Source organism: Salvia hispanica, chromosome 3 (genome assembly GCF_029641045.1).
Source record: "Salvia hispanica isolate PSC_SH4W2 chromosome 3, Shi_PSC_v1, whole genome shotgun sequence".
In the NCBI taxonomy this organism is placed as follows: Eukaryota; Viridiplantae; Streptophyta; class Magnoliopsida; order Lamiales; family Lamiaceae; genus Salvia; species Salvia hispanica.
Window position 1 is genome coordinate 48,329,382 of NC_142694.1, and position 144,179 is coordinate 48,473,560.

A 144,179-nucleotide genomic window follows, 5' to 3' on the forward strand; every position below is an offset into this window, starting at 1 on the left:
ACAAGGGTTGAGCGATCAGCCACCCAATGGGCTCTCAAAGGCCCCCATTGTGGAGAGGGGGCCTATCTCCACTCACCAAAGGCTCCACCCCAAGGCCGAGTGATTGCCTCAGCCAATCCACCATCGGCTCCCATGGGCCCTGAGATAGGCCCTCATTGCGGGAGCCGGGGCTGATTTTCAATATTTTTTTTATAAAAAAATTTAATTTATTAAATTTCTTTCCCTATAAATACTTTATCTTTAATTATGTGTGAGAGAAAAATGTGAGTAGAGAATTAATTTATTATGCATTTTAATTTAAATTATTTACACATTGACATTAAAAATAAAAGAAAATAGTGTTGATGTGGAAATGAGATAGGCTTTGGAATGGACTCTCATTTTAGGGAGATAAGCTTTGATATGAGTTTGCTAACATGGCAGGAGAAAATGAAGATAGACCCTAAGATGAACTCCGTAGATAGGCCACCATTGCTAGTGCCCTTACGAGCAAGCAATTTTATATGCACACGCTTGAAAGCTGAAACTCTCGTATCAATTCACACAAAAGAACATTTTAATTAGATGGATTAAGATGCAGAGGTGCTGATGTGCCTTGTATAAACTATATTAACGCTAAGTATCATTAAAAAAAACATTGATGTTAAACTATATTTAAACTTGTAACCATTAGCGGATCTACAACATTTTTTTTATGTGTACGACACAAGAGTGTTGTAGCTCTTGGTGTCCTCTCCTAAGTGATTGTTATCCTAATCTTCCAAAAGATTTATAAAATTTAGACTAATTTTAACATTATTTCCGAATCAAAAACTAAATTCAAAGAAAATGAGCAAAAAGATAAAACGTGGATTCAAAAAGAAAAATGGAATTAATCGCCTAGAGAAAATAAATTCTCGGTGGGCCGTTGAGTTAACACTTTGCGTCGGTAGACCAATGAGTAGAGCCAATCCATTCAGGGGAGCTAGAAATTCAATTCAGCAGGGGCAAAAATATTTATATGAAGAAATTTTAGAAGTTTGAGGTGGGGCATTTATAAAGAAAATTACTTTTTTCTTAAAAATTGATTAACAACTTAGTATAAATGGAAAATATTGAGGAGGGGCAAATGCCCCCTACCCTCCCTTTGTAGATTCGCCCCTGAATCCATTGCAGGAGAAGTCAATAGATTGTTTGGTTCACCTGTATCGAACTCAATGGTCAGTGGACCGCTGAGTCCGACGTACCACCAAGTCATGAGTGTACTGCTGAGTATAAGTGCAACCCCGTCCAGAACATATCCGGCGGACGGTTGGGTTTGCAGCTTGCGAACTCTGAAGACAACCCTTGACTAGAAGTCCCAGCGGATCGCTAGCTAGGTCGTACCCTGCAAAGTCAGCTGGCCACTGAGGACGTGTTTTTCCTAAATGCCACCTACTCCATCCGTCCCATTAAATATGCAACATTTGAGAATTGACACGGGTTTTTATATAATACTCCCTCCATCCCAACTAAGTTGAGATAAATCTTTTGGGCACAGAGATTAAGAAATTGTGTTGAAAAGTAGGAGAGATGAATAAAGTACGAAAGATAAAGAGAGAAGTAGACGGTGGAGTAAAGTAAAAGTGATTGAATGTTTTGTTTTTTATTAAAAAAAATGACTCAATTTAGTTGGGACATCCCAAAGAGGAATACGACTTAACCTAGTTGGGACGGAGGGGGTATTGTTTTGTGAGTTAATGAAGAGAGAGTAAAATAAGAGAGATAAAAAGTAGAGATATGGATGTTTCCATTTTAGGAAACGTTTCATTTTTAATGTGACAATCAAAAAAAGAAAATGTTTCATTTTTAACTGGACAGATGAAGTATTTTTTTTTACCTAAAGCCCATGGAGTAGTAGCCCCAAGTAGGGCTGACAATTTTTGGCATGACACAATAACACGACACGAACCCGCACGAAAGTAATAGGTATATGTGTCAAAGCTTATTGGGTTCATGTCCTTATCGTGTTGACACGATAATGACACGAAAACTGCGTGTCGTGTTCGTGTTCGTGTTCGTGTTACATGTTAAGAAATAATATTAACATATTATAACATTATTATTGTTTTTTATTTATTTTAAAATTTTAAAATTAAAATTTAAAATTTAATATTAGAAATAATATTAATATATTATAATATTATTAGTATAGTGTCATTATTGTGTCGTGCCATATATGTGTTGTTATCGTGTCGTGTTGACCCAAAGTGGTTTGTAATGGGTTCGTGTCGTGTTCATGTCTGAGGGTAACGAGCCGTGTTCGTGTTCGTGTTTGGAGTTTTCTTAATGGGTCGTGTTCGTGTTTGTTATTATCGTGTCGTGTCGTTATCGTGTCGACACGATAAAGACACAACACGCATGATTTGCCACCATTAGCCCCAAGTATAAATAAGTGTTCAAAATGTTAGATATAGGGCTGGGCAAAAATACCGAAATACCAAAATACCACACTTATCGTACCAAATAATTACCGAAAATACCGGTCTTTCGGTATACAACAATTTTCGGTAAGGTATGATACCGTACCGAAATCTTTCGGTACGATAACGGTATCTTATACTGCGGTATACCGTGATATACCGAATCGGTATACCGCAGTATACCGAATCCGCGGTGCATACCGAAAAATCGATAAATACTGAAATATTATAGATATTACATTATATTTAATATATTTATATAATATAAAATAGAACTAAAAAGAAAAAATCTCCGAAAATCCTACTTTTAAATACTTTGTTTGTAAAAGAGATTTTTTTTTCATAACGGTGCTACGGTATACTGTACCGTACATACCGCAATAATGGGTAACGGTATAAAAAAATAACGATATTGAATTTTCGGTATACCGAAAATTCGGTATGGTATCAGTATGATATTTTGTTATATCGCAGTTTTCGGTAAGGTAGGTATGGCGTTCTACCGTACCGACCCACCCTAGTTAGATATGACTTTTTGCCACCCTGAATAATAGAAAACGTAAAAGAAAGAGATGATCGAGAGTTGTAGAAAGCATTGAAGCTCCCATCTACCAGAGACTTGTCCACTATGGTATTTCGATAAATTAATGTTGTATATGTAACTACCATGAGTGGCTTGATATTCGGAATACCCTTAGTTTGTAGTAGGATTTTTTAAAACATGTTTTCCATTTATTGAATAAATTGAGTTATTATGTGTTAAATCTGTAGATTAGTTTTTTTCTATAGTGCTTAAATACTTCGGAGGTAATTTGGGTCGAACAAATTCATTCAGTATTGGCCTTTAGTTTAATGTGTGAGATTATAGTTTAAAGGGTGGACGTTGAACTGATTTAGAAGCTAATTCTGCGCTACCTAGCGCGGGTAATACATTAATAAGTAGAGCATATGAGATGTAAGCAGCTTATTCTGGGTGTACTACTCTCTAATAAATTATCATGTGCGAATGAATGTAAAACAACATAGAACACAAAAACTCATCTAGAAAATAGAACATTATAAAAGCGATCCAAAACAAATTAGGTATTATTATTCCTTTGTATTGTTAATCTCAAAATTTTCTTCTCAACTCAGTTGTAATATATGCTGAGATCTATTTTTAGTTTTCGAACTTTCCGTTTGTAGAACAAATAATATCTCTATAAGGAGAACTAAATATTGATTAATGAAATGAGTGTAATCCGGTCTAGATCGTATAAACCTTGAATTGAATTATTATTATAGTAAGCACTAAGAGCAACCACTAAGAGTAACCACAATAGGGGAGCCGCGGCTGCCGGCTCGCGGGTGGTTCGGCCGTGGCTCCCTATTGCTAGCACCACCAAGGGCTGCGGGAGGGGGGGTGCCCATGGGAGAGCCACGACGGCGGCTCGGCCGTGCCTCTTGAGCGTGAGCCGCAGCTCCCTATTGTAGCACCCCTTTTTCGATTTTTATTTTTTATTTTTAAATAATTTCAAAAATTATTTATAAACACCTCATTTAACACATTTTTACCTCACACACATTTTACACCATTCTCTACAATTTTTATTAAATTTTTATAATCCGATAATTTTTATTCTACTTAAACTAAAATAGTTCAAAAAATGAAAAAAATTATTAATTGGTGGCTTGAGCATGTCCACTATTAGGGTGGACAAGTTTTTTGGTGGCCGGCCAAGTTTCTTGGCCTAGGCCAAGTTTTTGTGGCTTGGGCAGAGCCACCGGCTCTCCTATTGTGGACACCCTAAGGGATGTTTATACTTTGTATATATGTCAAAAGCACCATATATAAAGTAGAAATACTCCATACATTTAGTGTAGTCATTTTATTTTTTGCACTCGTTTTAAAAAATGATAATAAATAGTTAAAATGAATAAAGAGTAAAGTACAAGAGAATAATCTAGAGAATATTTTTATTCAAATTATTATTTTTTTAAAAAAATGAGTGAAGAAAATGGATTGATTATGAATGAAGGGAGTATAATCTATTAGAACATTATTACCAATTGTATAATATTATAAAATGACAACGTGACAACGCTTATACAACAATATTATAAACGCTACACAGCAATATCCAACACGTTAGACAACAATTTATATAAATTGCTGTCTAACGTGTTGGATATTGCTGTTCAAGAAAAATTGCTGTTTAAAGGCCAGCAGATTGCTGCCCGTCTTTTTTGGGGTTTTTTTTTTTACCACGTGGCAGCTTATTATTCGTCCACGTGTACAAATGATTGGCTAGGAATGGTGGTATGGTGTTATTTTAAGGGGTGGTGGCACCCTAACATGCCCATATATATATATATATATATATATATATATATATATATATATATATATATATATATATATAGGGATGTGATCAGGTCCATAAGTGAAATTCTGTCAAAAATCAAAGCAAATCTCAGCCATTGGATCCTGTAATGTAACCGTTAGATTAATGTCACGTGTCACCTAATAATGTAGATTGTGTAGTCTAATAATGTAGCTTGGCTAATAATGTAACAGCTGTAGTCTAATAATGTAGATTGTGCAGTCTAATAATGTAGCCTAGTTAATAATGTAATGCTTTTAGTGTAATAATGTATCTCGGGTATTATGATCACAACCATCTAATCTGAGGATCCAAGGGCTGAGATTTGCTTTGATTTTTGACAGAATTTGCCTTATGGACCATAGTGCGCCCCTATATATATATATAGGGGTGTATTCAGATGAAAACCATAATGTATATTAAAACATCAAACCATGTAAAATAATGTACATTATACACACTAATAATGTACATTTTATTCATGTATAATGTACTGTCAGCATAATGTACAGAATTCATATAATGTAAATGTACATTATTAGTGTGTACAATATTTAGAACAGTACATTATACATGAATAAAATGTACATTATTAGTGTGTATAATGTACATTATTTACATGGTTTGATGTTTTAATATACATTATGGTTTTCATCTGAATACACCCCTATATATATATATATATATATATATATATATATAGGGATGTACTAATATGCTAACTAATTTTAAAGTGCTAACGTACATCCAATCACGTGCTGCCATGTGGCACGAAAAATGCAATATTATATACAGAAAAATGCAATATGAATTTCGACAGATTGCATTTTTGTTATATGAAGATTGCATTTTTTATTGTTGAGTTTTGCATTTTCGATATTAACTGTTTAATTTGCATTTTATATCTATACGGATTGCATTTATATATGTGAAAATGCAAAACTTAACAATATAAAATGCAATTTTGTGAAAATGCAAAACTTAACAATTAAAAATGCAATTTTCCTATAACTAAAATGCAATCTGCGGAAATGCATGAACAACTTCACAAATGTGTATTGCATTTTTATATATACAATATTGCATTTTTCGTGCCACATGGCAGCACGTGGTTGGATGTATGTTAGCACTCTAATTAAGGATGCGCCCTAGTGCTCCCCTATATATATATATATATTATATCCGGAATATAAATTGAATGGAAAAATCTTGTGTGGGATATTTATTAGTGAGGGAGCAGTAGTAATATACGCCAAATAGGAAAATGAATAATTAGGCATGGGAAATGGGAAGGAGGGTGTAATGGTCCCCAAAAAAAGGTCCATTCTCCCTAAACTACACGTTAATGCACAAGTTGCACTGCTGGGATCAATTTTTCAAGGGTCCTAAAATCCCAATTCATTCACCCTTTGATGATCATGCGTTGAAATTTAAACCTCCTATTCCTATAGCTACACCCTCACTACTTAAATTGATATATCTATGATCTATCTATGGCTGCCTAGTTGCAACAAATGGGTGAAAGTGTGAAACATTTATCAATATGAGAATATAGAGATGTGATTAAATGAGAACAATATCTAAAATGAGAATTGAGAATTATATCAGTTTGTTAATTCGTTAATGTCCTTGGCAACGGCGCCAAAAATTTGACTCAACTTATTTTCAACACAAGTATACCCGCAAGTGTACGGGGCTAATGTAGCAAATAGTAAGCAAAGAGTATCGTATCCACAGAGACAATCAGTGTCAACCTAATTACCACGAACCAAGCTCAACTACTATCTAGATGAATCGGAAAGTTTGGGGTTTTCTAAATCTACTTAAAAGCAAGGTAAAAACAAATAAAAACAACTAGAGAACTAAAAGCAAATAAGAAAACGGATGTAGATCAAGGATGAGAAGAGTAGAATCCTACGGGATCGATAACAACTATCCTATGCTCAACTAACTTCCTAACTATGCCAACAAAGGGTCTCAAGGGTTATTAAGCTATCACTAAGGTAAAACTATATCTTTTCTCAAAGCATATAATTTGTAGTTTGCTACCTAGAACCAAAATGTCCTTGCTAGAACTAAGGTAACAACTCCTAAAAGCTCGTAAGATACTTAACTTCATTCAAAGGCTCAAATCTTTCGATTATATTGGCAAAGACGTCAACTTCTCTTCTTTCAAATTAAACTACTCATCTCCCGAGTATTGTAGTAAAATCCACATGCATTTATAAGGTGATCAGTCAAATAAATGTATAAGCACAAAAGAAGTCAAAATAACCACATGAGCCAAGGCATAGAAAAAGGAAATCAATTAAACATAAGAATCATTGTATCTCCCCCGTAGAACTCTACGAAGGATTTAGCTACTCATGTTCAACACAAAAGTCATAGAAATATTCAAAGAAATATTCAAAAACATTGTTTGAATAAGAATAAAACTAAAAGTAGAAACTCCTAGAATTGGATTGGGCGGATTGGAGGCCTTGTCTTCAATCTTGCGATGAATACTCGTCCTCTGCTCGTTCTTCTCTTCTTCCTAGGTGAAAAAGTGGTATTTTTGGGGTAGAAGACGTGTAGAATGGTGTAGGAGGCGTCTCATGCATATTAGGTTAAATAGGGCTCGAAATTTCCTTGTTTTGAACTGTCGGCCAAACCTGGCGGGTCGCCAGGTTCGTTGTATGGTGAAGCTAGCGGATCGCCAGCTGCTCTCGGCGATTTTTGGCTGTTGTCCTGGCGAGTCGCCAGGTTGGGCATCTTCGAAGCTGGTGGTTCGCCAGCTGCGTATTGCAGTTTCGTCCTTTTTCATCTCGGCTGTCTCCTTTCGCCATTTAAGCTCATTTTCAACCCTTTTTCTATACATTCTTCACAAAATGATCAAAATACCAATATCATAGAGAAGTAGCTATTACTATATTTCAAAATACACAATATACGATCAAATCCAAGTAAATTTATCCTCTAAAATCATGTAAAATCCAAGTGAATCAATCTATGATCTATCTATGGCTGCCTAGTTGCAACAAATGGGTGAAAGTGTGAAACATTTATCAATATGAGAATATAGAGATGTGATTAAATGAGACCAATATCTAAAATGAGAATTGAGAATTATATCAGTTTGTTGATTCGTTAATATCAATAAACATAGCAATTTGCATCTAAAAACACATTGGTTCTCTTCAATAACAATTTTATCGTACTTTTACATTAACAATGACATATCAATTTACAATGCAAACTATATAAATTTTCATCTCAGAACATATTAATTCTCTTTAATACTATAATATTATTAGATTATACTATCAGTTTGTATATTGCAAAATTCATTTTTATCCCAGCTGATATTCATGAATCAATAATCTAATATTAAAGCCATGAAAATCAACTATCTATTTTACGATCTAAAGGACCAAAGTGGTTCTTAATTCTCATATAAATAATTGTCTTAGAAAATTATGATCCTGACATTGTATATGTATGGCATAATTAGTCTTAACTTTTTTTTGGAACACTGACAATGAAAACACTTTTAAAGATTATTTACAAATACAAATTAACATCATTAACTGCATTAAAAATGTCGTTAGCCATTTTTTTAGTGGAGGCTGGATCGTGATGTTTAATTAAAATGCATAAATCTATAGCATATACTACCTCCATCCTTATAAATAGACAATGTTTGAAATAACATAAATTTTAATACACAATTGGTAAAGTAAGAGATAGGTAGAAAGAAACAGTAGTTGGAGTATTGTTACTGAAAGATAGAACTCATCTCATTAAAGAGAAAAAATTTCCTTAAATAGAATTGATCTATTTTTGAGGGACATTCTAAAATAACACATGTTGTCTATTTTTAAAAATCAGAGTGAGTATATTAAGATTTTACTTTTAATATATTTCAATCCAATGTTCTATATTCCAACTATTTACTGTATGTTATTTAAAACAATACTACTAATAGAACGTTAACAAATTGAAGAAATAGAAGGTTTTGTACGCGTCTAGCTTGTAGTATAATTTTTTTTTAAGTTATTAGTTATAATTAAGAGGAGTTAGCAATAGAGTACGGGCAAAGTAGGTACAGTACCATCCTTGCCTAAGAGATAATTTTATTTTATTTCACGAATTGAGACAATTTTGGAAACTAAAAGACATGTAGACATTTTATTTTATGAGCAATATTGGAAATACAGCAGTATGGGATCTATGAATCCATTCACGCGCAATCGAACACTGTATTTTCTTTTTGGACTTATAATAGGTAGTCTTGTAGCCTTTTCACGTTAGGCATACTATATTATTTAATACTATTATAATATTAATATTCACTTTAGTTTACCTAACCATAAGTCCATTGCCCAGCAGCTAAGTATATAATTCTCCGTACAGTTATATTGATGTTATGCTCCAAAATATCTATATTTGCATTAAATAGCAAGGAAAAAATATATCCTTGGAAAGAGGGCAGATTAATTAAGCTATGACAAGACTCGAATAATGCAGTTTAATGGCACCATGACTAAAATTACACAGTTAATTAGTCAGTTAACACTTTAATACCTCAATTGAATGTGTTCACTGTATAGAAAATAGATTATACTCTCATTCGTCCCATAATAATAGTCACTCTTATTATGAGCATGAGTTTTTAGAAATGTAAAGAATACTAAGCTGAAAAGGTTAGTGAAATATGAGACCCACTTATATTGATTTTATAATAAAATATAAATGAAGTGAGTTAGTGGAATATAAGACCTATTTATCATTTATGACAAAAATGAAGTATAACTCTTATTGTGGGACAGACCAAAATAGTAAAAGTATGACTCTTATTATGGAAAGGAGGGAATACTTTTATTGTTATTCAAATCTATTCTTTCTACAACAAACCCTTTCTACAAGATATACATTAATTACTGTTCTTTGTCTTCTTTTTATATATGTATAGATGCGATTTGCTCAATAAAATAATGTTTTAATTATTACCCTAAAATTTACCTTGGGATATCGCGATGCAATATTTTCTCATACCAAAAATGGAAGAAAATTGTGATAAAACAATTCATTGACTACTTTGTGAATCAATTATATTAATTCTATGATGAATTATGGTGCACATTATTGAATAACGGTGCACATCATATAAACACATGAATCAACGATAAATTCGTAACCCATGGCACAAGAATAATTGTAATAAAACATGGCTTGAACATATAATATAAAATCAAAACAAATATTATTGCAAACTAATCTCTAGTCTCAGGATTCTAGAAGACTAGAACTTTAGTTATCTATACACAAATAAATTAAACAAAAGTACAGTACTCCCTCCGTCCCACAAAAGATGTCACACATGTAGGACGGCAAAAGATTTTATGAGGCTTTGTTTTGTGTTAAATGGAGAGAAAATATAATGTTTTTATTATTGTGAGAGAGTACTTTTTCCAGAAATGAAAATATGACATTTTTTAGAGACAAACTAAAAAGGAAAGTGTGACATCTATTATGGGACGGAGAGAGTAGGAAGCATAATCCAATCTAATCCCAACACATAAAACTTGGAAGGTAGAATTGTCGTATTACTGAATCTCTTCTTGTATTCCTTGCTTGAAGACCCACCATGATTTCTTCATATGAAAAATAGAGTGAACTACACAAATGGACCCTAACTATCCGTTTCGAACGCAAACGGCTCCTAAACTTTAAAAATATCATGAGTAGTCCATGAACTAAGGTGTAATTACATTCATGGTACTTTTTCATAATTCATCATAATTTTGCACAAAAAATGCCCACAATGCATGGAGGACATTTTTGGAATTTCACATCTAGGTACAGGATATGATATTTTTTCTATCTCTCTTTAGTATATTGGATATGATATATTCTTATAGTTTGAGTGCATGAAATGATATTTTTCACTTCACTTTTCAATCACTTTATGTCAGAATCTCTTTCTCTAAAATTTTTAGAAAGTAAAAAATAAAAATAAAAATAATATGAAAAACTATGAAATTCATAAATAATTTATTTCTCAAAATAATTTATAGCTAAATTTATTTTTTGATTGAGATTAAATTATTTTTTTAATATTAGAAATAAAAAATTTATGGTTAATTAAAAAATAAAAATTTAGGGTTAGTTAAAAAAAATTAAATTTTAAGATTAAAAAATAATCAAATTAAAAGAAAAAATAAATTTAGCTACAAATTATTTTGATAATTAAATTTATAATTTTAATTTTTATAATAATAAGAATTTCATAGTATTTTTTGTTTTAATTTTTTACTACTTTATAATAGTTTAAGAGAAAGAGATTGAAAGAGAATCTGACATGATTGAAAAATTAAGTGAAAAACATCATTTCACGCACTCAAACTATAAGAAAATATAATTTCCAATCAATACTAAAGAGAGAATAGAGAAAATATCATATCTAGGTCCAAAAAAATGCCCTTTATGCCTTGGGGGGAATTTTTGGTACCAAATTGTGATGAATAATGAAAAAGTAACAAAAATGTGATTACACCTTAGACCAAAGACTACCCATGATAATTTTAAAATTTAGGGACCATTTGCTGCGAGACGCATAGTTTAGCGACCATTAAACTAGGATAAAAGATGGTCCAAATTCTAGCCTAAATGTATGGAGTATTTACTATTGGGGACGAATCCTTCATGTGGACTACGTACTAGGTAGTACTCCATGCGTTTCTTTTAAGTAACTTTTTTTTGGCACGAAGTTTAATAAGTGAATATTTAGTGTGTTAAGCGGGTAGGTAAAAAAGTAGATAAAGTAAGAGAAAGAAAAATGCAAAGAAATAAATAGAAAAGTGAATAAAGTGACTTAATTATTACTACCCATATATGGAAAAAGGAATTTTCTAAGATGGAAAAGTGAATTAACTATGAAGGAACGGAGGGAGTACCAAGTACATAGGGCTCCGGCCTATGTCACAAAAAAAATGCTAATTAGTGTGGGAATTAGTGACGGTGGTGGATTTCTTTAGTAACTAGTAACGGCATAGTGATGGAATAGCGTCAGTCACTTAATAGTTACAGATATTCCGTCACTACAACGATCTTAACAAGACAGCTTTCTTTAAAATGGTTCTTTTCACTCAGCTTTTTTTACTGTATTAATTTAGACCATGCGTTCAAGACAGCTTTCACTTCCTGTGTACTCAATTACTCCATGCGTTCATGAAATGTTATCCACTTTTGTTTTTGGTCCATCCGTGAAATATTGTCCACTTTCCTTTTTTTTTTATTTTTGGTAAATGGACTCCACTTCCCACTAACTCATTACTCTGACATTCTATTATGTGAGATCTACATTCCACTTACTTTTTCCACTCACCTTTCTTTATATTTCTTAAAATTCACACAGAGCCCCATTTCGCGCACGGAGGGTATACATGTTTCATTTTGACTTAACATAAGTAGAAAAAAATGAATGAAAAATATTAACACATGGTATAGAACCTATCTTTATATATTCATTTTATAATAAAAATTGAAGTCAATTGAATTAAAGCAGAGTGAAATTTATTACTTAAAAATAAAATAAGAAAATTAACAAAGAATACTCGGCTGAAAAACAAGATATTGTCAGTTAACACATTAAGATTCCATGTTAATTTGGTAATATAAATGAAAAATACTCCTCCGTCCTTTATTATGTGTCTCAATTTTCTATTTTGTCCCATTTCTTAAAAATTGTCCCATTTTATATTTGTTATTTTTAGTAATGAATCTCACATTTTATTAACTCATTTTACTCCTATTTTATTATAATATTAATATATAAAACTAATACTTTTCCACTAATTTTGTTAATACACTTTTTTTCTATATTCCTTAAAATTTATGCTAAGTCACGATGGGACACACATGAAGAACGAAAGGAATATATCAAAGATAACACCTCCAAACGAAATATCCATACCAAACAATTTCTGTCCACACATCGGATGAAATATAGTTCTCGAATGTTTCGGAATATGATCACAAGAAACCGACCACCTAAAGCCTTGTTCCAAAACCAAATACCAATTCTTCAAGGTCAAGAGTATGTAATACTAACGTGTTGATGACACAAGCAAATAAAGTTAGTTTCACAAAACTATGACATCCTTTTCGAATATCCCCTTTAAACTTTTTATTTCAACAACTTTTCAGTCCAACTTTCCAAATATTCCTTCTCATCAAATCCTAATCACAATCACTAATGAGAACTCATTTCAAAACGAGGGTTGTGAGCGCCGCAATGAAAGCGTGTGATCGAGCCACACCCCCTTTGACATTAACCCAAAGTCAAACCCAATCCAAATATATAAAAATCCAAAATTGAAAAATAAGAAGTTGCTAGGAGGGGGCTTCATCACCATTAATTACTAGCATTTTATTTATTATATATAAAGGCAAAGCCACCCCATTTTGCAGCTTCATTCACCAATTCAAATTTCTTTTCTCTAATCAAAACTTTATATATATTTGACAAAGTCAAATGAAATTAAGCCATTGAGTTCAATATAACATGGAAGATTGGAGTTTGCAGGCCATAGTCCGAGGATCGAGCGGCGAGTTCGGGATGATCGGCGACATGGAAGTGGACGGTCCAGATTCATTCTTGACCTCCGATCACCAATTATTCGATCATAATTTTCGCGCCAGTTTTCCCGATATCTTCGAGAGCTTCCCGGGCTCGTCCGGCGACGAGCTTGAGGAGCTTTACAAGCCGTTTTATCCGGCAACTTCTCTTCCCGATCACACGGCCGCCGAGTCTCAGCCACAAAATGCTGACCAATCCGATCAGTCGTCGGTCTCCAGCCCCGTTGCTGGCGCCAACCCCGTTTACACGCCCAAGTACAAGAAAAGGTCGGTAAATCTTGTATAGATGTATTTTAATTAATAAATAATGATTTTTGTTTGAATTTTCAGGAAGAATCAGCATAAGAGAGTTGTGATTCAAGTTTCAGCTGAGAATCTGTCTTCGGACATGTGGGCTTGGCGCAAATACGGCCAAAAACCCATCAAGGGATCGCCTTATCCAAGGTGAGCGTGTGCGTGTGTTGGCCTAATAGAATACTGGTTAATCTTGACACAGACTTTAAATTTATGTTCATTTATTGTGGGAACAGAAGCTATTACAGATGTAGCAGTTCAAAGGGGTGTTTGGCAAGAAAACAAGTGGAGCAAAGCTGTACGGACCCAGGGATGTTCATAATCACCTACACGGCGGAGCACAGCCACAGCCAACCCACGCGCCGGAATTCCTTAGCAGGCACCGTCAGGCAGAAGTTCCCATCTCCCAAGCAAGCGGAGAAATCTCAGCTGCAGCAGCAAACTGAAATGAACATGAAGCCGAGGGTCAAAGTGGAGGAGAAGGCTCACAGCTCCGACGATTTTGTTTTCAACGAGGATTTCTTTTCCGGGCTAGAAGAGTTTGATGAGTTCGCGCAGCCATTTCGTTCGAGGCCTTGTAGCTGGGCGTAGGACTTGCTCATTAAACATAATTGGTTGAAATATTTGCATATTAACATGTATGCAGCTGTGTATGTTACGGTTTCAGTATAAGAGAAAGGGGATGTAATTATAAACTTTAATCTTTACATGCATCATTCAAACATTATTACTGCTATTTTTGCTTATTTTGGAATTACTAATATTAGCTATGCATTTTTATGATTAGTGTAATTGTATGAATCATGAGATGCATTGTTGAAAAGGGAGAAAAATGGGGAAAAATGGCGGCACAGACGCCTTAATTTTTACCAAAACATGTTGAATAAGTGATGCATTTATGCTATAGTAGTAATTTAACAACTCCCACGACTTTGCAGATGTAATTAAACAACTAGTTAGTGATAAGGATTTAATAATTGATGGCCAGTATAATAGTATGCCTAACAAGGATCCATTTCTGTATTTTTCCTCATTTCTTTCCATAATTTTTGGCCAAACACGACCCATTATATTGAATTATATGTATGAACGGTTGTTTTAGGCAACAAAAGCAGCTGCACCTTTTATATACTGTGTGAGTGATCCGATTGAGTCATTCAATTCATCGTTTAAATTAGTCCCAGGATGGAGCCAAGAATTCTTAGCAAAGAGGGGAAAAAATATACATGGAGAAATTTTAAAATTAAAGAAAGGGCAATTAGTGAAAGATTAATACAAAAATTTCTATAATAGGTTATATAAAGAGTGAAATATGAGCAGGGGCATCTGCACCTTCTAGATTAGCGCTAGATCCGTCCCTGAATCGGTCCCTCCAACAATTGTACCAGTATGAGTGTTGGGATTAGGTCTTTGGTGTAAAAAAAAAAAAAAGCACGCCGTTGTGGCCGACCTTGGCCAGCCGGGTTCGATAGAGGGGATTGACACGCTTCTTGCAGACGCGTGAAGCGATGCATGTAAGACAATTTCAAGGGATTGTTGCCAAAGATGTAGTCTACACATCGTGTTTTAATCTTCAATATGAGTAGGGAGTAATTGACAATTAATGCATGATTTTTTCACCAATTTCTAATTCTAATACGAATTTTGCAACATTGTAATAGTGAGAGTGCAACTATCTTTCAATTTATCGCAAAATCGACGTGTTGAGCGCAATAGTAACCGAACAGGAAGTACTCACATGACTTATATATTTATCACTACAAAAATTCGAGGTGTTAATTTTTGGAACAAATTAAGCATGATGGCATAATTACACTGTGTAAAAAACATGTTAAAATTGCAAATGAATAAAAATTTGCATTAATTGATAATTAATTTATATTTTCTTATCTAATGCACGAGGTCACTATATAATCGTACGTTACTGCCGCCACTAGTAAAGTACAATGCCTAAAATTGAAATTTGGGTAACTAATTAAGTCTCACACGTCCCCATCACAAAAAATTTATTAAATACTTCACATGAATTTAATGGTTGCCGAATCTTCCTCAAAATGTGAAAACTACATATATTTGGAGTATGCTAGGAGATGGGACCAACCTGAAGCAAAAACGCACACCAAAATAAAAATAGGCAGGCCCATTTTGCCGCATGCTTTTTTCCAGTTATTAAAAATCGTACAAATAAAGGAACCAAAATTTACTACTTAAATAAATTAAATTTTCACTAGGACCTCTAAGCTAGATAGACCACATCCCATTTTAGCTATAAAGTATTATGTTATCCAAAATTAATAACAACATTAATTTTGTGTAAATAATACCGTCGTCCATGAAAAATAGTCTTATTTTCCATTTCAAGCCGTCCTTCAAAATTAATTCCTATTTATTTGTAATAAGTCTTCTATCTAATGCAGTGGGGTCTTATTTTCCACTGGTAATAGTTTAACCACTCTATCTCTATCTTTATCTTATTTTATAAATTTTTACATTTAAACTGATCATTATATTAATTTACTGCTAATACTATTTTTTTTGGAAGGATGTAGTGTTTGTTGCAAAAGCTTTAATCTTTGGAAGAAGATCCAACTGTTTTCTACAAATCAAATTATTTCTCAAATTATTTTTTAATTATTTTTTTTCTTTATTAGACTAAGGATATCCATCGGTTGATCCAGTGATTATTTCTCACGCTGATTTGTAGGCACCTTAGAAGGTGGGACTGTTGGCCCAAAGATTTTAAGTTGCTCCATACCCAAAGGTAGAGATCGATCCCCTTACATTTGACTAAGTATGGATGAGTCACATGTCACTCGACCGCACCCCTTGAATTTAATTTTAATTTTATATCGTGACAAAAAAAGACAGAGATAAATTATTACTGCAATTGCGTAAACATTCTTCGGAGTATTAATATTCCGTGCATCATGCGAGAGGAAAAGGGCTGCATCAGCCAAATTTTGACATATTGTATATACAAACTTTGACATATTGTATACAACATAGAAATACAAGTGTGGAGATATCACCCCCTTAAATCCCGCAGCACCCAAATTTAATATTTCGTTAGAAAAGTTTAGATAAGAAAACCCCAGGAATGGAGATCTATAGACTAAAAAAAACGTATTATTCCCTTAGTTCCTTTTAAAATGAAACGTTTTCTTTTTTAGTTTGTTCCAAATAAGATGATATATTTCCTTTATTAGAAACCTTCTCTGTCCAATTAATACACTCAACCACTTTTTCTCACTCCTATTTAAATATTCATCTTTCTTTCTCTCTCTATTCTAATACTTACACCCACCTTTTCATGCTCCAATTAAACACATTAATCAATAACTCCTAAAATCTCGTGTCGGCCAAGAAATGTGTCATTTTAGCCAGGACGGAAGGAGTATTTATTAAGGATACAAAAATTTAGACAGCAATTACTTGCTTTAACATTAAAAAAAAAATATTAACAATTTAGGACGCAAAAGAAAATATCCTTAAATTAAGAACAAATTAATTTAATCTTTTGCTTGTTTAGAACGCTTCCATTTGCGTCATCTAATTTTAGTTGGGAAACTAACGATAAGGATGCTTTTTGAAACGTTGTTGGTATATTTAGAAACACAAATTAGCATCCTTAATTGCATAAAAATATCCTTAACGATTTTTTTTTATTGATACGTTACGTAATGGAATCCGAAATATGCAATCTTGTTTATTCATTCTTTAATCTAATGAATTAAATTAGTGTTGTGTTATACTTATAATAATAATATATGGGGTATAATTAACCAGAAAGGAAAAGGCTAATAATTAATGTTCGTATGGAGTATTAGGAGCAGATATTATGAGTTTTAATACAAAATTGATATATAGATTTAAAGAAGATGTTGAAATTTTGTTAGTATAAAATGAGACACATTGTATTAGATAGAAAGTTTTACAATAAATAGATAGAAACTAATTTTAATGGACGATCAAAAATGAAAAATAAGTCTATTTTTTATGGAGGTGATAGTATTATTTGTTGGCAATTGAAACTGAAAAAATATACTACAACTATCCCACATCGGTGTACAAAGAGAATGTACTGAAATCACTATATAAATCTCATGGGTCCCTCCTCCTATCACCAATTGTTTTTAGGATGGAACTTATGGATTTCTATCATGGTATTAAAGCAGATCGCCGACTGTGGGTCAAATTTAACTGACCCAGCAGTATATCTGGGCCGAAACTGGAAAAGATGACTGACCCGACAGTATATCTGGACTTCAAATTTGGGCCAAATGGTCCAACCGATCGAAAAAAAAAATGGGTCAGTTATCCAATCGGTTAGAAAAAAGTCCAACCCCTCCAAGGTTCACCTTGAAGGGTTTGAGGGAGGGTGTTGACAATTAAAATTGAAAAAATATATTACAACTATCCCACATCGGTGTACAAAGAGAACTAAAATCACTATATAAATCTCATGGACTCCTCCTCCTCCTGTCACCAATTAATTTTAGGATGGAACCCATAAATATCTATCATTATTTACCCAAAATTAATGCAATTAATCGACCATATGCATATGTCAGAAATTAATCTTTGACTAAATCCTTGCAACGACTCATCAAACCATGAAGTGCTAAGTTTTAGTTAAACAACCTCAGCAGAATTTATGGCTCATAGGGGATCATAAACCAAGTAAAAACACTTTCTAAAACATGAGAAATGGTAAAAAAAATTGCTGATTATTCTAAAAAAAACAGTTTATATACATGAGTTGAAATCACGTACTTCCAAAAACACCAAGTCATACACAATCTAAGGATTCCTTATATTGAATGGCATGTTGCATGGGTGACGTGATGTGTGTCAGGGGTAAACGGTAGGATATGTGCATTAGAATTTTTGTTAATTACTATATTTTTTATACTGTACCTAATTTATAAAAATAAATAAATTTAGAAATTAAAACTCATACTATCATTAATTTTGATCCGTGTAAAAAATTAATTCCCAGCTTCTATTTTTTGGTAAAATAAGTTAGTGGAGTACTGTTATTTTTTTCTCTCAGTTCCTATATTATAATCACTTTTATTTTTTTTTATTATTTCACTAATTTTACATTAAAACTTGTATCGTTCATTACATAGATCGACGAAGATAGTGGTATATGCTAGAATGAAAACTTCAATTAAAATAGTCAAAAGGAACTCCCGAAAAGAAGTAAAAACCAATCCAAAATGCACCCTAAACGCACCCGATACGCGTGTCCAAGTTTTTTCCGTCAAGTGGCGTATGTACATCTTATGCAAATCGCACCCGCACCTGCACCTTACATTTATCCAATATTACAATATGATATGTTAGGAAAAATACTAATCTAAACCAAAAACTAAAAAAATTATAAATTTCGTGTACATACACTATTAAATAGTAGTACATGACATATGCAGATGGTCTATTAAACATCTTAAATTACGTATATGTTGGAGTAGTATAATACTACACTACAAACTTGTTGCATGTACATAAGCATAATTTATAGACGCGTGTATGTGTGTTTGTGAAAATTAACGTGTGTTTGTGTATATTTGATAGATGTGTGTGTGTGTGTGTTTCTATTTATATATACATATATATGGTTGACAAAGTCTTGAATATGGTTATGCCGCTAAGAAGTTTTAGATCCATCAATTTCCGAACAACCCTAACAACAAAATATATCTGCATTTTGATCTTAACTCTAGGGTAGTTGCCTAACAACACTCTAATTAATCCATTTGTACTTTTCTAACACCCCTTTTTGACCCTAATTATTCCTACATTACTTGTGACACTTTTAACATTATATCCACTTCGACACGTCTACTTTGAGGAGGTTGAACAGATCATCTTTTAGTTAGGTGAATTATGGTTGGCTTTCTCAAATATTACAAGCCAAATTAACAAGGCCTTTAATTTCCCCCACACTTAGAATCATGATTCATTTCTCCCCTCCTTTTCTTTTTATGGATATAATCTCTTTATCCAAATAATTTTCCCACCTAACCCTCTATAAATATAATGTGGGATCCATTAATCTAGATTCAATATTTTCAAGAAAATTTTTCCTTTAGCCCCATATTAAGTTTGCATGGAAGGCGGAAACTTCCCCTACTACTTTACCTCGTCGCCAGCGTTCCCGTTGAGTGGTTCGTCTACGAATGTTCTAGAACAATCTATGCAAAACCCTAATTTTGCATCTTCTTCTGATCAGATGGATTTGGCTAGCCTTTTGTCATCCGGGTCGATCGAACAGAACCCCAGCTCAATGGCTTCGAGGGAAGTAGATCAAAGCGGTATCAGAAGTAAATCGAAATTTGGGAAGAAAAAGAAGAGCATACCGCAGAGAGTGGCGTTTCATACAAGAAGTGAAGAAGACATTCTTGATGATGGCTTCAAATGGAGAAAATATGGACAGAAATCTGTCAAAAATAGTGTTCATCCAAGGTATATTTTGTTATTTATTTATTTATTTATTTCAATGTACTTACAATAAATTGGTTAGTCAAAAAACTGGTTATCAACTTTAAGGAAGGTGAACGACAATAAATTAAAAACTTTTCTAATTGTAAAAATTATATGTATGGAAAGTAGATGAAACAATACTAACGAAACTAAGATATATACAAATAGACATATAGTTATTAAATTCAACTTAAACATGACTATAAATATCAACTCAAAATAGATTAAATTATGCATGCTTACCTAGCTATTCAGTTCAATATGATTATTTGATGGTTGATAATTTGTATCTGTATATGATGGGGAAGGAGCTACTACCGGTGCACGCATCATACGTGCAATGTGAAGAAACAGATACAGAGGCTTTCGAAAGACAACAGTGTGGTGGTGACAACGTATGAAGGAATTCACAACCATCCCTGCGAGAAGCTAATGGAAACGTTGAGCCCTCTGCTCAAACAGCTTCAGTTCCTCTCAACATTCTGAATAACACACAACTGTATAGAAATCAATGACATACTGCACCTGACTTTATGTATCTATCTTACTTCCTTTCAACTTCAGAATATATTCACTTCTGTTTACTTACAAGAAAAATGAATTGTTTTTTTTTTTATAATCTTGTTATGGTTTACAAATCTCAAGCATCGATTGAACCAATCTTGTTCTGTAACAACCAAAAATTGGTTATAAATTTGATAGTGTCTTTGTTGTTCCTATCTATAAGTAAACAATTTCAGAACATACAAAAAATAAAATAAAGTTGGGGCTGCAAATTAATATTCGGATGTGATTCGCCGGAAAAAGGAAAGATGGGATAATTTCGAAAATCTCAAACTTCGTGATTTATTTTTCAGTTTCGAAATGAGTGAAATAAACTACTAGTAGAATTTTACATCTTTTATTATTTATTTGACAATTTGCCTCTAAAAATAATGCAGGATATATAATTTATATATATAATTTATTTATTAAAAAAATCAGCGAAAATCAATGTCAAATTTTGTTTGATTTTTTGACAGACTAAACAAATAAATAAGAATAACATTACAAATTCATATCGATTTCACATATAATTAATTCTATTAAATAAATGATTAGAATTCTTTTAAAATTTAATTTTATAAAATTCCAATTCTATGATACCAAATGGACCGTTAATAATTGTTTGTTAGTCGACATCAACTTTGCGATAATTTCAATATTCGTAGATTAATTCAATAGTTGATTCACATAGTTCGAATATGATTTGATCAAAAGTCAATTGCTCTTAATAGATGTAGAAAAATAGTGATATTGTAGGCAGCGTATTATTTAGCTTAATTATTATATCTAGCCATGCTAATAATTCGTTTATATAACCTATACACCAAGTGGGTAGATTTATTTTTCGATTTGCGATTGAGACTAAAGATTATTTTAATTTTCAACCTCGAATATGTTTCATCCAACCTGGTGAATATATATGTAATAGTACTATATGACATGCACAAGTAGTGTGGCAAAAATATTTGAAGTCGAACAAATTATCGGACACAAGTTGAATCTGTGGGTTGATATATATTAAACTTGTAGATGACAATTAAGGATTTGAAGCCATCAAATGAAACAACAATACTGGAATCCAGCAGTGATTTGAAGACTGCAGATACAAAAATACATTGCAGCATTTTGCTGCATTTCCTAAACTGAACTAAAAACATGGCTCAAAGAACCCAATGAATAAGAAAACAAGGCTAGTAATTAATGAAAGAAGCCTCATTAGGCCATTTGAAGCGCGCCTGCATCGTAAAAAACAATCCTTCTGGAGCAGAGTAGAGATAATCGAGGCTCTAATAACTGTGCTGTTTCTCGTTAGCTGCAAGGTTCAGCGGGCCATTGGCGACTCCAATTCCCAGAAGCAGCTTTGCGCTCTCCCCGCTTCCTCTTATTCTTCGGGAAGTGTATCTGCGAGGTTATACTCGGCTTCAAGGTGTTTGCCTCCACATCACCCAAAATGGAGGCCTTGTTATTGCTCTCTTCCTCTCCACTGTGTTCCACGTCTTGAGCCTTGTCAGCGAATTGGTTGGCGCCCTCAACTTCAGCGGCCTCGTTTTGTATGAGGATGTTGTCCACAATCTGAAATGAGACAAACAGAGTATCTCCTCATCTTACAAACTATGCTCGATAAATGAACGAGGTCAAGGGGAAGATTGCATTATGTCTTACCTTTTCTGATGAGTCTCCGATTTGGTTTTGATGCTGCGTGACATCTGCCGAGTACAGAAGGCCAACACTGCTTTCAATGATATCAGGAATCGAAAAAGGCTCTCCAAAACTAGAAACTTCTTCGCAGTCGAGTAAATCAAAATCCTCGATATCATAGTCCCCTATATACGGAGATGATGCATAGAGGCCTGCATCTCCGTTGCAAGCAGAGAATGTAGGGCTATGTATGTCACCTCCCACGAGCTGGCTCAAATCCTCCGAGGAAGAAAACCTGCTAGCATTGTTTATCAAAACTACATCAAGTTGATTCCTCAACTTCTGAACCCGGGAATGCACAAGCTCGATTTTCCTGAGCATATGATGTAGAAGATTATCATCTTCTTCATGAATTGAATAATCACCGTTAAGGCCAAACTCATCACGGTTGCCTGCATATAGAAACCAAGAAGCAACTAAGAAAACATACAAGTATAGAATGTAAATGCAATTTGACATAACCTCAATAGCCAGATGTAGATATATATATTAAGAAAACAGATATTGTTAGCTCGTTTGGGACTCGATCAACGCTGAATTACCACTATTCTCCCATGTAGGAACTCCATCCAGATCATGTCTCTTATTTTCTGCAGTAAGACCAACGGTTGAATGGTTTAGTTGTAGTGAAAAATTATAATAACATAGCAGAAGAAAGAAGATCGAACCTCGATCAGAGAAAATGATATGATTTGACATGTATGATGCAATATCACTTGTATTCTCCACTCTTCTTCTTTTCCTCCTCTTCATGAGCCTATTTCTATGACTTTGAATTGAAATTGGCAGAGAGTTCGATCCAAACTGCTCCACAGTTGTTTTATCTTGCGCCATATGTTTCCCGCTGTCCTGTCTGGCATATTTCGATGCTTGTGACTCTAATTGCTTTATCCTCAGCTCTGTCCATTTGCATCGCCACATTAGAGGATGTATGAAGTTTCTCCAGTGAGCAGTCAATTTTTTCTTCCTGAGAAAATAAGTTTGTTGAAGAGATAAGGTCACTATAACTGCTCACAAACTTGTTCTTGCAATGCACGCAAATCAAAATCTAAACGCGATCACCAGTCACCGCAGCAGGAAACTAACCATACTAAGATAATAACATGATTCACATTATAAAGTGCATAACAAGCTAGGTACAACAGCTTTTCGACTAATGCAGTAAAAATCTTTTTCTACATAATTGAGACTGTCATACGCTTAGTTAGACATAGGCATTACCAGAACACAAATAAAACGAGCTAAATCTGCTCAACTGCCACGGTTATTTTTGATTCTCTTATAGAAGAAGAAGATAAATGCGTGTGATAGCAATAAAAGTTCATACTGAATGATATCCAAAGGAAAACCAAACCAAACCTTATTGGGAAGACGCTGCCAAATCCGTCAAATGTAGGGTCCAAACCAATGTCAGGAATGAAGTGTGATTCGACTTCAGTATCGCTAAAACTAGAAGCATTTTCATCTCCAGAAAATGTGTCAGCAAATGAGCTAGAATTCTCAGTGGCATCAGGGTCCTCTTTGGCCTCCACCTTGAGATCCCTGCTTCGTGAAACTTCAAGTATGTCAACTGAAACATTGTCTGCAGCTTTCAAAGATTCGTAACCCTCAACCAACATTTTCTGCACTCGATAGATGCTCCTATACTTGTGCAGTTCAGGCAATTCTCACCAAGCTCTTCAACTGGTGTCTGAACGTTTTGAACATTATCACAAAATCAGCTCCGTCAAAGTTCATCTCCATGGATTGTTTAAAATGGAACTACGCGATTTACTATCCAGCTTGTTCGGTTGTCTCTTCCTCTATAATTACACCAAAAATCATGAAGACAATAATTCAGTCGCTACATGAATTTGTTTTGTACGTGCAGAAGTTTTAGAGCATCAGAGCTGTTCTCAATGGAGAATCAGGCTCAAAGACATCCAGATTATTTGAAAAACACAAGTAGGAATAGAGAAATCACCATCATGATTCATGACATGTTGATGACTACTCATTTTCAACCTAGAAGTCTAAGAACAAATAAAGGAAATACAATGTGATGACCTACAATTCTACTTACCTTCAAGATTTATTACCTAAACTAATAAAACAATACCTATATCCATGAGTACAGCACATATCAAACCAAAAAATCAAAAGATTTTAGCAAATTGAAAGGTTAATCACCAATTCAAACAATCCACAATCCCATCTAATTATAAACGTCTGAATTACTAAAACCAAACCATATACTCAGCTAATTATCAAGTTTCAGCTCAGCAAAACTACACAAATTATACGGAAAAACAAGCAAACTCAAAAGACACCCAAATTATCATCCAAAAACCTTCCTAGTTCCCACTACAAGAAACACAATCACAGTATTAATTAAACCAATTAAACAAGTTCTTGCTAATCATAAGAAAACAGTAAACAAAACTTTAAAAAAGCTTACTGAAGTGACAAAAGAGACCAATACTTAAATACAAGCCGAAGAAGTAACACAATAACACAACCAACAACTACAGAAGATAGATCCAAATTCCCATCAGCTTCAAGAATCATAATTAAACAAGAAAAAAAAACACTTTTGCTCAGTCACAAGGAAACAATAAAAACTAAAACAGAAGTTTCAGTGCATAGATATAATCATGCATCATGAAAAGGGGGAAGAGATGCAAATGTACCACAGCAAAGAATAGAGGTTGGCGGCGAATGTTTTTGAGTGTGCAGACTAACAACTTTACGTTTTTTGTGATTTCATAGTCTGAGTTTATATAGTTTTTCATTTATTATTATTATTTTTATGTTATGATATGATTGTGAGGCTGTGACCTAAGTATAGTAGCAACTTAATGCATTTCCGCGCTTTTTCCATTCCGGCATAGAGTCACTGTTGCGCTTTTACCCCAGTTAAATTTTTTGAATTTTTTCCTTACAAGAACCAATTACACAACGGAATTTAGTGAGTGGTGATGGCGTAGAATGACAAATTTAAAACTAAAAAATTGGATTTTTTCTAGCTTTATCAAAATTTAAGACCTAGATAGATATGGGCCGAGGTGAAACCATGAATTAAAATATTAGAGGCCCAAACTACAATTCATAATTTGAGATATTTTTCGATGTAAGCAGGCAAAGACAATTGCAGCATTAACAATAGGATTTTTATGAGAGAGATTATAGATAAGTAATGATAGAAAATGAATTAGAGAATTGTTGATTAAAAAATAGAATAGATACAATGACTGTTGGGAGAAATGAAATGCCAGCGTCAAAAGAATCGATGGTGTCGAGAAACGGAAATGGAAAATAAGAATCGATGTAGTAAAACAATCATAGAAAATGAAATAAAAATAAAAATGTCTCAAACTCATAACATAGTACACCAGGCTTCCTCAAATACCAATTTTCTCACATTTATTGTTTATAGTTGCAACAAAATACTCCCTCCGCCTCTTAAAAATAAAAACTTTTGAAATAACACAAATTCTAATCTTAAAAATAAAAACTTTTAAAATAACACAAATTCTAATGCAAAATTTAGTAAGAAAGAAAAATGTGTTAATGAAAAATGAATCTCAACTCATATCTTCGGACATAACACACGTACGCCTACAATAATTAATGGGATCATGCATATATATTATCGAATTCTATGTTAGAGTTAATAAACGACAAAACCTGCAGTAATATAGTCAAGCGAAGTCGGCTACATGTATAGGATCAACGACAAATCTACAATAATTGTTCAATGTATACATAATACACTTCTGCAGCAAATGAAGTTAGTGTCAAATCTTGTGCAGGTATTAGGCTTGCTTACAATGTTAAACTGCAATTAAGGATGTATTATGTATCTTATTAACTATAATTGCACCAACATTCTATAAGTACTCTATGCAGACGTTTGGTTACTCAGAGATTAACTTTGTAATAGAAGGTGCAGTTCGAATTATTATTTCTCATTATTAACGTCTATGTACTTTATTTTTTATTCATGAGATTGAATTTCACAACTCAATCCTCGAAACTAAACTATACCGAATCGAATCCACCCAATCCAACAATATATATTTATCATTGATTTTGCACATGAGCACTATTTAGGAGTACATCTGGTCAAGTAATAAAACAATAGCCATGGCAAATTTGCAATGGAAACCTGCCGTAATGATTAAATGAAACACCTCTAAACCAAATGATGCACCTTTTGGCATGGCTTCTTTCTTCTTAATCTCTGCAACAACCCTCCTCGATTCATCCAAAATCTTACACGATCTATGCGTAAAGGATCCTTCGACCACATACATGCATCTATTTTCCAAAATCCCACAATATACATAGGCTACCACATCATCCATTTTTGTTTGCCTCAGCCTCATATTTTTCCTCACACAAAACATAGGCTTCTGCGATGATTTCATGTCAAATTCTCCTTCGTAGACAAGCCAGTAATCCAACAGCCTTAGCTTCTGCAGATTATCAAAATCAAACTATTTACAACTTAATTAAATATAAAACTATTCCCTTTATCCATTAATTGTTCACTTTTGTCATTTTTTACTGTGCCCTATTAATTGTCCATTTTCCTCTTGTACCATAAATAGTACTCCCTCCGTCCCCGATTAAGAATCACACTTTGACCGAGCACGAGTTTTAAGAAATGTAAAAGAAAAGTTGATTGAAAAAGTTAGTGAATGTGTGACCCTTTTTATATTAGTTTTATAGTAAAATGTGAGTGAATTGAGTTAATGGAATGTGAGACCTACTTACTATTTATGATAAAAATGAAGTGTGACTCTTAATTGGGGACGAACCGAAATGGAAAAGTATGACTCTTAATCGGGGACGGAGGGAGTAATTAAGTAGTATTCATAGTCCGCTAAACCATTCCACTCATATTTTAAAACTCCATAAAACTAGTAATATAAAAGTGAAAATTATATTCCACTAATTTTTTCAACTCACTTTTCTTTAGATTCGTGCCAAAATCAAAATGGACAATTATTGGAAAACCGAGGGTGTACAATTTTACATATGCAGCAAGATTAATACCTTGCGACGGCAGATGGTGAAAATGGGATTGCCGGAGCCGTCCATGAGGATGGTTTGATCAGGTCGATTGGTGTAGTTGTCGACCCGATAGGCCAAACCGCCGTCGGAGCGGATGACGGTGAAGCCGCTGCAGCTGTAAACGAGCGATTTTGTCCAAACTGTTAAAGAAGTGGATGCTTCACGTTCACCGTCGTCTCCACTCTCATCGTGATAGTGGTGAACTGTTCTTGATTTGGATTTCGATAAGAACATCATCTTTTTTTGTTATCTGTCTCTGTGTGATTGTGTGGAAGTGAGACAACGAGTTTGATTTCTATGTGTATATATATAAAAGGCTAGAAAGTGAAAAGATACATTTATGCTTTCTACTGTTTTGGGGCCAACACCTTTGACGTGTGCACCCTTGGAATTCTTTCATTGAATCAAATTCTTTTAAAGCTTTCATTGAATCTAAATAGGTAATAGTAAAATTTAATTAGACAAAAGGTATAAAAAATTCCCTTCTCCTTCCCTCTAGAAGTTTGGTAGTAGTACGTACTCCATCCGTCCAATAATAGCTCACATTTGATGATTGACATAAAACTTTGGGAGAAATTGTTTTGTATATCAATTGGAAAGAGAAAATAATATATTTATATTAATAAGAAAGAAAATTTTTTTATAAAAAGAAATGTGACATCTATTGTGAGACGTAGAAAGTATTATTACACATGCAATATTTGAACTTTTAAGTAAGGTTAACGGCTAAAAAATTCCAGCATACTCCTTCCGTCCATCACGAAATAATATCCATATTTGCTATTTTGGTCCGTCAGTAAAATAATTTCCACATTTACTTTTTTCATTTTTGGTAAAGGGACTCCACTTTCCACTAACTCATTCACATTTTATTATAAAATCAATGTATAAAGTAAGATTTAATTACACTAAATCGTGGATGAGGGAAGTAAAAAGGTAATCTAGTTATCTGCTCTTATATTTCAGTCAAATTGCATTATAAATTCGTACTCCCTCCGTCTCAACTAATTTGAGCCAAAATTTTTGGACACATAGATTGAGAAATTATATTGAAAAATATGAGAGGGTAATAAAGTAGTAAAGATAAACAAAGAATAAAGCATGTGATGGAATAAAGTAAAAGTAAATGGATGTCTTGTTATTTGATAAAAAAAAGGAAATGACTCAATTTAGTCGGAACATCCCAAAAACGAATATGAATCAACTTAGTCGGGATAGATGAAGTATATAATAACACTACGATAAAGAAAATAGATAAGGACATTTTTTTAATGCAATTAAGGACGCTAATTTATTTTTCTAAATATACCATAAATACATAAAAAAACATCCTTATTGTTGGTGTCTCGATAAAAATTATGAGACATAAATAGAACAATCCTAGAAAAGCAACAAATTAAGTTAATTGGTCCTGAATTTAGTGACGATTTCTTTTGTGCCCTAAATTATTGTTATTTTTAAAATTTTCAATTGCATTTCTATTCTATGTCCTTAAAAGATAAGCTGTACGGTAAATTTTATAGTTGGGTTGCCTTAGGTGGACATTTGTATAAACATGTGAAATTTGGGTTGCCTTATACAGAAATCAACTACAAATGTTTAACTAAATAATTACTCCAATGAATCAACCGTATCAATGATATCGACGGTGCTAAAATACTACTCCATACTGTCTTTGTCTCATAAAGATATCACACCTGTGGGATGTCAAGAGATTTTAAAAAATTTTATTTTACGTGTTAGATGAAAAGAGAAAATATAATATTTATATTATTATGAGAGAGAACTTTTTCTGAAAATGGAAATGTGACATCCTTAGTGAGACATGATTAAAAAGAAAATGAGATGTCTTCCATGAGACGGAGGATGAGACGGAGGTAGTACATTCACAAGTGGCAGTTGAAATTATACGAATTATGTAAAGTCGTAGGTGATCTTTCAAACTTTAGATGACACCTCAATTTTGAATGTTCTCTTCTGTGGATCTTGTTATGTACATGAGTCAGATGTGGTCTCTAAGCACCAAATGAGGACATTTAGAGTGCTTACATTATAATGCTTTTACGTAATAGTAAGAGCATTTATCTCCGTGCTCTTGTCACGGATGAGCACGGATGTGGGTCTGGATCCACATTTATTCATTTTTAAATTTCTGCTCTTCCGCAAGAGCACAACATCCATATCCATACTCTTGCCAAGAACATTCTTTTACACTATTTCAAGAGTCTCACCATTTTATTATCCAATTTAAATACTTCAATTACTAAAAACATTTTCATAATATTAAAATGCATTCAAAATACCCGAAATACTATTACAAATTACTAAAAAAATTAAAATTACGAAATTAAAATCATAAAAATTAAAAATTATATAATTAAATTCATAATATTAAAAAGAGAAAGATGAAGAAGGTGAGTTGTATGAAAAAAATATGAGAGAAGTATGAATGAGAGATAATTTGATGTAAAAAATGGATGATGAATGTGGGTATTTATAAATGATTTTGGGATAAAAATAAAAATAAAAATAAAAATAAAAATAAAATTTACAAAAGGTCAAAAGATGGCTACATTTATGGGAATTCAAAAATATTTTTTCTTCCGGGTTATTTTCGTTTTTTTATGAATTTTATAAAAAAAATAAAAATTTAACGGAATAAAAACGATCCAAATCGCTCATGGGGCAATTGGGCATCACCGCCTAATTAGGAGGCGCCACGTCGGCCTGCTCTTCGGCACGGCGGTGCTCTTCGGCAAGAGCATAGCGGCAAGCACAGGCGTGCACTTGCCAACGGCACCGTTGGACATGCTCTAATATTTCTTTTATGAGTCCATGATTGATTTCTCATACGAAAATAACAATGGTGATTAAACTTCAATTACTAGGAACGTCTCAGACAATTGAATTGACTAACTTCACTTAGTTAATCTTTCCTTTTTCGTGGGAAGATATAGACACTTTGATCACTTCTAAAAGTGCAAAAAAAACATGGAAAAAGTGCAACTAAAAAATCTCAAAAGCAAGATCCTTTCCCTATTCAGAGACAAAAGTTTGCCCTCATCAATGAATAGTGGGGCAAACGTTGAAGTGACAAGAAGGTCTATCACATTAAATTAGTTAGTTTATCTTATTATTCCCACCATATTATTCCCTGCATTTCCATTTATAAACGAACAGCGCATCAACCATGTCCATTCTTAGGGACTGTGCTGATGTGCTCCTTTGGCCTACCAATGTATTTGGTCTTATTATTTTCCTAACTTTTTTCTTTATCGTCACTTTTCAAAATTCATTTGGGTGTCGTGTGTGATTCGAGAACAACTATCATACATCAATTTGAAACGTAGACTGACCGACCACGTTGAATTTAATGGACTATCATTGTTCATTATTGATGGCATAGTCCCTCTCAATAAAAAAGAAGAAATAAGAAATTATTGTAACAGTAATCTTGATGTAGATCAATATTCCCGACATTGAAACTATTAAGATTTAACTTTTTGATTGAGCATAATATTATCCCCCAAATAATGGTTAGATATTTTGATTATTATAAGAATTTAGTGGCTTGGTAATAATGTTAGCATAAAGCAAAACAACGAGGGCATACTTAAAAGCGAATAATTGTTTGGTAAATCGTGGAATTTATCTCTACTTTTATGGCGTTTTGTAAAATTATATGCTTTTTAATTTAGTTACAAATAAAATATGAGTAAATATTTAAAATTCAGAACTTTATACTCAATTTTATTTTTGTAAGAAGTTTATATATACGACTACGATTGATACATCTATATATTATTTTTAATCCTTGAATTTTGAAGATATACATATACGGGATTCATCACTTAGTTTAATGTATTAATTAGGTTTGAAATTGAATCACGAAGGTGACAATTTTATTTTTTGAATGCGTACAATGTACAATTTCTCAAAAATTTCATACATGCTATGCGAGATTAATTCGTAGAGCAAAGTGATGAATCATCAATAGCTATTCCCAATCTAAAGGCTGTAAATTGTTCTGAGTTTATATTTTGTAAACTAATTTTGTTATATGTGTGTGGTAGTGGTAGGGGAAGGGAATGTTCAATAAAGAACACTTCAACACCAAAATTCGATTCTAGAGACTAGAAGGTTGTAGACATCATGAATTTTAGAATTCATTCATTGCAATCATATATACCAAGATACTCAAATAGCAAGCAATAAAATGGATAAAATGATCCTAGAACAAGCTCACTATAATATGGATTTTATATCTGGACTTGATGATTGTTTGCGCCTTATCCACTAGTCAATTCATTTCAATCAACGTGAGCAAGAATATCTTAGAAAAAAATAGAGGAGTAAAAGATAGTGGGGATCGAAAACTGTTGGAGAAAAAGGGCAAGAATATACTAAGAAATTTTATTATCAAATCAAGACAATCATTTTGGGTTGGTATCATGATCAGTGTTTTTTTAGGAGAAAGTATAAAATATTTAGGTGCTTTTGAGGTGCATTTCTTCTTATCTTTCTTCTATTTTTCTTGTGTATATATTTTATTTTCTGTTTTTGAGGTGCTTTTTTTTTCTATCAAAAGCTTATTTTTAAGCCTCATTTTTAATGGAGAAATGAAGACACGGGGTTACAAATTGAATGGTGAATTGTGAGCATCCACGATAGTGTGGACATCCCAATAGTCTAGCACTAGGATTAACCAAAAACACTTTCTATCACGTCACTAAGACTAACCACTGTACTGCCACATAAATACGGAATTAAAAATTAAAAATAGCAGATGAGCCGTATATATAGAGTTGAAATAAAAAAAAAATTATAAAATTAAAAATAGCGCCTGTCCGTCGCATCAGCGCAATAGCGGACGAACAGACGGACGAGCAATCGGCTAACGCTTCCTCACCACGGATGAACGCTCGTTTGTCGCGTTCTTCCGTCACCCGTTAGCCACGCCTAATAGTGGACGAATGCGACGGACGAACCGCTAGTCGGTCGCTGGTCCGTCCGTCCATCCACTACTGTAGATGCTCTTAATGATGGTGGCCGTGGTTACCGAAAACCACTTTGGTCACCAGCATTTACAAGATTTAAAAGTTTGAACTTAGGCTTATCCGTCGATTAAACTACGGATTAAACTATAATTTAATTTTAGTTCAAGTAATAGTATTAACTTATGTCACTGTGAAAGTTAATATTGATATCACGATCCAAAATTTTGAGAAATCTGGGCTCCCTTTTTATTAATTACTACTCCCTCCGTCCACAAACAATAGATCTATTTTTGTTCGGCACGAGTTTTAATGTAGAATTGGTAAAGTAAGAGAGGTGAAGAGAAAAAGTTGGTAAAGTAAGAGAGATAGGGGGAAAAAGTGAGTAAAGCATGAGAGAGTGAAGAAAAAGTGGGAAAAGTATGAGAGTTAAACTTTTTATTTTTAGAAAGTGATCTATTTTTTGTGGACGTCCTAAAATGGCAAAATTGATTTATTTTTTTTGAACGGATGGAGTGCTTGTGTTTAAAATATCCAATACTATTAATTAATTAGTTATGCATGTTGTTGATTTAATTTAACTAACTAATTTACCAAGAGTTTTCTAGTTGAAGATAATTATATGTTGTACTATATTAGATTTCAATAGACCAGAGTTTATGTATAATAAAAGCCTAATCTTATTCAATCTGGCCATAATCGCAGTCGTCGCCATCCTAATTCAAACATTTAACCTGAGGTAGAAATTTTTGATGCTGACCCAATTAAAATATGAGTTGGTTTAAACCTATATTTGTATAAGTTGTAAAAATCAAAATGATTTCAATAGTTAGTTGATAAGGTTAATCAAAATAAATTTGAATGCGACAAGTATTGAAAAGAGATGGCTAGAACTAATTATTCAGTTGGGCCTTTGTTGGTCTGGGCTTGGGTTAATTATTGGCTGGGCTGAGCTGAGCTGAACTTCTAACAAGCCTGGGCCCAGATGAGTCCCGATTTTACATAAAACCACAATTTAAGCTCACCTGATGAATGCAGATTACGTAGTCCCCTTACATTTTTTTACTTCCTTCCCAGTGCATTATACTCCCCCCGTCCACCATTTAAAGAGCCATTTTAACTTGACACGAGGTTTAAGTTGACTTTGTGAAAAATATAAAGGGAGAAAGTGAGTGGAATATAAGACTCATTTAAAGTACTCCCTGTCATTGAAGATGACCCACTTTCCTTTTTGCTTTGTCCTATCAAAATGACTCATTACTTAAAATAGAAACACTTTTATCTCTACTTTATTCCCTCTCTCTTAGGCCATCCGCATCCCTGTCTCTTATCCGTCTCTTAACCGTCTCATCTCTTAACTATTCATGGGCCTCACTGTACTTTTCAGCTCATCTCTTAACTAAGAGACAACACCTGCATCCCTCCATCTCTTAACCATCTCTTAACTATTCATTCAATTTCATTTTTTATTTTTAATTCGAACAAATTCATTTAATAAAAACACACTTCATTAAATAAAATAAAAATTACAATTTAAAAACCTAAAAAAAAAAAAAAAATACATAGTTTAAGATCCTAAAAAAAAAAAAAATATACATAATTAAAATACTCTAAATTAAACTATAAAAACTACTCTGCCGGCGAATCATCATCCCCGAAGTCGGCGGTGCACCCAAGTTAGATTGATTCCCTATACCAAGTTGAGCTTTCATAAACTCAATTCCGTCCATATGGGCTGAAACTTGGGCAGGAGTCATTTTTGAAAGGTCAGCCATCATGGCGACCAGGTACATGGACATTAGGGTGTTCGAGCCCGTGCCCGTGCCGGAGCCCGAGCCCTCGCCCGCCTGGCTTGATTCGCCGCGGCCCCTCCCTCACCCTCTCGCTCTCGCCGCCTTGGTCCCTTGCGGCCGACGCCGTGAACCGGAAGAAGACCCCCCTGCATCATCGGTTGGCGTGCCCTCACGTGAGGTGTTGCCTTCCCCGCCATCACTAGACGAGTAGTGGTCACACGTCGTGTGCTTCGTGCGTTTCGAGCCCGACTCGACACCGCCAGCCCACCTTTCAAGGTGGTGGACTTGCGACCAAACATCGATAAACTTGAAATCTTTACCGACGTCGTCTTTGAAGACCCGCAACGCCGTTCTCAGAATGTCGGCTCCACTGGCTCCGCTCTGATAATTCGCCTCTTCTGCCCTGTATATCGCGTAAAATTTTTTGACATCTTTGTCGCATCGGTCCCAATGACTGCGGAGCATCTTCACGTTGCGGGCAAAGGTGTTCTTCGGCCTTCGTGCGTTGTAAACTTTAGTGACTTTTTTCCAAAAACACTTGTTGGTTTGTTGATTCCCGACGACAGGATCGTACGAGACGCTGATCCAAGCGTCGTACAGAGCCAACGTCTCGTCTTGGCTGTATGGATGACGGGTGCCGTCTCCTACAACCTCTTCCTCCTCGGCATTGACGCCGAGCCTAAGGCCGATCCTGCCGGAGCCGGAGTCGGAGCCTCCACCTATTGGCCAGTCGGGCAAAGTGCGTTCAGGCGTCAAAAAATTCTCTGGAATTGGGGATAATCCCGGCGATTGCCCGTACCTTTGGGGAGGGGGAGGGACGATAGTATGCATCCACATCAAAATGTGGTGTTTGGTATGCCGGCGGAGTGGTCGAGGCTTGGGTGCCCGGCGACGAACCGGGATTACCCAAAAAGTTGTACATGCTCGCCCAATCGTCGAACGAGTTCAAGTCGAACCCGCCGGAGCGCCGCCTGCCGAAGTCGCCGCCGCTGGAGTTTCCACCGCCGGACATTTTTTCAACAATTTGAGAGAAAGGAATAGATGAGTGTAGTGAATGGAAGAGAAATGAGAGTAGTGTTTGTGTGTAAAATGGTGAATGAAGTATGGAGTATATTTATAGGATAATAAAAGAAAAGAAAAGAAAATTTTTAAAAAAACGACCGTTTGGGGCCAACGGTCATTTGACCGTTTTAAATTTTTTTTTATTAAATTCAAATTTTTCGAATTTATAAAAAAAAAAATATTGCGTCATAATTCCGACGCCCACTCGCGGGCCGGCGAGTGGGCGTCACGCCATCCTCCAGCGCGCGCCACGTGGGGCACGCGCGTCGTCTCGCCAGCTCGAGGCCGGCCTCGCCGGCACGCGTCGCGCGACGAGATGTCGCGTCTCGTCGAGACGAGACCGAGGCAGCATCGAGTCAGCGATGCGAATGCCCTTACTTTACTCTCTCCTCTTACCGCACAAAATATAACTGCATAAAATCCCGTGTTGCCCAAGGAAGGGGTCATCTTCCTTGGGACAGAGGGAGTATTAGTTTTACATTGGATTGTGAGTGTAAAAAGTTGGTGTGATGTTGGATCCACATACTAAAAAGTGAAATAAAGTAAATGATTCTATAAATTGTGGACAAACCAAAATGGCAAAAGGGTTCTTTAAATCGTGGACGGAGGGAGTATATATACTTCCTCCGTCTTAGCTCAAGTGATTAATTTCTTTTTGGCCGTTGTTTTGCAAAGATGATAATAAATAGTTAAAGTTGAAAGAAAGTAAAGTAAGAGATAGAATAATATAGAAGAAAGTCGTATATACATTATTTTATTAATTATTTTACTTTCTCGCTACTTTAACTATTTATTATCATTTTTCCTCAAACACATGTCGAAAATCAGTCAATCACTTTAGATGAGACAGAAAATATCTTATTTTCCTCAAAATAATTGTTTCAAGTGAATTTTCCTAATTAGTAAAATTAGGAAAATTCTTAGAAGATTAATTTATCTCTGAAACGAAAATAAGTTTATTCAGAAACATTTGTAATAATCTCATGGAAACGTTCATACTTGCCAACTTAAAATGAAACTTTTCCAAAATATTTAAACCTTAGGGGTCGCTTTTATCACTATCTCACTCAAATGAATGGAAACTGAATTCTAGCTATAACTATATTAAACGATTCTAATAAGTTATAGTGATGGTAACGAGCGCGACAGGATGGACCACCTTGAACTTATCTCCATTTCCCATTCAACGAATTAAACAAACTTCTACTTAATATTTATTCCCTCCGTGGAATACTGTCCATTTTTTCTATTTCGGCCTGTCTCGCTAAATATTGTCCACTTTTACCATTTCGGACTATTCACGAAATGTTGTCCACTTTTCCATTTCGGTCGCACCATTTTTAATAAAACTAACTCATTACGCCCACGTTCTATTATAAAACTAATATATAGATGTAGAACTCAGATTTCACTAACTTTTTCCAGTCATTTTTCTTCACATTCCTTAAACCTGCACCGAATCAAATGTGGACTACATTTCTCGGACGGACTTAAGGGAGTATAAATATAATTAGCTGCCGCCTTTAATGCATTCCTACTATTTTACACCAAATATGAACAAAATGGAGGAGGAAAACCACCTCAATCCACCACAAAAAACTCATCACAAAATCCACGAATTCGAAACCAATAAACCAGCACCCAAACAAGAAGGCGCGAGCAAAACCCTAGTTTACATCCTCATCGCCGTCGTTCTACTAAGCATCGCCTTCTTAATATTCGGCCTCGTCGTGCTCCGAATCAAGCCTCCGTCTCTCCGCCTATCAAACGTCGTCGTACAGGGCCTCCGCTACAATGCCTCCTCGCTAAACATGACCGTGATCGCCGATCTCACCCTCCACAACACGAATTTCGGCCGCTTCGACTTTCGCGGCGGAAGCGTCGCTTTGTTGTACGGCAACGCCACGTTTGGGGCGGCGAGCATCCACGGCGGAAGAGTTGGCGGCCGGGAGAGGGGACGGATCGGCGCGGCCGTGGAGGTGAGCGGCGGGCCGTCGGAGAATTATATGAATATTAGCAGAGATATTGAATTGAATTTGGTGAGATTAACGACGGTGGCGGAATTGCGAGGTGAGATTAGAGTGATGAAGATTGTTAATAGGCATAGAACTGCTTCGATGAATTGTAGCATGGATGTTAATTTGAGGGGCCAACAAGTTCAGAATTTATCATGTCAATGAACATATTATTAACCATCTTGATCTAGATACATATCTCATATTTATTTTCTTTTTCTTTTTTTTTTAATGTAATTTATCTAGCATTATGTTTATTTAAATCCAGATTTTTCTTTGTCGGTATATTAGTAACAAACTTTGAAATAATACGAGTTTTAATGTACTTTAAAATGAGATAAAAAAAAAACTGATTATTTTTTAGTTGAGAATGGTCCATCTTGAGAAAACATGTTATCAAAAATCAAAGTATCCATTTTTTTTAGATAAACAAAAATGACAAAAGTGGTTTATTTTATTTGACAATGGAGTATGATTGATGTTGGAACCTTCCGCCATTCTAGTTGCGATGAATTAGTCTATGGTATGAAAATTAATTTAATTCGATGCATTACCTGGACCTGTTATTTAATGAGTTATGATCAGGTTTTGGATTTAGATTATAACTATATTTCAGATTATTTGAGTATGAACTTTGAGAAAATGATTTATTTTAAAGAGAAGAAGCTTATTTAGGATCCATGGTCTCTAGTTTGGTGTTTCACTAAATTTGTGTCCCATTATCAACTTTTTTAACACTCCAATGCATGGATTCGTTATTTTTCGTTAATTTCGTTCGATTTCCATACTTCAATACTTAGATTTGTTAGTCCAATTAATTAAGGATTTTAATTATTTTTATTTAATTTGTTTTTTTAATTATAAACATTAGTTTTGATTGATTATTCACTGCAAAAAAAAACGTTGAAGACATTTTTAATGCAATTAAAGACGCTAATTTGTATTTCTAAATATGCCATCAACTCTTCAAAAAAGTTCTTATTGTTAGTGTCCCACCTAAAATTAGAGGACGTAAATGGAAGCGTTCCAAAAAATCAAAGATTAAATTAATTTGTCATTAACTTAGGAATGCTTTCTTTTGCGTCCTAAATTGTTGCTACTTTTAAAAAAAATTTAACGCAGGTAATCGCATCTCAATTTTTGTTTTCTTAAAAGATAATTTTTTTTTGTAGTAATTGTAGAGTTACAATAGAAAATTTTCTAATTATTTCTTTAAATATATATTAATTAGAACTAACTTGTTCTCACATCAAGAAAACAAAGTCGGACCAGAATCGACGGAGCTGAAACGTTAAGCCAGAGACAAAATTGTTAGCATTATCTACGTAAATCGTTAAGAAATTTCGTATCTATGTAAATCGTAGGCAATTTAAAAAATGTGGAAATATATAATTTCCCATATATGAAATGCATATTTTATATATACTCATATAGAGGTGTGATCAATTGCTAACTTTCTTAAGTTGCTAACTTGCTAACTCATCAACGCAGTGTATTAAAAATGTCAACACGATGACATTAAAAGTTTAATGTCATCGTGTTGACATTTTTAATATACAACAACCCTTAATGCACAACATTGATGAGTTAGCACAGTTAACAATTTAAATAGTTAGCAATATAACGCACCCTATATACGTGCCGTAAACAGAAAATAAATAAGAAAGACCGAGTCATTACTCATATATAGCTGTTGCCTCGTTTCTTAGTGTTTGTCAATATTTCAATTTTCTTATTAATTTGCTTGACCACATTTGACTTTGGTGGCTGCCTTAGATTCCTTTCCAAATAACTAAAATTCTTTTAAACAATATATTATTCTTGCGCGATCTGCATTTTAGTTTCATACTGTATAGCTTAGTTGATCTCCCCAATCCTAGTCAATATTAAAAAAAAAGGCTTTTCCATCCGTTCTAAAACAATGTTTCATTACATTGTTCTAGTCATAGGAATACATTCATATATTTTGAACAGTAATACATAATTCATTTTATATTATGTCCCAAATTTTGAAAAACCAATTAATTATATCCCGTCTCCAAATTTTCGACCATAGCTTACGACAAGCTAGCTTACGAGTAAATAAAATAAACATGACTTGGTCAAATAATACAATTTTTAATTTTTAAATTGACAAAAAAATTCCGGTAAAATAAAGGCAGAAGAAAACTAAGTGCTACTACTAAATTTTCTTCAGCCATGGAAGAGAGAAGAGAGCAAGAGAAGCCGCTCAGCCCTTTTCCACCGGAGGAGCTCATATCACACCGCCGCCAGCGTTGCCTCAAGTGCTGCGGCTGCTCCGCCGCGCTTCTCCTAATCCTAGCCGTCACAATTCTCATCCTCATGCTCACCATCTTCAACGTGAAGCATCCAACGCTCGAGATCACCTCGGTCAAAATCGACGGCCTCGATTCGTTATCCAACGACACCAATAACAACAACAACAACACCAACCCGACGCTGGCGGCCGGCGTCTCGATCAAGAACCCCAATGCGGCGTCGTTCAAGTTCCACGAGGCGGCCACGGAGGTGTACTTCGACGGCACGCTGGTGGGAGAGGGCAGGGCGCCCGCAGGGGAGGCGGGGCCGAGGAGGACGCGGAGGGTGGATGTTTTGGTTGATTTGGTGGTTGGTAGATTGGTGGGAGTGTCGAGATTTGAGAGTGATTTTGAGAGAGGGGGTTTGGAGATCAGTGTGTATACAAGAGTGAAAGGGGTGGTTAAGGTTACAAATGTTATAAAGAGGAGTTTTGTGGTGAATATCACATGTGGTATGAATGTTGATCTCAGAAGCAAGGTTGTCCAAGATAGGAGTTGCACTTTGTGATTCATTTTTTTCTCTTTTACATTTTTTTTTTGGTTTATTTTGGTGTGTTTCCATTTCTTTTTCTTTTTTTCATTTTCTTGGTGGTGGTGGTTGTAGAAAAAAGGTTGTGAATAGAGTATGTATTTTTATTACTTGGAAAATAGAAGAAAATTTTGGTTGTGGCATGAGTGTTATATGTGACCGCAAGTGCCTTAATTTTTCTTTTGTTCTGAATTTTTGCTTTATTATGAATTCGTGAACTGAATTAATACACATAAAATTGGGGTATCCAAGTGGCAGAATTGGTTGTTTTATGCACTTGCCGGCGGCCCCAAATTAAAATGTTTTTTTCTTTTTATGATTTTAATGTTTCTTTGATTTTTTTTGTTTAATGTTGCTTTGATTTTTTAGTTTTTAGTTTTTACTTTTTCTCATTATTGTCGCTTTATAACTTTTATTCTCTCTGATATATAAATATATATTTATATAAATTTTTTAAAAATAATTAAAAATAAAAGATGTGTACATAATTAAACATGCTATGATGATCCCCAACTTTCCTAGAAGATCTTAAAGAATTTCAAAATTTTATACTATCCATTCCTTAAAAAGAGAAATTCTTTCCTTTTCGGTCCGTCTCCTAAAAATAAAATCATTCGTTTTTAAGAAATTTCTTTCTCACTAATAAGGTGGGACTCATTTTCCACTAACACAGTACTTTTCTTTCTATCTATTTCTTATTTTCACAAATTTTGCATTAAAATTTGTGTCATTTCAAATGTTTCTACTTTTAGAAGACAAAGGGAGAGTACGGAGTATATTTTTATTCTCAAATTAATTTAAATTATAACGCAAATTAATCTGAAAGGAGAATATTAGTCTTACTGATTTTTTCTTATAGACGAGTGCTTTCAATTCCATTCACTCCACCAATAACTATGAGCCTCAGATCTATAGTCAATTACTTTTTTTTTTGAGTTGAATAATGCGTGAATTTTTTTTTTATCAAATTCTCAAATCCAAGAAATTAGAAAATATCATAGATAGATAGAACAAATATTTTGAAATCTTATAGAGGAATTTTATAGTGTGTGATATCGTGATCTAATTCTCCTTCCTCTACTTATGATGGCTTGAACTCGGGATCTTAGTAGATTTGGACTATGTCTCCCTTAATGGATTCAAAATTAAATTAAATTAAGTGCAATATAATTAAAATTCATTAGAATTTCAATTAGTGTCTATCACAAGTACTACTCCATTAATATCGACTTAAACACCAAAATTCCAATTACAAATAAGTCATGCTTCTTTTTAGTTGAATCTATTCATCATGTTTAAGATATTTCTATCTATTCATTAATTAATTAAGATTTTTAAGAGTACTAGTAGTATTTTTAAATGTTATTTATCATATTACAATAAATTCCAATTAGCTAGATTTCGTATTGTAAATTATTTTCAAAATATCTATTGGGGATCTTATATGCATTGACGCGTCAAGATGACTCGGTAAAGTAATAATACTAATCCTTCTCGAATACTATATATCCACCATACCAGCAATATAGGATTACGAAAAATCCGCACTTTTTCAAAGCAACTCATAGTTAATATCACACGATCAATTCGTATTCAAACCAATGATATTATGGATATAATCCTAAACCTAGATTTCATCCACGTAATGCATATAATTAGAATTCCAGATATATTGTTAGCTAAATTAATGGTAATAATAGCATATAATATTACCTCATTCGGAAATCTGTAATCTGTAAATTCATTCAACTCTTACAGTAATCTTGTTAACCGAGTTTCCACAATAACAAGCAGATCCGATTGTCTGCATTCAGTTCAAACAAACCTCGTTAATTCTGTATAATTAAGAACAACCTCAACACAGTCAAATCACGTTAATTCAAACATTAAAAAAAAATGGTGACAAAAATTGCCATTTTAGTGGCAATTTTATTTCTGCAAGCCGTTGCCTTGTCCAATTCAGCCACGCTGTCGACGAACTCACGATGGATAGTCGACGACGCGACTGGACAGCGCGTGAAGTTCGCGTGCGTGAGCTGGGCCGCGCACTTGCAACCGATGATCGCGGAAGGCCTAGAAAAGCAACCACTTGATGATATAATTAAGAAGATAAGTGAATATGGGTTTAACTGCGTGAGGTTTACTTGGGCTACGTATATGTTTACGAGGCCCGATTATGGAAGCCTTAGGGTTTCGGAATCGTTGGATAAGTACGAGCTGGCGGCGGCGAGAGACGGCATTGCTAAGAATAATCCTCAGGTTTTGAACATGACGGTGCTTGAGCTTCATAGCCCATAGGGCTGTGGTTGATGAGCTTGGGAAGAATGGGGTGATGGTGGTGCTGGATAACCATGTTAGCCGACCGGATTGGTGCTGCGGGGACAATGACGGGAACGGATTTTTCGGGGATGCGGATTTCTACCCGATGGAGTGGTTGCAAGGACTAGCTCAAGTGGCGACGACATACAAGGATCATCCTGCGGTGAGTAAATCACTATTGTTACTCTTAGACTATGTTTGTTTGTCAGGATTCTGATTCCTTATATGTTTTGAGTCTAGTGTTTGTTTGGATTTTAATCAAATTAGGAAATGACACTTTCTTTTTCACTTAGGGATTTTTAATCAAACTGAGAGTATATACTCTTTAAAATGCAAAAGGTTCACTAGGGGTCCAGTGTTTCAAAATTTGTAGTATCATAACTTTGAGTGTGTTTCTTGAATTATATATAATGTCTGTATGCTTTAGTATAATTTTGTAATAATCAGTTAGGGATTTATTCGATCCGATTAGGGTATATAATTATATTCGATCATTTAATTACAGTTTTATTAACTAACAATTTATTAAGGATAATATATTCAGTGTTAAGGATTTTGATTAGCTTTAATTTTTTAAAATAAAATTAATTATGATTCATAGTGTTAAAATAAATTTTAACAGGCCCTAAAGTCGATATATAATGCTAAGAAACAAATAATTTACAATATAGGACATGCTATATAGTTTTTGAAGGTGTATTTGTCCAAAAAATATGAGAGAGATATTAATTACTAATACGTACTGTAATAAAGTAATAGGAAGAGAAATCATATGAGCTCAATAGCATGTACGTGGTGTAAATAATGAGTTATGTTGGTGTATTTGTTATGCAATAAATTTTTAATTTAAATAGTGGCTTATTAAAATAAATAGTCGATATTATCAATTTAAATGGGACAATTAAAGTACTTTAACTAATTGTAAAATATACATAAAACAGGTTGTAGGTATGAGCATGAGGAATGAGTTAAGAGGCAGCAAACAAAATGAAGCAGACTGGTACAAATACATGCAACAAGGAGCCAACACAATTAACACACAAAGCCCAAACTTTCTAGTCATTGTCTCAGGATTGAACTACGTCCTCAACCTCGGATTTATCAAGTCCAAACCTTTGGAAGTTAATTTCACCAACAAATTAGTCTTCGAAGCACACTGGTACACATTTGGCATCCCTGCCCAGAGATGGATTAACCAAACCAACAATCTATGTGCTGCTGTCACCAAAAGTGCACAAAACAATTACCTCTACTTGACTCAAGGGAACAACTCCTTCCCCCTTTTTCTAAGTGAATTCGGTGCAAGCGAAAGTGGTGATAACGTCGCAGGAAATAGGTACATCACTTGTCTGAGACCGATGTCAACTAGGCTATTTGGGCTTTACAAGGCAGCTACATACTCAGACAAGGCAAACTTAACCTTGATGAGTCTTATGGAGTGGTTGATATCAACTGGGATCATCCAAGAAACCTTACTTTCCTTAATAGGTTGCAAATCCTTCAGCAGATCAATCAAGGTATGTAATTCTTGTTACGTTAATCTTGAACTTCACTTTCTGATGCATAAAACGTATACATAATGACTAAACTGGTGAGTAATTAGAGAACCTCTAGTTTCTTGAAATGTAAATAATCTTATAAAAACTGCGTTCAAAACAAAAACACTCGCTATTTCTCAAGCCTCATATCACATTTTATGTAATACTAGTATTGTTGTGTGTTATTTAGATTTCGAGTCGAAGCAAGCAACATATTACAAAATGTTCCATCCCTTGAGTGGGCAATGCGTGCAAATTGTGGGGAATGATATAGTTCTAGGTAGCTGCAAAAATGCGAGCCGATGGGATGAACACCAAGATGGTGGCCCTATCAAGTTGGCGGGGAGTTCAGGGTGCCTCGGGGTGGCCGGAGAAGGGGCGGTGGCTAGTGTTTCGGAGGACTGTTCGAGCAGGTGGAAGATTGTAGCAAGTTCTGGTCTTCATTTAGCTGCCCAAGATGGGAAAGGGGAATATTTGTGCTTGGAAGTGAATGCTTCAGATTCTAAGCTTGTGACTAAGAAATATATGTGTGTTGGAAATGATCTTGCTGATTAACCTACTTGCGCTGATCAAGATCCATGCGCTGATCAAGGTTTAAACTTGTTCCTGCAAATGTTTGATGAAATGTTTTTCTAAACCATTTTTTCCTCCTCAAAAGTGAGGTTGAATGCATCATCAATATATCCTTTGTTGGTCTATATCTATATATTGCAAGTTGGTTTACATCTATATATTCCAATTCAATTTTCATTAAACTTTAACAAGTGAATCCCATCTCCCCAAGGAGCTTGCAACACATTGCACGAGTATTCTGTCTCGAGGGGACGTGACTGCAGCTCTGTAGATGATAGATAATCATTGCTGCTAGATAGAGTTGAACTAAAACAACTCTTCTAAAACCCAAAAATGGAAAGATCAATCAGCAGAGTTGCCTTGTACAATTAATGGATTCTCTCCAATCAAAGATTTTTCTACCAACACAAAATTTGGAACCTCATAACCTACTTGGATTTCCTTTGGTCAGAAACCCTGGCGCCCATTATCTTGACAACAGCTTCATCCTTCGATCTTAGCAACTTGAGAGCAGGATGAATGTTAAGGTTACCAGAAATGATCTTCTGGCCTACATCGAGCTCACTTAAATCAACGTCTATGAAAGGAGGTATTATATCTGCAGGACAGAGAAACTTAACAGTTCTCTTGATAATGTTTAGAGACGATCCTGCAGAAGAAGAACAATTGGCAAGGCGTAAGTAGAAATGCAGAAATGTCGTGGCAGAAATTTATCAGTCTAACAAGCTTCAACGTGAGGGAGTGAAACAAAACTGAGACTTGAATCAGAAAAGCTATGACATTCTTGCGCATAAACACATATCAGTAAATTACTTTTTCGTATGTTTCCTTGTTATTCTGAAATCTAATCATGTCTCCAACTTCTTCCTCCATCAACATGTTTTAAGGTTTGAGTTTGAGGTCTTTCCAAGTTCAAATTCACTTTAGTTCTTCTAGTTCCTAATACTCTTTTATTCAATCATTTTGAAGGGAAAAAAGAATTATTCCTGAATCAAGAAAGTCAGGGCAAGATCAGCATGGGAAAAATCTAATGGTTAAGGGTCTTTCGCTAGGACAGATACGGCTGCAGCTAGCTTATGACTGTAAGCAAGAAACAACCAAAAAATGCCAACCCAAACATGCGTGTCAAGGCTACATGCTGCTTTTTATATACTGTGACTAGCACCTGGAGTCCAATTGATTCTAGCTTTTATCTATTTAACCCAAAAATTATTGAAACGTGAAAAACGAAGAGAAATGTGAACTTTGAATAAAATGGAAATAAATCACGGGATAAGATTTTAAACGTACCTTTTTTCAACCCAGGGGAAACATCATCTCCTCTAAATACTAGAGGAACATCAACCTTCAACCATGCACTTGATGGTGCTCTTATGAACGTAACATTAAGCACAGCATCCGTGCTCGGATGAAGATGGATCTGATATTTATCAAGAAACACTATATCAGTGCATAACCCAAGAATTTCCAACCAGTGCAGTATGAAAACTCAATAGCATTATAGAGATGATAAACATGTTCTAAATTTGTGTAATCCAACTCATAATCCTTTCTATCCATCCAAACCATCGATAATTTCACCAGAATCATATCTACCTAAATTCAGAACTCAAGCTCATTGCTAAAAGGTTCATTAGCTGCACAGAAATCTCAACATTTCACAAAATCAAAACAAATCAATCCAATGTTTCAACAGTATAAGAATTCAAGTAGAAGACATTTTCAAGTTTGTGCATCGCAAGGCGGCAAAATACAGACCTTACGAGGCAGAACCCGTACTTTCTCGACGACCTCAGAAGAACCGAACTCCGGGCGGACCTCGAGATCAAAGAGCCTGGAGAGGAAAAAGGATTGCCCTAAATGATTCACGAGCTTCTTAACCTGATTACTCTGAACTGAAATGATGCGCTTGTTGCCGCCGTGCTGGCCATCCTCCGCCTCGAATACGATGCTCGGAACGCGGCCGGCCTTCCTCTCCTTGGCCGCGATGCTCTTGCCGGAGGCGTCGCGCGGGATCGCGTGGATCGTCTCGTCGTATTTCGGGTCGGGGCGGGGGAATCCTTCCAGGTAGGTGAAGATAGGAGGAGCGTCAATTTCCTGGAGGAGCGCGGCGGTGGAGAAGCGCCGGAGATGGTGGATTGTGGCGGCGCTCAGCGCTGCTGCTCTGCGAATCAGCATCGGATTGGATCAGGGGTTTTTGGAGAGAGAAGATGATTCCATTTCCAAATAGTTTGGGCTCTTAATTGTGGCCCTAATTAATAATTAATCAAGTTAATCAGAATTTCAATTCTACAGAAAACTTTGTGAGCTGAGTCAGCATTACCTAATCAATCCTTTCTCTCTCACACAGACACACACGGAAACACTCGAGAGTTCACTGGAACAAAATCGAAGGCGAAGGCCAATTGGATTGGAGCAGCATCCCGATTTCCAAGCTGGCGTTCAGCCCGAAGAGAGCGACGGCGGAGCTCCGCCACTCGAGCTCCATCGGCAATCGCGCCGCCTCGTCCCCCTCCGCCTCCGCTGTGGCCTCATCCCCATTTTCGTCCGACCACAGCTCCGCCACTGCCTCCGGCGACGATCATGACGGACGCGATCGGCATCCCAGGGATCGCTCATTCTGCTCCTATTTCCAGCCTTTCCTCCCGCACTTCTTTTCTCCCAACGACGATCTCCATAGGGCGCATTCCCATAGATCTAAGATCTCGACTATTGTACTCGTCGCTATCGTTTTCGCCGGTGTAATTACAGTTTTGTCCCTCGTTCAACGATTGGTATATGCCGAAATGCCCTCTTCGTGAGTTGCCTATTTGTTTGTGCGAATTTTGTCTTGGGGTTTCGGACTCCATATTCTCTCTGGCATTGTGGCTTGAAGTTCATTGCTATTTTTCGTTGTTTCTAGTAGTTTTATGAACTCAACTGGGGATGCTAGCTTCTTATCTCATTTGCTTTTATTCTGTTTCTAGAAGTTTTCGCACTTTATGATTCCATGCTTTCCTTCAAGCTCTAATCACTCTGCTTTCTGCATTGGTTGCAGAATGCCCCTTATTTGTGCAAAAAAGATGGCATTACTCTTCAGTGCCCTCGTGTAAGCTAAAATGGTTATCCACTTCTTTGTCATTTCATCTTCTTTACATTTTTTGTTTTCTTAGTATCATTACTTTCATTATAAGCAGGTTAAGGAGCCACCCTCACTCTGGGAAAATCCTTATTCAGCCACTACATCATGGAAACCTTGTGCAGAAAGACGCGAGGGTGTTATTTTAGGTACTCAAATATGTGGATGGATGTATGAACAAAAATCATAAAATTGGTGCGATTACCCTTAGACAGCAGCAACGAATAAAACCCTTTTTCAAATTTTATGGCTAAATTGTTTAATGATATTTTACTAAACTCATTTTTTAAAACCTCAACTCATTGGCGCATATGACTACTGATGTGATGATTTAACAAATTGAATATCAGTATGTTTGATGTGAACTTTAAATATCACATTAGAAGACTTAGCCTTGGGATAAATGAATTATGGAAGTGTGGGTGGGTGGCTGTGTACTGATAACTATGTAGACTTATGTCACAGAATGTAGTGATGCCACTTCAATGCTTTGTTTCTACATAATTCATGAATTCTACCATGTGCATCTTTCCAATGATTTTATGCCATTTGTTATGGTTCGGGGATTAGTTTACAGCTCTTTCTTGATGGTTAGTAAAAGCAGAAAACTATGGTATCTTCTCCAACTGTAAAATAATATTCTAGCTGCTTAAGTGAAACTTTAACAGTAAACTGTGTACTTATCTCATTTTGTAGAATATATATAGTATGGCATTTGCTAAGATAAACTTTTCGGAATGTGCATTTGTCAATATTAGCACATACAATAACCTTTTTCTTTCCCTTGCAGATCTTCCATCTGAGAATTCAACAAGTGGTTATATATTTATTCATGCGGAGGGCGGTCTTAACCAGCAAAGAATTGCTGTAAGCGATACTTGTAGAAAATTTTAAATCATCTTTTGCATCAAGTTTTTGTTATGAAAGACATTATTTGGATCTATAAGTTCAGATGCCACATTTAATTGTTTGACTTAAAAAAATTGTTGACCATGCAGCTGATTTCCCCCATTTGATAGCAGTCAATTTTATGCTGTTAAGATTGTTTTAGAAATTTCGTCATTTATCTTGATATTGCATGGATCGTGGAGTACTCTTTGATTTCAAATACTTGCCTTAGATTCATAATTATTTTAACAGATATGCAATGCTGTTGCTGTGGCAAAGATCATGAATGCTACTCTTATTTTGCCTGTGCTGAAGCAAGACCAGATATGGAAAGATCAAACGTGGGTGAGCTATCCTTAAGATACACAATGTGTTTCTATCTGTATTGCCTTAGCATTGATTGTCCACTTATCTGTATACTGCAATAATGACTGCCAGATTACTGAAATACTAAAGATAACTTTGTGTTATGCTGCCAGCCAGCTACCAATAAATTTATCCTAGCTCTTTCTTTGGCTTTCTTTCTGGGACTGGGCAGAAAATAACAAGAACACAAAATTAGCCCTTTCCAAAAATGCTTCCTCTATTGTACTGGCTATGCTGTATTCTGGTTTCTGAATCTTTCCATGGAATTCTATAGTAGGATTCTATGTTTATAATGCACAGCTGTTTGTGGAAAACTTCAGGACATATTCGATATACATTATTCTATTACTACATAGGGTCACTTATTGTTAACCTTTTGACTGCAGGAAATTCGAAGATATATTTGATGTAGATCATTTTATTGACTACTTGAAAGATGATGTTACAATTGTCAGAGATATCCCGGAATGGTTTTCAGATAAAGCAGAGCTGTTTTCTAGTATAAGGTTTGGTTTTTAATTGCTTACGAATTCTGTAAATATGTTACTGACCTTTGAAAGATTAAAAAATGGCCCCACCTGGCTCTCTTCTTCAAACATCTGATAAGTAAATGTAATCTTAGTTTTTCCATATGTATAACTATGGAGTTATTCTTATCCAGTAGTTGCTCGAAATCATACACTTAGTGCTTTGTTAAAAATTTGTACTGTGTATTTTTGTCCATTGTTAGCATCGGCTGTGTTGTCTAGGATGCAAAAAGGAGTTAAATTGAGATGCTTAGCAATGGTGTTTTATATATGCACCAAGGTTTTTCAGTAATTCATTGTAACTAGAAGCAAAAACTTTAGCATTTGATGTACTTCACTGATCCTTTTGAATGTAATATCATTCAAAGTGACAGTTTTGTTGCTTGTGGGTCTTACTTTATTGGCATATACTCATAACAGACGTACTGTAAAGAACATTCCAAAGTATGCTCCCGCTCAGTTCTACATTGACAATGTTTTGCCGCGGGTCAAAGAAAAGAAGATAATGGCCTTGAAACCTTTTGTTGATCGACTGGGGTGAGTTCTTTGTTTCAATTGACGTGTTTTTACATCTTTCCTACTTCATGTACATCAAAGACAGTATTTGTGTTAGTGTTGACATGACCTACCTTTCTTGCTCACAAGGTATGATAATGTTCCTCAAGAAATCAACAGGCTAAGGTGCAGAGTGAATTACCATGCTTTGAAGTTTCTTCCCAAAATTGAAAATATGGCTGATTCACTTGTATCAAGAATGAGAAATCGGACAGGCAATTCTAATCCTTTCATGTAAGTGATGTGCACTATCCAATTGCTAGTTCCCAAAACCAGTATATTTAAGTAATAGTAATTGTTATAGATTTGACCTTTCAGTTGCAAGGTCTTCAGAATCTTTTCATTTATTTGTACCTATTTCCGCTTGTATATCAGGGCTCTTCATTTAAGGTTTGAGAAAGGTATGGTGGGTCTCTCTTTCTGTGATTTTGTGGGGACTAGGGTAGAGAAAGCTCTGATGGCTCTTTACAGACTCAAAGAATGGCCCCGACGCTTCAAGGTATTGTTTTCCTCAAGTTGAGTTTTTTTCTAATTTAGATTTAAATTCAGGCAAGTAGTGTGATATATCTTTCTTGGGCTTGGCATTACAGGATGGTTCCCATCTTTGGGCACTGGCTCTGCAGAAGCGAAAGGAAGGACGTTGCCCTCTTGAACCCGGTGAGGTAGCAGTGATGCTTCGTGCTATGGGCTATCCTAAAGAAACACAAATATATGTGGCTTCTGGGCAGGTGTATGGTGGACAAAACCGCTTGGCACCATTGAGGAACATGTTCCCCAATCTTGTAAGTTCCATTCTAAAGAAACAAGATACTATGAGATCTTAGTTTTAGTTTCATTAAGGATCCCTTACAGGTCACAAAGGAGGAATTAACGACCAAGTTGGAGTTGGATGGATTTAGAAAGCACGTGACCAGTTTGGCGGCTCTAGACTTTTTGGTCTGTTTAAAGTCTGATGTCTTTGTCATGACACATGGTGGAAACTTTGCTAAACTAATTATAGGGAACCGGAGGTATCTAGGTCACCACCTAAAATCCATAAAACCAGACAAGGGTCTGATGTCCAAATCTTTAGGAGACCCTTACATGGGCTGGGCCACATTTGTCGAAGATGTGATCACAACCCACCAGACTCGAACTGCACTACCGGAAGAAACTTTCCCCAACTATGACATCTGGGAGAACCCCTTGACACCTTGTATGTGTAGAACCTGATTAATATACTTCTTACAGCGTAGTGCATACCATAGGGAATATGATGGAAAATTTTGGTCCATAAAAAGATGAGGTAAAAGCTATAGAGCTGCAGGTGATGAAATTTTATGTCTGAACCTGTGTGGCTGTGATGAGAGGTCTCTTGCTGCCAAACAAGGGCTTCAGATTTTTCGCTCTACTTGGATCAGAAATGTTATCTTTCGTGCTGGGGTGCAAAGAGACGACATGTTTGTATTGAAATATTGATGTTTTAGATCATAATTTTTCATGTGTAAATTGGAGTGTAGTTCACTAGTTTGCATTGAGAAACTTCCGATTCTAACCGGACCGATTGACCGGTTAACCATTTCAATTTTAACCTGAACTGGTTGACCGGTTAAACAGTTTCAATTTTTCATAAATCCTAGTCCTTTTTCATTTGCTCATAACTTTTCATTTGTTAACCGAGAACCGAAGAACCGTTTAGGCACTCATAGTATCATTAAAAATGAAATGTTATCCTTTTTTGGTTGTCTCAATGAAAAGAAAAAGGTTCCTAAAATGAAAATTCCCCTACCTTTATTTTTTTTTCTTCTCTTTTACTTTATTCTTTTTTATTAATTCATAAAACAACACTACATCAAATCTCGTACTGAAAATCAAACGTTTTATATTTAATGGGATGAAGGGATTATATTATTAAAATATTATTGCCTCCGTCCGCGATTAGGAGTCCCGGTCACTTTTGCGCACTCATTTTATAAAAATAATACTCCCTCCGTCCCGGCTAAGATGACACATTGCTTAGCCGGCACGAGATTTTAGGAGTTATTGGTTAAAGTGTTTAATTGGAGAGAGAGAAGGTGGGTGTAAGTATTAAAGTAGAGAGATAAAGAAAGAATGATATTTTAATAGGAGTGAGAAAAAGTGGTTGAGTGTATTAATTGGAGAGATAAAGTTACCAAAAAAAGAAATGTGTCATCTTAGTTGGGACAAACTAAAAAGGAAAACGTGTCATCTTAAGCGGGACGGGGGGAGTAACAAATAGTTAAAGTAGAGAAATGGTAAAGTAAGAGAGAGAATAATGTTGACAAGACTCTTGTCAACATTATTTTCTCTCTTATTTTACCATTTCTCCACTTTAACTATTTTTTATTATTTTTATAAAATGAGTGCGCAAAAGTGATCGAAACTCCTAATCGCGGACGGAGGGAGTACTACTTACGTCTCACAATAAGAGTCACATTTTGTCATTTTGGTTCATCCCATAATAAGAGTCACATTTCACTTTTACCATAAATGATAAGTAGGCCTCATATTTCACTAACTAACTTCACTCACGTTCTATTATAAAACTAATATTAAAAAGTGGACCATATATCTCACTAACTTTTTCAACCTACTATTCTTTACATTTTTTAAAACTCGTGCTCACACAAAAGGTGACTCTTAATGTGTGACGTAGGTAGTACTTTAATTTTGCTAAAAATAAAACATGTAAATTAAACATTGATAATTCAATTAAAACATGCAAAATTTATTTTAATAAAATATGACCAAACAACGAAAAGAATGGAAGGGAATGAAAATAAAATACTCCCTCCGTTCCATAGTAATAGGAGCGTTTTTCCATTTCCGTCTGTTCAATAGTAATAGAGTCATTTCCCTTTTTAGTAAAAGTCAACACATTTTTCCACAACTACTTTACTCTCTCTTACTTTTTTTATCTTCATCTCGCTGTCTTTTTCATTTTCCACTTTATTCTCTCTTTACTTAACTCACCTAACACAATTTTTCTTAATTTCCATGCCGAAAAGTTTTGCCTCTATTACTATGCAACGGAGGAAAAGAAAAATTGGAAAGGAGTGAAAGGCAACGAAAATATTTGAAGAATTTGAGATGATAGATATCATATTGATGGCATACTACCTCGGTGTGGATGTAAAATAACTTGAAGAGGGAGTATTCAACAGATGAAATAACAGTATACAAAAGAGATTTTGGAGGCAAAATGGACGATTGCAGGATCAATCTAACCAAGAACGATGGAGCGAAAAAGGTGGATTTAACATTATACAAGATTATACAAGAGCTTGGTTGGATGATTACTATACTTATACAAGACCAAATATTTGTGTATGTTATTTGGAGAATCCAACTACTACCTATACAATCTTCGACATTCTAAATGTAACATTGATTACACCATATTTTATTTAAATACTAGTACTCCCTCCGTCTCATTTTAGGAGTCCCGGTTTACCACTTTTTACTGTCTCACTTTAGAAGTCCTGGTTGGAATATTCCATAAATGGTATTAGGTCCCACATTCTACTAACCTTTTTTCTCTCACATTTTATTATAAAACTAATATAAAAAATTAGGATCCACATTCCACTATCTTTTTTCACCAATTTTCCTTTACATTTCTTAAAACTCGTGCCGAACTCAACCGGAACTCCTAAAGTGGGACGGAGGAAGTAATAATTATAGGCATGCGGTTATAATGATGGTGATTGGGTTGGAGACAACGATGATCCAAATAGTATGAATGGATATGTGTTCTACATGAGAGACACTGCTTTTACTTAGATTAGTTTTGCATGCCCGCGATGCATGCCCCATGTATATAACATTAATTTTAATATGAAAGTAATTTCAATCCTGATGAGGTGTTTGGTGCGTAAGCTCTCGCCTTCAATCAAATGTATATTGAATTGTTAGTAACTGACGTGGTCGTGTGTAATGATGCAGTCAAGTATAAAGCACGGCTAGAAGGTGGGGCTGTCGTTGCCAAATCCGATGGAGTTGAGTTCACTGTTCAAGAAGGTGTGTTGGAGAATATTGATTGACAAAATGTTAGTGTTATTCGCATACTCCTATACTGACGGTCTTGGCATGTTTAGGTCAGACGATGAAGAAGGGCGAGAAGGTCCTCCTTACAGTGAAAGCTCAATGTAAGATGATCTATGGCTGTTACCCAAGATTCTAAGTTGATAATTTTATCTCTCTAACTTCTATACAGTTCTGATTGTTCATGTTTATGTTATGATCTTTGATGCAGATGGGATCAGTGAGAAGGGCAAGCGCGCTTGCGGTGATGAAGGAGCTGTTCCACCGAATGCCACACTGGCTATTGACCTCGAACTGGTATTGTGGAAGACAGTTTCCAGTGTCACCGATGACAAGAAAGTTGTCAAGAAATTACTGAAAGAATGGGAGGGAGCGCCCGAATTTGAATTTTGTTTATGGACGGTAGCTTTACCGTATGACCTACTCCTTCCAACTTCTTTCCCTCTCTATAAATTTTCATGAATTTCTCCACTAAGTTCGTCGCAGTTCTCCTTGCCATTGTTGCTGGAGTCCTTCGTCGTGATTCCGGCAAGAAAATCAGAGACATGATAGATGGGTAATGGGTTGGTACGGTTTACGTACATGTACCTTCAAGATCAATTCTTTTCCGAATATTGAAACGTTGGGTAGAAGGGAAGAAAAAAAACTCTAAAATTGAAAAAAAACGTCAAAGAGTGAGAAAAATACCAAAAATCAATTTAAATTTATGCAAATTTATTCGTATTTTATAGTGATATGAGTGGATCAATTTTATAATAAAAATGTTGTATGTTGCTGTGTCTAAAGTTACAAGTCGTGCAAGATTGAAAATTTTAGTTTGGAATGATGAACTTAATCGTTCTGTCTTCTACTGTAAATGTTGTTTACAAAGAAATTATTGTTTTGTAATTTAATAATTTAGTTATATTTTACCAATTATGTTTTACTGTTGAACTATATATGACTTTTTTTCCCATGCTGTCAATATATAATTACAATTTCTTTTTTACCCACAATTTATGCATAAGCTTTAGTAAATAATTAGAAATGTTATCCATGTTAGATAAATTTTACCACCATATTATTTTGTTAAATAGTTCAATGTTTCGTGCATAGCACGGGTGAGATACTAGTTACATTTAAAACTAGGGATATTGACATCTAATATCACGGAAGTTTTAAAAAGTTGGGTTTTTCCCACAAACTTTTAAATTGACAAATAATATCACAAACTTTACCTGAGTTTGTTATTTCCCACCCATTAATAAATTTTGGCTATATTAATGGATTTATGAACAATTTTGGAGGGTGTGTTTCAAGAAAAACTATACTCAAAGATTGAAAAACTTGAAGTTCTCGAATGTGTAGTAGAGAAGTTATGAAAAAAATCTGCATCATGATATTATTTGCCAAAATTTTTCTCCGTTGAGAAATAATAAACTCAGGTAAAGTTCGTGATATTATTTGCTAATTTGAAAATTCGTGGGAAAAACTCAACTTTTTGAAAGTTTCATAATATTAGAGGCCAATATCTCTTAAAACTAATATATACAAGTGGATTCCTACATTGCAAATTTTTTTAACCTCACTTTTCTTAATATTTCTTAAACTCATTATGGAAAGAAATTACAATTAGCGGACAAAGAGACGAAATTGAAAGAAATAGAGTTAAATTAAAATGTAAAACAACATTTTTGGGCTCATGGCAAAAAAAGTAAACTACGAAAAATCCCGTGTGGTTTAATGAGTGGATCATCTTCGGGAGAAGTATATGAATATTGTTCTAGAATTAATGTTGTGGCCCCACAATTTCAGCACATACGATGCACGCCCTTTCTTCCAAACTCCTCTCATTTTCAACATTTTTCTTTTCAGCTATAGCCTATAGCTAAGTTTACCAGGAACAACCAATTGGAATCTACTTGAATCTTCAGGCTCTGATTCTGCTTCAGCTGCGATGGGGGATCATGAACATCACAAGGAAGAGGAGGAGGAGGAGTCTCTCATGGAAAAAATCGCCGACAAAATTCATAATCGCGATTCGTCTTCGGCGTCCTCTGATTCCGGCGACGCCAAGAAGAAGACGAAGTCGTTGAAAGATAAGGTCTACCGCCTCTTCGGCCGGGAGAAGCCTGTTCACAAAGTCCTTGGCGGCGGCCAACGTATCTATTCCAACTCCACAATTTTAGCTTCTTTTTTCTCTGTTTTGTTGTTGATATAAATGAGTATCTAGTAATTTCATTATTTACGTTTCTAGGTTTCTGCTGAAATTTCACCTTTCTAAAATTTACATTTCTTCTTCTTAATTGGGGATGAAGAAGGCCTACTGTTAGTGTTACTCCTCGAGATTTTAGGTTTTTAGTTTTTTATTCTGTTAAAATTTGGGGGTTTTCGCCCTATTCTGAGATGTGAAGTTCAAGCTTGCCTTTTTATGGTTACTACTACAATTTTGGTAGTGTATTGAGAATTTTATTGCTGGGGATGACAGATTTGGTTGCACAGCTTTATCCTTGCTAATAACTTTATATCATCATGAGTTTGCACACATTATGTGATTTCTTCTAAGATAATCATCATGCATTATGACTTGAGCCTCAATGGGTGGGCAGCTGCTGATGTTTTCCTATGGAGGGACAAGAAGGTTTCAGCTGGAGTGCTTGGTGGAGCTACTGCTTCTTATGTCTTGTTTGATGTCCTCGAGTACCATTTTCTCACGTTGCTCTGTCACGGATTGATGCTTGGTCTCGTGGGTCTCTTCTTGTGGTCGAGCGCGAACACCTTCATAAAGAAGTGAGCTGCTGCAAGCAATCCTTTTTAACATGGTAGGGCTGAATTGGTGTTATCTGCATTCTGTTTCTTACTTTGCGTTGTTTCTGTAGATCTGCACCGCATATTCCTCAGGTGATTATCCCAGCGGAGCCTGTAATGAAGTGTGCCTCTGCACTGCGGATTGAAATCAATCGAGGCTTTGCAGTTCTGAGGGACATTGCATCTGGAAAGGATTTGAAGAAGTTCCTATCGGTGTGTACCGTTCAAATGCATGAAACTAGAGGCTTAGTTTCCTTCCTAGTTTAATTTCTATCGCGATACTTTTATACTCTTCATTCAAGATAGGAAGTCTATTTCTTACCATATCCGAGTAACAAATTGCCAGCTGTTTTAGATATACTAAATTTAGGTTGAGAATGATCTGCTATAAGCTATAGGCTACATACATTCGGTCAAATATTTAAGTATCTTTGTTGAAGCTTCTTAACGCGTTTTATATACAATGTTTAGGTAGAGAATGATCTGCGATAAGGTGTATATATACATGCTTGTTGGATATTTTTGTTAGTTCATTGGAGCTACTTAATGTGTTCCATAGACAATTAAGCCGCAAAAGGTAACTTGTGTAAAGCTCATTTGTTCTCAGAGGATTTTGTATTGATCGACTGCTATTCTTTATGGTTTTTGTCAAGCAGGTAATTGCTGGCTTGTGGGTTCTGTCCTTGGTGGGTGATTGCTGCGACTTCTTGACACTTCTTTACACAAGTAATAACTGAAGCTCTCATGAAAGTTTCTCTTGCATATTGAGTTGGTTTTTCATGCAATTTTTGCTCGTTCACAGTTACTGTAACAGCATTCAGCGTGCCTATCTTGTACGAGAAGTACGAGGACAAGGTGGACTTTTATGGTGAGAAGGCGTTGGCTGAGCTCAAGAAACAGTATGCATTATTTGATGCTAAAGTCTTGAGCAAGATTCCGAGGGCGCTGAAAGATAAGAAGAAAGACTGAAGAAGATTTCTGAAGTAGGTTTGTCTATAAGAAGTTTTTCCTCAAATCATCAGTTAATGGATAATTGGGTATGGATTATCATATATCTAATCCTATGTTGATATGATTACGCTGAATACATGGTTATAGCTTGACTTCATCTTTGTAAATTGTGATGTTTGTTTTTTTCTTGATGTCTGGAAGAAGCGGTAGTTATTTCTGTTTTTCATGGTTTTGTTTTTATTGAAATTAAGCTACTTAGAATTGTGTTTGGCTGAGTTTACAAGGTCTGGAGAAGTGATTTAACAAAAATAAGTTCATTGAATTTGAAAGCAATAAAATTCCATGCTGCAGAAAAGTGACTGGGACTCTAAAGTGGGACATGGAGTAGTAAATTTGAACTATATCTATAACTAGTAATTAAGATAAATGAAAAAGTCTATGCAGAAATTTATTGATCATCTTAGGAGATGAAAAAATGAATTTTATTGTTGACTCTAGCTAAAACATAATTTGTCATACATATTGAATTTACAGTTAAATAGGAAAATTATATCCATAATTTTCCCCAATATTTTTTTCGCAAGATGACACACTTCGTAATAAAAACAAAGAAGCCAAAGCGATATGATACTCATCTATTTGCAGAAGATAACAAGAATGGACAGTGGTATCACAAAATGATTGGCTTTCATTTTTTTTTTTGTGGTTAAAAGTTGATATGAATTTTGAACCACATTATGCCTCTTTACATCCATGTCCGACTAGTCGGCAGGAAGTGAAAGAAGGAGCTCCGATGGCTGGCAACAGACCTCATGTGTTGGCCGTTCCACTCCCGGCCCAAGGCCATGTGAAGCCGCTCATGAGCCTCTGTCGCCAAATAGCCAAACACGGCATTAAAGTTACCTTTGTCAATGCAGAGTCTATCCATCACAAAATACTTTCCGCGTCTCCTCAACAAGATGAAGATGATTCCATTGTGATGGAAACTGTCCCCGACGGTTTCACTCCCGAAGATGATCCAAACAACCCCTTTACGCTGCTCGAGACTCTCCCAAAGACAATGCCGCAATCCTTAACAGATTTGATTCAAAGGATCAACTCCTCCAATCCTAACGAGAAGGTTACCTGTCTAATTGCTGACCTCTCATTTTATTGGATTTTCGACACTGCAGATAAGATGGGAGTTGAGCCTGTCGGCTTCTCGCCGCCTTCCGTTGCTTGCTTGGCTTTCTTGCTTCACGCTCCCAAACTCTTGGAGCAAGGAAATCTCAATATAAATGGTAAAATCATCCCTTTTATTGTTATAACATTAATATTATTATTATCTTGAATGCAATAAAGTGTTGTCCAATCCCAATTAGTTTTTGCGCTTAGCTCAGAGCTAGACTATATATCAAACTAATATCAAATTAATGATAGTCGACGATCTTAACAAATTAAGTGCAGGATCTCTCCATAATGGAGATGCAATTAGTCTTTCAAACGATATACCTTCTTGGAGGAAAGATGACCTTCCATGGAGTTTCTCTGGCGACCCGAAAACGGAAAAGGTCTTCTTCGAAATTGTGAAAGGATACAAAGAAGCTAGCAAAGCAAAGTGGTGGCTTTGCAACTCCTGTCATGAGCTCGAACCCGCAGCTACTGAGTTGCTCCCGAACGTCTTGACAATCGGGCCCTTAAATTTACTTGACAACAATGTCAAATCAACCAATTTCTTCTCTGAAGATTTATCCAGTTTATGCTGGTTGAATGCCCAAGCAGATGGATCTGTGGTATATGTTTCTTTCGGAAGTTTAGCAGTTTTCTCTCAGCAGCAGTTGGATGAGTTGGCTCTCGGGCTTGAGCTATCGGGCCGGGCTTTTCTATGGGTCGTCAGACCCGATCTCGCCAATGGGTCGCGGGTCGTTTATCCTCCCGGGTTCGGGATTGGGCTCGGGAAGATAGTGGAATGGGCACCTCAAAATAGAGTCCTTTCGCATCCATCCATTGGATGTTTCGTGTCACACTGCGGATGGAACTCGACTATTGAAGGGGTGAGCAATGGGGTCCCTTTCATTTGTTGGTCCTATTTTGCTGACCAGTTGCATAATGAGAGGTACATTTGTGAAAAGTGGGGGATTGGATTGAAAATTGATTTTGATGAAAAGGGGATTAGATCCAGATATGAAATTAAGAACAAAATTGACATGCTTTTTTCTGATAAGAAGTTCAAGGAAAACGCATTGAAATTGAAGGAATTGTGTAGCAAGAGTGTTGCTGATGGTGGAACGTCTTGCAACAACCTAAAAAAATTTATCGATCATCTTCATAGGAAATGAAGGATGGTTTTTATTTATTCCTGAAATTATTTTAATACTCATATTTTATCAACCCTATTTAAATGTAATCTGTCTTCACCATTTTGAGTATATGTTCGGTATTTGGTTCTATAATAAGATTACTTCAATGTCCCACAACATAATATACATTTCATTATTAGGTTGTATCCATGTAATAGGTCACGCTTCTTAGTTTTTAACATCTTTTTTGTATAGTACTCTTGTTTTGTACACATATTTACGAAAAAATCAAACTAAAAAAGCAATATTTATATACTCCCCATCTACAAAAAATAGTCTAATTTATGGACGACATGAGTTTTAATAAGAAATTGATAAAGTAAGAGAGATGAAGAGAAAAAGTGGATAAAACGTGAGATACTAGAAAAAGTGGAAAAAATATTACTCCCTCCGTCCCCAAAATTCGTCACCATTTGACCCGGCACGAGTTTTAAGAAATGTAATAGAAAGTGAGTTGAAAAAGTTAGTGCCATGTGAATCCTACTTTTATATATTTATTGTAAAATAAAATGTGAGTGAGAATGAGTTAGTGGAATGTGAATCCATTACCAAATATGGTAAAAGTGAAAAGTGATAAATTTTAAAAATGAAATAGGTGACGAATTTTCAGGAACAGAGGGAGTAGAAAGAAATTTTCTATTTTTAGAAATGAGGCTATTTTTGGTGGACATTTCAAAATGGAAAAAAATGAGATTATTTTTCGTGGAGAGAGGGAGTAGTGACTACAGAATAAACCCCACAATGTTTTTCTGTTAACAGTACTATCAGTAAACTTCAGTTAAATGAAGTTAGTTATATTTATAACGAGATTTTGTAATAAGATGGCAGGTGAGCGGACCCGGATCCTCTGCTGTGGCTTAAGCCACAGCACAGTATGCTGTGCTAAAAACGGCGACGTATTGATATGTACTCATCTCCATTTTTTAATTCCTTTTATTTTCTTTCCTCGACAGTGGAGCAAATTTCCATATACAAAATAAATTTATTAAAAAACTCTTTCTTGCAACTCTTACGGTACATAACATAATTAATTCAAACTTTGAGGAAGCATTCATTAACTACTACTCACTCCGTTATCAATTATTAGGAGTCTTATTTTTTATCAGTACAAAATTTAAAAAATATTAGAAAAATGGATGGAAAAAAGGTTGAGAGTTATAAGTCTCACTTATAATTATAAATACTCCCTTCGTCCACTATTATAAATTCCATTCTTTGGCAGCACGAGTTTTAAGAATATTAAGAAAAGTGGGTGAAAAAGAGGTAGTGGAATATGAGTTCTACTTGTATATACTCCCTCCGTCCCATGCTACTCGCACTTTTCATTTTAGGCCGTAAATTTGAGATTGATTTTTTTGTGTAATTAAATTAGAATTTTAAGTGTAATGAGACGTCACTTAATAAAAGACCTCTTAACTTAAACTAACATATTAATTAAATGCATTAATTCTAACTTAAACTATAAATAATGTAAGGAGTTTGTGACGTGCCGAAAAGTAAAAGTGCAAGTAACATGGGACGGAGGGAGTATTAGTTTCAAATGAAATGTGAGTGGAATGGGTAAGGGGAATGTAAGACCTTATTATTATTTATGGTAAAAGTGAACTGAAACTTCTATTTGCGGACAGAGGGAGTATTAGTTTTAAATGAAATGGAAGTGAAATGAGTTAGTAATGTGAAATCTTATTACCATTTATGATAAAAAATGAATCGGGACTCCTATTCGCAAATAGACTAAAACGGAGAAAAATAGGACTCTTATTCGCGTACGGAGGAAATATTAGTATTGATTATTTTAATCATAAAAAACAGAACTATGAAAAAGAAAAAAAAAGAAGAGAAAAATAGCTAAGAATACTCCACACAATTCTTATCTCTCACTCTTCTCATTTCTTTAATTTACATGCGAATTATTTTTTAAATACTAGAAACATAAATTAATTAAAATTAGAAATTGAAATAGTTATATTTTAATATTGATAAATTAAGACTAGAAACTTATAAATTTAATTAATTTTAAGTTCAGTTTAGTATTTAACTAAAAGAAAAAATTGCAAAAATATAAATAAAAGAAATGGGAAGAGCGAATTAAAAATTAAGACGTGTGTAGTCTTCGTAGCATTTTTTCTTTCGTAGTTATTTTAAATACTTATTATGAGGAGTATAATCCAATACTAATAATTAATTAATATTTCCTCGAAATTTGAACTAATTTTAATATTTACATTAACTTATACTACCAAAAGAGTGGCAAGAAAGAGTTTTTTAATAAATTTATTTTGCATATGGAAATTTGCTCCACTGTCAAGGAAAGAAAATAAAAGGAATTAAAAAATGGAGATGAGTGCATATCAATACGTCGCCGTTTTTAGCACAGCATGTTGTGCTGTGGCTTAAGCCACAGCAGAGGATCCGGGTCCCAGGTGAGCTTTGAGTAGTGGATAGAAGGATACTTTCATATAGTAATAGACTTGAGTAAAATAAACAAATATAAAATTATCTATATTTCCATTGTAAAGATAAAAATACTCGAATTATAAGGAGAACTCAATCATTCACAGTTAAAAAGTTTTAGGATAAGATTGTTGGTCAGTTATGATTAGTTCACGATTAAGATAGCAAGAAGTTTTGTGGTTCAGAAATTATCATAAATTTGGATTCAACATCCCGAAAAACATTAAACTACTTCTTTCGTACAATACTAAGGAGAGGCACATACATTCGGTTGCTGCAACTTCCTACATTCACGTGTAATACCAAACACAATCAACAAAAACGCAATAAATAAGAATTTACTCAAAGCCAAACAAATTATGGTTGTCTTCCAAATTTCGGCAACCGAAATTTGGAAAAAAATGCAAGCAATAAGAGGAATCTAAGTAGTATTAACAAATCATATTTAAAAAAAAATAAATACCTTCTTCCATCATTGATAACACGAGATGATTTGGCATATTTAATAACGACCTACTAATCAAACTCACAAAGGCGGTGAAGAACAATAGTTGTTTGATTTGTTGGAAGCAATAACATTGTAATTATCTTTTCAGAACCGGCGCGGAGAAGAGAAGTGTATTCACGGTAATTGTTTCATAATTAAGGAAAAGAAATCTCCAGAATAATAACAGAACGTGAACCATGAGTTGGGCATAACTTGCGATTTTTTTTATCTCCCATTCTTACCCTTTTTGCCTTTTTTATTAATTTATTTAAGTCCAAGTGGCTTTCATATTAACCATTAGACCGTACTTAATCATTTTAATTTTAACCAAAATAAAAGTAAGTAATTTTTTTGCTAGACATTTTAATTTTTTCATTTTGATAATTAAATTTAAGGTGTTTTTTTATTAAATAAACAAATAAAAATATACCATAAAAAAGAATAAAAATATTAAGGAAAAGAAGTATATTTCTGTTAAACCACAACATACACTTTTTTTTCTTTTAATATTTTTTATGGAACATCTTTTATCTTTTTAATATCAAAATCTAATTTAAATATCAAAATGATTTATAACTAAAATTAGAATAAAAAAAACCTTTATATACAAATACTATACAACAAAGAAATCCTAGGGTGGGGGTGGTGGGATGAATTGAATAATTAAATGTTTGCTGCCGTTTTATTAGGAAATTTATGCGTTTTATGGCACAGTATGGGCTGCTGATCCTCCCCATCCCACAGTGGCAATTACTATCACTGCTAAAATTTGGGTATTGTCTATGATAAATTGATAACTATACTCTTCATAATTATTGTCAGAAGTGTATATCCTCATTTGCAAATCCTATGGTCAAGGGTATTCCATGCAATTTGGTGGGGAGACATGAGTCATTGATTCTTTACCATAACATTAAATTACCCACTTGTTATGGTCCTTCAAAGGATTTTGATTTGATGTGGGATTTGGGAATCAATCCCAACCCTTTATCAAGTCATGTATTTTTACTCCATCCTGAAATCCGGATTGAGTTTTATTTTCTATCAAATCTATCATAAATTTTTATTATTATTCTACTTATCTTACTCCTTCCTATTTTTTTTGAGGAACAACTCTATGCAAGGGTCAGTGATGGTTTCTCCGAATTTCATTACCCCAATTATGGAACGGTTGCTGAGACTAGCATGTCTCAATCCCAATGTACTTAATAGATTTGTATACAACACCACCTATTCTATAAAATTCCATTTTTAGTTCTTTATTAATCTCTAGAATTTTCGACTACGCCACTCCATTCCTTGTTACTTGAGACATTTCTTTTCGGCAAGGAGTTTAAGAATAGTGTGTTAAGTGGATAGTGAATAAAGTAACAGGGAATAACGGAAGAGAGATGAAAAGAGAATAAAGTAAGAAGGGAATTACTTTTTTGGCAAAAATAGAAATGATCCAATTATATTAGAACTTCCTAAAAAAAAAATAACTCCATTAACATGCAACGGAGGGAGTACTATATGTACATAATAAATAAATAACTCTTTTAATATAATACAAACAAATAATGCTCATATTTTATAAAATTATATATAAGCTACCTAGTTTTCATCTCATGTTAGCGTGTGTGAGTTAATCAATTGGTAGAATGGTTGATATAAAAAATAAAGATATCAACTTTAAGGTCATTGTGGTGCAATCGTTAATTTGTATTTATTTGTTGTAATTATAATTATTTATTGATATTATAATTGAATGTAATTCGACAATTCCAATATATCATTAAGACAATCTTGATTAATTTTTAATTTATACTAAAATAACAACAATAATAATAGTTATTATTTATTTATACTTCCCCCTTCCAAAAAAAAAATGGACAAAATTGTAAATGACACGAGTTACAATACATAATTGGTCGAGAGATGGAGGAAGAATATGGTAGAAGTAGTATTAATGGATTATGCGGTCTGCAGTTAGAATGATGTGTATGCTTAGTATTGGTTTAAAACTTTCCCTTTTGAAGACGTCATGAGTACGTTTATAATTAAAAAGTTACTTATACTCTCTTCATTCATGAAAATAGTCTCACTTTACTATTTTGGTATCTTCACAAAAAATAGTTCCATTTCAATAAATTGACAGTTTCTCTTCTATACTTTATCCACTTTTGCTCCACTCTCTCACAGTTAACTCACTTTTTTTCCATATTTCTCTTTCTTCACTTAATTTTTTCTTCTTTTCTCTTACTTTATCAAATTTTCAGTAAAACTGGAGCATTCCACAAATGAGACTATTTTTTATGGACAGATGGAGTAATTCCCTTTGTCCGCCATTAATTATCACAAATTACCTGCTCAGGTTTTGAGAAAATGTAAGGTAAAGTGATTAGAAAAATTTAATTATACGTGAGTCTAATTTTTTTACATTGAGAATTAATTTTACAATAAAAATAACTAGGAAGCCAAAAAAAGATATTATGATGTAAGATTGTAAGTGGTTCTTTTAGAGAAAATATTCGGTAGACTTTTCATATCAAAATGACATTATGAGGTGGAGTGCCCAATTAATTAAGCTCTGACCAATAGAAATATAAATAGCTCACATGCCTAATAATAGAGTTCTTTTAGAAGATATTCATATAACCACTTTTATGGAATATTGCATAATCTTAAAATATGCAAATTTGCCAATATTTTTTTCTCCTATATATAACTATAATGTGAATCTTAGGGATTCAAGACACATATGTTTGCCAAAGACTTGCTCTTGTAAATATTTCAACAACCAAACAAACCCAACAAGAAAATGAAACAATAAAAATAGTGGAAAAGGAAGATGATGAAGGTGTTATGATTTAAATAGATGCTTAGAACCTATGGACCTTTTACAAAACAATGAAGACAACCCAAAGCAACTTTCATCAAAGCAAAAATCTAATGACTCCACAAAACTAGTAACATAAGAACTAGAATTGCATACCTTAACATTTAATCTAAGCCCGACAATAGATTGAAATGCAACCACAAGGGATTTTGGATAGATCTTCAAAAAGAAGAAGGATGCTCAATGTTGAGACTTGGTTTGTTTACAAATGAGTTCAAAGTTGCCCAAGAACAAACCCTAGTGTAGTATTTATACTAGAAGTGAAAAATGAGCAACATAAAACAATTCTTGGTCAAAAAGTTACATTCCGGACAAAACACCCGACCGGTTGTTTCCCACGGCTCATTTCACCTACCCGCGTGAAGTTTCTGGACAAAAATTGACCTCTCGACAAAAACGTCTGACCGGGTATTTTTCGGGTTGGCAAAACACCCGTCCGCGTGTTTCTTTCTGCATTACGCGACTTTCTTAAAACGATCATAACTTCCTCATCCGAGCTCCGATTGAGGCATGCAAGATACTCACGCGAAGTTCTTTCGACGATGAAGACAATGGTGGTCTAATGAGAGCATTTGAACTTTATCTTAATAGTGAAATTCCAGTTTGAATCAGACCTTCGAATTCGGCTTTCTTCTTGTCGTGTCTCCACCCTCTTCTCGGACCCCAATCAACCCATGACCCTCAACATCGTTGTATCTATATTTACATACTTATATAAATTTAATTTTTATTTTCATATTAAGTTACTAAACATATAACCATTTAATGCAATAGAAATATGAAAAATGAAATTATGGCATTACTTTTTATTTGTGTATATTTTCAGTTATATATTATATATAAATAAATAAAATTACAACGGTCAAATCTGAAACAATACTAACAAAGTGTTGAGTGATTATATTATTTGTTGTCTTGCTAAAAAGATGATGAATTTATATAATATATTATTATTAAGTTAATAATCTACATTATTAGATGACACGTGACATTAATCTAACCGTTAGATCACAAGATCCAATGGACTACAAGTGTTTTGTTATTGAACAATATTTATCATATGAATATAAATACATCCTAGATATCATGTATATATAAGCATGTATCTACTATATGTAGGAGGCAAAAGTTATTGATAATTTTTATATTTAAATATATAAATATTCTACAAAATGATTTACTGAATATATTTTTCAAAAGTGGTTTTTAAAATTAATTCTATTAGTTGTCTAGTTCATTTATATTGCATTTGTCAAAAATTAATTCATGGCACACCACTTCAAAATGGAGAGAAATAGGTGGTTGAAATTTAATATGTAGGGGTGGGGAAACGGTTCTCGGTTCTTGGTTAACCAAGAATTGAATCTTATTTTTTCGGTTAACTAAGAACCGAAAAAATAAGGTTAAGGTTCAGTTCCGGTTAGTGGATTTAGGATTTAGGCGGTTCTCGGTTCTAACCGAGAACCGAAAGGTTAGAACCAAAGAACCGATTAGTGAGTTTAATTTTAATTTTTTTTAGATTCATTTTAATTTCATAATCCTTACGCATTTCCAGTTTCAAAAAACAATGATGTGATAAAAACCAAACTCTATATCCCTATAATTTGTCTTCATTTCAAACAAAAGAAAACACAAATCATCTCTCTGATTCAATAACCAAAAATTCATGACAGCTACTTTATTTATTAAATTTGGAACTTCAATGTATTAGATAAATATGGATCATTAGCAAATAACTTAATTCCCATACTGATATAGGTACATTAACTTATCTTCCATGAAAAAATTACCTAGTGTTTGCAATGTCAATTCAAATATCTCGTGAACTCTCTCCTTCGGTTCCTTCGGTGGAACCGAAGAACCGGTCGGTTCCTCAAGGAACCGAATCGACTAAAGGTTCGATTACGGTTCTTGTATTTGAAAAAATAGGGATCGGTTAACCGACTAATCGGTTCGGTTAGAACCGAACCGACCGTTTCCCCACCCCTAAATAATATTTACTCTATATATACTACATTATGCGTCTTTGCATCCATGTCCAACAAGTCGGTAGAATTGAAAAGAAGGAGCTCCAATGGCCGGCAAAAGACCTCATGTGTTGGCCGTTGCAGTCCCTGCTCAAGGCCACGTGAAGCCGCTGATGAGCCTCTGTCGCCAAATAGCCAAACACGGCATTAAAGTAACCTTTGTCAATGCCCATTCTATTCATCACAAAATACTCTCTGCATCTAAAAAACATGAAGACGAAGAAGAAGATGATGATTCCTGCCACAATATAGTGATGGAAACTGTCCCTGACGGTCTCACTCCTGAAGACGATCCGAACAGCCTCTTTACGCTGCTCGAAACACTCCCAAAGACAATGCCGCAAAACTTAACAGATTTGATTCAAAGAATCAACACCTCCAATCCTAACGAGAAGGTTACCTGTGTAATTGCTGACCTCTCATTTTCATGGATTTTCGAAATTGCAGATAAGATGGGAGCCGAGCCTGTCGGCTTCTTGACGTCTTCTGTCGCTAGCTTGGCCATCGTGCTTCACATTCCCAAACTCTTAGAGCAAGGAAATCTCAATATAAATGGTAATATATAATCATCCCTTTAGTTTTTTATATCATTCTGTATTACTCTCTTGTGTGAATTTGTTGGTGGAATAGTTGATGATGAAATTGCTTTTTTAATTAATAAATGAAATAAATATTATTTGCTGTGAGTAATTCGCTTAAATGCACCTTAGAATTTTATATTTTGGTTTTGATTTGTCAAATGTGTTTCTTAATTTCTTTTGTTCCTGAATTCTTGAATTTGTTGATGGGTTCTTCTTAAAAAAAATGTGTTTTTAAAAAAATAAATAAAAATTGCGCTCTTTTTGCTAGTGATGAATGTGAGGATAATTTGTGCGGGGCCCACTTTGAAATTGCTGAAATTGGATGCTTGTGTGTGGAAACATTGAGGTTATCTTTATCCAATTGAACCAATCTTGTCTCCTTTCTTTCTTTGCTTTGCTGTATCTCTTCATTTAGTTTTGTTTGAAAGCTAGCATTGGTGGCTAAAATGACCAGAACTCAGAAAATTGGAAATTTGAAGAAATTTCTGTTCAAGAATTGTTATTGTTGTTGTTTTCGTCGTTGTATGGTTTGGAGTTCTTATTCTGTATTCGATTACGTATGTTTGAATATAAGTAGTGATAATGCAAAAACTGTGTTATGTTTGCCATTTGGTTTGTGTGAATATTTGAATGTCAAAAAAAAAAAAATTCGTGCGGCTTAACTCAAAGTGGACAATATCAAGTCAACAATATATACTAACAAATTAAGTGCAGGATCTCTCAAAAATGGGGTTGTAATTAGTCTTTCAAACGATATACCTTCTTGGAGGAAAGATGAGCTTCCTTGGAGTTTATCCAGCGACCCGAAATTAGAAAAGGTTCTCTTCGAAACTACACAAAATATATCAAAAGAAGCTAGTAAAGCAAAGTGGTGGCTTTGCAACTCTTGTCGTGAGCTCGAACCGGCAGCTACTGAGTTGCTCCCAAACGCCTTGCCAATCGGGCCCTTAAATTTACTTGACTCCAACAATGTCAGATCCACCAATTTCTTCTCTGAAGATTCATCCTGTTTACGTTGGTTGGATACCCAACCGGATGGATCTGTGGTGTATGTTTCTTTCGGAAGCTCTGGAGTTTTCTCTCAGCACCAGTTGGATGAGTTGGCTCTCGGGCTCGAGCTATCAGGCCGGGCTTTTCTATGGGTTGTCCGACCTGACCTCGCCAATGGGTCGCCAGTCGTTTACCCTCCCGGGTTCGGGACTGGGCTCGGGAAAATTGTGGAATGGGCACCTCAAAATAGAGTCTTGTCGCATCCATCTATTGGTTGTTTCGTGTCTCATTGTGGATGGAACTCGACTATCGAAGGCGTGACCAATGGGGTCCCTTTCCTATGTTGGCCCTATTTTTCTGACCAGTTCCATGATGAGAGGTACATTTGTGAAAAATGGGGGATTGGATTAAAAATTGATTTTGATGAAGAGGGGATTGTTAGATCAAGATATGAAATTAAGAACAAAATTGATACGTTGTTTTCTGATAATAAGTTTAGGGAAAATGCACTGAAACTGAAGGAAATGTGTGGCAAGAGTGTTGGCGAAGGTGGGACGTCTTGCAACAATCTGAAGAAATTTATTGGTCATCTTTATAGGGCATGAAGGGTATGGGTTTTTCTTATTCCAAAAATTTGTGTGTTCACTGCTATGTACTAATGATTTCTGATATGTACTAGTACTTCTTTTTATGAAATAAGTATAAAAATGCTTGTGTATGTACGTGTGGAACTAGTATCAATGAGATTACCTTATAAGAGTGTTTGATTTGATAAATGAAATCGATAAACTTTTTATGGTGTCTATTATTGAATTGCAACAATATTTAAATATCAATTTAGTATGCAAAATGACACAATTTTTAGTCGGCAATGGATTTTGGGAATTGTTGGTTAATGTGTTAAAATGAAGTGAGAAAAAGAGTTGAATATTTAATTGGAGTGAGAAAAAAGTGATCGAGTGTATTAATTGTAGATAGAAAATTATACAAATGTGTCATCTCGGTTAGGACAAATCAAAAAGAAAAGTGTGTCATCTTAACTAAAACGGAGTTGAATACTTATTAAATTATTTTATTAATCATGTTTTATCAATACTTATCAAATGTAATCCATCCTCACCATTGAGTGTATTTGTATTTGGTTAAAAAATGTTATAGCTTGTCCTACGACATAATACACATTTCATTATTTTGGAGTTCACTAAATAATGCTATTGTAGGAATCGTGAGGTAGTGAGGTAGTGGAGGGCTTTAGGCTTTTCCATGTGGTCTTTTCGCTTTCGCCTAGTGTAACCTACAAATACTCTATGAGGTGCTTTAATTGCAAGAGTTTCTATTTGGTATTTTGTAGTTTAAATAGGTGAGGAGTTTGGACTATAGGAGACCACACCATAAAGCAATCTTCATTTATTCTCTAGCTCTCTATGTTTTTGTATGTATCTTAGGTGCATTGTCTAGTTGATTCTTAGAATTCCAACAAATTAGTGGGTATCTAGTGGATTTGAGGTATTTCTACACTCTAAGAGGAAGTTGTTTTATCTTTATGGGCAATATGTCAACCCGTGAGCACTAGTCATGGCATAATTTTTCTTGCAGAAAAAAGGGTCAATTCGACTTATTGTTGCTTTCTTTTATTATTTCGTTGCAATCTTCATTCCACTTATCGTTACTATTTTTCTTTCGGTTATATGATACGCTCGGATTTTTTACTGTTTTAAGACCATTATTTGGTCCATTTTTAATGTCAAAGTTGCATTACATGTCCATTATTTGCATATTATATACTCCCTCTGTCCCACAAAAGATGTCACACTTGTGTGACGGCACGAGATTTTAGGAGGTTTTATTTTGTGTGTTCAATAGAGAGAGAAAATATAATTTTTCATGTGAGAGAACTTTTTCCAAAAAGGGAAATGTGACATCTTTTGTGGGATAAACTAAAAAGGAAAGTGTGACATCTTTTGAGGGACGGTGGGAGTACATTTTAGTATTTTAACATGTTTTGTGTGAAATGTGCATATTTGATCCTAAAAAGGGAGATATGGAGTTTCAGGTGGCGTCTGGCGACCGCCGCAACACTTCCGGCAACCGCCGGGGCTCGGCGACCAACACTTCTGCAGCGGTCCGTTTCGGAAAATTTGTGCATGGAATGAAGACACGCCCGGCGACTGCCGGGAAAGGCGTGGCGATCGCCACCCAAGAGTCAGAGAGTTTCGGACCATTGTCTGGAGACCGCCGGCTGAGGTGCGGCTGTCCGCCACTGAATAGTGGTTATTAGATTTGCCCTAGATTCCTCTCCAAGATTTACCATATTTTACAATCATTTGCCTTATTTAAAGAATTCGAATTCTCCTCTATAAATAGGCCCTCAAGCTTCATCAAAATAATCCTCATTTTGCAACATATTTTCTAGAGATTAAAAGTTAGAGTGCTTCAGGTGCAAGGAGTTGAAGAAGGAGTCAAGAGCATCAAAGCTTCAAGGATTCAACCTTTGGGTTTTATTTGTTTTAGTTTTATGTTCCAATTTTTTCCCCTTCAATCTATATCTTTAGATTATTACATTATGTCTAACTAAATTCATAGGATTCTAGGGATGTGTTAGTAACGACTTTGGTTGTACAATTCATTTTCTATTTAATATTCGTTTTGTTTTTACTTTGTTTCTTTCCTAAGTTGTTGTATAATGCTTCATAATTGAGTGACACAATCTTGGTTGATTTAATATAACTAGCTATATAATCGTGAGAGGAGGTTGGCAAGAGGAGATTGGCGAGTTAGATCCACTTTGTAACATCCATGACCCAAAACATGTATATTATATTGCATATATTTGCACATTTTATTATCCTTCAAATTATAAATATATTGTATGGATATTATGGAACGTAGTAATTACTAAATTTTGGGGATGTCAATATAGCTTGACTTTAGAAGTTATAAAGGGCAACAAATAATAATATTTATAAATTATATTTTGTTTAATATATACTTGATAAGGATCCATGTATTTTATGATCCATTTTCCAAGGATTATCCATTGATGATGCTTGATCTAACTATTTTTGTGAGATTGATTTTCAATTTATTAATAAAACAAAGGATAATAGATGATCCAACCAACAAAAATTGAATCTAAACAAGAAAGGATGGTAGATTAGGAATGAAAAGCATGTGTATAAAGATGAGATAAGAGAGCTACAACCATAGGACCTTAACCAAAAGGATGGAGACAACCCTAGGCAACTTTCATTAGCTCTATCACCCCTTGGCTCCACTACTCAATGGATACACTCCATTGATGCATACCTCTACTTGAATCAATCTATGAAATTGAGACAAGCAACCTTTAAGGAAGGAATTGGATACATTCCTCAAAGAGGAAAAACTCACAAAGGAGATATCTTAATCACAATCTTATCTAGAATGAAAATGACATCAAAAGGTATTTATACTAAGGGTCCAAAATGTGGAAAAAGACCCACAAAATCTAAGTCTCGGATGATTCACCCGGTCGGGTGAATTGTGCGGTCCAAAACACCCGCCCGGGTGTTTCTTCTGGAATCTAGAAATGCTTCACAACACTTTCACCCGGCGGGGTGATTTTCATGGTGAAAACACCCGCCCGGGTGTTCCTTCTGGAGCTCTCTGCCTGTTTTGCGCGGCTTTAGTAAATCGTCCATAACTCTCTCCCCGAACTCCGATTGGGGCGTGTAAGATACCCATGCGAAGCTCTCTCAAAGGCGAAGATAATTGTGGCAGTTTCAAAGCATTTGGAAGTCATCTTGATGGGCATAATACTGATTGAAGACAGCTGCAGGTACAAGCTTTGGTGCACGGCTTCCATGGTCATATCATCCTCCCCTTCTTGGAAAGGATTTGTCCTCAAATCTGAGTCTTCCCTCTTCCTCGCATTCCTGGCCATCCCTCGAGCTGTATTGAGTATGTGGCATGACTTCCCTCTTATCCTTGGACCCCAATCGATCCATGGCTCACGCCGAGAGGGACACTCTTGACGTCTAGCAACCGTGGTCATATCATCCTCCCCTCCTTGGAAAGGATTTGCCCTCAAATCCGGGTTACGCACAACTACAAAATAGAATGAGAGCAAATCAAATATCAAAGTACGACGATAAAGATTGAGACCACTAACGACTCTAAGAGACAATACTACACCAAAGACGTTGTATGGACTTCCAAATTCATGTTCCCTCAAGCTCAAGGCCAAGTCAGAATAAATATGAGAGTACAAATTAATGAATCCTTTCATGTCCAAATCCCACCCATAAGGAATCAAGACAAACTCATCAAGATACCCTTCATACCAAAACTCAAACAATCTCACAATATAGGTACAAGATGTAAGTGCAAATAAACATAGGCATTCCTTCATAATGTAGTCCCAAACAAAGCCATTAGACATGAAGTTCTTCACAAATAGACCATAAAACATCCCAACTCCATTGCATGGTTTGATGGACATGCAATAAAAGCAATCAACATGCCAAAACACACATGCCCCAAGCACCTTGTTTCTATTTGGTTTGACCATCCCCATACAAATGATGCCCAAATTCTTGAACATCTTTACAAAAGATTTGGCATTCCCAACAAGACTAGGCATATACAAGAATGGATCCTCATATGGTGTATATTCAAAAGTAATCAAACAAGGTCTATTCACAAGATTTTCATTCTCAAGATTAAGCAACAAAAGATCATAAGGAACCATTGATACATCATTCTTGCTCACATGAGAAATACTCCACAAATTGACAATCCCATATTTAACACATTGAGTAGGTTCATCACAATTCACATCAAGTTTGCAAGAAGGTGTATCAACCAACAAACCAAGTTCATCAATATGAATTTCATCCAATTGCTCCATCAATTTCAAGAGATTATCAAAAATAAGGGAGCAATGTGTCCATAAACCTTCATGCACGACATGGAGATAAAACACAACACCATGCATATGAAACTTGTAAAAAGCTACATCAAGTATTATAAGAAACTTGTCAAAATAAGCCCCGCACAATTGCCCCAATAATTTTAGACCACAACTATGGGAACAATGTATCCTTATGCCATTAAACACAACATACTCCACAAGAGACATATGAGTGGAAAAATCCTTCACAAAACGGCCATAGAACACTCCAATCCCATTGAAGGGTCTCACCATGTTACCATAAAGACATAGCAAATACCAAGCTCTAAAATCTTCAAAAATGGCACACTCTTTGGCCCTACTATCCCCAACAACGTACTCACGAAACCCATAGTCAACAACAATTGAAAGCTTAGGTGTCTTAGCATCCAAAAGAAACATTTCCACATTCATGCAAGAGTCCACAAGTGAAAGTTCATGTCTACCATTGCTTGTATTTATCAAGAAAGGGTCAACAAATGATGCAAAGATGGGCTTAGGCTTCAACAATTTAGACTCTCGATGCCACATAGCACACAAGTGAATAATGGTAAATTAGGAATGAAAAACATGTGTATAAAGATGAGATAAGAGAGCTACAACCATAGGACCTTAACCAAAAGGATGGAGACAACCCTAGGCAACTTTCATTAGCTCTATCACCCTTTGGCTCCACTACTCAATGGATACACTTCATTGACGCATACCTCTACTTGAATCAATCTATGAAATTGCGACAAGCAACCTTCAAGGAAGGAATTGGATACGTTCCTCAAAGAGGAAAAACTCACAAAGGAGATATCTTAATCACAATCTTATCTAGAATGAAAAATGACATCAAAAGGTATTTATACTAAGGGTCCAAAATGTGGAAAAAGGCCCACAAAATATAAGTTTCGGATGATTCACCCGGTCGGGTGAATTGTGCTGTCCAAAACACCCGCCCGGGTGTTTCGTCTGGAATCTGGAAATGCTTCACAACACTTTCACCCGGTCGGGTGATTTTCATAGTGAAAACACCTGCCCGGGTGTTCCTTCTGGAGCTCCCTGCCTGTTCTGCGCGGCTTTAGTAAATCGTCCATAACTCTCTCCTCCGAACTCCGATTGGGGCGTGTAAGATACCTATGCGAAGCTCTCTCAAAGGCGAAGATAATTGTGGCAGTTTCGAAGCATTTGGAAGTCATCTTGATGAGCATAATACCGATTGAAGACAGCTGCAGGTACAAGCTTGGGTGCACAGCTTTAATGGTTGTATCAATACTACTCCAGTTAGTTTAAAATTGTGTCATTTCTATAGACATACACGCCTTATAAATATATGTGTATTACGAGTAATGCAATTATTATGGGCAAAGTAGCTATGTATATTTATATATATAGGCTTTAGAAATATGATATGATTTTATATATATGTGTGGTATGCATATATCTACATGTGTACACCATTCCTATGTACAACTAATGTTTAGCTCGATGCATATATTTGGTTGGTATTACACGTTTATTGTTTTAATAACATCTCGTCACTTATGTATTCTGCTATTCATTTTTGACTGAGAAGAATATAGGAGGAACAGTGGAAAATAAAAGAAAAAGGAGAGACACATATATACTTCTTCGTAAAAACAAAAGGGAAAGGAAAGCAATTGAGCGATTGAAATGAACGTTAGTTGGTCAGAGACGATCTCAGGAATATGATTAAATTAATTTTCTCAGGAATATGATTAAATTAATTTTCAGACGATCTCAGGAATATGATTAAATTAATTTTCTCAGGAATATGATTAAATTAATTTTCTATTATTTGTGTATAAATCATACTTTTAATATTACATGTTTTATATATTTTTTTCCTAGGTGTTTATATAAAGTGAATAATTGGACTATACAATGTAACTCTGATATGATCATGTGTTATTTGATATCAATGGTGAAATATGATAGAAATATGTAATTGATGCAATTGACATGTTTGCACATGGTTTTGGAATTATTTGAATCATTGGATTAAAGAGGATATGTGACTGTCTTGCCCTGAGTCTGATATCAATGGCAATGAGACCTACGGGTCATATATACAATGACAATAGACTTTCGGGTAATATATATGCAATGACAATGGGACCTATGGGTCATATATACAATGACAATGGACCTTCAGATTATATGTATGTACACAATGACAATGAGACCTATGGGTCATATATACAATGGCAATGGACCTTCGGGTCATATATATGTATACAATGGCAATGGGACCTACGGGTCATATATACAATGACAATGGACCTTCAGGTCATATATATGTATACAATGACAATGGAACGTACGGGTCATATTACAATGGCAATGGACCTTCGGGTCATATATATATGTACAAAGGCAATGGGACCTTCAGATCATATACAATGGAATCCCAGATAGATACCAGACTTGATTTGTCAGAGAATAATAAATAGAATAGAGAGGCATATGCATATGAAGGGTCTTGTTAGGATGAGATTTTTGGGCATAATTGAGAAATGAGATGCAATCTCAGCCACTAATTCACAAGATTAACTTAATGTCAACATCTATCACATTATGTCAACCCGGAGGTATAATTATCGTTTCATTAAATTGTATTTGAAATCATTTTCTAAAACCCTCTCTAAAACTCTAGCTGCAAAGTCTTCAAATCTTCAACATTCAAATCTTGAAATCTTCAACATTCAAATCTTCAAATCTTCAACATTCAAATCTTCAAATCTTCAAATCTTCAAATCTTCAACATTCAATAAAATAACACTTATTAAAATGTCAACGACTAAAAAATAACACTTATAATTCATATATCAATACCGAGAATATCGAATGTCAACAACTCGTATTAAAATGTCAACAACTAACAAATAGCACTTACAATACACATATCAATACCGAGAATATCGAATGTCAATAGCTAGTATTAAAATGTCAACAACTAAAAAATAACACTTACAATTCACATATCAATACCGAGAATATCGAATGCCAACAACTCGTATTAAAATGTCAACAACTAACAAATAACATTTACAATTCACATATCAATACCGAGAAAATCGAATGTTAACAACTCGTATTAAAATGTCAACAACTAATAAATAACACTTATAATTCACATATCAATATCGAGAATATCGAATGTCAACAACTCGTATTAAAATGTCAACAACTAACAAATAACACTTATAATTCACATATCAATGCCGAGAATATCGAATGTCAACAACTCGTATTAAATGTCAACAACTAAAAAATAACACTTATAATTTACATATCAATACCGAGAATATCGAATGTCAACAACTACAAAATAACACTTATAACTCACATATCAATACCGAGAATATCAAATGTCAACGAGTTATATAATTCATGTCAACGACCTATATAATTAATGTCAACAACAATGTTTTACATATAATTAATGTCAACAACAACATTTTACGTATAAATAATGTCAATAAAAACATTTTACATATAATTGACATTGTATATATGTAGTTAACATGGACTATATATGTAATTGACATGGATTGTATATGTAGTTGACATAGATTATATATGTAGTTGATAGTCTATGTGTGTAGTTGACATTAAAAAAGGGAGATAGCTAAATCTTGAATCTAACTCTTAGCAACTAATTCTCAACTGGGGAATATCACCAAACACCTAGAGTGCATTACGATTAAGCTTGATTCCCCAATCCTGCTTACATCCAACACAATTGATAATCCAAACCCTAAAACTTCCAATTCCATAAACAAATCAATAATTAAGCTTGCAAAAAGTTCAAATCCTATAACAGTTGAATCATCTACTGAAAAAATATGGTAATATGGTTGCAACAGAAGCAAAAATCTCATAAAAATGTTGATAGCAAAAACACAAGTTAATAGCAACTCATCAAATCATGATCAAGGAAAAACAACTACTTAGTCTACAGTCATCACAGCAAGCACTACAAGGCAAAAAAAAAAAAAAAAACAGAGACGTATCAAAATGCCTCTATTTTGTAGAAATCAGTAAAATTTCACCTTAATTAAAATTCATAAAATCAGCAACAACAAGTTTTACAGAGCAAGAATAAGAAGCGAATTAGAGTAGGAGGTAATTATACCTAGTAATCGAGGCTTCTAGCAAATTCTGGACCAACAATCGAATCACGTCTCTCGCAAAGCATCAAATAGCTCTCTTTGTCGAATAACATCAAATAGCATCAAATTCTGGATACATGCTCCTTCACACCGATGCCGGCGATGCGATCCGACACGTCCGCCGTGGAAGACGACAAGAGCTCGCGCACAGGATCTGAAGTCATCGGCGGTGGAAGACGATTCATGTTGTTTAGAGTGAGAGTTTCTACGGAAGGATCATAAATAAGCCCCTGTAATTACCATTCTGCCCTTTCATAATAAATTAATCTAAAAATATTTTTTGTGTGGGAAAATCTGGACCACTCATTTAATAAAAATGAGTGGCTGATATTGCATCTCATTTCTCAATTACCCTAAAAAATCTCAATTGATCACAATCCTGCATATGAATATGAAATTGTTTATGATATTTGATGTTTATTTATATGTGCGGATTTAGAACATTTGTATATAAGCCTAATAAATGATGGATTTTGTAATTAGTATTTGGATGGTGATGTAATTAATACTATGCGATTTCTTTATTTTAATTTGTATTTGTTGATTATAAATGTATACGTCATAAGGGTTTGAGTGTTACACACTTAGTAGACACTACAGTTAGCTTCCCTTAAAACGGCACTGTTAATTGAGAGTGAGGACTTTTCAAGGGCCTTAGGAGCTTTTAGGAGCTACATATTTAGGATTGCAACCCTAATGTTAGTGATCTACATTTGCATCGCATGAGCATAGGCTAGGTGACTCGTTCTATCAAAGTATTAACTGTGCTAGGGTATTATAGTTGGAACTTGAATAACCATAATTGTGAACGCACATCCTGGAATTCCCTTATTTCTATACTTTTATCTATGTGATTTATTTGCAATCAGTTGTTTTAATTGCTTCAATTGTTTTCAGTTTTTAAAATTCTCAAATCTTTCGGTTTTCCAAATAGTAATTGAGTTTTAGTAGAGGGTAGCCAGTCTGTGATTGTTTTTCCCGTGATCGATATTCGGTACTGACCTTTAGCTATACTATTCCTACTCTATGTGAGGGGACGTGTGGCTCGCTAGCAAGGGATGAGATCTCCGTGGCGGGCAGCCCTCAGTGGGGAGATGCATACAATGGTGTCATGTCGGCGTCTCGACCCAGCGGGACAAGCCATGTCACGCCCGCATTTTCTAAGGATAGAAAACACGGCTGAATCGCGACTAGGGGAGGGTTAAAGAAGCGGGAAAGAAAGGGGGAAAACAACAAAACTCGACCATAGCTCAAAATAAATGGAATATCTCGAATAAAATCAGAGTATTATCTCAACAACTGACAACTCAAAGGAATACAATATCTCATCAATAAATGAACTCCAAAGAAACAACATCTCATCAATAAATGAACTCAAAAGAAACAACATTTAGCGGAAGCATTCGAGAGAAGAATTATACTATGTATGAAGAAATAATATATTCGAAATCATTATTTGTTATCTTCTTCATTTTTATGCTCAACACCCACCGCCACGCCCTTTCTCTCATTCCTAACTCTCTCGGTTTTCTTTGGTAGGGTTTTGGAAGAATGATGGCATTGAAAGAGATATAAGAAGTTGATAGATATGTTTGTTGGAGATATGGCCGAGATTTGCTCCTTTATTAAAATCTGATTATTTTCTCCTTCTCAAATGTGATAACCGAAAAGTAAGTGGTGAAGTGCTCTAAATTGATGAAATAAAAAGCTGACTTGGTCTTCTCCAAAAATTGTGCTTCAAAAAGAATAGTTCAAAAAAAAAAAAAAAAGAATTGGGCTTGGAAAAAATTAATAAATGGGATAGAAAAAGAATAATTGTTATATGTCCAAAATGATATATTCTTCTCTTGACAATTGAAACAAAGCCGAAATTTTTTTCAAGCGCACAAACGATGTCACTACGAGAACAAATAAAAGGTAGAAAAAGTCGGGGTGTTACAATCTACCCATCTTAACAAAAATTTCGTCCCGAAATTTGCTTACGTCCTTAAATATAATATTCTTCCATCGTCTTGTCTTCCTATTTCCATGCAGCTTCCTCATATTGTTAAAATTAATAACTATAGTTGAAAGTTGTATCGTCATAATATTACTTGCATGTCATAATGCTCATTCTCGTAGAAAGTTGTTATTATCCCCATGCTCCTCAGCAGGGTATCAAGATCTTCTCCGTCGTGTCGCCACTTTCTAGTTTATGCAAGATGCGACTATACTAATTTAAATTGTGAGTACGATCTCTCGTAGTTGTATGGATACTTCACTTAGCATCATCTCTTCTTGCGTCGCATCCTCTTCCGCGTTAGAAACTTTATTTCGTCTTCGCTATCCCCCTCTTCTTGAAATCTTCCTCTTATTTTTTTTTGTCTTATGTTTAAGGAAAACTATAGGAAATAGTAATTATTCAACTAGAGATATAATGGTTCTCACATAGCTTGCTCCAAAAGGAATAGAAAAGGTTTCATGATCGCCGGCCTACATTCCCACTCTCGATCTCCTTGCCTCGTGCCTTAACAAATTAGGGGTTCGCCTCAAACTTTCAGATTCTCGTTCGTTTTTGTCACTCGGAAAAGTGATAGATTATCTCAATCTGAAACTATGGTTCACGCGTATTCAATCTAGCCTACAGTATAAGCACCCTATGTTCGCAACATACTTCATCATCCCATAGATCAACAACTATCACATTTAGAGGCATTCATATCTCATGATAAACGAGTATAACACACAACATTTTCACATCCCAAAGCATATCACTTTTGTATTTCACAATTACATTTAAAACTTTTCGAACAAAATATTTCTTCAAACTCTCACACTTTCCTCAAAATTTTCACATCTCACTTCCAAATTTAAATTAAAAAATTTGACTCAAAACTCGAAACGTACTTTAACTCAACTTTCATCAACACTTTCATAATATATCACATATTTCAACGTCCAAAAACCATAAAACGTCATTCATATATCACGTAACTAAAGCATGCATATTCACAAAATACCCTTGACATCCCATAGTATAGCATCATATACCTCATACTTCAACCTCCACAAACCACTTCATATTTAAACAAACATAAACACATTATACCTTGCATCTCATAACATAAATATCATCACACTTCCATAGCTCAATTTTCAAAAGAAAGAGTTAAAACTATTTTTCTGAAAACTCAAAATTTTTTGAACAATTCATAAACACAACATTTTCCATTGATCAAATCTTTTCACAAAGGTCAAGTCCCATTGCATAGGATACAGCTTTTTATCACCATAGATTTTCATCTTCTCAAAAAATAAAACACACACACATATATATATATATATATATATATATATATATATTTTCATCTTCTCAAATGTGATAACCGAAAAGTAAGTGGTGAAGTGCTCTAAATTGATGAAATAAAAAGCTGACTTGGTCTTCTCTCTAAAATTGGGCTTCAAAAAGAATAGTTAAAAAAAAAAAAAAAAGAATTGGGCTTGGAAAAAATTAATAAATGGGATAGAAAAAGAATAATTGTTATATGTCCAAAATTTTTTTCAAGCGCACAAACGATGTCACTACGAGAACAAATAAAAGGTAGAAAAAGTCGGGGTGTTACAAGCCATGACTCCGCGGAGAGCACTGTTGTGTAAGCTCTAAGTGAAAAAAAGCAGTACTACAACATAATAGGAAGAGTAGTGAATAACGTGTTCCATTTGATTTTTATATTTCGATTATATTAATAAAATAAATATTAGTACTGTCTCCATCCCCTATTAATTGACACTAATTTTCTTTTTACTACCTTTTTTTAATGAACCTCATATTCCATTAACTTACCCCATTCACATTTTATTTTAAAATTAATATATAAAAGTAGGACTCACATTCTACTACACTTTTTAAAATTTATGTCAAGTCAACCGGTACCAATTAATGTGGAACGGAGGGAGTATATAATCGAGAATTAATAAATCCTAATGAATTAATAAATTCAAACTAAAGCTTATAAAGAAAAGCTCATTGAAGATGTCTTGAACAATGCATAAACTTCGTTTAAAAAAGCTTAGGAAAGAAAGAGTAAGGTCGAGCCTTCGACTCTAAAAGATGAATGTTAGTGTTGCAATTTAGTCTATGCATGTCTTATTTAATAGAAAGAGACGTATGAAGACTTATTCAATCTTAGTAATAAAATCCAAACTTTATATAAAATTACAAACTTTAAACAATGATTTAAATCGTTATAAAGTATTAATAGATAATAAAATATAAGGATAAATAATATCTAACACAATATCAACACAATTAATTAAATATATAATTAAATCAAGTGATAATTACTCCCTCCGTTCTGGATAATTCGGGTCACTTTGACCGAGCACGGATTTTAAGAATTATAATGAAAAGTGTGTTGAAAAAGTTAGTGGAATGTGGGTCCTACTTTTATATATTAATTTTATAATAAAATGTGAGTACGAATGAGTTGGTGGAATATGAGGTCCACTACCAAAAATGATAAAAGTGAAATGAGATAAATTATATGGGACGGACTAAAATGGAAAACTGGGATGAATGACCTGGGGGATAGAGAGAGTAATAACGAACGCATAGAGTATTTATTAGTTTAATAACAACTACTATAATTATTAGTTCTATCCGCATTTTTAAATTTGTCCCAACACTTCTGTTACAAGATTAAAAAAAAAAAAACTACGAAAGATAAGATATCATTGAGCACACGTGACAAGAATAGGAAAAATATGTGGTTTAAAGTTGACACGTATGATTCTTGATCTTAGTATTATACGTCTCTTTCATTATTATATAAATAGACTAAAAAGTATCCCAATGTTTTATTAATTATTAATTCTATCCCAGCATTTTAAAAATCATCCCAATGTTTTATTAATTATTAATTCTATCCCAGCATTTTAAAAATTATCCCAATGTTTTCTTACAAGAGCACACGTGAAAAGGATGGAAAGAAATATGTGGTTGAAATTTGATACGTACAATTTTTGAACCACATTATCTGTTCGACTAGTCGATAGGAATTGAAAAGGAGTTCCGATGGCCGGCAAGGGACCTCATGATCATGTTTGGCGGTTCTGACCTCGTAGTCCGTTCGTGAACAAGCGAGAACTTCATTTTTATGTTTTTTTTTTAAAATTTCAATAAAAATTTTCCGCTTAATGGATAGTCCCGGGCCAAGGTCACTTGAAGAGTTATTGATAATTTCTATATTTATATATGTACAATATTCTACAAAACTGATTTATTGAATATCTTCTGTAAAAGTGATTTAATCGGAAATTAATTCTATTAGGCCATGTTCGGTTGGCAAGATAAAATAGTATTGAGATTGAGTATAAGATAAGTCCAGATTGAATATGAGATTAAGAAAAGGTGTTTGGTTGGCCTGACAGTCTTTATATAATTAAAAATATAATTAATTCATAATATTCTTAAATACACATTTACCAATATACCCTTCATAGTTGCAAAGAATATTTTGGAGATTGAAAACGCAATACTTAGTCTTACTGATCTTGAAGCAGGAGGCCAAGCACCGCCGCCTCCACCACCGTAAAATCCCCTATTTTAGGCGCGCTCTCTCCTTCTCTCAACAAATTTACAGCTATTTGGTTTTCCTTTGTGGGGATTATGACGGTGGCATCTTCCAATTTGGGAAGCACCACCACCCTGGCACCTCCTATCCCATCCCCAAATCCTTCACCATATACAACTCCATCATGTCTTCGTACTGTCTGATTTGATTGGAGAACCTCACTCAGCCCAATCACGTTTCCCCCATCCACGATTTGGTTGAAGATTAAACAACGACCTCAGCCATTCCATCACCTCAGTGTCTCCACCGACAAAAATCGCGAATTTGCTGGTGTAGCACCGATGTTGCTGCCAAACCTCCGCGTCGATTTGTTTGTTGTGGGTGAGATCTGGATATGCGTGTGGTTGATAGTGAAGGAGAGGATGGGGGCAAAAATGGAACCAAATATTAATCCTTCCCCGACTGATTTAGTCGCAGGGGTAAAGCCCCGATATATAATCGGGAGATTATCCATCCCAGATAATATCATGGATTAAATAGTCATTCCATTTTGCTAACCGAACACAGGATTAATTTTATTCATAGATTCAGTTGCACCAACCGAACGCCCACTTAGTTGACTAATCTAATTGGACGTGAGTCATTTATATTGCATTTGTCAAAAATTAATACGTTAGGCACACTACCTCGTAATGTTATTTGGTATGGTAGATCCACTCTATGAGCACACGGGATGAGAATGGAATCCTTCCTCACCATTGAGTGTATATTTATTACTCCCTCCGTCCCCCATTAGGAGTCCCATTTATGGGCGGCACAGATTTTAAGAAATGTTAAGAAAAGTGGGTGGCAAAAAGTTAGTAGAATAGGGGTCCCCACTTGTATAGTACTCCCTCCGTCCCTTGTTACTCGCACTTTTCATTTTAGGCCGTAAATTTGTGATTGATTTTTTCGAGTAATAAAATTAGAATTTTAAGTGTAATGAGACACCACTTAATAAAGGACCTTAACTTAAATTAACATATTAATTAAATGCATTAATTCTAACTTAAACTATAAATAGTGTAAGGAGTTTGTGACGAGCCGAAAAGCAACAGTGCAAGTAACATGGGACGGAGGGAGCATATTAGTTTTAAGAGTAAAGGCCAAATGTGGTCCCTAAAATATGACCGTTTTATCAATTTGGTCCTTAGCATTATCTTTTTGATTATTTGGTCCTTCATAAATAAACTCGGACCCGAATCGGTCCTCACTTAACAGAACCGTCAAAAAATAGACGATGACCGCAATTTGACTATATTAAATTACTAATGGTAATTTAATTATAATTAGGTATAATTATAATTATACCTAATTATAATTATTTTCCTATTAACAAAATTGGAAAAAAGATAGTATCAGTTGCAAAATGAAATGAATAATTTATAATTTAATAGGAATTAAGAATTATAATTAGGTATAATTAATTACCATTAGTAATTTAATATAGTCAAATTGCAATCACCAACTATTTTTTGACGGTTCTGTTAAGTGATGACCGATTCGGGTCCAAGTTTATTTGTGAGGGACCAAATAATCAAAATGATAATGTTAAGGACCAAATTGATAAAACGGCCATATGTTAGGGACCATATTTTGGCCTTTTACTCTAGTTTTAAATTAAATATGACTGGAATGAGTTAGTGGAAGGTAAGACCCTATTCTCATTTATGGTAAAAATGAACCGGAACTCCTATTTGCGGACGGTCAAAAATAAAAAAATAGTACTCCTATTCACGAATAGAGGGAGTACTTTGGTTAAAAATGCTATAGCCTGTCCCACAAGATAGTACACATTATTTTGGAGTATCCTAAATAATGGTATTGTAGGAAACGTAAGGTAGTACTGGAGGGCTTTAGGCGTTTTCACGAGCATAAGCCATTTTACCACCTTATTGCTCGGTTACTCCGGATCCTTTTTTCCTTTCGATCATTTTCTTCTTGTTCAGATATTGCGGAGAAGCATCTCAGTTTATTTACATATAATCACGTGCAACTCATTAATCTCATGACCATTAATTTAATTTTATAAACTATTCCGAGAGTTGTAACAACCCAAAAAATGATCCTAGATGAAAATTAACTTTTTTTATTAGAAAATCAAAGAATCATGATTTCCTTTCAAATAATTCGATATGAAAATGTCATACCCCAAATTTATAAAATAGGAAATAGAAATAATAATTACTTCCTCCGTCCCTTAAAATTTGGCACAATTTGAACTGGCACGAGTTTTAAGAAATGTAATAAAAAGTGGGTTGAAAAAGTTAGTGGTATGCGGGTCCTACTTTTATATATTATTTTTAAAATAAAATGTGAGTGGGAATGAGTTTGTGGAATGTGAGGTCTACTACCAAAAATGTTAAAAGTGAAAGATGACAAATTTTTATGGACGGGCGAAAAAGGAAATAGTGACAAATTTTCAGGGACGGAGGGAGTTGAATTTTAGTTTTTATATGTGGGCATAGGATAATTTAACTTGGGAAAGGAAAGAATAGTACTCCCTCCGTTTCTTCATAGTTGAGGCGGAACTTCTCGGCACGGAGTTTTAGAAAGCAATGTTGAGTGTATTAAATAAATAGATAAAAAGTAAGAAAGTTGAAAAGGTTGAGAGAATATAGTATAGAGTGAATTAAGTAGATAGAATAAAGTAAGAGAGAGTAAAGTAAGAAAGAGAAAAAAAGTTACCATATATGGAAATGACTCAACTATGAACAAACTTACTGAAATGGAAAAATGACTCAACTATAGAGAAACGGAGGGAGTAAAAGTGTCACGACCTCCCTTTCTAGGGTTAATAAATGCTGTTGGCGCGACTAGTAGGACTTTAAGAAAGGATAATTTTCTAGGGTTTCAATAAAAAGTTTGACAAAGATAATTAATACTCAAATAACGAGAAATATTCAGATTAAATGCATAGGTTTTAAAACCAAAGTCAACAATTATCATAATTTATAATCCAAGAGTGAATATGGGTTCAAAAACATAATGGAGAAAAATAGGCATAATTCAGCGGAAGCATTCAAGAGTTAGAGTGACGCCATGTATGAAGACACGACGCTGTTAGGTTTGGTATACTGGAAAACATGTTTCGAGCAGTTTCACGCGAATAGAATCTTGCTTGTACACGAAAAACTCTACAATCCACTTCTAACCCGATTCAGTATTATTCGAGCAGTTTCGCACGAATAGAATCAGTATATTATTACATTGTGTTTGCTTGTGCATTTATAAGATGTTTTATAAACATTTAAACGTATAAGAAGCAAACAAACTCTAACTCTTTTGCTTAGTAGACCGGTTGCGACGTCCACTTTAAGGTAACACAGTCAGATCTATGCAATGCTTTGCAAAAGAAAAAGAAGAATTTCACAACCTAGATAGACTTTGACTACCTATCGTGAAAGGTTGCAATGTCAGTCCGCATATTTCTAAGCCTTACTGAAAAAAGATGACATTAGTGTGGTATAGCACTTAACAGATCTAACAACAAGACGTGTCTTTATGATATCTATTGAAAGACTAGGTCTTGATAAAATACTATTTCTTAATCTACATATGTTAGCATTGAGCATACGGTATTGATTATGCACTACTTTGACTTATCAAATGTTGCGGGTTTTTCGCAACCCAATAATCCTGATATATTGGGTAGTGGTGATTAATATCTGACGGTTCTAGGATTGCTATTATGTTAAATAGTACGCGAGGTGAATCTCGTTTGATAATGTCCTCAAGAGGAGCTCGAACAAGGTTTTATTATTCAGAAAACTGTTCAGTTGGAGTTTTATCGCTCTATGAATAATAATTAAGTGTTTCTTGCTAAGTCCACTCTTAGAAATAATAAAATGTTAATTAATTAAGTCCATAGCAGATATTAATTAATTAATGGACATTTATATCTTAAGCGCGGGAAATAAATAATAAACAAAGTGGAAACACAGATTACTTGTAATTTCGGATTTGGATGGTGAGAGTTCAATATTACTTTTGTAGTGGCTGCTCGTAATATTCCAATATAAGTTTATATTAAATTGTGGGTCCAATTTAATTAGTAAAAAGCTAATTGGGGGAGCCCATATCCAAAACCTTCCATAGATCCCTGTCTGGGCCCGAAAGGAACTTAATATAAATAGGAGAATAAAGGAGACAGAATCACACTTTTTCTACATGAAATTTTCTTCCCACTCATTATTGAAGGAGACGAGTTTTTCTTTGATTTTCTCCTCCGTGAGATTTTCAGCTCCTCCTACGTGAGGAATTTTCTGTCTTCTTTATTCGAGTCCTAGTATTTTGATGAGATCAGCTTACACTGATATCATAATACAGTTCGAGAATCAGAGAGAAGATCCGTGGTTAGGGGTGAGCAAAAAACCCGAAAACCGAATATACGAATCGATCAAAACTGAAAATTTAAAATTCGGTTCGATTCGGTTTTAGAATTTTGAAAATTTTGGTTTTTCGGTCTTTCAATACAATATCAACACAGTGTAAAATTTCAAGATTTTAATGTCAACACAGTATCAACACAATATCAACACAACATCAATCATTGACTACCGTTGAAATTCTTTTGACATTTTCCTGTTGATGCTTTTTTGTGATCTGTTGACATTTTTCAATGGTCCAGATCATAGTTTTGAGTTTGTACAATATTTAGAGTTTTCATTTGATCACATCCCTATATATATATATAGGGGCATGTTAGGGTGCCACCACCCCTTAAAATAACACCATACCACCATTTTTAGCCAATCATTTGTACACGTGGACGAATAATAAGCTGCCATGTGGAAAAAAAAATAAAAATAAAAATCTGGAAAAAGATGGGCAGCAATCTGTTGTTCTTTAAACAATAATTTTTCTTGAACAACAATATCCGACACACTATACAACAACCTATAGATTGTTGTCTACCGTATTGAATATTGTTGTGTAGCGTTTATAATATTGTTGTATAAGCGTTGTCACGTTGTCATTTTAAGAGTAGTTGTCATTTTAACACAAACCTATACGTATATATATTTATAATATATATATATACACTATTATTTAAATATACTTAAAAATAAAACACTAAAACATAAACATAATCGTGTGTTTTCTCATTTCTATGAATAGCCGCTCCGCCTCCTCCTTCTCTAAGACCCAAAATCTCTCCACCTCTCACCAAGCCGTAGCCTCCAGAGGCCAACTCCATCCCGTCGCCCCTCCACGCTGTCACGGAGAGAGAGAGCTCCGGCCAGATGTGGATTATTTTGCAGATAGAAGCATTTGGTGGACATGCTCTTACTTTTGGGGGAGATGTTTAGAAGCAGATGTGGATTCAATGATAAAAACTTTGAGAAATTCTCCTATTATGTTGTTTTTCACTAAATGTTGCATGTGTAATTGCCTCAATCATGTCTCTCCTGCAGCTTTAGATGTTTTGATCAACAATGGAGGTAGTTGAAGAATCCACAGTTTTTTGGTTTTTCGGTTTTAGATTTTTCGGTTTTTCGGGTTTTCTTATAGTTTTGGTTTTTTCGGTTTAGTTCGGTTTTTTAAATTCGTTTTTCGGTTTTTCGATTTTTTGGTTCTATTCGGTTTCAAATTTAGCCTAAATTCAATTTTTTGGGTTCACTTCGGTTTGGGTAAAAAACAGAACCGAAACCCGGATGCTCACCCCTATCCGTGGTCTAGTATTGAAGATCATCACGTGGAGAAGGTGCGAGCAATCGACGATTCTTTGGAGAATCAATATCGGTAACTCTAAACCGTAGAAATCATGTTTAGGATTTATATTTTCTAAGCATGAATTATTTGCGTTCTAACATGCAATTATCTGTTTAACATGTGAATTGATTAATCGTATAATCGGTCAAATAGATCCGTGTCTGATTTATTTGTTTTGTACAAGTTTTCCGCTGTGCAAGGGGCACCAAACCCCAACAATTGGTTTTAGAGCCAATTTTTGGCTCTGATTATGTGGATTAATTTCATGTTATATGAATTGCTTGAATGCTTGATTTTCTTCGTTGTGTGTTTGTGTTTGTTTTTATCCGTTCGAATACAAGAATGAAGAACGTGGTTGAGCTTCGGCGTTGGAAGCCTCCGTCCTTATTTTGTTCGATAGCAACTATTCCCAAAATCCCTTTTTCGTTATTGGGTGTAATCTATCGGACATGATTATTTTTGTAATGATTATGTGATTTGAATCTTTAAGTATGAGGTGTATATTAATAGTTTACGTCTCATAATTATGGGAAATTAAGATTTGCATCGAATTTTGGTCGAGTATTAAATGACACAGCACCAACGTGCGGGCACGGATCGAGTGGGAGCCCTTCTTGGGCAGTTTCCGGACTCGACCTTCGAAGAAGGCGAGAGCACGTGACGTCATTTTGTCTCGTCTCGTGACTTCGCTTTCCAAATTTAGTTCAGGTTTCCTAACCCTTGGAATTAATTTTGGAAATAATTCAAGATTAATTTAGAATTAAGATTTGAATATATATTGTGGATTTTATATATTATATAAGATTTGATCTTGTATTAAATCATGTATTAATTAGAGATTTTATCCTTATTTTATAGGATTTGAAGGGATTTAATTCCTAGATGAATCCTAGTTAAATTTGGATAATGAGCATGACCATTGTTATGGGAGTGTGTTGTAGAAACAAAATTCTGTAATGCGAAATCTGATGGTCGTGCTCAGGCAACATTAGGCGGTCATGCCATTATGTGGTCTCTGGACTATTCGTCGGTGTTGTGACTAGTAAAAAATGATAAAGTTGTGAATGAGTATCGACCTCTTATAAAGGGTACCTGTTTTTGATTTTACAATAGCAAGATACATAATTGTTTTGTGGTTTTTTGTGATTATGTATTGAGCATAAGTATGTGATAATAAGTTTATTTGTCAAATCTTCATGATGTCATTCAATATTTGTCTGCGCTATTTAAAGAAAGTAAACTCGAATACCTAAATTATGTAGACCGGAAACGAAAAATGGATAAGATTCTCGTCGCTGAAAGCTTAGAGTTTATACTCAATGATTAATATCCTCCATTTCTTCGACATAATTCCACGAAGAATGTTCGACAATGCATTATGCATGTACTTGACAAGCTCTTTGAGGAATAAGGTGAAGCTATTTTCCTTTAAGTAGCTCGACAAGTCTTGGTTAATGACGATGAAAGATTGATATCAATAGAATCTGTCAACAGGATTCGATTAGAATATCCTAGAGTGACAGAATGTTTTGAGAATCTTTTGATCACTCAAATAGTTTCTAACACAAGTCATTGCCTAAAGTAATAAGAAATGACTACAAGAAGGTTTAACTGAAAAGTAGAAAATCTTCAGAGTAATAGTCGTTATATTACTGTTAGAGGAAAGTAACATGATAGATGACAAATTAATAAAGGCTTCATTTTTCTTAAGTCCTAATTCATTTGAAAAAAGACTAGATATGGAAATAGGAGAGCCTGAATTGTCATCAAAGTTTGTTTAAAGCGAGAAAAGATGCTTTGTGAGTTGGATTGACCTATTTTATAGAAGGACAATGACTTACATGACAATGCAACTTCTAAGTAAGAGAACTTGATCCAGTTAGGTTTTTGTTGCAGTGGGAGCTATTAATGCTCAACTATTGTTTTATGGTTGATGCTTAAGGCATCATAGTATTGAAACAATATAAATGCAACAAGATTGAGTATTAAACAACACATCAACTTCTTAAACAATGAATGATAAAGTATTTATGGCTCTTAATCTTAAGGCCAAGAAAATACTTAGCTATTATTCAAACTGATCTAGACTATAAAGATTTTAACGATTTGTTTGTAAATAGCTTGAAAGTCAAGAATGTCTGTTTGATGCACTATGAGTTAGAATCAATATATTCAGAATACTTATAGAAGTGCAACACAGAAAGACTAGCAAGTCTCAATGGTTTACACCATAAGGAGACGAGCAAAGTGTTATGATCAGTAGTGGGAGTCTAATCTCCATTGATGAATACAAGCATTCTTCTGATGAATGGGATAATTTTGTAAGAAGAAATCAAAGTCTTTCCAAGACAAATTTGATTAAGTGATGAGTTTTACTCATTAAAATCTTATCATTGATGGGATAAACATTAAAGAAACTACCAACATCAGTACTTTCTACAAAACACGAGTTGTGGACTAGAGCGTCTCTAGTCTAGCACATCTCAAGGTGTAATGTTGTTCCAACCCGTGTTGGAAAAGTGTCCAAGATATTGGAGTTGAGTACTGAGGCATGTTTTAAGGTTTGTGATGTAAGGTTATAAGTTTTGTAATCTTCAAAGATATAATTCTTGTATGAAGATCAAGAGATGAACTACAAGCCTAACAACGTGATAACTCTCAAAATAAAGAGAGATATCGGATTTACCAAGAAGTCATACCATTAGAAACATTTGCACTAATAAAATCAACTTCAGTACCTAAGATTGTAACAACCATATCGTAGTGGGAGCGTTAAAGTGGAACACTTCAAGTTCATGGGTCTAAGAGTGTCGTAAGACTCAATCTTAGAACTTGAACATAATCCCTTTAACTACAACGTAGCATTGGTTAATTTGGATATCATCTTTGAAAAGGTGATAGATTCCATATTACAATCTAAGATAGACAAGACTTGCAATACTACCTACAAGTTGTGTCAGTCAGTGGGAGCAAGTGTCTTTGCAAGTGTAAATGTGGATCTCAAATGGCTAGACAATGACAATGGGTTATGCCCAAAGAAAATTATCTTCTCGTTTGTCGTTGTGCGAGGATTGATTTGATCCTACTATCTATCAGAATTTAAATAAATTCGAATGAATGTATTATGATTGTCAAGACAGCTTTCTATTAATAGAAGTCTTGAAGAAATTATCTACATGGAACATCCTAATGGGTATGTAATAAAGGGCAAGAAACACATTTTTGGAAGCTTATAAAGACCTCCGTGGTCTTAGGCATGCATCTAAATCAGAGTATATGTGTTTTACCAAAATTGTCAAATGTCTGGAATTTGACTCTTGCCCATAGCAGTGTTGTAAGCACAAGGAAGTTGAAAGTTCATTAAATATAGTATTAGTGGTACTTTACGATGATGAAATCTACAAAAGTTGCAAACAACTAAGATTGACATCTGGCGTAGGAAACTGGTTGCCTACCCAGTTTAAGATAAAGGATTAAAGAGAAACTTATTACATTCTGAGCATCTGAAGATTGTTAGAAAGAATGATCAGATCCTCTTTGGAATCCTATATCTATACGTTGCTTGAAACATTTTTGTATTAGAAATTCTATGAAAAGGTTTATACCTTTCAAGATGGAAACGTCTTGTCTTTAGTCAAGTGTCGTTTGACGATTAGTGAGATCAAGAATTATGAGACTAGTTTCGGAGATAGTTTTCTCATGTATGTTATAGTGTGTACTAAGTTTAATATTAGTTTTGCTTATGCATGACAAGTGTATATCATATTAACCATGACAAACGATTTTGATTGAGGTAAAGAATATATCCTAGTGCTTGAGAAAGGCTAGTAACTATATTCTAGTTTACCAGTCATTCATGTAATGTCCTTGGGGTTACATTGTCTTAGTTTTATGACTAATCAGTAATCAAGTAAGTCATCCTCTGAATATGTGTTTACCTTAGGAACATCTTCCTAATAGCTTTAATCGTAAGTTTGAGTATATGCCTATGAGTATTATTCTTGATTACTCTAGTGGAGGTTAACTCAAGGGACACACGAGTTAATTCACATATGGAGATGAAATTAATTAAAGATCAAGTACGCAACAAAAACATTATGATGAAAAAGATATTATCAGAGAACAACCAAACAGATTTTTCATTCACTTAGTGAAATGAATGGTAGTTCGATATATCTAGTACAAAGACCTAATTTGAGTATAAGTGGAAGAGTTTTTGATAGTGGGTATATTCGAAAGCATGTTTTGAGTATAAGTGGGAAATTGTTAGGTTTGGTATACTGAAAAGCATGTTTTGAGAAGTTTCGCGCGAATAGAATCTTGCTAGTATACGTAAAACTATACAATCCACTTTTAACCCGATTCAGTATTGTTCGAGCTGTTTCGCACGAATAGAATCAGTATATTATTACATTGTGTTTGTTTGTGCATTTATAAGATGTTTTATAAACATTTAAATGTATAAGAAGCAAACAAAGTCTAAGTCTTTTGCTTAATAGACCGGTTGTTGGCGACGTCCACTTTAAGGTAACAAAGTCAGATCTATGTAATGCTTTGCAAAAGACTAAGAAGAATTTCACAACCTAGATAGGCTTTGGATACCTATCGTGAAAGGTTGCAATGTCAGTCCGCATATTTCTGAGCCTTGCTGAAATAAGATGACATTAGTGTGGTATAGCACTGAACGGATCTAACAGCAAAACGTGTCTTGATAATATCTACTCAAAGATTAGGTCTTGATAAAATACTACTCCCTCCGTCCCGCTTAAGATGACACGTTTTCCTTTTTAGTTTGTCCCAACTAAGATGACACATTTCCTTTTTTGGTAACTTTCTCTCTCTAATTAATACACTCAACCAATTTTTCTCACTCATATTAAAATATCCATCTATCTTCATCTCTCTACTTTAATACACACACCCACCTTCTCTCTCTCCAATTAAACACTTTAACCAATAACTCCTAAAATCCCGTGCCAGCTAAGCAATGTGTCATCTTAGCCGGGACGGAGGGAGTATTTCTTAATCTACATATGTTAGCATTGAACATACAGTATTGATTATGCACTACTTTGACTTATCAAATGGTGCGGGTTTTTCCCAACCCAATAATCTTGATATATTGGGTAGTGGTGATTAATATCTAGCGGTGCTAGGATTGCTATTATGTTGAATCGTGCGTGAGGTGAGTCTCATTTGATAATTTCCTCACGAGGAGCTCGAACAAGGTTTTATTATTCGGAAAACTGGCCAGTTGGAGTTTTATCGCTCTATGAATAATAATTAAGTGTTTTTGTTGCTAAGTCCACTCTTGGAATTAATAAGATGTAAATTCATTAAGTTCATAGCAGACATTAATTAATTAATGGACATTTATATCTTAAGCGCGAGAAATAAATAATAAACAAAGTGGAATCCAGGATTACTTGTAATTTCGGATTTGGATGGGGAAAGTTCAATATTACTTCAGTAGTGGCTACTCGTAATATTCCAATATAAGCTTATATTAAATTGTGGGTTCAATTTAATTAGTAAAAAGCCAATTGGAAGAGCCCATATGCAAAACCTTCCATAGATCCATGTCTGGGCCCAAAATGAACTTAATATAAATAGGAGAATAAAGGAGACAGAATCACACTTTTTTCTACATGAAATTTTCGTCCTTCTCATTATTGAAGGAGACGATTTTTTCTTTGATTTTCTCCTCCGTGAGATTTTCAACTCCTCCTCCGTGAGGAATTTTCTGTCTTCTTTATTCGAGTCCTAGTATTTTGATGAGATCAGCCCAAATTGATATCAGAATACAGTTCGTGAACCAGAGAGAAGATCCGTGGTCTAGTATTGATCATCACGTGGATTAGGCGCGAGCAATCGACGTTCTAGTGTGCAATTATTTGTTTAACATGTGAATTGTTTAATCGCATAATCGGTCAAATAGATCTGTGTCTGATTTAATTGTTTTGTACAATTCCGCTGTGCAAGGGGCACCAAACCCCAGCAGACGCCCCTCGAAGTTCAAAACAAATCCAACAATGATTAAGGTTCGACTCAACACCACCCCAAGCTCGGCGCCGCTCAACCTCACATAAGGAAAACACATGCATGGCTGAGTATTATAAAATACTCAGTGGACTCATGCCGGAAATAGTTTATCAAAAATATTTATATTTATCATGCCAATTTCAGGTAACCACCTGGGGTTTTAGCTTATGAAATACCCGAGGCACCAAAATATTCCATTGTTCAAAATCGCGGTTGCGCAACCAATTTTCCCATAGACGTTTACCATATCTGCTCATACATGACTTGGAATGTGATCACAAACCAAGTCACTAGACCGGCCAACCCGTACGCTGACACACGGTGTGCCATAGGTGTACACTAATCCAAGTTGGGTTGCGGCTCTACAAGGACTCGAATTCGATTTAAATAAGAAATGGCAAAGCCATTTTAGATAGACACGTTAAAACAAAAATTATGGCATGATAAACAATTTGCATTTTATTCCCATCGATAAAATAGTTAGGACATTATCCTTATTTAAAAAGAGAATCCACCTCGACTGCTTAATTCGAAATTATTTTCTTTTCCTTGATATCACGTCTCGCTTGCAAGGAAACACCTTTAGCATTTAAATAACACATAAATCAACCTAACGAATCAAGTAAATAAATAAAATGCATGCATCATAAGGCATTATTTTTTTCGATACGATTAACATTTCGGATTTACCATTCCAGCTCCCACACTTATTTTAAAACAGCCCAGCAAGAAAAAAGAACAAAGCAGCATCCCAAGTCAAAAGAAAGAAAAAACGTGCTCCATTTTAAAATCACACGTACACCCACTTGCCACTTCCTTAACAGTTAACACCAATAGTTGAATAATATAAAGAAACAAACCCATATATACTCCCATTTAATTACACGTACCCACTTCATTCCATTTCAAAGTTAAAGAAGGAAAATAAATAATAGAATCAACAACTCCCTTCTGCAAACCGTCGGCTATCTCCTCTAAATAGAACACCTAAAATTTGATCAAAGATTGCAGCACTCAAAAGGAAGGGCACACACACCAAATCTCTTCACTCCCCGATTCGCGGTGGCTGCCGACGTCTCTCCGCAGCGCCGCCGTTTGGAAATCTGCCTATGCGGCGCCGCTCCAGCAGCCCGGATCTCAACCCGAACATCTCGCAAAGCGCAAGATAAGTTCTTGATTTGATTTCATGAATTAAGGTTCGATTCGTTAAAAGTTCAATCTTCTAAACTGGTTTTGTTTCGATTTATGCGATTAGGCAATTGGATGGTATGGTCGTATGGATGGTATGCTATGCAATGTATGAAAGAAATCAGATGTTGGGATTGAGAGATTATACCCAAATCTGTAGACTAAGAAAGAATTGACTTGGCAGTTGGCACATATCGATGGTTACTGCTCTTTCTCCTCTTCAAGTTTCGGATTTAGAGTCGGCGTTAGGATGATGCTTCTTCTTCTCTGCTCTCTTTCTTCTCTGCCGCCGGGAGAGAATCGTGTGTTGAGTGAGGGTGGTTGAGCGAGGCAAATTAGGGTAGAGAGATTTAAATACCGTGTTTTGTGAGACTAAGGGAGGTAATTGATTCTCAAGATAATTGGAATTAATGGCTGATTGGTGGTTTAATTTTGGAATAGGATTTGCAGATTATGGGAGAGGAGAAAGAGGAGAAAGACGCGTAAAGATGTAGGAGGAGAAATCTTTGCAGATTTATTTGACTGCAATTGAAATTAAAGGATAGTTTTGCAGATTTATTTGACTGCAATCGAAATTAAAGGAAAGTTTTTGAAATCAAGAAAAAGCTCTTACAATTTAATTAAATTAATTTGGGCTCAAACCCTTTCTATCTATTTCATTTAAATTATGTAGCTCACAAATTATATTTCACAAGATCAGACATATATTATTTATTTATTTTTATCGAATCCATTGCGGAACTGAGTCCATTAAATATTTCTCATAGAAAGAAATTATTTATGTATAAAAATTAATTCAGTTAACTCACATTCCAATCCTAAATCCAATTAGGTCACAAGAATATCAAATAAAAATTTCGCTCGTCATTTAATTCAAGGACTTCACGGCATGAAAAGCATTCAATGCAAAAAAAAAAATTATGGTTCGAAAATTAGCATTCAACAAAAGTGGGGTGTTACAAAAAGTCTAGGAAATATTAAAAAATAAGAAAAAGAAAAAAAATTATGAGATAAAGGGAAAGAGAAAGAAAAAGAATGGAAGGATATTGATAGAATGTGGGAATGAAACGTGTTGTTTGGGAAATAAAGGAAAAGAAAAAGGATTTTTGAAATAGAAAAAGAAGTTGGAGAGAGGGGTGGAAAGGTAAGGTACACCTCATCGATCATACCATACCTTATACCTTACCTCAAAATGCGGTATGCGAAAATCCTATACCTATACTTTACCGTATGTTTCGGTGTACCTCACTTCGGTATACCGAATATTCGGTATGATATATATCTAATACCGTTACCATATTGTTACTACGGTATACCGCATTTTTGCGGTAAATGCGATATACCGCATGTTTATGGTATACCACATTTTTATGGTATACCACATTCTTACGATATATCAAATAAGGTACGACATACCATATACCTGTGTTCACGTCGCAAGAAACATGTTTCATAACCAAAATATTAAAATTACTTGTTCAACTATTTAAATAAAGTACAAGTCATAACATTCAAATTAATAAAACATCAACCATCTAATCCAAAACAGTTTTTGATCATAACCAACGTAGTCTTCTTTTCTTTCATCTTCCTCTCACACTCTCACAACTCACAAGGAAGCTTTGAAGATGCTATCCTGCATTTGATAATTTTTATTTGTAATACCCGCACCCTTAATTCTTTTCTTTCATTTTGTTATTGTCGAACTAAAGATGTAAGTTCTCTTTCCACGAAGGGTTATTGGAACTCGAGCCCTTGTTATGAGATTTAATTCTTTTTAGTTGCAAGTAAAAGCTAAAGTAATCAAATGAACTAAGCATTTGGACTTTACATTGTAAAGTATCACGAATTCTCGAATAGAAATTTCGAAAACAATAAGCGAACAACTAATTTTCAAATACTACAAATTTTGGAACAAAGCTTAATTAATGAACAACTAATAAAATAGATTACACGGTTTAAGCCCCCAAAGAAAGAAAAACATGGAAAGGGAAAATATCTAAAATGTGGAGTGCATTCGGGCCTTTTCTCCAGGCCCGATTTAGGGCCCGTTTCGGGCGGCCCGTCGGCCCAATCGGTGAATCCGGGCCCGCTCGAAGTGCAGCCGGATGGGAGCTGAGATTTCCTCTCACCTGCAAGATAAAAACAAGCTTTAATGGCCATGAGACAAGAACAATTAATAGAACACTTAGGGAGGGATAGAAAACAAACCCTTCTTTTTCCTTGAAGACCAAGAACTTGCCAAAAAAAGGGGGGGGGGGGGGGGGTTTCCAGCCTGCACACCATTGGCCCAACACCCCCTGCCTCTCTGCAATCAAGCAACCTCAATTAATAACTAGTACTAGGTACCCATAAAAATACAAGTTTTGCAGCCATGAAGGAGAGACAAGGAGATCACTAAAAGTGAGATATTCTGCAGCATAACAACAAGAGTTTCAGCAGCCTCTTTTAAAGCTCACAAGTACACCACAATCAGCCATAAAAATCCCCTCCACACCACATTCAACTCCCTATCACACATCGCAAGTTTCAGCAGAAACTCTAGGGAGAAACAAGAACCAACAGTAGCAAGTGTGAGAGGGAGAAGAACTGAGTCCAGAGGCAGAGCTTTTGAGACAGCCATAGAACCGAGAGGTAAACCTCCCTAAAACCTCAACATATTATCTTGCATCATGTCTAGATCAACCACAACATAGTGTAAGAACTTAGAGGCACAAGTATAACCACATTAAGTTCAGCATCACACAAGTAGCAAGCTCCAATAATCAAAGAATCAACTTTCTTAGCCAAACCCACAGGGCTTTTTCAGATTTGTGAAGTTCTAACTCTTGGAATCATAGGAACAACAAGTTTAGCAACATAATCCACCACTTAGCCTTCCAAATAGCAAGGCATATTCTCACAAATCGCCAAACTCAATAAACAGAACCAAGGCAGAATCATACTGCATTAATAACTAGAAAGAATGAGTGAGCTTATCTCGTTAGCACGAATCTGCCGGATCTTCGGCGAGGGTCCTTCGGCAGCCCGGAGTCGACAATAACACCACACCTCAAATCCTTCTCTAAAGCCACAGCCCTTACAAATCTACATGGTGGAAATTTCAAAACTTGTGAATCTAGAACTTAATTTTTTTTGAAAAATAAAACAAAGAGGATGGGAAGTCGAGTCCATCACCTTATCGATCGGTAGCCGGCGGCGCGAGGCATAGTGCAGCCAAAACCGCCGCCTGTGCATACATAGCCGCGGCGGCAGTTCTGGAGAAAATGGCGGTGGCGTGAGCGGGGCCGAGAGAGAGAGAGAAAGTAAGAGAGGAAGGCGGAACCGAGGCGGCGACTAGGGAGCTCCGGCGACAGAGAGGCGGCGATTTCCGCCGATGGAGAAAGAAAGAGAAAGAGAAGGGAACGGAGAGGGGTGGAGCGGCGCCGAGCGACGCCGCAGGCGGCATGCCCTGCTCGTCGGACGGCCGAGGACGAGGCGGCGGTGGATGGCGGCGATTCGCCGAGAGGGAAGGGAGAATTGGAGTTAGGGTTTGTGTATAATTTGGGGGTTTTGTGTTCGATGAGGTAGAGAGAGGAGGGGAAGGCATCGAGCTAGCCGGCGATGCACGGGGGGACGCTGATCGGAGTAGCCGGCGGCGGTAGACGAGGAGGCGCCGCCAAGCTCTTCTCCGATTAGGGTTTTGATTTGGGGGAAAACGAGAGTTGAGGGAGAAGGGCCGATAGATTAGGGAAGGGAGTAGTGGGCTTCTTCTTTTTTTTAGTTGTTGGGCCTCCCTTAATTGTGCTGGGCCCCTTTAATTTTTGTGTTGGGCTGCATCTTTTTGGGCCATCAACTAAATAAAGTATGGACTAGGGTTGTAAATAAATCATGGCTTTTCTATATTACGGATTTAATAATTAATAGTCTGTAAATTAATTTCCACGAGGATAAGTCGTTTTTCTTCCGGAATTTAGTATGAGTGCTCAAATAATTAATTTTTAAGAAATTATGATACGCTAACGATGAATAGACCTCGAGTCTATTTTAGTACTTGAATAAAATATATAGGAGGTAACGCTCTTTCGTTAAACGAATAATTGGTAGACCTCCACACCTAACTAAATCGCAAGATTTATTTAGTGCTCAAGGACTTCTTATGAATTAGGGAAAAAGGAATAAAATGATCACGCACTTAGGATGCATTCAAGCGCACAAACGATGTCACTGCAATACCCAGGAAAGGAACCCACAATCTTTCACGGAATCTCCATGAGACGACGAAAGTCCATAATTTCTGCACTACAAGCAACCACTATGATAAGGAAAGGATACCCTACATACCTCGTTTACCTGAATGGAGAAGAGAAAGAGGACCGTAAGATTGAAGATGTAGCAGTGGTACGAGAATTCCCAGATGTCTTCCCAGACGCACTACCTGGATTGCCGCCAGACAGGCAATTAGAATTCACAATTGATCTCGAACCAGGATCGGCCCCAGTATCGAAGGCACCATAGAGAATGGCGCCTAAAGAGTTAGAAGAACTCAAGATACAGTTACAGGAACTACTAGACCTAGGCTTCATCCGACCCAGTGTGTCACCATGGGGCGCACCAGTGCTCTTCGTAAAGAAGAAGGACGGAACATTGAGAATGTGTATCGACTACCGAGAGTTGAACAAACTGACGCTCAAAAACAAGTACCCTCTACCGAGGATTGACGACCTGTTTGACCAACTTCGAGGGGCTGGTGTATTCTCGAAAATGGACTTGAGATCAGGCTATCACCAACTGAAAGTCCGACATGACGATGTACCCAAGACAGCATTCCGCACCAGATACGGCCATTACGAATTCACTGTAATGCCTTTCGGGCTTACAAATGCCCCGGCAGTGTTCATGGACTTAATGAACCGCGTGTTCCACCCATACTTGGACAAGTTCGTCCTAGTCTTTATAGATGATGTACTCATCTACTCGAAGAACGAGAAGGAACACGAGGAACATCTGAGAACCACCTTAGAGACGTTGAGAGCCGAGAAACTCTATGCTAAGTTTAGCAAGTGTGAGTTCTGGCTCAACGAGGTGAATTTCCTCGGACACATAGTAACGGCAGATGGGATCCGAGTGGACCCTGCAAAGGTGGAGGCAGTACAACGTTGGCAGTCACCGACCACACCGAGTGAAATTCGAAGTTTCTTAGGTTTGGCTGGATATTATCGGAGGTTCATTGAAGGATTTTCTAAAATAGCCAGACCACTGACTCAACAGCTCAAGAAAGGAGCTAAGGTCAATTGGACGCCGGAGTGCGAAGCAAGTTTCCAATTATTAAAAGAAAAGTTGACCACCGCACCAATCCTAGCCGTACCAGCACCAGAAGCAGGCTATGTAGTGTACACCGATGCTTCAAAGGTCGGACTTGGATGCGTATTGATGCAAAATGGCAAGGTGATTGCATACGCGTCACGCCAACTCAGGCCACACGAGCTAAATTACCCCACTCATGATCTGGAACTAGCAGCAGTAGTACATGCCCTGAAGATTTGGAGACATCACCTCTACGGAGTTCGATGTGAGATCTTCACGGACCACAAGAGCCTTAAGTACCTTTTCGAGCAGAAGGATTTGAATATGCGACAACGTAGATGGCTCGAATTAGTCAAGGATTATGACTGTGGTATAAATTACCACCCAGGCAAGGCGAATGTAGTGGCAGATGCCTTGAGCAGGAAAACTATACCCCAAGTGGCCACCTTCCTTACACAAAATGAGGAACTCATACGGGAATTCGCTAAGATGCGATTGGAGGTAGTAAGAGCACCAGAGACGGTGGAAAGTAGAATCGCCACTCTAGTGATTGAGCCAGGCTTAAGAGCCAGAATTGTTGAGGCTCAGAGGAGTGATGAAGCATTAGAGAAAATTCGACTTAAAGTGAGGACGGGAAAAGAGGTGAGTTACCGCGAAGAAGCGGATAACGCCCTCACTTTCGAAGGAAGATTATGTGTGCCCAATGACGAGGCTCTCAGAGATGAGATCATGAGCGAAGCGCATGAGACACCCTACACCGCCCACCCAGGAGGTACGAAAATGTATCAAGATATGAAGAAGCGTTTTTGGTGGGATGGCATGAAGAGGAGCATAGCGTCGTTTGTAGAAAGGTGCCTAGCATGTCAACAAGTGAAGGCTCTACATCAACGACCCTATGGAAAATTGCAACCCCTGGAAATTCCCGAGTGGAAATGGGAGCACATTGCAATGGATTTCGTGACAGGATTGCCAAAGTCACAACGAGGGAATACTGCTATTTGGGTGATTATAGATCGCCTCACCAAGAGCGCCCACTTTGTACCAGTTCGTATCACTTACGGATCAGACAAGTTAGCTCAGATCTATGTGCAAGAGATCATACGGTTACATGGAATACCGGTGACGATCACATCAGACCGTGACCAAAATTTACTTTTAGGTTTTGGATAAGCCTGCAGCAAGAGCTAGGCACCAGGTTGAATTTCAGTACGGGATTCCATCCACAGACTGATGGGCAGTCTGAGAGGACAATCCAAACCTTAGAAGATATGTTGAGGGCCGTAGTGCTCGACCGCGGAGGAAAATGGGAGCCAGTATTGCCACTTATAGAGTTTGCTTACAATAACAGTTATCAGGCAACCATAAACATGGCCCCATATGAAGCACTGTATGGGAGAAAATGTAGATCACCGCTTTACTGGGATGAGGTCGGTGAGAGAAAGACGCTTGGACCGGATTCTGTAGAGGAAATGATAGAGATCGTCCGCCAGATCCGTGAGAGAATCAAGGAAGCTCAAGACAGGCAGAAGTCTTACACTGATGCTCGCCGAACCGATCTGCAGTTCAAGGCGGGAGACAAAGTTTTTCTAAAAGTATCTCCGTCTAAAGGGATTACGAGATTCGGCGTCAAGGGCAAGCTAAGACCACGTTTCATCGGACCCTACGAAATTTTAGAAGAAGTGGGTCCTGTGGCGTACAGATTGGCACTCCCACCGAGTTTCGGGAATGTGCACAATGTCTTTCACGTGCCACAATTGAGAAAATATGTGATCGACCCAAAACACATAGTCCACCAAGAGGAAATGGTTTTGGAACCAGACTTAAGCTATGAAGAGAAGCCAGAGGCAATCTTGGATAGGAAGGTCAAGGAATTGAGGAATAAGTCTATTGTAACAGTGAAAGTTTTATGGAAGCATCACGGTTACGAGGAAGCTACGTGGGAATTGGAAGACAAGATGAAGGAAAAGTACCCAGAGCTTTTTGAGTAGCATAAGCAAAATTTCGGGACGAAATTTTTGTTAAGGAGGGTAGAATGTAATACCCGCACCCTTAATTCTTTTCTTTCGTTTTGTTATTGTCGAACTAAAGATGTAAGTTCTCTTTCCACGAAGGGTTATTGGAACTCGAGCCCTTGTTATGAGATTTAATTCTTTTTAGTTGCAAGTAAAAGCTAAAGTAATCAAATGAACTAAGCATTTGGACTTTACATTGTAAAGTATCACGAATTCTCGAATAGAAATTTCGAAAACAATAAGCGAACAACTAATTTTCAAATACTACAAATTTTGGAACAAAGCTTAATTAATGAACAACTAATAAAATAGATTACACGGTTTAAGCCCCCAAAGAAAGAAAAACATGGAAAGGGAAAATATCTAAAATGTGGAGTGCATTCGGGCCTTTTCTCCAGGCCCGATTTAGGGCCCGTTTCGGGCGGCCCGTCGGCCCAATCGGTGAATCCGGGCCCGCTCGAAGTGCAGCCGGATGGGAGCTGAGATTTCCTCTCACCTGCAAGATAAAAACAAGCTTTAATGGCCATGAGACAAGAACAATTAATAGAACACTTAGGGAGGGATAGAAAACAAACCCTTCTTTTTCCTTGAAGACCAAGAACTTGCCCAAGGGGGGGGGGGTTTCCAACCTCAATTAATAACTAGTACTAGGTACCCATAAAAATACAAGTTTTGCAGCCATGAAGGAGAGACAAGGAGATCACTAAAAGTGAGATATTCTGCAGCATAACAACAAGAGTTTCAGCAGCCTCTTTTAAAGCTCACAAGTACACCACAATCAGCCATAAAAATCCCCTCCACACCACATTCAACTCCCTATCACACATCGCAAGTTTCAGCAGAAACTCTAGGGAGAAACAAGAACCAACAGTAGCAAGTGTGAGAGGGAGAAGAACTGAGTCCAGAGGCAGAGCTTTTGAGACAGCCATAGAACCGAGAGGTAAACCTCCCTAAAACCTCAACATATTATCTTGCATCATGTCTAGATCAACCACAACATAGTGTAAGAACTTAAAGGCACAAGTATAACCACATTAAGTTCAGCATCACACAAGTAGCAAGCTCCAATAATCAAAGAATCAACTTTCTTAGCCAAACCCACAGGGCTTTTTCAGATTTGTGAAGTTCTAACTCTTGGAATCATAGGAACAACAAGTTTAGCAACATAATCCACCACTTAGCCTTCCAAATTGCAAGGCATATTCTCACAAATCGCCAAACTCAATAAACAGAACCAAGGCAGAATCATACTGCATTAATAACTAGAAAGAATGAGTGAGCTTATCTCGTTAGCACGAATCTGCCGGATCTTCGGCGAGGGTCCTTCGGCAGCCCGGAGTCGACAATAACACCACACCTCAAATCCTTCTCTAAAGCCACAACCCTTACAAATCTACATGGTGGAAATTTCAAAACTTGTGAATCTAGAACTTAATTTTTTTTGAAAAATAAAACAAAGAGGATGGGAAGTCGAGTCCATCACCTTATCGATCGGTAGCCGGCGGCGCGAGGCATAGTGAAGGCCAAAACCGCCGCCTGTGCATACATAGCCGCGGCGGCAGTTCTGGAGAAAATGGCGGTGGCGTGAGCGGGGCCGAGAGAGAGAGAGAAAGTAAGAGAGGAAGGCGGAACTGAGGCGGCGACTAGGGAGCTCCGGCGACAGAGAGGCGGCGATTTCCGCCGATGGAGAAAGAAAGAGAAAGAGAAGGGAACGGAGAGGGGTGGACCGGCGCCGAGCGACGCCGCAGGCGGCATGCACTGCTCGTCGGACGGCCGAGGACGAGGCGGCGGTGGATGGCGGCGATTCGCCGAGAGGGAAGGGAGAATTGGAGTTAGGGTTTGTGTATAATTTGGGGGTTTTGTGTTCGATGAGGTAGAGAGAGGAGGGGAAGGCATCGAGCTAGCCGGCGATGCACAGGGGGACGCTGATCGGAGTAGCCGGCGGCGGTAGACGAGGAGGCTCCGCCAAGCTCTTCTCCGATTAGGTTTTTGATTTGGGGGAAAACGAGAGTTGAGGGAGAAGGGCCGATAGATTAGGGAAGGGAGTAGTGGGCTTCTTCTTTTTTTTAGTTGTTGGGCCTCCCTTAATTGTGCTGGGCCCCTTTAATTTTTGTGTTGGGCTGCATCTTTTTGGGCCATCAACTAAATAAAGTATGGACTAGGGTTGTAAATAAATCATGGCTTTTTTATATTACGGATTTAATAATTAATAGTCTGTAAATTAATTTCCACGAGGATAAGTCGTTTTTCTTCCGGAATTTAGTATGAGTGCTCAAATAATTAATTTTTAAGAAATTATGATACGCTAACGATGAATAGACCTCGAGTCTATTTTAGTACTTGAATAAAATATATAGGAGGTAACGCTCTTTCGTTAAACGAATAATTGGTAGACCTCCACACCTAACTAAATCGCAAGATTTATTTAGTGCTCAAGGACTTCTTATGAATTAGGGAAAAAGGAATAAAATGATCACGCACTTAGGATGCATTCATGTCTAAGCTTAATGGATATCTCAAAATCTAATTAAGTATCTTTTTATTTCCTAAAGGGACGTCTTCGAACGTCATCTAAAACCAAGTTAAGGAAATTTCGGAAGGAGCTTTAGCTTTTGAGGTGGGCATTCTTTTAAAACGTGTTTTTAGTATGAAAATGTGATTCTTTGCTCAAGTATGTTGTCATGCCATGTTTTGTTTTATGATTACCTATCTGCTTGGCTATGCCAATTCAAGTTAAATCGAATTCGGGTCCCAGTAGGGCCGCAAACCCTACTCAGACTAGTGTACACATAAGGGGACCGTGAGCTAACAAAAGGGGTTGGCCGGTCCAGTGACCGTCGTGGAATGTGGCCACATTCCCGGTTCACACAAGGTTCAGATATGGTATATCTATGTTACGTGATTGCGCAATCAAAATCTTTACTAAAGGAAAAGTATTTTAGTGACTCGGGTCTTTTAAAGTAAAACCCCGTGATCACTCAACTGTGGCATTGACAATTAAAGATAGAACTATTTTTGGCAATGTGCCCACTGAGTATATCAAATACTCAGCCCTGCTGTTATTTCTCAAATGTGCAGGTTGAACGTGGACGAGCAGGCGAAGGTGTTGGGACAAGCATATTAAATAAGTAGTTAGGTAGCCCAAAGTAGCATGTCTTCATACGTGCTATTTTGTCTTGGACTCTTCCGCTGCAAACCTAGAATTATGTACTAGCAAGCTTTGAACTTAGTCTTGATACTCTGATCACGTTTTGACTATGTACCCATATGCCTTTGATACTTTTGATTTGAGTGATTTCACCCTTTTTACGTTGTCCCTTCATTTTTGAGAATTGTTTAGTCGCGAAATAGCTACGCTCACTAGCACTAGGGAGTTGTGGTCGTGACATTATTAATAGTCGAGCATAATCACAATGCACAAACTACCAAACCAAAAGAAATGTAGAACAAATGTAAAGGGAGAAGCATCCAAAAATCTTAGAGGAACGTGTCTACTTTGGTCATTTAGGGTTTCTAATATCTATTTTTTAAATTATTGTTAACTTTTAAGTATTCTTTATATTAATATATTTGAAACATATAAATACATATAAGGTAAATACCTTATTTTTTGAAATATACCGTATGTTCGGTATAAATTAATAATGGTATGATACCTCATTTTCGGTATATACCGAATGTGCGGTACTCCGCGGTATACCGCGGTATACAAAATTCTATACCTTTATCGTACCGTAGTCTATCAGTAAGGCATCATACCTTACCGCAAATTTGATATTTTTCGGTATAACTTCGGTACGGTAAGTTAATGCGGTATTGCGGTATATTTACCCAACCCTAGTTGGAGACAGGAATTAAGTTAACTTCGGTACGTCTCTCTGTCTCTCTCTAACCCCATTACCGTCTCTGCTATCTCTCGTTCAGCTATCCCGAACTCATTGGAGAAGTCTCCGTGACTCCGGCAGCCAACGCCACCAACCCCAAGTCCCAATTCCCACAAGTTTTTCTCAATTTCAAAAATTGAATTTCAACCTACTTTCACCCAACATCCAAAATAGTTATTGTTGGAGGTTAGATTTTTCCGTATGCTCTTTAACCTCGTTTCTAAGTACATTATGTTAGGTTTGATATACTGAAAAGCATGTTTCGAGCATGTTTCGAGCGAATAGAATCTTGCTTGTATACATAAAACTTTACAATCCATTTTTAACCCGATTCAGTATTATTTGAGCAGTCTCGCACGAATAGAATCACTATTATTATTACATTGTGTTTGCTTGTGCATTTATAAGATGTTTTACAAACATTTAAATGCATAAGAAGTAAACAAAGCCTAAGTCGTTTGCTTAGTAGACCGGTTGTGGGCGACGTTCACTTTAAGGTAACACGGTCAGTTCTATGCAATTCTTTGCAAAAAAGAAAGAAGAATTTCACAACCTAGATAGGCTTTGGCTATCTATCGTGAAAGGTTGCAATGTCGGTCTAATTATTTCTATGCCTTACTGAAATAAGATGACATTGGATTTATATGGATTTATTCCTAAGCGAATCATAGTTGGATTTAGATAATGATAATATTATTTTATTCTTATCCTATCAGTTTATATGAATTTATTCATAGATAAATTCTAGATGGATTGAATAGTGATAATATAATATTTTATTCTTATCTTATAGATTTATATGGATTTGTTCCTAGATAAATCTTGGATAGATTTGAATAATCATAATATAATATTATCTTATTCTATAGATTTATATGGATTTATTCCAAGATAAATCCTAGATGAATTAGGATAAACATTTATATTAATTTATTTATCCTAAGGATTTGTATAGATTTAATTCTATTAAGACAAATCTTAGATGAATTAATATAAGAAGTAATCTAAGTTATCCTTATCTTTTGGATTTATATCCTAGATAGATTAGGATAAATATGATATATAAGAAAATCCTTATTTAATTGGATTTAGATAAATTTATTTATCTAAGAAATCCTAAGTATATTTGATATATTCTAGATGTCTATTCTAAATAGTATTAAGATTTGTATAAATCTTGGTTGATTGGATTTTATTTTTATCTTATGGATTATGATGGAATTGTTTCTATCTAGTAATATCCTAGTACGATTTAAATTATGATAATCCTAGGTTAACGTTATCTTGAATTGTAGGATTTGATTTTATCCAAATAAAATCTAGAATAATTCTAAATGGATTTAGATAGCTAACTCTATCTTGATAAAGTCCTAAATGAATTTGGATAATGATTACCCAAGATAAAACTTAATTATTTAATTGATTCTCCCTTGACTAGATTAAATAATTGCCGATAATTATCCTGTGTGTTTAAATGTCATGCATTAAATGGATTTATCTGTTTATTTGGTGTTTATCTATTTTAAATGGATTATCTGCTTTATCTGCTTATGTGATAATTATGCAAAAACCATACAAAATATCTAAGTGATGATTACAACAAGTGCGTTGTATACGGTCTCCATCGGTTGGTTTGCAAATTTTATGAAGCTAGTTTCTAATATTATCACCACCCATTATGTGGGGACAATAATCCTACGAAATAGCAAGTTCATATGGGTAGACTTCTCAAATATAAATAGTATGAACTAGAAAATAGTTTCTAATATTATAGCCACCCATTATGTGGGGACAATAATCCTAAGAAATTACAGTTTTTTAGAAGTTCAAACAGAATTTATGAGATAGCTTGATTTTGTTATCAACACATGAGCATTGTTATGGGAGTATGTTGTAGAAACAAAATTTTGTAATGCGATATCTAATAGTCGTGCTTAGGCAACATTAGGCGGCCATGCCATTATGTGGTCTTTGGACTATTCGTCGGTGTTGTGACCAGTAAAAAATGTTAAAGTTGTGAATGAGTATTGACCTCTGAAGTGCACAGTTCTTTGTCCTCGATGGTTTCGCATGTGAAATTGGAGTGTATCCAACTGATCAGGAAGAGATTCCCGACCCAGCTGAGTCGTTGATACGACGACCGAGACCTGACTTCAAACAAATTTCCTCAACCCACTTCTACTGATTAGTATAGCGGAGGTAAGGGTCAAATCCCACGAGGATGGACACGTTCAGATAACTGTGGTGACTTTCCTGGGTGTTTGGTTAGCTACCACGCTTGGGTTGAGATTTTACTTAGACAGGAAATAAGGTAGTACTCTACTGACTAGTAGGCGGGAAAATAACAGACATGTGGGAGTGTTCGTGAAAATAGGGGACAAGGTGTATCAGAGACATATGGAAAGTAGACAGTTACTAAAAGAGGAAAATTAGGCAACAAGGTGTATCTGATGGCTGGGGGCTTTCTGACAGATCTGGGTAGTACCTCTGAAAAGTAGGGAACAAAAGTAAAAAGTAACTTAAAAGTAAAAGTGGTTCAAACTAAAGTTGATTTTGACGTTTTCTTCTTCACCAAGTATTAACAGAATTCAGATAAACACAAACACCATGACTAAACTTCAGATTCACAAATTCAAACTTAAGATCCATCGATAAAAATGCTTAAATTTAAATTAAACGGTAAACTGCAACTTTTACTTCTACTGACTGACATGCAAGGTGGTAATCACGGCGCAGAAAAGAAACTCATGCACGAAAACTTGACTAACTTAGCTACAACTTCAAATCAACAGCTCTCGGCAAGAAATAAAACTTAGAAATTGAAAGCAATGACTAAATCTAACTTTCCTAGGCAGAATGAAGCAAACTCGAACCAAAGCGACATGCGAAATAGAAACTTCATAACGTAAATGTTGGAAAATAATAAGGTACTTCAAAAGAGCAACATGGATGAGTGTTTGCAGAATAACTAACGATGAAAACAAGTAAACTTTAACTAAGAAAGCGATTAAGATTGTTTTTGCCACTCCGAGCGATGATACTACTATACTACTGCGATAACTGGCTGGAAAGGCGAACTGATGACTTCTCCGGCAGACTCTTGGACGTTAAGTGACCATAGCTGTGGCGAGGAACGAGAGGTAGGATAATGCTGAAGGATTGATTTTCTAGAGAGAATTCTACTAAGTATGACTGTCGAGCTTGGCTTTTTCCGCGCACCCTTCTCTCTCTCCAAATGGCTTCTTTTATAGGGAGGCTTGCCCTTGCTTTTAGGGTAGACTTCTCCCGCATTTTGACCTTTTTGCCCTCGTAAAATAATCATCCCAGCTATCCTCTTTCTCCATCTCGAGCCTTTTCTCTGACATGCATTCTGGTCAGTATCGCACCCTTCTAGTGCCCTTTTCACTTGCGTCACACGAATCGTCACCTACTGACTTGGATCCTTCAATCCTGCACACTTAAGCAACTGTTTTGCAGATAATACATGTATTTCACGACATACCGACCAGTAGCCAAGGCTTAGAATACGACTTATCAAACTGCTCACACTTACCACATGCTTGTCCTCAAGCGTGAAGACAAACAAAAAGAAATAAGTCGAATTCGAGCCTGGTTACTCCCCCTGACCGACTCTACCTAGTTAGACTCAAGACTCTGACGCAAAAGAAAAGAAAACACTAACGACACAAACACATACACATATAGTTAACTTAAACACATAGAACATGCTATATTTTCAACCACCCTTCCCCTCGAGATCAGGTGCAATCCGGCCTTAGGCAGCCTTGAACTTCCGCCGCCCCCCTTTTCTTCCCCAGTCAGTATATCTGCTTGTCAAGATCACCCAATCCTAGGCCAAACACTGGGTTCACTCAGTCACTCATTCCTCACAGGGCATGTTAGGACTGTTTTCTCTCAATGCTAAACCACAGATGTTTCGGACTCAGATCTCACATGCAGCTCCCGAAGGTCTTTAAGGCTTGTAATGGGGCTAGTGGCTTGTAGCGTTTGGGGTAGTTGTCCCTAAGGCTCTAGGGTTCAAAAGCTAACTATTTATTTTATGAGGGAGAACTGTGTGCATTCGGGCTTCTGGCTAGGGCTTCTTCTTCGGCTGGACAATTTCTGACATTGGCCTCCAACTGGTCAGTAGTTTCCTTGTGGCTTCGTCACCCTTATTCCTTCTTCCTCCCTTTTTTGTGTGGTCAAGTATCTGCGACCATTTTCTTCAATCTTCTTCTTTGTGGCTTTGCCACCCTTATTCCTTCTTCATTTTTTTTTGGATCTGGAAATTCCAGATCGATTTTCTCCTTCTTTCCTTGCCTTTCTTTTCTTCAGCTGGTTCCTTTTGTATGTCCTCCTGGGCAGTTGCCTCCTTGCCTTATGCCTTGCACGCACACAGTTCCAGTGGCTGATGGGTTATTTCGGGGTATAAGTCAGGCTAGAAAGTGGGGTTCTAAAGGTAGGGTTTTTTTTATTTCTTTTTTTTTCTTTTTTTTTTGCGAGGGGGTTTCCTACTGTCTTCAGGGTTTGCTACACGCGGTCACCTTTCCCTAGACATCATGTGGTAGCCTCTCTTCTTTTTTCAGTATTTAGTGGAAAGTGGTTCCACCTTAGGCCTTTAACTCACCTTTTAAGAGGGCTTTCGTGTCTGACCTAAGGGTTGGGTTTTTCTTTCATACTCACATCATCTATACTGACTAGGGGTTACTGGAGGGGGTGGTTTCCGTTTTCCGGCATGTCTTATCTCCCTCAATTCCCCTCACCGTCAGTTCGAGACAGTTGAGTTTTAAGCCCATTCATAAAACATAACACATAATTCCTAGACCTAACAAACCCTAAAAAAAACTAACATGTACTGACTCAAATAACACATATAAACATGTCATACTGGCCATTTGCTCCCCCCTCTCACTTCACAAGTGTCTGCCCCAGATACGGGCTGTGAAGTGAAAAGTGGGAATGGCTAGTATGACGGACACACACTTATAACAAACACATATTATATCTAAAAACTTCTCACACTTAGACTATGCAATAGGCTAAGTGGAAGAGTTTTAGACATATACCTAGATCTATAAACAAAACAGAGCTATATATTTGCAAACATGAAGTAAAAACATATAACTCCTCACACTTAGACTACGCAGTAGGCTAAGTGTGAGGTAACATGCTCACGACTAAACACAAAGAAAAATATAATAACATATGCACCAAAGAAAAACATAATAACATAATAAAAGAAACACTAAAAAAAATTAAAAAGAAAAACTAACTGGTCAGTTGGGGTGGTTCGATCAGATGTTCCTCCTGCTCCTTCGTGGTGCAGGGGTCTGTGCAGGTGGGTCCGTTGGTTCTTCCTCCGCAGGTCCGGGTTGGTTGTCATCGTCCTCCTCTTGCTCATCACCTTCTTCTTCCTCAGGTCCGGTGGTTCCAGCTTCTTGTCCTCCATGTCCGCTTGGTCCAGCTTCATTGCTTGCTTTTCCTCTTGCCAACTCCTTTAGTACGCTCTCCATTAGGGCTGTCAATTTCGCCATCTCTGCCCGTGATTGTCTATTCTCCTCAGCCAGCTCAGTCACTGCCCGCTCCAGATTCTTTTGCCTCAGCCTCTGCGCTTGGTCGATCGTGGCAGCTTGCACCTCCTGGCCTTGTTATGCCCTTCCCCCAGGAGCTTCTCCCAATGGGTAGAACTGGGGTACTCCTTCTCTGTAGTATACGAAGTTGGTGCGGACAAAGAAGGGTACATCAAATAGGCCAGGAGCGTCGACCATGTACATTGGAGACAGGTCCTCTGCCTCTGTTATGATTATGTTGTTGCGCACGAAAGCTCCTAGGATGTTGCAGAGGGACAAGTTTCTGGCTGGGTAGGTGGCTATTAGATGGCATTGGTAGGCTGTCCAAAATCCCAAGTGTAGTTTTCTTCCACGCTTAGCACACCACACTAGGTACAATTCTGTCATGGACGTTCTAGCGGCTGAGTTACTCTGCCCCAGCAGGTTGTAGCCTAAGTAAAGCTGCACCAATCGTAGCATGGAATTGTTGAAGTGGGTGGATCTGGATTTTGTGGAGGCGAACTGGCCAGCGTTGGGGTGGGTTAGCTCCTCCCAGGCTTCCTGGGGCTCAAATTCTATATGTCGCCTCGGTACCCCCCTCTCACGGCTTCTCCAGTCCGGACCTATAGCCTCCTCCAGGCTACAAATTCCCAATCTGACAGTCCACTCTATCAAACTCATTGACAGTTCACCACCGAATATCCTAAAGGAGATTGACACCTCGTCTAGGTCTGTGGTTACTTGGAACCTAAACGTGGTGAAAAACTCCTTCGCTAATCTCACAGATATCTCTGGGTCCCTATTATCTAACAACCACTCAAAGCCCAATGCCTCTATACTGGCCAGGAAAGAATCACGAACAGACAACTCATTCAAAGAGGGTATATGGAGTACCTTTCCGCATTTGACTTGTTTGCTACTGTCATCCTTGTCGTCAAATGCGTCCTGAAGCTTTTGGGTGTCGAAGTGCTTCATGTCCTCCATAAGCTCATTAGTAAGCGTTACCCTCCACCGCCGGTACACGATCCTTTCTACCGGAGGGTGGACTAGTTCAAAGTGGTTGTCTGGGAGCTGTTGCTCGTGATAGTCTTCTCCTTCCAGAGAGATATCACTCTCTGAGTCAGAATCCTCGCTGGAAGTGTAGTCTGTGTCACTTGATCTCTCTTTCTCTTCTGGCTCTCTGATCACTATGCTTGCATTGGCAGTGCGCTGCTTCTTCTTTACTTGTTTATTCTTGACAGGGGCCTTCCCCTTCCTCTTCCTTTCTTGAGTGTACTTAGTCTCTTCGACATCCATTGCCTCTGCTTCCTCGTCGGCTTGTGTTGAAGTGTCCTCCTGGGCGGTAGGCTCGGCCACCATCCGGGCACTAGTATTACTTCTTGCTGCCTCCTCCCGACCTACTGACTCTGATGCGAGGTCCAGACCCTCAGCCACCTTGTCAGTATTCTCCTCCTGGTCAGTCGGCGTTGCTGATACTGTCCCTGTTGCCAATTGGGTGTCCTCCTGGCTAGCATTCGAGGGCTCCTCCCCAGGTTTTGTAGGAGTAGTCTTCTCGTCATCACTCGAAACCTCCACTGCATCTGCTGCGGTGTTTGCTCCTGCCTTGTTGGACGTCCACTTCCCTAAACATCTCTGTGACACTCTTTGGGGTTTCTGCCTTTCCGCCTTGGGGTCGTTTTTCAACACTAGCCTCCTCTTTACTGGCTTGGGTTTAGTCACCACTGAGGCTTCCTCTTGATGTGTTTCTGGCTCTTGGCCTTCCTCCTTAGGATGTTCTGCCTTTTCCCGTTGTTCGTCTGTCCTCTCCTCCACTGATTTATGGACTACCTCTTCCGACTTTTCTGCTTCCTTTGTTACTTCCTCTTTCCCTACTGCCTGGGATGCGAGGTCCAGTACCTCAGCCACCCCTTCAGGGTTCACCACGATACGATCCCTTTTACCCAAAACCGCTTGAAATTCTTCCTCTGTCATTATCCATTGCTTCCTGGCCGTCTCGTTCAGATCTATCTCCTCCTCCGCTACATCGATTTTTTTCTCAGTGGCCCTAATCTCCTCTGCTTCACCTTTCTCGCTCTCGCTTGCTCCCCCTCCACTCTCCTTGTCTTCTGTTTCTCCCCAGTTGGGATCTTGATAGGCGGAAAGAGGGCTGACGTCTAGCGGCTCTGTTTGGTGTATGAGAGAAGGGTGGGAGGGTTCTGCTTGTGCAGCAATTGTTGGGGAAATATTTTCGGACGTTGGAATTGAGGTTTTTGGGGTGGTGGTGAGTGGATTTCTGTGGTTGTGGTTGGGGTAGGGTTTGATGTCACCGGCACTCCTCCGGTTAAGCCAAATCCGGCTAGGGTTGCTGTCCAGTCTCTGTTGGGGTCCTGTTGGCTTAGAAACGCCGCCAGTGCGTCTAAAGGAACCATCGCCGGAATTTGTGTCGTCGGCGGTGGTTGTGCTCGTTGTGGGCTTGGCGGCCTTGATTCGGCTGCTGGCTGGGATTCAGACGAGGCCCCGCCGGCTGTAGATGCTCGGTTGATGGTTGCCTTCTTCTTTGCCATTGCTGTACCGGTGGTGGTTTGCGGCGGTTTCTTTAGTGTGTGGTAGTTTTTCGGAGTGGGGGTTGCGGTTGTGGGAGAGAGAGTGCAGGTGAGGGTTTGTAAAGTGAAGGGGAGTAGGCGGTGGGGTGTTTTATAGGGTGGTGGGCAGTTGAGGGTTTTGACCGGTTGCAGGCGGTCGCTCGGTTGAGACGCTTCGTGTGGGAGGTGGTTGTGCTTGCTGGCAGCCGATTGGACGTTGCTTGTCACGTCCTTGCCTCACGCGCCTCCCAGTCTCTGCACTCGCCTGTAAAGCTGCAACACACCCAAAATTCAAACATTACTCAACTCCCTCTTCTCAATTAGCTAGGAATAGAAACAAAGCAATTAAATGGCTCTTTAATATAATTCAGAGTTTTACCCAAGTGGTATCCTCGTGGTCAGTACAAACTCCGAATTAATATTTAAGATCCGAAAAAAAATCTTTTTGTTGTTGTTTTTTTTTCTTTTTTTCTTAACCTAAATTAAATTACCAAATATTTACAATATTTACATCATTACTAAGGGTATTTGAAGTTTTACCTGGTCAGTAAGTACATTACATATATTTTTACCTGGAACTTCAAATCCCTTTCCTACTGGTCATTTAGATGCTCTTAAAATGTAGTGGAATTTCTTCCACTACACACACTTCTTCATTTCCCTTATATATTTTTAATCTATGTCCATTAACGACAAAAGGTCCTGACTGGAAGAGTAGTACTTTCTGACCAACCTGAAGATCCTTGGTTCTCAGATTTTTGTCGTGCCACATCTTTGTTTTCTCCTTGTACCACATGGCTGAGTCGAATGACTCCAATCTGAGCTCTTCCAGCTCTTGCAGTTGCAGCTTCCTTTCCTCTTCACAGGCCTTAGCATCCACATTAACCTGTTGTACTGCCCAGTATGCTCGGTGCTCAATTTCCTCTGGCAAGTGACACATTTTCCCAAAGACGATGCGATAGGGGGACATCCCTATAGGAGTTTTGTATGCTGTCCGATATGCCCACAGAGCATCTTCCAACCTTATGCTCCAATCTTTTCTGGATGGGTTGACTGTCTTCTCTAAAATGCTCTTTATTTCCCTGTTTGAGATCTCCCAAACCGGCTGAATATATGACTCTTGAGGAACTTGGTGACTTCTTTAGATTCACAAGTGCTTGTGGCCTTGGCTTCTATCCATTTCGACACGTAGTCAACTGCCACTAAGATGTAGGAGTTCCCATAAGATGAGGGAAAAGGACCCATGAAGTCCATACCCCAGATGTCAAACACCTCACAAACTATTACTGGAACTTGCGGCATTTCATCTCTTGCGGAGATTCCAGCGGTCAGTTGGCAACGGTCACAACCCTTGCAGAACTCGTATGCATCTCTATTCAGGGTTGGCCAGTAGAATCCGCTATCTAGCACTTTTCTGGCAATCTTCCTAGGCCCGAAATGCCCTCCACATGCCAAGGAGTGGCCGTGCGTCAGTACATCCCGTTGCTCCCAGTCAGGAACACATCTTCTAATGACCTGGTCTGCTCCTGCCTTCCACAAGTATGGGTCGTCCCAGAAATAATACCTTGCTTCGCTCTTGATCTTCATCCTCTGAGCCTTTGTTACGTTTGGCACCATTGGCAGTTCTCCTGTTACTAAGTAGTTTGCCAAGTCCGCATACCGGGGTTCCTGTCCCACTTTCTCCTTACCCTTGGTTGTTGCGTCCTGACCAGTAAGTCTCATCACTTCTTCCCAATTGATCTTCCTTGCGGAGAAAATTACTTCACATAAATGCTCTTCCGGGAATCGATCCCTTACATCTTCACTGTTCCCTTCTTGTATTATTCTGCTCAAGTGGTCCGCTACCTTGTTCTCGACTCCCTTCTTGTCTTCTACCTCCCATTCGAATTCTTGTAAAAGCAGCACCCATCTGATTAGTCGGGGCTTTGACTCCTTCTTCGCAATGAGATACTTGATCGCCGCATGATCAGTATAGACGATGACTCTGGATCCCAGTAGGTACTGCCTGAATTTCTCGAATGAATAGACAACCGCCAACGCTTGGGACAATCGATGGGCGGAGCAAGAATTTTGGGAGCAACAACGTTTGGAAGACGTTCATCGGCGTCAACAATATGAAGAGCTCCGAAGGATGGCCGCCGAAGCTAGAGAGGAACGAGAGACAATGAGGAGTGATATCACGTACCTCGTTGGAGCTTTCGAGGATCTTAGCGCCCGTTTCCCTCCACCTCCTCAAGATTGAAGAAGTCAAGCTCGATGACTTTAAATGAGCATTTGTACCATGTTTTTGGATATTTTTGAGACGATTTATTTCCTTGTTTTAACAATTTTTGCTTTAATTTTAAGTATTTTTGGTTTTGGTTTAATTTTGTGCTTTGCAAAAATTTTTGCAGGTTCTGACCTCTCCGTGGCGACCGCCGCAAGCTCTGCGGCGGTCCGCCACCTGAACGCTGGAAAGCATCTTTGACGTGCGGCGACCGCCGAACAGCTGCGGCGTACCGCCACCTGGGCACAATTTTCCAGCGCGATTTTTTGAAATTCTTCGAATTTTCGCCCCGCTCAACCTCTACGCGAAAATTTTCAGGGTACGTTTTTGTTTTCAGTAGTATACTCACGTCCCTACCGACTCTACAAACTTATTTTACACTTTGTTGTAAATAAGTTTGGGGGGATGAAGTGGTGGACCGTGAGTTTAGGGTTTTCTTTTTGTTGTTAGTTTGTTTTTGCTTTAATTTTCCAAAAACCCGTAGGAGATTTTTGTGTTCTAAAAATATTTTCTTGAATCCATGTCATGAACATAACATGAAGAACTTAGAAACACACATGCTTAGGGACACATTAGACCGAGTTGCCAATGATATTATATTCCATCTATGTTTAAGTGTGGCTTAACGTTTTGATATGATGGTTGGGTGAAAAGGTGCATAATTAGTGAATTGCTTGTTCGCCTTGAATCGTGCTTTTACCTTGTGAGATTTGAGCCTTAAATTCTTTCTTGTGTGATTTATCTGTATGCATGTATATGTTTCTAGAACTTGCTCCTAGTCTGCCTAAGTTTACATAGTGTTTAAGTTGATTTAGGAGGAGGTTAGGCCGTCTTTTTTAGCTACTTTTATATCCAAAATTTTCGACCCTCTCAAATTTTTCCTTTGGAGCCAATTTTGAGCCTTTGAGCCTTTTCTTTAGAAGCCAAAATAAATGGGGGGACAATTCCTTGGGTTAGTATAGTTTTTGTTATCTTCTTTTGTAAAGGAATTGGAGAGATAAGGAGGAAAGTATAAAAAGTAGTGTGCTTAATATTAAGAAAGTACAAGTTGTGAAATTGAGAAAAATTCCAAATATGTGCTTGATCTTAGGAAAAAAAAAAAAAAAAAAAAAAAGAAGAAAAAAAAATGTGTGAAAGGTTGTGAAAAGAAAATAAAATCAAAGGATTGAAAGTAAATTGAAGGAGAAAAATAAAGTGTTAGAAGTGCCTTAAGTTTTAGAAAAGTGGAGTCATCTTAACTCTACTTGGGATATTTTTATATTTGAGTCACTTTTTAGCCAAATATTCCTCACCTACCAAAGAGCCTACGTTACAACCGAAAAGAAAGACCTTTCGGACTTTTGATGCTTAATCACATTGAGTAGAGGAGGGATTAGACTTTGAGCAAGCCTATGGTAAACTTTGCATGATGCATGATTTGAGTGATTTACACTTTACCTTTATACACTTTGAGAGTGAGAGAAAGAACACTTCCCATCTTTGGAAGTTTGCCACATGTGAGTGCTTGAATTCAAGGTGTTCCACGAGTTAGTAATGAAAGTGCGCTATTAAGCCTTGCTTGATTTGATTGTGTTAATCCATGCTTAATCTATTCTTTCATCTTTTGAGGCAATTATGACGTCTAGTCCTTGTGCATTCCGTGCGTCTATTCTTGTGTCTTTAGTGTTTTGTTCGAGGACAAACAAAAATGTAAGTTTGGGGGAGTTGATACGCCCGGATTTTGCACTGTTTTAAGGCCATTATTTGGTCCGTTTTTGTTATCAAAATCACTCTACATGTCCATTATTTGCATATTCTATACATTTTGGTATTTTGACGTGTTTTGTGAGAAATGTGCATATTTGAGCCGAAAAGGGGAGTAAAAACGCATAGTCAGACGGCGACCAGCGACCGCCGCGAAGTTGTACGGCGACCGCCGGCGCCCGGCGGTCAGAGCTATGTGGCGGCCCGCCTTGGAAATTTACGCTAGGAGAAGAGTCTCGCCCGGCGACCGCCGGAGGACATGTGGCGGTCCGCCACCGAAGGGTCAGAGTCTCTGGACTCCAACGCGGCGACCGCCGGCCAAGGTGCGGCGGCCCGCCGGAGAAAGGCGGCGAATCCGACCAGCCCTAGATTTGCTCCAAGATTTACCAAACTTTGAAGATCTTTTCCTTCTATGATGAGGAATAATCTTCCCCTATAAATAGGACCTCAAGCTTCATCAAAGAGAGTTTCACACAACAAGAACACATTCATAGAGAAAGAGAGTGACTACTTGCAATATTCATAGAGATCAAAAGCTAGAGTACTTCAATTGTGCAAGGAGTTGGAGAAGGATTTCAAGAACATCAAGAACGACAAGGATTCAACCTACGGGTTTTATTTGCTTTAGTTTTATGTTCAAATTGTTTTCCCTTCAATCTATGTTTTTAGTTTATTCAGTCATGTGTAACTAAACTCATAGGATTCTAGGGATGTGTTAGTAGCAACTTTGGTTATACAATTCCGTTTTCTATTTAATATCCGTTTTGTTTTTACTTTGTTTCTTCCCTAAGTTAATCATGATGCTTCATAATTGAGTGACACAATTATGTATGATTCAATACAACTTGCTTCATAACTGTGACAGAGTTCTAGCGAGTTAGATCCACTTAGTAGACACTACAGTTAGCTTCCTTTAAAACGGCACTGTTAATTGAGAGTGAGGACTTTTCAAGGGTCTTAGGAGCTTTTTGGAGTTACGTGTTAGGATTGACAACCCTAATGTTAGTAATCAACGTTTGTATCGCATGAGCATAAGCTAGGTGACTCGTCCTTTCAAAGTATTAACTGTGCTAGGGTATTGTAGTTTGGAATTTGTATAACCATAAAAGTGAAAGCACATCCCTGGAATTCCCCTTATCTCTATACTTTTCTCTCCGTGATTTGCTTGCATTTAGTTGTTTACTATTTTTAATATTTACTGTTTTCAAAAGTTTCCAAAAATTCTTGTTTCTCCAGATAGTAATTGAGTTCTAGTAGAAGATAGACACTTTGTGTACATCTTCCCCGTGTTCGATACCCGGTACTAACCTTTTGCTATACTATACCTACTCTGTATACTTGCAGGTATTTATAGTGCAAATAAAAAGTGCATCAATGGCCGGGGGAAGTGGTCCTTCCTGGTTGCAGCGTTCAGCTTTCGGTAATCTATACACATTCGCCAACCAGTAACTAGTCTGGTGGGCACTAGTTCATTCCTCTCATTCTTAATCACCTGGATCCCTGACTTCTTGGGGACCATATGGATTGGGCTAACCCATTCACTGTCTGGCACCGAGTATATAATGCCCAGTGAGAGCAACTTCAAGATTTCCTTCAGTATCTCTTCTCGCATGTTTGGGTTCACCTTTCTTTGAGAGTCCCTATGCGCCTTGGCTCCATCCTCTAGCCTAATGTGGTGCATGCAGACGTCCGGGCTTATACCTACCAGGTCCGTAAGGCTCCATCCAATAGCCTTCTTGTTTTTGCTCAGCACGGTCAGTAGTCTTGCCTCTTGTTCTTCAGTCAACCCGCTGTTGATGATTACGGGGAATGAGTCTTCCTCCCCTAGGTAGGCATACTTTAGGTTTGCCGGCAATTTTTCCAACTCCACTTGCGGGGGTAGTGTGTCTGTAGGTAAAGGGTTCTTCTTTGAATACTCCTCTTGTTCCTGTTCAGCATCTGATTTTTCCTCCATACTGGCCGGTACCACGGCCCCTACGGATCCTGCTAGTTCTGACTTCTGACAGAATTCCATAATTGCTTCCTCGATCTCTTCGTCAGTCAACCCTCGGCTACTGATCAGATCACACCATGCGGCTGCTTCCACATCAGCCTGGGCATACACATCCAAGGCTTGGAGCTTTTCCTGCAATAATTCGGTCTCAAGAAATTCTTGGACTAGGTGGTCAATTACATCAACATAACATAGATTTTCAGAATCTATTGGTCTCTTCATGGCTTCGTTGATGTCAAAGACAAATTTCTCACCATTAAAGTCAATGCATATTGTCCCTTCGGCCATATCCACAATTGTCTTAGCCGTTCTTAAAAATGGTCTTCCTAACAATATCCCGCTAGACTCCCTAGCTTCTGGTTCACTCATTTTAATGACATAAAAATCCGCGGGATAAGTAAAGTTCTGTATCCTGACCAACACATTTTCTAACACACCCTCAGGATTGATACACGACCTATCAGCCAGTTGGATTAACACCCTAGTATTTGACAATTCTCCAATCGTTATGGGTAGGGTGAACATACCTGGGTTGGCTCTCTTGGGTGGTAGCTTCTCCTGTACAATGGCTGAGGCTATTCCTTCCACCATGATCTTTCCATCCTCCTGGGCTTTCCCAGCTATGAACTCCTTTATAAAATTCCCCAGGGGGGGCAGTCTCACGGCTTGGAGAAATGGTATGGTGACATCCAGCTTCCCAAAGATTGACATGAAATCCACAGGGTTTTCCTTCTTCCTTTTCGTCACAAACCGGTATGGAAACGGTTTTTCTCCCTTAGCCTCTCCAGTCAATCCTTGTGGATTTCCCGTTTGTGCCTCCCGGGTTCGCGGGTCTGATGTGGGTATTACCCCTCCCGGTTGCTCATTCCCAGGTTGTGTTTCTCCCTCCTTTTCTTCCACGGTAGGCTCCTTGTTTAGAATAAACGGATCCTCCATCTGAGGCAGAGGCCTCTTGAGCTCTTCCGCTGGGATGACGTCGCTCAGCACCCCTTCTCTACTAGACTCCCCGACAGGGTTCTTGAGCTGAGGTCCGTTGTAAGCTGTTCCGGACCGCAGTGTAATCTTGCTCACATTTGCCTTTTCCGGTACATGGACTGTAGATGGCAGTTTCCCTGAGTTCCCCTTCATTTAGCCCACTGAGTTAGCGAGCTGGGCCAACTGCCTGTTCATCATATCCATATTTGCCCTATGCTCCTTCTGGGCACTTTGCATTCCTTGCATTGTTTCATTACTGGACTGCAAGTCATTTTTAATGCTTTGCTGCGAGGCAAGCATTTGTCCCATCATGTCCTCCACGGACCTCCTCGACCTGTTTGGGTGATGGAATTGGCTCGAGCTCTGATGCTGGTTATACTGAGGTGGTGGGTTTGACTGGTAGCCTGAGAAATTTTGTTGGTTTTGGTTCAGTGGGTACTGGTTATACTGGGCAGGTGGGTTATACTGATCGTGGTTGTGCTGGTACTGACCTTGGTTTTGGTGGTGGGTGTTATGTTGAGGCCCTGGGTTAAATTGGTGCTGGTTCTGGTTTTGATTGTGGTTTTGGTTTTGGTAGTTTCGCTGATGGGGTGGCACATAGGTAGGGTTCGGGTTCTGGTTTTGAGAGTTTTGGTTCTGAGGATGTTGGTTTCTTCCTACCCAGTTAGACTGGTAGTCAAGGTTTGTTGGTCCGCTGTTGGGATATTGGTTCGGTTGGGGGTTGGGTTGATTTGGAGCCGGATTTTGGTTCTGATTCTGATTCCCATCTCCCCATCGGAAATTTGGGTGGTCCCTCCACGGTGCATCTCTTTGTTTCTCCGGAATCCAATTGCCGTTGGAATTGTAGTAACCTGCGGCATTCGCTTGCTCCACATCCGGCGAGTTGTCCGACTGATCATACGGTAGTGCTGGGGCTTCCTGGCCTCCAGTTGGAGAAGGTGGTGGAGTGTTCTGTTTGATTGCAGTCAGCAGTTCCTTCTTTAATTCCTCCATCTTCAAGTCCATCCGTTCCTCCTGGTCAGTAGCCGAAGCACTCGCTACCCTTTCTCTGCTGTACCCATCTCTCGCATTGTCGTACGTCTTCTTCGCATTCAACAGCTTGCGTAGCACCTTTTTGGCTTCACTCACTCTCAACTGGGTGAAATCACCTCAAGATGATGAATTTGCCAGATCCTTGGTTTCTTTGTTCATCCCCTCATAGAAGCTGTGGTGCACCTCTATCTCCTTCATGCGATGGTTGGGGCATGACTCCAGAAGGCTCATGTACTTTTCCCAGTACTCGCTCAGGGTTTCATCATATTCTTGCCTTATGCACGATATTTTCCTCTTCAAAGCAATTGTCTTCGAAGATGGGAAAAATTCGGCTAGGAATACTGACTTGAAGTCGGCCCATGTATTGATGGAGTCGGCTGGCAGGCGCATGAACCAAGTGTTTGCCTCTCCTTTTAGGACAAAAGGCAGGACCTTCAGTCTGTAATCGTCCTCGCTCGCTCCTGCTGGCCGCCTCTGTGCCTTACAGATTTTGCAGAACTCATTTAAGAATTCGTATGGTCCCTCGTAGCTCTTCCCACAGTACGTCGGTAAGATTGCGATAACGTGGGGTTTCACATCACAGGCGGTCTGGCCTGGGGTGACCACTATGGCTTGTGGGGGATCTCCGTCGGCATGTGCGGTAAGTGTCGCGAGCTCGGGATCGTCCTCACCATGGTCAGCCATCCTCACTAGTGTCCTTACTGGTTGGGGTGGAAGCTCCGGGAGCTAGTACTCTAGCTCCTCTTTTTCTTCGTCGCTACTCGTGCCCAGGTCGGACAGTGCTGTCGACAGGCCAGAACGAGTGGTAACGAGTATTGTTCCTCTGGGAAGTATCCTTGGTCTCCACTGGCCAGGAGCCGAGCCACTTCTCATAAACTGAAAACAAAAAGAAAAGAAAAATTATAAACAGTATGTACGCCAAAAAGATCACACACAATAACAGGTATGAACGCCATCCATCCCCGGCAACGGCGCCATTTTGAAGTGCACAGTTCTTTGTCCTTGATGGTTTCGCATGTGAAATTGGAGTGTATCCAACTGATCAGGAAGAGATTCCCGACCCAGCTGAGTCGTTGATACGACGACCGGGACCTGACTTCAAACAAATTTCCTCAACCCACTTCTACTGATTAGTATAGCGGAGGTATGGGTCGAATCCCACGAGGATGGACACGTTTAGATAACTGTGGTGACTTTCCTGGGTGTTTGGTTAGCTACCACGCTTAGGTTGAGATTTTACCTAGACAGGAAATAAGGTAGTACTCTACTGACTAGTAGGCGGGAAAATAACAGACATGTGGGAGTGTTCGTGAGAATAGGGGACAAGGTGTATCAGAGACATATGGAAAGTAGACAGTTACTAAAAGAGGAAAATTAGGCAACAAGGTGTATCTGATGGCTGGGGGCTTTCTGACAGATCTGGGTAGTACCTCTGAAAAGTAGGGAACAAAAGTAAAAAGTAACTTAAAAGTAAAAGTGGTTCAAACTAAAGTTGATTTTGACGTTTTCTTCTTCACCAAGTATTAACAGAATTCAGATAAACACAAACACCATGACTGAACTTCATATTCACAAATTCAAACTTAAGATCCATCGATTAAAATGCTTAAATTTAAATTAAACGGTAAACTGCAACTTTTACTTCTACTGACTGACATGCAAGGTGGTAATCACGGCGCAGAAAAGAAACTCATGCACGAAAACTTGACTAACTTAGCTACAACGTCAAATCAACAGCTCTCGGCAAGAAATAAAACTTAGAAATTAAAAGCAATGACTAAATCTAACTTTCCTAGGCAGAATGAAGCAAACTCGAACCAAAGCGACATGCGAAATAGAAACTTCATAACGTAAATGTTGGAAAATAATAAGGTACTTCAAAAGAGCAACATCGATGAGTGTTTGCAGAATAACTAACGATGAAAACAAGTAAACTTTAACTAAGAAAGCGATTAAGATTGTTTTTGCCACTCCGGGCGATGATACTACTATACTACTGCGATAACTGGCTGGAAAGGCGAACTGATGACTTCTCCGGCAGACTCTTGGACGTTAAGTGACCATAGCTGTGGCGAGGAACGAGAGGTAGGATAATGCTGAAGGATTGATTTTCTAGAGAGAATTCTACTAAGTATGACTGTCGAGCTTGGCTTTTTCCGCGCACCCTTCTCTCTCTCCAAATGGCTTCTTTTATAGGGAGGCTTGCCCTTGCTTTTAGGGTAGACTTCTCCCGCATTTTGACCTTTTTGCCCTCGTAAAATAATCATCCCAGCTATCCTCCTTCTCCATCTCGAGCCTTTTCTCTGGCATGCATTCTGGTCAGTATCACACCCTTCTAGTGCCCTTTTCACTTGCGTCACACGAATCGTCACCTACTGACTTGGATCCTTCAATCCTGCACACTTACGCAACTGTTTTGCAGATAATACATGTATTTCACGACATACTGACCAGTAACCAAGGCTTAGAATACGACTTATCAACCTCTTATAGAGGGTACCTGTTTTTGATTTTACAATAGCAAGATACATAATTGTTTTGTGGTTATTTGTGATTATGTATTGAGCATAAGTATGTGATAATAAGTTTATTTGTCAAATCTTCATGTTGTCATTCAATATTTTTTCTGCGATCCTTAAAGAAATTCGAATGCCAAAATTATGTAGACTGGAAACGAAAATGGATAAGATTCTCATCGCTGAAAACCTTGAGTTTATACTAACCAATTCATGTCCTCCATTTCCTTAACATAATTCCACGAAGAATGTTCGAGAATGCATTATGCATGTACTTGACAAGCACTTTGAGGAATAAGGTCAAGCTATTTTCTTTTAAGTAGCACGACAAGTCTTGGTTAGTGACGATGAAAAATGGATATCAATAGAATCTGTCTAGATGATTCAATTGGAATATCCTAAAGGGACATAATGTTTTGAGGAATCTTTTGATCACTCAAATAGTTTTCTGACTCAAGTCATCGCCTAAAGTAATAAGAAATGACTACTAGAAAAATTTAACTGAAAAGTAGAAAACTTTCAGAATATTAGTTGTTGTATTACTGTAAAAGGAAATTAACATGATAGATGACGAATTAATAAAAGCTGCATTTTTCTTAAGTCCTAGTTCATTTGAACAAAAGACTAGATATGAAAATGGGAGAGCCTGAATTGTCATTAAAGTTTGTTTAAAGTGAGTGAGGATGCTTTGTAAATTGGATGGACCTCTTTTAAAGAAGGACAATGACTTACATGAAAATGCATCTTCTAAATAAGAGATCTTGATCTAGTTAGGCATTTGTTGCAATGGGAGCTATTTTGCTAAATTATTGTTTTATGGTTGATGTTTAAGGCATTAAAGTATTAAAACAATATAAATGCAACAAGATTGAGTATTTAACAACACATCAACTTCTTAAACAATGAATGATAAAGTATTTATGACTCTTAATCATAAGGCCAAAAAAATACTTAGCTATTGTTCAAACTGATCTAGACTATCATGATTTTAACAATTTGTTTGTTAAATAGCTTGAAAGTCGAAAATGTCTGTTTGGTGCAGTATGAGTTAGAATCGTTTGATTCAGAATAATTATAGAAGTGCAACATAGAAACACTAGCGAGTTTTAATGGTTTGCACCATAAGAAGACGAGCAAAGTGTTATGATCAGTAGTGGGAGTCTAATCTCCATTAACGAATCCAAACATTCTTCTAATGAATGAGATAGTTATGTAAGAAGGAATCAAAGTCTTTCTAATACAAGTTTGATTAAGTGATGAGTTGTACGCATTAAAATCTTATTATTGATAGGATAGCGTCAAAGAAACTACCAACATCAGTACCTTCTACAAAACACGAGTTGTGAACTAGAGCGTCTCTAGTCTAGCACATCTTAAGGTGTAATATTGTTCCAACACGTATTGGAAAAGTATCCAAGTAATTGGAGTTGAGTACTGAGGTATGATTTAAGCTTGTCCCAAATGATATAAGGCTATAAGTTCTGTAATCTTCATAGGTAAAATTCTTTTATGAAGATCAAGAGAGGAACTACAAGCCTAACAACGTGATAACTCTCAATATAAAGAGAGAGATATCGGATTTTCCACATTACCAAGGATTCATACCATTAGATACTTTTGCACTAATAAAATCAACTTCAGAACCTATGATTGTGAGAACCAGGTCGTAGTGGGAGCGTTCTTAGGAACATAACAAGTTCATGGGTCTAAGAGTGTCGTAAGACTCAGTCTTAGATTAACTTGAACATAATGTCAGAAATAATGGGATAAAATTCCCAAGCCGTTACAGGCGGTACTCTAACTATTACAATCGAAGGAAGATAGTAACAATAAGTGGAATGAAAATTACAACGGAATTAATAAAACAAACTGAACTATAAGTCGAGTCGAGGGAACCCTCTTTCCGCAAGACAAATTACGCCCCGGCTAGTGCTCACGGAATGGCGTATTGCCCCCAAAGATAAAACGACTTCCTCCTAGCGTGTAGAAGCACCTCAAACCCGCTAGGCACCGGCGAACTTGATGGAGTTCCAAGGATCGAGCTATACAATGCTCCTATGATGCACACTATGGTGTAGAGAACTTGAGAGAAGAGAGAATGTTTTTTGTTGGTATGTTTCTCATCTCTCAAACCCACCTATTTATAGGATAGGAGTGAACATATGAGATGTCTTGCCATCAAGATTATCTCTTAATGCATTTGGGGTTACCTAAGATGAAAGGCCATAGGTCTTGGCCACCTCAAAGGTCTCCCACATGTTTCACATGTTTTTTCCACAATCCCCCACATTGGTTAGAGCACTGACAGCTCAAACCAACATAAGACGTGTATGCAGACTCTTCGCTCAATCCTCGGGAAACAATATTGCATTTGGAATAGTAGCTTGGGGCTTTGAACTTTCCATAGTCAACACTATCGGGCATACCGGCGGCCTGGTGGACGTGATGCCTTGAACCATTCCTCCTTGGTGTATACCGAGACAATAATATTGACACAATACTATTTACAAACTCATCAGTTCTCACGTTTGTGTCCTTTACTGGCCATGGAACACCACTTTGGATTCATAAGTGATTCACACTTTGAAGCGGCCCACACTTATTCACTTACATAGGTGATTCTTTTCCAGGTATCCTGCAATACTCACCTCCTCGAGGCTTCTAAGAATCATTAAAAGTCAAAACTTAGCCTCTTACCACATGCAGGTTACAACACTCAATGCTTTCAAAAGAATGGACGAAGATAAAATATCTTCCGAGTGTTACAACTAGAGTCATATAGCTTTGTTTTCCCATTGAACCAAGCCCATGGGATCTCCAATCATATGGTTGGGTTACCACTATAATCATCTTTTAAAATGTGGTTTTCAGTCCCATTCCTTTTAGCAATTTATGCATAATTTGATCACGGTTTAAACTTTTCGTTAACGGATCCGCTAAGTTATCCACTGACCTTACATAGTCAACTGCGATAACACCACTTATGATCAACTGCCTCACGGTATTATGTCGCCGACGAATATGTCGAGACTTACCATTGTATAGGCCACTATGTGCTCTCCCTATAGCCGCTTGGCTATCACAGTGTATCACTACTGTCGGCACTGGCTTCTTCCAACATGGAATATCTTCTAGGAAGTTTCTAAGCCACTCAGCTTCTTCCCCTGCTTTGTCTAAAGCGATAAACTCAGATTCCATGGCGGATCGAGCTATACACGTCTGTTTCGTTGACTTCCACGAAACAGCTCCACCCCCCACAGTGAACACATACCCACTCGTCGAAAACGAGTCTTTTGAATCAGAGATCCAATTTGCATCACAGTACCCTTCAAGTACTTGGGGATATCTTGTGTATTGCAGCTCAAAGTTAAGAGTATACTTCATGTATCTCAAAACTCTACGCAGAGCTTTCCAATGTTCCTTGCTTGGGTTGCTCGCATATCGGCTCAACTTATTCACCGTACACGCAAGATCTGGTCGGGTGCAGTTTGTGATAAACATCAAACTCCCTATGATCCTTGCGTATTCTTCTTGAGCTACAGGCTCTCCCGTGTGCTTACTCAAATGCACATTGGGTTCCAATGGAGTCTTAGCTGGCTCACAATTAAAGGAGTGAAATTTCTTAAGCACTTTCTCAATGTAATAAGATTGTGTCAATGCAATTCCCTCATGATTCCTTTTAATCTTGATTCCGAGAATCACATCAACTAGACCCATATCTTTCATGTCGAAATTTCTCTTCAACATATTTTTGGTTTCGTTGATAATGGCACTGTTACTGCCCATAATCAACATATCATCTACATAGAGACACACAATAACAAAACCGTTATCTGTGTTCTTAATGTAAACACACTTATCACACTCATTGATAGTGAACCCATTGGACAACATTACATTGTCAAACTTCAAGTGCCACTGCAAAGGCGCTTGTTTTAATCCATATAGAGACCTCACTAGTTTGCATACCTTCCTTTCTTGGCCAGGTACTACAAACCCTTCAGGTTGCTCCATATAAATTTCTTCTTCCAATTCACCATTCAGAAATGCAGTTTTCACATCCATTTGGTGAATTTCAAGATTGTGCAAAGCAGTAACCGCAAGCAGCACTCGAATGGAAGTGATTCTCGTAACGGGTGAATACGTGTCGAAGAAGTCATATCCTTCTTGCTGCTTAAAGCCTTTCACAACTAGGCGAGCCTTGTACTTTTCAATAGTACCATCAGTTTTATATTTCCTTCTCAGGATCCACTTGCACCCTAAGGTCTTACAGCCTTCTGGCAAGTCTACTAACACCCAAGTGTTATTTCTCATAATTGATTCAATTTCACTATTGATTGCTTATTGCCAGAATGGTGCATCTGGACCAGACAGCGCTTCCATCAACGACTTTGGTTCGTCATCCAACATAAAAGTTATGAATTCGGGACCAAATGTTTTAGCAATTTTAACTCTTTTACCACGTCATGGTTCTACATCCTCAGGACTTGACCTCGTCCTTTTTGGAGGATTGGAACAAGTGGATTCATTCATCATTCTTTCACTAGAACGATCCTCCTGCCTCTTGCAAGGGTAAACATTCTCAAAAAATATAGCATTCATTGACTCAATCGTTGTTCCTTCAGCCACGCCAGACAAAACTGACTTATGGACTAGGAAACGATAGGCACTACTATTAAGTGCATGGCCAATAAAAATACAATCGACTGTTTTAGGGCCTATTGCAACTTGTTTCGGAGGCGGCACTTCTACCTTCGCTAAGCACCCCCACACTTTAAGGTATGAATACGAAGGTTTCTTTCCTTTCCACAACTCATAATGAGTCACATCCCTACTTTTTAGTGGAATCTTATTCAGGATATAATTTGCCATTAACACAGCCTCCCCCCACATGTTCTGGGGTAAACCTGAATTAATCAACAGAGCATTCATCATCTCTTTCAGTGTTCGATTTTTGCGTTCAGTAACACCATTCGATTGAGGAGAATATGGAGTCGTGGTTTGGTGAATTATACCACTTGCATGACATAATTCTGCAAACGGCGCCACATATTCACCACCTCTATCACTTCGAACACACTTAATTCGACAATTAAGTTGATTTTCGGCTTCATTTTTTAAGTCTTTAAACGCTTCAATTGCCTCATCTTTACTTCTTAATAAGTAAAGGTAACAATACCTTGTGTAATCATCTATAAATGTGATGAAATACTTTTTACCACCTCTTGTTTGCACAAATTTCAGATCACATACGTCTGTATGGATCAACTCAAGAGGTTTTGTGCTCCGCTCTACCGAATGGAACGGCAGCTTAGCCATTTTGGCTTCAACACACACTTCACATCTTTCTTGTGAGTTAAACTTATCAACTTTTAGTAAATTAAGATTTACTAATCTTTTTATAGCATTTAGATTTACATGTCCCAATCTATTATGCCATAAATCAGAGCTTTCAAGCAAATAAGAGGATGTGTCATCTTCCTTATTGCATATTCCTTTTCCACGGTGAATGACCGTTACATTCAGCTCAAAAAGCCCATTCACTAGGTGGCCTTCACCTATGAATTTTCCATTCTTGGTCAATATAATCTTTTCACACTCAAATTCTAGTGAAAATCCATGATTTACTAGAAGTGAGCCTGACACCAAATTATTTCGGATGTCTGGGACATGCAGCACATCCTTAAGGGTAAGAACCTTTCCAGATCCTAGTTTTAGGAACACATTACCCACACCAACTACCTCAGAAGAGGCTTGGTTTCCCATGCGTACTTTTCTACCTCCAACAGATTTGTAAGTAGAAAAAACGCTTCTCTCGGAGCACACATGACATTTGGCACCCGTATCAACAAATCATTCATTTGGATTATTACCATGGTCCACGTCGGAGACCATTGCGACCACCTCGTGATCTTTGTTGTTTATAACAACACGTTCAAATAATTTGCACAATATTGTCTCCATCAATAAGTACACAATTATATTGAACCATATGTGCATTGGTATATTCAACACCACATGTATCCCAATTATTACTACCAAGTCAAAATTGGTCTTGCTTGTCAAATGACAAACGATAAACACAATTCTCAAGAGAATAGCTCTCAAGGAATTAACCACTTCATTGCACATCGACATTGCGACTGTTCGTTTCTTCATTCCAGCTTTGGAGCTCATTTTTCCTCCAACTTCGATTGGTATAATCCTGTCTTAGAAGAGTACACTACTTTGTCTTGCGATTGTCAGAAATAATGGGATAAAATTCCCAAGCCGTTACAGGCGGTACTCTAACTATTACAATCGAAGGAAGATAGTAACAATAAGTGGAATGAAAATTACAACGGAATTAATAAAACAAATCGAACTATAAGTCGAGTCGAGGGAAGCCCTCTTTCCGCAAGACAAATTACGCCCCGGCTAGTGCTCACGGAATGGCGTATTGCCCCCAAAGATAAAACGACTTCCTCCTAGCGTGTAGAAGCACCTCAAACCCGCTAGGCACCGGCGAACTTGATGGAGTTCCGAGGATCGAGCTATACAATGCTCCTATGATGCACACTATGGTGTAGAGAACTTGAGAGAAGAGAGAATGTTTTTTGTTGGTATGTTTCTCATCTCTCAAACCCACCTATTTATAGGATAGGAGTGAACATATGAGAGGTCTTGCCATCAAGATTATCTCTTAATGCATTAGGGGTTACCTAAGATGAAAGGCCATAGGTCTTGGCCACCTCAAAGGTCTCCCACATGTTTCACATGTTTTTTCCACACATAATCCCTTTAACTACAATGTAGTAATGGTTCATTTGGATATTTATCCTTGAAAAGGTGATAGATTCCAAACTACAATCTAAGATAGACAACACGTTTTATAAGACTTGCAAAACTACCTACAGGCTGTGTCAGTCAAATGGCAAGACAATAACAATGGGTTATGCCCAAAGAGAATTATCTTCTTGCTATCATTGTGTCAGGATGTAGTCGATTCTATTGTCTATTAGAACTTACATAAATTACAATGTATGTATTATGATTGTCAAGACAGCCTTCTATAAATAGAAGTCTTGAGGAAATCATCTACTAGAACGTCCTAATAAATATTTAATTAAGGGCAAGAAACGCATGATTGGAAGCTTATAAAGACCTTCGTGGTCTTAGGCAAGCATCTAAATCAAAGTATATGTGTTTTATGAAAATTGTCAAATATCTGGAATTTGACTTTTGCCCATAGCAGTGTTGTAAGCACAAGGAAGTTGAAAGTGCATTAAATATGGTATTGTTGGTACTCTACGATGATGAAATATACAAAAGTTGCAAACAACTAAGACTGTCATATCTAGCATAGGAAACTGGTTGTCTACCCAGTTTAAGATAAAGGATTTAAGACAAACTAATTACATTCTGAGCATCTAAGTCTTTTAGATTGCTAGAAAGAATGTTGAGATTCTCTTAGGAATCCTATATCTATACATTGCTTGGAACATTTTAGCATTAGAAATTCCATAAAAAAGTTTTTACTTTTTAAGTTGGAATTGTCTTATCTCTAGTCAAGTGCCAGTGACAGTTAGTGAGATCAAGAATTATGAGACTAGTTTCGGAGATAGTTGTCTCATGTATGCTATAGTGTGTACTAAGTTTGATATTAGTTGTGCTTATGCATGACAAGTGTATATCATATTAACCATGGCAAAGGACTTTGATTGAGGTAGAGAATATATCCTAGCACTTGAGAAAAGCTAGTAACTATATTCTAGTTTACCAGTTATTCATGTAATGTCCTTGGGGTTACACTGTCTTAGTTTTATGACTAATCAGTGATCGAGTAAGTCATCCTCTGAATATGTGTTTACCTTAGAAATATCTTCCTTATAGGTTTAATCATAAGTTTGAGTATGCCTATGAGTATTATTTTTTATTACTTTAGTGAAGGCTAACTCAAGGGACACATGAGTTTATTAAGCTAAGCAATCACATATGCAGATGAAATTAATTAAAGATCAAGTACGCAACAAAGATGTTATGATGAAAAAGATATTATCAGAGAACAACAAAGCAGATTTTTCTTTCACTTAGTGAAATGAATGGTAGTTCGATATATCTAGTACAAAGACCTACTTTGAGTAAAAGTGAGAGAGTTTTTGGCAGTGGGTATATTCGAAAGCATGTTTTGAGTATAAGTGGGAGATTGTTAGGTTTGGTATACTGAAAAGCATGTTTCGAGCAAGTTTCGCGCGAATAGAATCTTGCTAGTATACGTAAAACTCTACAATCCACTTTTAACCCGATTAAGTATTATTCGAGCAGTTTCGCACAAATAGAATCACTATTATTATTACATTGTGTTTGCTTGTGCATTTATAAGATGTTTTACAAACATTTAAATGCATAAGAAGTAAACAAAGCCTAAGTCTTTTGCTTAGTAGATCGGTTGTGGGCGACGTCCACTTTAAGGTAACACGGTCAGTTCTATGAAATTCTTTGCAAAAGAGAAAGAAGAATTTCACAACCTAGATAGGCTTTAGCTACCTATCGTGAAAGGTTGCAATGTCAGGCCGATTATTTCTAAGCCTTACTGAAATAAGGTGACATTGGTGTGGTATAGCACTGAACGAATCTAACAGCAAGACGTGTCTTTATGCTATCTACTGAAAGACTAGGTCTTGATAAAATACTATTTCTTAATCTACATATGTTAGTATTGAGCATACAGTATTGATTATGCACTACTTTGACTTATCAAATGGTGCGGGTTTTTCGCAACCAAATAATCCTGATATATTGGGTAGTGGTGATTAATATCTAGCGGTGCTAGGATTGCTATTATGTTGAATCGTGCGTGAGGTAAGTCTCATTTGATAATTTCCTCACGAGGAGCTCGAACAAAGTTTTATTATTCGGAAAACTGGCCAGTTGGAGTTTTATTACTCTATGAATAATAAATAAGTGTTTCTTGCTAAGTCCACTCTTGGAATTAATAAGATGTTAATTAATTAAGTCCATAGCAAACATTAATTAATTAATGGACATTTATATCTTAAGCGCGGGAAATAAATAATAAACAAAGTGGAAACCCGGATTACTTGTAATTTCGAATTTGGATGGAGAGAGTTCAATATTACTTCTGTAGTGGCTGCTCATAATATTCCAATATAAGCTTGTATTAAATTGTGGGTTCAATTTAATTAGTAAAAAGCTAATTGGGGGAGCCCATATCCAAAACCTTACATAGATCCTTGTCTGGACCCAGAAGGAACTTAATATAAATAGTAGAATAAATGAGACAGGCTTATTTATTAATTTCATGGTGTATTTTTCGTTCCTTTCTCTACAAGGACGACAAATTTTCTTTGATTTTCTCCTCTGTGAGAATTTCAACTCCTCCTCCGTGAGGAATTTTTCTGTCTCTTTTATTTAAGTCCTAGTATCCCGGTGAGATCAGCCCACACTGATATCGGAATACAGTTCGGGAACCAGAGAGAAGATCTGTGGTCTAGTATTGAAGATCATCATCGTGGAGAAGGCGCAAGCAATCGACGATTCTTTGGAGAATCAAAATCGGTAACTCTAAACCGTAGAAATCATGTTTAGGATTTATATTTTTCCAAGCATGAATTATTTGCGTTCTAGCATGCAATTATCTGTTTAACATGTGAATTGATTAATCGCATAATCGGTCAAATAGATCCGTATCTGATTTACTTGTTTTGTACAGGTCTTCCGCTGTGAAGGGGCACCAAACCCCATCACATTAATGATGTTGGTTGGAGTGAATTCTTGCTTGAAGTTGAATATGTAGAAGAACTAATGTTTTCCTTTGTTCTAGCTATGATTTCTGAACTGTTGACTGAAACTTTTGATGGAATAAGATTTAATTATTGATTTCTTGTATAATTTAAGCATGAAGACAGATAGTAATTTGGGGGTTGTTGGAGCTAAGATTTAGGATGCAAGGAATCGGGGGTTTTGTATTTTTGATGAATATGTGTAATTTGGTTTTAAAACTTATGAATTTGGGTTTACGTCAAGAGGTTATAAGTAGTATAGTAATAGTAAAAATTGATATTTTGTTTTAGGATTAATTTACCATATATTAAAGATATATTATTGATAATTTTGATGCTAAATAATAATGGGGCTGCCTTGTTAGGAAATCTGGTGTTGTTCATTGGTATATAAAAGCTGAAAAATATGTAAAAGGATATGGTGAAAGAGGTTTTGGTGTGATGTTATCAATAGGACCTGGGTTTTAAAATGTCAATAATTTGAGTTTAACCATAAAGTGTGGTGACTGTGCCATATTTGAAAAACTAAATAGGTTTATTTCGCGGAGAAAAAGTGGAACTTTGGAGTCTAAATTCTTGGGACAGCCAGCCGCCAGGTATACTCTCTTTTCCTGGAGTAGTTGAATAGCGTTATCGAATTATTCTTCTTTCTTTTTGATATAAAAGTAGCTAGAAGTGCTTTAACCTATATATATGATTTTAATGACTTGTTTTGTGACGAAGGAAATAGTATAGAAAGAGAAATAGATAGATCATAGATGTGATGATTTGTTTTTTTTTAGCTTATTTTCTAATATTTCCTTGACTTTTACTATTCTTTCCTTTCCTAAGTTAAATTATCTTATACCCACATATAAAAACTAAAATTCTAATTAATATTTCTATTTCCTATTTTATAAATTTGGGGTATGACAATTCCATATCGAATTATTTGAAAGGAAATCCTGATTCTTTGATTTTCTAACAAAAAAAATCAACTTTATATGGATCATTTTTGAGATGTTACAAATATACCCTTAGAAATCCTTTTACCATATGCGTGCATAGATTTTAACTCAGCGTTCTATGATATATAACTATCAGTTGTTCTACACTTATATCATTTAATCACTATTGTCTTGATACCAATATTTTCTTGCATTTTCTATAAGGGCTCGTTTGATAAGTGGGATGGGATATGCCTAGTTTAGTTAGTGACTAAGATTTAGGACCAAGTTAGGAAAATATTTAATTTTAATAACACCCGTTTGATATTCTAGTTAATTTTTTTCCTATAAAGTCCATTTCGTTTGGTAGGGAAGTTATAAAATCAGAAATAAATTGTAATGACATATTTGGCCTTATCAAGTAATTCCTTATATCAATTCGATAATTTCTTATATCTTTCTATTATACAAAGTTTTTGAAGAAAACTAAATAAAGCTAAGAACTTATGTATCTTCTTCGTAACATAACATAAACTTTCAATCCTTAGCTAAATGCCCTATGCACCTTTGCACCTTTTCTCTCTTTTTCTTTAATGCAATTGCTTTTTCCCTTTTAATTTTGTGTGCTAAAATCAAATCTCAATTGTTTTAAACACTTCTCATCCTCATTCTTCCACTTCTTATTCCTGGTGTTCAAATCAGTGGTGGGGAAAATCCCCATATATTAAAGCCACACGGGATCATTTGACTTCCTTTCAAAGATGAATGCAACTTCTGACCCTTGCCAAGTTTCATCTGATTTTTAGCAGTAACTAGATGTGACCTTTTCCATTGTCATACAAGTTCCCTTTCAAACATACACATGCTCAACCTGTTCACCAACATAAAAATAGTACTACTAATTTCTCATTCTCTCCGGTAGATATACTAGTTCAATTTTGTTTAGCACAACTCTACCTATTACAAATCTAAACAATTCAAGCACAACCGCCATGAAAACTAGAACTAGCTGGACTTTTCCCAATTAATAAGAGATTTTTTTTTCACTCAATAACATATGAATTAGTATAATTCGATTATGGCTATATTTGCACGTGAGAACATTCAATTGTGGCCATGTTAGCTCAGGAACAATATTTAGTTAGATACTCAACACAAAATTCATTATCGGTTGTAAATCATTGGTACATGAACTCTTGTTCCACCAAGCAAGATCTAATTATTTCCATATGATACCACATACATGTAAGTTACGTATATAAAATAATAATGATGTGAGACGAAACTCTTCTCTCTCCTCGATGCACGTGCTCAGGAATGTCCATATTTTTCACATGTCAAATGCAACTGCAACTTATGACCGACATATTTTGCAGAAATATAGGCCAACCCAATGAGATCTTGTCCTTGCTCTGATACCACTTAAATTGTCACACAACCCTAACCTTTATTTTCACATCACACAAGTATCAAGCACATTCTTTAACAACACATAAAATTGGAAACGATATACAACATATTGTATAACCACTTTCATATCCATATGCATATGCCTCTATGTTCCTTTTAATTATTATGTGACGGGTCAAAACCTAGTATCTGCCCAAGATTTCCGTTGTATACGACCCATAAGTCCCTTTTTTATATTAGACCTTTCCACGAAGGGACTTATGGGTCGTATACAACGGAAATTTCGGGCAGATACTAGGTTTGACCCGTCACATAATAATTAAAAGGAACATAGAGGCATATGCATATGGATATGAAAGTGGTTATACAATATGTTCTTTTGCTTTGAGCCGTAGGTCTATTGTCATTGTATATGACCCATAGGTCTCTATTTGTTCTTTTGCTTTAGAATTAGTCTAATTTTAGTGGACGGCCGAAAAGAAAAAAAAATGTCAATTTTTTATGGACGAAGCGGGTATGATTTATAATATAAAAAATTACTTATGCTCTCTTCATCCATGAAATGAACGGAGTGGGTATGGTTTATAATTTAAAAAAATATGTTATACTCTTTTCATCCATGAAAATAGTCTCACTTTACCATTTTGGTATCTCCACACAAAATAGTTCTATTTCTAAAAATTGAAAGTTTCCCACTATACTTTACCCACTTTTTCTCCTCTCTCATACTTTACTCACTTTTTTTTTCCATATTTATCTTACTTTACCTACTTTTTTATCCTTTTCTTTGACTTTTTACCTACTTTTTTCTCCTTTTCTCTGACTTTACAAAATTCACATTAAAACTCTTGCAGTCCACAAATGAGACTTTTTTTTGTAGACGTAAATCCGTTCGTCCGCCATTAATTATTAAAAATTACCCACTTAGGTTTTGAGAAATGTAATAAAAAGTGATTGAAAATGCAAATAGAAAGTGGAATAACGAAAATAGAACAAAAAATAAGTGTGACAAATTTGGATAGAGAGAAAAGTGTGATAATTTTAGGATGTCCAAGCTAAGTTAATTCATTTCATTTGTTGACAAAAAAATAAAACATCTAATCGCTCTTACTTCATTCAATCACCCACGTTACTCTCTTATCTCTCATACTTTATTCATCTCTCATATTTTATTTTCAATTAATTCATTTACACAATTGGGTCGAAGGGAATAGTATAATTGGGTCGAAGGGAATAGTATCATAATAAAAGACCCGTTTGATAAGAAAGATGAGATATAAGAAGATATGCAAAATATGATAAGAAATACGGACTTCATGTCAAGTTATGCAAAGATAAGATTTTTTTTCGTTGTTGTTTGATAGAAAAGAAATTATCTAAATTTGTGTAGTATAGTAAATTACATGGCTTAACTTGACAAATTGGTGGACTACATAAACATGGTTAAAGTTGTAATTTTGGTAAGATTGGATATGGCCCTTGTCTTATATTGGGCTTTGAGTTAAGCTTAAAGTTATAATTTTGGTAAGATCAGATATGACCCTTGTCTTATATTGGGCTTTGAGTTAAGCTTAACTATGGTATCAAACAATTAGAAATTGTAACAACCCGAACTTTCGTACCTTATTATTGTTACTTTTATTATTATTATTAGCGTAACAAAAATAATGTAAGTGATCGTTGTAGTATTCGAAACCTACCCTTTTCGTTTATAATAATCGTTCTTGGTATTATAAATAATAGTTGCTTTGTTCTCAAACGAACATTTCAAGTACTACTAAAAGATTAAATCCAAATTAAAAGTTCATACTGTCCGACATATCCATCCGAAGTCTGATAAAATCCTATTATATAAAATCCTAATATATTACAATTAGAGAGAGACGCGCAAGTCTCGGGCAGCCCGTTTGACGACAATGCTAGCATCCCAACGAAGTCCAACTAGACGTGGCCACGGTTCAAAAACCGCCGGTTCCGGTTCGGGAAAAGCTTGAATCGTAACCGGCCCGGATACCGGTTATCCGGTTCCGGTTTAACCGCCGGTTACCGCCGATTCCGGTTCCGGTTACTAACCGCCGGTTTTTCAGCGGTTCCAGTTCAATTTTATTTTTTTTATTTAAATCTTAGAGTCATAACTTTTAAATTCTATAGTAAAATCCAAAGAGAATTGATAACGATACAGCATTGCAATTTTATTGATTTGAAACTTTGAATGTAAATTTCTACAATACAATATATTAAAAGTAAAGTTGAAACAATTAGAAAAAAAAAAGAAATAAAAGGAAAAGGACTTGAGCTCAACTTAAATTTAAAATTTAAGTTGAGGTGCCTATGTATCCTTAATGCTCAATTGCATTGAGGAATCAAAGTCCACGTAGTTCTCTTACCTTGCTTACCTTGTTGGTTGGCGGTTGACGACGGTTGGCCTTCATTCTTCACCTTCATCCTCGGTGTCGGTGAAGGTTTCCTCACTCTCTTCACGAGCATCCTAATCTGGTTCTTGCGCTCTATTTGCAGCTTTCCCCAATCATCAAGTAACATCATAGCTTCCATATTTCTCGCGGAGAGTTTGCTTCTTCTCACGTCCAAGACACATGCTCCAACACTGAAAGCGGACTCGACGGCTACAGTGGAAACCGGGACTGCAAAGATCTCCTTAGCCATTGATGCAAGTATGGGATAATTTTTCTCGTGTGTTCCCCACCACTCTAGGACGTCGATTTGGGCGGGTGTAGGACCTGCATCACTAAAAGTATGGTGGCGTGCTTCCAAATAAAAATCTAACTCGTTTACCGATCCCATTGAGGTGGGCCTTGAGCTTGAGCCTGTGCCGTAGCCGTATAAGTCAGCTAATTGTGATTGAGCATCGGGGTCATCATAAGAAAAACCAAAAATGCCATATTGTTGCGGTTGAGGAGCAAGTTGTGTACGTGGACGAATTTGGTGGGTTAGTTATACTTTTCTTCATATTCGGCAAAGAGAGTACGCAAACTACTTTCAAATTGAGCTTGAACAAGTGATCTATCAGGAATGGTTAGTTCAAAAACTCTCGAGGTTTCATCATCATCATAAGACAAATTTTGAAGTGGACTAAGATCAATAGAACGCAAATTTTGATAATAGAAATCTAAGATCTTAGTTATGCCAGATAATTTCCATTTCGGACCCAAGCACTTAGCATTTAAAAACACAGTTGGAATTCCACTAAAATACTTCAACCATTTTTCAATCATATAAAATAAAACACACATTAACTCACGAGATCTAGCATTTTTCATGCATGTTTTAAAACCAAGTGCTATATACATGCAATGCTCTAACATACGAACAAATGTGCAATAGTAAACACTCGATAATTATTCAACGGTCGCACATTTGAAAGCTTTGAACAATTGACATAAAATCATGCTTTGGTCCCAACAATTAGGCGTAAGAACTATATCACCATAGGGATTAGTTCTAAAAAAATCGCACAAAGCATCTTTATGCTCCAAAGTAGAATTGAGGCAATCATATGTAGAGTTCCATCTAGTAGACACATCCATTATAAAAGTTGTATACCTGATGTTCCTGTTACGGCAATATTTTTTCCAAGCCTTGCCAAGCTTGAAATGGATCGCTCTAACTGCATTTCTAATAGGATCAACATGCTTTTGCCATAAAGAAAGCGCATCTTGTACATATAAGTTCAAAACATGACATACACATCTTTGATGAAAATACTTACCATCAATAATCGGAGAGCACGCATCAATCAAAGTCGCTAATACTTGCAGTATTAGCAGTTGCATTATCAAAAGCAATAGAAAACACCTTATTGCATAATTGATATTCATTCAAAACTTGAATAATTAAAAAAGCAATTGCATTTGCAGTGTGTGGTGTAGGAAAATCTCTAAAAGCAATTAAACGTTTGTTCAAAGACCAAGTGAACTGTAATTCCCATGTATGCATGATTTTGGAAAGCAGTCCATACATCAGAGCAAATATTTACTTTGTGTCCCAAGTTATTCAAATATCGTGATAAATCTTTTTTCATTTCATAATATTGATTTTTGGTAGATCGTTGAATACTAGTTCTAGGTAGTCTTTTTGAGTTCAAATTATAACACTCTTTCATCGAATCTTCGTAATCTTGATTATCATAAATTCCAAAAGGAAGATGATGCATGGTAGCAAATTTAGCCATAACTTCAGTAGTATGCTTATGATCATATCTTAGAAGAGCGGAGGACGGCGTACCTGTTTGAAACGAACCGGAGGCGGAGCCATGGGCACTCGCACTTTGGAAGTTGAGTTGGGTTTGGCTAGCGCTATGCCCATATAGTTCGGGATGAATCGTCTGCATGCGACGGATGAGAGAGCCATATCCCCCGGACTTCTTGAATTTGTATTTTTTGATGCAGTAGTTACAATATGCCATAAAAAATATTGGCACTTCATTAGCGGAAGAAACTATTAGGACCTTTTTGAAATGTTTCACAAATATATCAGATTTATATTTAGATTTTTCTCCGCGACCGTCTTGTGAAAAGGGGGGGGGGGGGGGCATTTCCTCATTTTCATGGTCACCGTCACTGTCCTCATTATCATCATTCAGATTAACATTAACGTCATCAATATCGTAATCATCGACCGGGATGTAATTATCAGCATCAAATTCGGCGCCAACTGCACCATGACAACCCAATTGGGCTAGTGCAATGGCTGCAGCTGCACGACGATCTTCTTCCATCTACAAATAGTAGTATATGTACGAATTAGAATTTAGAAGATGAACATAGAAAAATCATGAACTGAAACTTATTAAGTTTATGTATAAGAAATAATATGCAAAATATTTTTTAACTTACTTGTAAGCGAACAGCCTCCGCATGGGAAACCTCTTCCCTAATTTCTCGACGGGTAGGTCGTCGTGATTTTTTCGGACGGGTAGATTGATCTTCGGCAATTCCT

At 36.6% G+C, this 144,179-nt stretch overlaps 11 protein-coding genes, 3 long non-coding RNA genes and 1 pseudogene across 14 annotated transcripts; 10 read left to right on the plus strand and 5 right to left on the minus strand.

Moving 5' to 3' along the window:
• Positions 1-13,248: 13,248 nt before the first annotated feature.
• On the plus strand, positions 13,249-14,453 carry LOC125216250 (WRKY transcription factor 22-like). Its single transcript, XM_048117907.2, has 3 exons — positions 13,249-13,690; positions 13,754-13,867; positions 13,954-14,453. The coding sequence occupies exons 1-3, from the start codon at positions 13,350-13,352 to the stop codon at positions 14,306-14,308; spliced, it is 810 nt and encodes a 269-aa protein (XP_047973864.1). The 5' UTR covers positions 13,249-13,349; the 3' UTR covers positions 14,309-14,453.
• A 3,235-nt stretch (positions 14,454-17,688) lies between these two features.
• Positions 17,689-19,275, minus strand: LOC148931001 (uncharacterized). Its single transcript, XR_016136317.1, has 2 exons — positions 19,122-19,275; positions 17,689-19,024 (listed from the first exon to the last, which is right to left on the minus strand). It is a non-coding gene; the product is annotated as an uncharacterized LOC148931001 (long non-coding RNA).
• Positions 19,276-19,768: 493 nt separating this feature from the next.
• On the plus strand, positions 19,769-20,746 carry LOC125216843 (putative WRKY transcription factor 43). Its single transcript, XM_048118619.2, has 2 exons — positions 19,769-20,188; positions 20,515-20,746. The coding sequence occupies exons 1-2, from the start codon at positions 19,833-19,835 to the stop codon at positions 20,690-20,692; spliced, it is 534 nt and encodes a 177-aa protein (XP_047974576.1). The 5' UTR covers positions 19,769-19,832; the 3' UTR covers positions 20,693-20,746.
• A 992-nt stretch (positions 20,747-21,738) lies between these two features.
• On the minus strand, positions 21,739-25,185 carry LOC125215799 (uncharacterized). Its single transcript, XM_048117350.2, has 6 exons — positions 25,120-25,185; positions 23,810-24,252; positions 23,119-23,417; positions 22,993-23,040; positions 22,415-22,842; positions 21,739-22,324 (listed from the first exon to the last, which is right to left on the minus strand). Exons 2-6 carry the CDS (start codon positions 24,067-24,069, stop codon positions 22,061-22,063), a joined length of 1,299 nt encoding a protein of 432 aa, XP_047973307.1. The 5' UTR covers positions 24,070-24,252; positions 25,120-25,185; the 3' UTR covers positions 21,739-22,060.
• A 1,300-nt stretch (positions 25,186-26,485) lies between these two features.
• On the minus strand, positions 26,486-27,772 carry LOC125209013 (protein LURP-one-related 17-like). Its single transcript, XM_048108583.2, has 2 exons — positions 27,491-27,772; positions 26,486-26,907 (listed from the first exon to the last, which is right to left on the minus strand). The coding sequence occupies exons 1-2, from the start codon at positions 27,743-27,745 to the stop codon at positions 26,539-26,541; spliced, it is 624 nt and encodes a 207-aa protein (XP_047964540.1). The 5' UTR covers positions 27,746-27,772; the 3' UTR covers positions 26,486-26,538.
• Positions 27,773-36,877: 9,105 nt separating this feature from the next.
• Positions 36,878-37,564, plus strand: LOC125209754 (Late embryogenesis abundant (LEA) hydroxyproline-rich glycoprotein family). Its single transcript, XM_048109337.2, has one exon. The coding sequence runs from the start codon at positions 36,884-36,886 to the stop codon at positions 37,535-37,537; it is 654 nt and encodes a 217-aa protein (XP_047965294.2). The 5' UTR covers positions 36,878-36,883; the 3' UTR covers positions 37,538-37,564.
• A 1,972-nt stretch (positions 37,565-39,536) lies between these two features.
• Positions 39,537-40,357, plus strand: LOC125210239 (uncharacterized). The gene has a single exon (XM_048109804.2). The coding sequence runs from the start codon at positions 39,572-39,574 to the stop codon at positions 40,196-40,198; it is 627 nt and encodes a 208-aa protein (XP_047965761.1). The 5' UTR covers positions 39,537-39,571; the 3' UTR covers positions 40,199-40,357.
• A 1,758-nt stretch (positions 40,358-42,115) lies between these two features.
• LOC125210240 (glycosyl hydrolase 5 family protein pseudogene) lies at positions 42,116-44,696 on the plus strand (annotated as a pseudogene).
• A 111-nt stretch (positions 44,697-44,807) lies between these two features.
• On the minus strand, positions 44,808-46,900 carry LOC125214422 (uncharacterized). Its single transcript, XM_048115445.2, has 3 exons — positions 46,408-46,900; positions 45,940-46,069; positions 44,808-45,298 (listed from the first exon to the last, which is right to left on the minus strand). Exons 1-3 carry the CDS (start codon positions 46,825-46,827, stop codon positions 45,078-45,080), a joined length of 771 nt encoding a protein of 256 aa, XP_047971402.1. The 5' UTR covers positions 46,828-46,900; the 3' UTR covers positions 44,808-45,077.
• A 76-nt stretch (positions 46,901-46,976) lies between these two features.
• On the plus strand, positions 46,977-51,743 carry LOC125210241 (protein PECTIC ARABINOGALACTAN SYNTHESIS-RELATED-like; the record flags this gene model as incomplete). The annotated part of the gene is made up of 11 exons (XM_048109806.1): positions 46,977-47,423; positions 47,687-47,737; positions 47,826-47,916; positions 48,558-48,634; positions 48,908-48,996; positions 49,408-49,527; positions 49,969-50,085; positions 50,194-50,337; positions 50,479-50,602; positions 50,694-50,885; positions 50,956-51,743. Coding segments are annotated over 11 exons (1,812 nt in total), but the record flags the coding sequence as incomplete, so codon positions are not given.
• A 4,190-nt stretch (positions 51,744-55,933) lies between these two features.
• LOC125213145 (reticulon-like protein B4) lies at positions 55,934-58,106 on the plus strand. The gene is made up of 5 exons (XM_048113523.2): positions 55,934-56,288; positions 56,736-56,916; positions 57,006-57,147; positions 57,591-57,660; positions 57,737-58,106. The coding sequence occupies exons 1-5, from the start codon at positions 56,084-56,086 to the stop codon at positions 57,901-57,903; spliced, it is 765 nt and encodes a 254-aa protein (XP_047969480.1). The 5' UTR covers positions 55,934-56,083; the 3' UTR covers positions 57,904-58,106.
• A 420-nt stretch (positions 58,107-58,526) lies between these two features.
• LOC125213144 (UDP-glycosyltransferase 83A1-like) lies at positions 58,527-60,320 on the plus strand. Its single transcript, XM_048113522.2, has 2 exons — positions 58,527-59,165; positions 59,332-60,320. The coding sequence occupies exons 1-2, from the start codon at positions 58,604-58,606 to the stop codon at positions 60,201-60,203; spliced, it is 1,434 nt and encodes a 477-aa protein (XP_047969479.1). The 5' UTR covers positions 58,527-58,603; the 3' UTR covers positions 60,204-60,320.
• Positions 60,321-68,068: 7,748 nt separating this feature from the next.
• On the plus strand, positions 68,069-70,422 carry LOC125212278 (UDP-glycosyltransferase 83A1-like). Its single transcript, XM_048112389.2, has 2 exons — positions 68,069-68,625; positions 69,366-70,422. The coding sequence occupies exons 1-2, from the start codon at positions 68,118-68,120 to the stop codon at positions 70,244-70,246; spliced, it is 1,389 nt and encodes a 462-aa protein (XP_047968346.1). The 5' UTR covers positions 68,069-68,117; the 3' UTR covers positions 70,247-70,422.
• A 25,226-nt stretch (positions 70,423-95,648) lies between these two features.
• LOC148931002 (uncharacterized) lies at positions 95,649-97,570 on the minus strand. The gene is made up of 3 exons (XR_016136650.1): positions 97,437-97,570; positions 96,253-96,680; positions 95,649-96,138 (listed from the first exon to the last, which is right to left on the minus strand). It is a non-coding gene; the product is annotated as an uncharacterized LOC148931002 (long non-coding RNA).
• Positions 97,552-97,942, plus strand: LOC125212071 (uncharacterized). The gene is made up of 2 exons (XR_007174607.2): positions 97,552-97,669; positions 97,739-97,942. It is a non-coding gene; the product is annotated as an uncharacterized LOC125212071 (long non-coding RNA).
• The last annotated feature ends 46,237 nt before the right edge of the window (positions 97,943-144,179 follow it).

Coding starts and splice junctions, on each gene's coding strand:
- LOC125215799 (XM_048117350.2), bottom strand. CDS start 24,069: ATGTTGGTTGAGGGTTACGAATCTTTGAAAGCTGCAGACAATGTTTCA. Junction 23,041..23,118: donor TATCATTTTCTCTGATCGAG/GTTCGATCTTCT, acceptor GTCTTACTGCAG/AAAATAAGAGACATGATCTG. Junction 22,325..22,414: donor TCGGAGACTCATCAGAAAAG/GTAAGACATAAT, acceptor GTCTCATTTCAG/ATTGTGGACAACATCCTCAT.
- LOC125209754 (XM_048109337.2), top strand. CDS start 36,884: ATGCATTCCTACTATTTTACACCAAATATGAACAAAATGGAGGAGGAA.
- LOC125213144 (XM_048113522.2), top strand. CDS start 58,604: ATGAATTTTGAACCACATTATGCCTCTTTACATCCATGTCCGACTAGT. Junction 59,166..59,331: donor AGGAAATCTCAATATAAATG/GTAAAATCATCC, acceptor AATTAAGTGCAG/GATCTCTCCATAATGGAGAT.
- LOC125210239 (XM_048109804.2), top strand. CDS start 39,572: ATGGAAGAGAGAAGAGAGCAAGAGAAGCCGCTCAGCCCTTTTCCACCG.
- LOC125216843 (XM_048118619.2), top strand. CDS start 19,833: ATGGAAGGCGGAAACTTCCCCTACTACTTTACCTCGTCGCCAGCGTTC. Junction 20,189..20,514: donor AAAAATAGTGTTCATCCAAG/GTATATTTTGTT, acceptor ATGATGGGGAAG/GAGCTACTACCGGTGCACGC.
- LOC125214422 (XM_048115445.2), bottom strand. CDS start 46,827: ATGCTGATTCGCAGAGCAGCAGCGCTGAGCGCCGCCACAATCCACCAT. Junction 46,070..46,407: donor TACGGGTTCTGCCTCGTAAG/GTCTGTATTTTG, acceptor GATAAATATCAG/ATCCATCTTCATCCGAGCAC. Junction 45,299..45,939: donor TTCCCCTGGGTTGAAAAAAG/GTACGTTTAAAA, acceptor CTTCTTCTGCAG/GATCGTCTCTAAACATTATC.
- LOC125209013 (XM_048108583.2), bottom strand. CDS start 27,745: ATGATGTTCTTATCGAAATCCAAATCAAGAACAGTTCACCACTATCAC. Junction 26,908..27,490: donor TCACCATCTGCCGTCGCAAG/GTATTAATCTTG, acceptor GATAATCTGCAG/AAGCTAAGGCTGTTGGATTA.
- LOC125216250 (XM_048117907.2), top strand. CDS start 13,350: ATGGAAGATTGGAGTTTGCAGGCCATAGTCCGAGGATCGAGCGGCGAG. Junction 13,691..13,753: donor ACGCCCAAGTACAAGAAAAG/GTCGGTAAATCT, acceptor TTGAATTTTCAG/GAAGAATCAGCATAAGAGAG. Junction 13,868..13,953: donor AAGGGATCGCCTTATCCAAG/GTGAGCGTGTGC, acceptor TTGTGGGAACAG/AAGCTATTACAGATGTAGCA.
- LOC125213145 (XM_048113523.2), top strand. CDS start 56,084: ATGGGGGATCATGAACATCACAAGGAAGAGGAGGAGGAGGAGTCTCTC. Junction 56,289..56,735: donor AGTCCTTGGCGGCGGCCAAC/GTATCTATTCCA, acceptor ATGGGTGGGCAG/CTGCTGATGTTTTCCTATGG. Junction 57,148..57,590: donor ATTTGAAGAAGTTCCTATCG/GTGTGTACCGTT, acceptor TTTGTCAAGCAG/GTAATTGCTGGCTTGTGGGT.
- LOC125212278 (XM_048112389.2), top strand. CDS start 68,118: ATGGCCGGCAAAAGACCTCATGTGTTGGCCGTTGCAGTCCCTGCTCAA. Junction 68,626..69,365: donor AGGAAATCTCAATATAAATG/GTAATATATAAT, acceptor AATTAAGTGCAG/GATCTCTCAAAAATGGGGTT.